Source organism: Coloeus monedula (assembly GCF_965178545.1).
Source record: "Coloeus monedula genome assembly, chromosome: 8".
NCBI classification, from domain to species: domain Eukaryota; kingdom Metazoa; phylum Chordata; class Aves; order Passeriformes; family Corvidae; genus Coloeus; species Coloeus monedula.
Genome location: NC_138788.1, coordinates 20,071,361 through 20,214,798, shown reverse-complemented (window position 1 = coordinate 20,214,798; position 143,438 = coordinate 20,071,361). Strand labels below are relative to the sequence as shown.

The 143,438-nt window shown below is 41.0% G+C and overlaps 5 protein-coding genes across 12 annotated transcripts; 2 read left to right on the top strand and 3 right to left on the bottom strand.

Annotated features, from left to right (window-relative positions):
* Window positions 1-22,791: 22,791 nt before the first annotated feature.
* On the bottom strand, window positions 22,792-23,925 carry NPY4R2 (neuropeptide Y receptor Y4-2; the record flags this gene model as incomplete). Its single annotated transcript, XM_082285872.1, has 1 exon — window positions 22,792-23,925. The coding sequence occupies one exon, from the start codon at window positions 23,923-23,925 to the stop codon at window positions 22,792-22,794; it is 1,134 nt and encodes a 377-aa protein (XP_082141998.1).
* Window positions 23,926-46,533: 22,608 nt separating this feature from the next.
* On the bottom strand, window positions 46,534-50,051 carry LOC309575300 (beta-microseminoprotein-like; the record flags this gene model as incomplete). Its single annotated transcript, XM_082285658.1, is given in 5 exon segments — window positions 46,534-46,663; window positions 47,372-47,477; window positions 48,703-48,811; window positions 49,931-49,957; window positions 49,959-50,051. Coding segments are annotated over 5 exon segments (465 nt in total).
* An 11,489-nt stretch (window positions 50,052-61,540) lies between these two features.
* LOC309575487 (beta-microseminoprotein-like) lies at window positions 61,541-63,150 on the bottom strand (the record flags this gene model as incomplete). Its single annotated transcript, XM_082285924.1, has 3 exons — window positions 61,541-61,670; window positions 62,540-62,642; window positions 63,027-63,150. The coding sequence occupies 3 exons, from the start codon at window positions 63,148-63,150 to the stop codon at window positions 61,541-61,543; spliced, it is 357 nt and encodes a 118-aa protein (XP_082142050.1).
* Window positions 63,151-74,083: 10,933 nt separating this feature from the next.
* Window positions 74,084-111,038, top strand: WASHC2C (WASH complex subunit 2C). Of its 6 annotated transcripts, XM_082286432.1 has the most exons (31): window positions 74,084-74,111; window positions 74,181-74,285; window positions 74,713-74,877; window positions 76,378-76,443; window positions 77,122-77,295; window positions 77,957-78,050; window positions 78,435-78,493; window positions 79,283-79,330; window positions 80,571-80,675; window positions 81,214-81,301; window positions 82,510-82,578; window positions 82,951-83,063; window positions 85,257-85,329; window positions 86,130-86,186; window positions 87,938-88,102; window positions 88,699-88,832; window positions 90,672-90,764; window positions 91,288-91,392; window positions 92,323-92,439; window positions 93,825-93,988; window positions 94,429-94,540; window positions 95,284-95,469; window positions 96,494-96,682; window positions 99,004-99,132; window positions 99,343-99,441; window positions 101,584-101,700; window positions 103,289-103,351; window positions 104,036-104,248; window positions 105,981-106,583; window positions 107,212-107,386; window positions 110,555-111,038. In XM_082286432.1, exons 2-31 carry the CDS (start codon window positions 74,181-74,183, stop codon window positions 110,689-110,691), a joined length of 4,017 nt encoding a protein of 1,338 aa, XP_082142558.1. In that variant the 5' UTR covers window positions 74,084-74,111; the 3' UTR covers window positions 110,692-111,038. The 6 variants fall into 6 exon arrangements, with proteins under 6 accessions (XP_082142558.1, XP_082142559.1, XP_082142557.1 ...); XM_082286433.1 differs by having other exon boundaries at window positions 74,101-74,285; window positions 96,494-96,676; XM_082286431.1 differs by having other exon boundaries at window positions 74,101-74,285.
* A 2,810-nt stretch (window positions 111,039-113,848) lies between these two features.
* On the top strand, window positions 113,849-135,182 carry ZFAND4 (zinc finger AN1-type containing 4). Of its 3 annotated transcripts, none has more exons than XM_082286296.1 (10): window positions 113,849-113,969; window positions 114,669-114,971; window positions 121,875-121,950; window positions 122,052-122,119; window positions 122,650-122,836; window positions 127,009-127,156; window positions 128,003-129,184; window positions 129,810-129,864; window positions 132,160-132,274; window positions 134,409-135,182. In XM_082286296.1, the coding sequence occupies exons 2-10, from the start codon at window positions 114,788-114,790 to the stop codon at window positions 134,542-134,544; spliced, it is 2,151 nt and encodes a 716-aa protein (XP_082142422.1). In that variant the 5' UTR covers window positions 113,849-113,969; window positions 114,669-114,787; the 3' UTR covers window positions 134,545-135,182. The 3 variants fall into 3 exon arrangements, with proteins under 3 accessions (XP_082142422.1, XP_082142420.1, XP_082142421.1); XM_082286294.1 differs by having other exon boundaries at window positions 132,157-132,274; XM_082286295.1 differs by having other exon boundaries at window positions 113,921-113,974; window positions 132,157-132,274.
* Window positions 135,183-143,438: the final 8,256 nt, after the last annotated feature.

The following is a 143,438-nucleotide window of genomic DNA, read 5'->3' as shown; positions in this document are numbered from 1 at the left end:
TCAATTCCTAAGCTGTTCTAACCAGTCTTTTCTAGGTACAAATATTGACTTAGGGCCTTTCTATTCATTCACAGTTTTATTAACATGATTTTACTGCACAAAAATCGAGATAAAATCTTGGCAAGGAAAAGGTAACAGAGGCAATGTGAAAAATGCCCAGGACTGGTGCAGGCCTTCTACTGCCTATGTGCCAGCCTTTTCCCCCTTGCTGTGCTGCAGAAAGACCTGTGTGCAGGGAGTCTCCAGGGACAGCACTAATGCCACCTTGCTGTCTTCTCCGGGTGGCTGCCCTGTGTCCTCAGATGCAGCACACACAGCAGGAGCTGTGCTATCCATCAGCCTCGTGGCGTGTAGGTACTTCAGCTCTCTGCTGAACTCACACCCAGGCCTACATAGGAACAGCTGCCTCCAACTATTAGCTCTGTTCCTGACACCTGGAAAACTAACAAAATCTGTTCCAGATAGGATGTTAATGCATATATGTCATACTTAACCCCTGAGAGTTCCTATTCCAGAGAAAGCTGGCCTTACACAGTCTTGCTTAATTCTCCCAGAAACCCACTGCAGATGTGACCTGAAACCCAGGAGGCCAGCCACAGGCAAGCAAAGGCTCTGCTTGTTAAGAGGTGCGTCATCCCTGTGACTTCTGGAGAGATGAAGAAAAGATTGGATTGGTTTGACTTCACTTGCATTTCTATTTTGCAACAGTTTGGAGTAATTTTTGGGTAAAGTATGTTTAAGCATTCAAACTGAGGTTAAAAGAACATTTTTCCTGTCAGGAGGTAGAAGAAGAGAGTAGCAGATATCTTAGCTGGGCAGAGTGGGAGATCTCTTTACCATCTCCTCCTTTTAAGGAAAGTTTTTCAAGGGCAGGAAATAATCTGAGAAAGATGTTCAGTCTTATTTTTTCCCTGCGCTTTCCTAATCAATACACAGAGGCAACCCTGGCTTCTGTGGGCTTCTGAGCTGGGGCTGGAGTGGAGCCGGTCCAGAGCCTGGCCTGAGGCAGCGGAGCTGACACTGGGGCATCTTTGAGGCTGCTCAGACAGCACTTTTCTTCAGAGCTGAGGGTGGGTTGCCAAAACACAGAACAGCACAGTGTGTGGCCTTGGGGAAGGGAAGGTGGGTTGTGCTATCATGGATGGCTCCACTATTTGTTCTGGGGAGGGCTGAAGGGAGGCCCAAGGGGAGAGCACCCTCGTTGACAGGCACATGGGAACCTTCCTGAATGGAAACTTGATTATTTTCTATGCTTAAATTAATGAATTAATGGTAAATTAGTGTTGATATAGTAATGTAAAATGCCACAGGGTTTAAATCCTGCCTGCTGCAGACAGCCAGATGGGATAATGGAGTCTCCTAGTGTCATGGCTTATTGCCTGGCTATCTTGAAGCAGCCTGTTTTTCTGGCAAGGTGGCCATCTGATAATAAAATGTGCACCTTCCTCAGGGATTATGGGTGGAATCTCCTTTGCAGGGAAGACAGCAGCAAACTGTAAGATGCTAAGCTGGGACTGTGCCAAAGACCTGTCAGGCCTTCCTTCAACTTCCGCCTTGAACCCAAATGCCTGAGCTGACTCCAAAGACTCTTCACTTCTTTAGTGGCTGGGGTCAGTGACTGCAGAACATCCCCATGCCTGGGATGCTACAGCAGCAAGAGATGTTTTGTTTGACACAGTGCAGCAAGCTCTTCTCCTCAGACCACATGCAAACAAGGTCACTCCAGTTGCCCATCTCTCCCATCACTGCAAACATTATTGGCCTTGTAAGTGATTGTTGTTCAGTCTTCTGGTGTCATACATTCGAATCCAAAGAACTCATCCCTGAGGTTCCAAGAAATTACCAGTAGTTTTTGTTGCTCACTAAAAACCTTATGTTAGGCTGCAGAAAAGAATTAATAGTTTAGGGTTTGCATCCGACTGTCCTCTGAGAAGGCAGAACCAGCCAATACTGAGGACCTGGGCTCCTGTCTGTTTGGAAGAAAGCATAACTTGTTCAAGCTGTGTTTCTGTTTCCCCAACATTCCTTCCTGTTACAAATCTCAATTAGCCATGGTGGGTCAGCATCATGCCTCAGACTGCTCATGTCTGTTGGAGGCTTAGAGCTGGCATTTCTGGCTGAAAGTTGTGTGCCCAACACTTAAGAATGTCACTGGTATGGGAATTCAAAGTTCATGGAGATTTTATCCCATAATACTTTGCATTCTTTCAGTTGCAAAAAATACTTATGGTGATATTTTTCTATGATATAGAAGTCATATAATGCATCCAAGTATAGTCCTGAGAAACCTTTTCTGCATTTCTGGCTAGATAAAAGTACTTATTACAAAAGAAACACAGATGTCTGTAGGTTCTGTACATGCAGGAACCTAACATTTGGAGAAATAAATAGCTCTGGATCATACAGAGGAACCAGTACTGTTCTCTCTGTGGTAATGAAGAACAGGATATGTTGCAGGCACAATATTATTAATAAATAGTGAGCAATGCAATACGAATCTGTAATTCAATTTAGGATTTCAGCTGAAATTGCTCTTTGGAGTTATAGATGGCAGTGAGCTCTGAAATTGAGTTACAGTCCAAACAGGAACTGAGTCATGTGTAGCAATAGTCTAGGGAAGCATGGAATCACAGTCAGCACTGGGCAAAATATTATTGGCAGTACTATATTCACAGGAAAAAAAAGGCACTTGGTGGATGTAAATGAAATTGAACTGAGCTTATAAATGGATGTCAGGCAGAAAAATAGGGGGGAAATGAAAGTCAACATTTACATCTATTGATTTTAAAATGGCAACTTTCTTTTAAAAACTGATTCAAGCTGAAAAACAATTATTAAAAGGTTTCCTTAATCTGAAGCTGAAACATGACATTTTGGAGGGGAAAATTTTAATATTCAGTTTGCCTGAGAGCATCATTTTTACTTTCTGAAATATCTCCTAAGTTAGTATTTTAGTTTAAGCCAGAGAACCACAGTTCCCCCTTCAGTTCCTTGGTTTAGCCACTGAGCTGAAAGGTTCCTTGTTATTTTAGCCAAAATAAAGGCTGATGTTATTCAAAAGGGAGGGGAGAGTCATCGCATTAAATGTCAGTAGCAATCTTCTCTAACAGAAGAGATCAGTGTTGTGGGGTCTAATTTCTGAGTTTAAACAGATCCCAAAAGATTCAAACAAGAAATAGGAAAAGTACAGCTGATGTCCATTTCTAGCCTTGCCAGAACTGAAACAGTGGCACAGGTTGCCCAGAGAGGTGTTGGATGCCTCATCCCTGGGAACATTCAGGTTGGATGGGACTCTGAGCAACGTGATCTGGTAGAAGATGTCCCTGCTCATTGCAGGGGGGTTGGACTGGATGGCCTTCAAAGGCCCCTTTCAAGCCAAACCATTCTATGATTCTGTGGAAAGTTCACTTGTTCCTCACTGCTTGTGCTGTTTCTGGGACTGAAAGAAACCCACTGCACAAGACAATTTCCTGCATTGCAGACATGATAGCTCTGGATTTCTAAGCCACAGCTGTGTTACCCTGAGTAAAATGCTAACTGTAAAAGCCATGTAGAGATAAATCTTTACTTCATGGGACTGTCTGTAATGAGGCTAAATTGATTAATTCCAGGAAAGTGTTTAGAATCCATTATAGAAGCTGTTGAATAAATAGGATTTTCAAGCAGTAAAGCACAAGATGGGGTTCTTCTGAAGCACCAGGTATTGTGCACAGTTAAATTGGTGAGCCAATATGATGTATGTTTTAAGCACCACACTAAGTCCATAGATTCTCTTGCTGGCATCTAGATCATCCTGTAAGAAATCCACAGCCACACTGATCACCTTCTTTCCTGCCAGGCATTCTGGAAAAACTGGTCAGAGAAGGCAGGATACTGAAAAGCAGGCTTTCAGAGAAGAGCTTGACAATATCATCTGTCATAACACATGTAATAATTTTTCTAATAGCTGGCTCCCAAATAAAATGATATCAAACAAAATCTTAGAAGAACTATGTCTTTGGGTTTTGGTGGAAGATAGGGTGAGGAGAGTCTTTTTAAACCAGCCAAGTACCCACTAGGCATTACAAGTTTTTTCTGGTTTCCTGGTGAACTTTTTGCATGGTTGTAATGATAGGTCATACCTACTTTGTTAAATGCTTCAGTGACAATAAACACAGCAAAAATAGTTCTCTAGAATACATTGTTCCCTAAAGCTCTCTCTCTAGTTTAGGAAAATTGTGGCTAAAAACTGTGGCATTTGGATGACCTCCCTTTTTCTGTTCTTCCAGCTAATACTAACACTCAAATCTAGTATAAATAAAGGCAAACATTAGTGATAATAAAGTTTCAAACTCAGTCACTGGTTTGTTTATAGCTAGGTTGGTACTTGAGGGATCCAGTGCAATTTAAAAGGCAATAAATTGAAACAAACTCACTCGTTTTGGAGGCTGTTTATGAACTCTTTTAATTTGGTGTCATATTTATTTGGGGAGAATTAGATTATCCTATTCATTAGATGCTGTGGCCAGTGATGAATGGAACAACATTCCACATCACTGGCATTAATTGAATCCTTGCAAGCACGGATAATACCCCTGCAGGAAACAGGAGAAGATGGAAAAGTTCTCCAAAGTAGGTCTGCGAATACTGCAGTGATGGAGGGAGCACTGCTGGACAGCCAGGATAGTTGGCAGCAGTTGAATGCTTTTGCTTTTTTTGTGAGACTACTTAAAGTGCAGTTATGATCATCGGGCATACAGTTAAAATGGATCTCTGTGGTGCTATAGGCATCACCTATCTGACACGGAACCAAGGAGGGAGTACAGGTCTCCTAAGCTGCAGGCTCGTACCATAAAGATTTTGCCTCAGGGGAAATTTATTTCAGAGGGAAACATAATCAAAAACACTGACAGGCCTTTCAGCAAAACTGATTTAAAGCTTGAATTTGTAAAACTACCCAGATGATTTTCTCCTAGCTCATCAATAATACATGCTTGGTTCTGTTGAGGATTTCTCGGAAATGTGTCATTCTTCCAGGGAGCGTGTCCTATTGATAGAGCCATAAGCCACTGCCGATTAATCAGGGCATAATGCAGTGTTCAAAAATGAGCATGAGCTTTTCGTGCCAGTCCTCTTTGATTCATGCCTCCGCTATGATTCATGCCAGTTGTTTTTCAGATGAGCAGCTGTTTGTTATGAGTAAATTACTTTATTGTCAGTGAAAGGTGAAAACCAGCCTGAGACATTGATGGGCTTTGATGCAAAGAAAGTAGAAGCTTCATCAAATTCTCAGTTTCCTGCTTGCTTCCTATGGAAGAAGCTTTGCTCTCTCACATCCCAGTGACACAAAGCAGTGAACAGTGGCAAACTAGGTTGAAGCAACAGTGCCCTGGATGTATGGGAGCCCCCAAGACCCCTGATGTGACCTATGAAGTCCCTGTATTACTGATGGATCCTTCCCATCACTGATGTGCTTCCAGTCAGCAGGTGAGGGGCAGGTGTCCTCAGCAGTGCATGCACCTGGACAGTTCTCCTGGGAGATTCAGGAGTTGGAGGGATTTCTCTTAAGTGTTCTTATCACATGCACCAAATACTCTTGCTGGTAAGATGAGAGTAGCAGGGCAGCACATATCAGGAATGGTGATTACTCATGCTTAAAAAAGGAGGTACCACAACTGGTCACTGGGAACAGTGATGGTTCTGAGCTCTCCCATAGCACGTCCTCTGCCACAGGCAGGGGGCGGGAAGGCAAGAAGCAGCACTGTCCTCATTTTACTGAGGCAGAAACACAGGGGAGTGACCAGTTCAGGGTCAGCAGCGGGACAGCAGGCATTAGGATGCAGTTCATCAGAGCCCCAAGACAAATCACCCACCTGAGGACTCCACTGCTTCTCACTGCTTCTGCTGGGCTACGGTTTTTTTCTGACCTGCGCTCTCAATATTGCAGTCCTAAGAAAGTGCTCTCAGCCAAGGTCTCAAAGAGGTTAAAGCAGTAATAGCCACAGAAGGAGTAACAGGGACATCTATAAAACTAACCATTTCAGAGCACTAATTTCATCAGCAAGCTATTTGCAAATATTGTATCTAAGAACATTTCCAGCCATCTGCAGGAAGGGAGTGTCACAGCGTTTGAAAGGCATCTTGTATTTATGATTGTGTCTTGCTGATACATAAATCTGGCACAGTGAGTTTTGGAGGCCATTATGATAATCGTGCAGAAGAAACATACCTTGCTTGGGAGGTATTTACTTGGGGGTATTTACACACCACCCTTAGTGTGGTATCTGAATAATTCCTTGTGTGTGCAAAATCCTGCTACATTTCACCCCTGTTTTTGAGTATAGAACTGAGTGAATATGGAGACTATTGCTAATCCCTGCAGCAGGGCTTAACTGTGCCTGTTGTCACACGGTAAAACTGTGATGTTGCAAGGAACAAAATCGCATCTTTCTGGGTCCAGGGCTGGTGCTCTGCCAAATGTGTTTCCCTCTTATTGTGGATCCAGGTCAATATTTACAGTCTCTAAACAACTTTCATCAGACTTGGTCCTGAGGTGACATGAGTGTCAAAGGGACCAAGAAAGGGTGTGTGTCTGTGTCCTATTCCAAGCATAAAGAGCAGCAATATCAGGAAAGTACAAGTTTGAGCTGCCCATTTGCTCTCTGTATTCTGTGTAAATTGAAATTCTTCCTTCCTAGAGCTGGGGATTGTGACAAGCACCAAATCTGATCTGCTGGAAGGTAAATAATTTTTACAAAATATACAGGACAAGATTCACTATGTAGTACAGCTTGGTTTGGTTTCTGACGCTCCCTGAAACAAGCAATGATGTTTGAGCTCTAAAGGAACCTGCCACTCCATTGGATAGACAATTTGCCTTTCAGTCTACTTGGAACCAGCTCTTGAGGCTTGTTACTCCCTGGGAACTGAATTCTGATGTTTGGACTGTCTCACATAACTCTGAATCATCTGTATTTGTAACCAACACTTTTCAGGGATTTGCAAATAGGGTACAAATGAAGTTAATTGTGCTTACCTTTTTCCTCCTGTGCAAAGGTGACCTGTAAGGACCTGACATGTGAAGCTACCTGCCGAGATGGCAATGTAACAAATAACCTGCAAGTTCTCCCTTTCACTCACATGTTAAATAGTTTATGTCTGCATACAGACTGCAGATTTTTGAGTTGTGAGCCAAGGAACTTGGAGTTTGACACTAGCACAGGTCCTAATTTGCAAGAGCCAGCAGCTTTTTAAAGAGAAGTCATAGTTATTTTCAGAAATACTTCTTTGTAAGTCAGTTTAATGAAGGATTTATCATTGTTGTAGCACTTGTTATGGCACTTCCCTACCTGATGATCAGTGGAGAAATTATATTGTGAAGTCTTAAAAATTTTTGCTGAGACTGACATCTTACCAAGCGTAACACTTCTGTCTTGAAAATGGGGTGAAGTTATTACATCCAGGCTTAAGGCTAAATAATCCCAGGGGTCAAGACTGAACTTGCAATGTAGTTCTTAAAATATTGCCCATTTACTTCTAGAATAAACCAGTCGAAAAAAAGCACACTTCTGTTTCTTCATAATTTTATCATGCAGCTATCAGTGAGACCTTGATGTTGTGTGCGAAGGAAATAGAAACCTTATTCCAGAAATAGCTCACTTTAGAAGGATTTTTTAGCGTCACAGCTTGTCTGGGCTCTCATCCTGGGAGATTATTTGTCTGGACAGATTCAATGCTAGGACTGAGCACCACGGATTTTGTCAAAGTTCTCTTGGATTGCTGGGATCCAGTTAACATTTTCTTGAGATCACAACCTGTGGTTGGAGCAGAGAGCTGCACAAATCTTTTTCTCTCATTGACTTTAGTAAGAGGTGTAGAAGCTAAGTACCTCCAATAATAAATAAATGTATGTATATCAAATGCTTGTCATAGTAAATAGACAGAAGTAGATGCTGAATCACAGCAGTTTGAAAAGACACAAGATGGATCTGGCAGATCACTACCTGAGTCCTGCTTTTCCTATAGATTTGGTTTTGTCTGCCCTATAAACATATGCAACGCAAGATCTGTATTTCTAAAAGCCTAAAGGATTTTCATGTGAATATGAGGACACAGTCCAAGAAGTATTTTCCCACTTTGCAGTCTTGACCATGCTCTGAGAACTGAGCATCTCTCGTTTGGGAGTCCTATGTCTTGTTGTTTGGGGCAGAGGCTGTATGGTTATGTAGTATGAAGTCTGCCTCTCCTTCTGCTCTGGCACTGCTCTGACTCAGGCTGTGTGATCAGAAGATGTTGCTGTTACCTGGAGACACCAGAAGATTCTTTTTTAACACTGATGTATTAATTAAGGGTGTCTTATGGTTGTGTTTATGAGATTGTTGATACTGGTGATGTACAAACTGTGACTAGACCATAAACTCCATACGTCTGTAACTCGTCCCAGCAGAGATGATCCACAGAGATGACCCAAGAGATGAAACAGGTAGAAGACAGTTAAAATAAGCAGCACACAGTCACTCAGTCTGCATGAGCAGAGGAGCAGAACCATGAACACAAACAAAGCTTTATCACCTGTAGTGGGCTTAGCACCAGGCCTCCCAAAATCTGAACCCAGCTCACTAAAAAAAAAACTAGGAAGCCCAGTTCATGCAGGCTGAGGTCCGAATTCAGAGATAAGGCAGAGGTTCAGGGCAGATTTCATGCCCCTTCCCCACTATAATAACAGTATATACAACTGCCATAATAACAGTATTTCTGTCATAGCAGCTGTAGGAACAGGGCCCAATTTTCCAAAGCTGTATGAAGCAGGCTGGAAAATTTGCCTCAAATTATGAAGCTCTTACAATTTAATAGAAGGCCTGTTAAAGAAAACAGGCATTACCTTTTCTAGTGTAATAATAAAAACATTAGCTTTTGTCTATCCTGCAAGAGTGCTATTATTAGGAGCAAACAAACTTTGACCTCTATACTGTGAGACAAAACATTGTTTGGAGAAAAAAATGGCAGATTCACCTGATTAGTGGTCAGCATTCTTAAGGTTAATTCCAAATTATGAAGTTCCTTTGAAAATGAGATCCTGAGTTAAGGACAAAAATCTCGGCTGTCATGGAATCACTTAGCAATTAAAATCTAAGCAGAACAATAAGTGAAAAAGGACCACAATTTTGAGAGAACAAGAGTAATTTGTAACACAGATGCACTTGCTGTATTTGTAGAAAAAACAACCTGCTTGTTCACGTCTGAGCTCATAGTTCAGAATGCCTCAGTGAAAAAAAGAATGAAATAACCTGCTAACTAAATGTACTTCAGAATGGTTCATAATTGCCTAGGCCAGGATGGGGATGGAGCTTTGGCCCAGCTTCCCCCACGATAATGAATTGGCCGAGTTTGCACAAGGGAACCCTGTTCACTGACTCTGATGGTGCTCTGCTGCTTTGTAGCAGCTAAACATCTGCTTTTAATTTAACCAGATGTTAATTCCCTTAGGCTGGGCAAGTCCTTGCTGCCTGGAAATAGGCTTTTTAACATAACACTCTTCCAGCCTCCCTGCTGGGGTAGCTGCACTTAATCTGCCATAACCTTTGCCCTACTTTCAGGATTGTTACAAGGTTTTATTACTGCTTCCACAAAAATTGCCCCATGTTTTACCAAAAGTAGCTTTTCAATAACATTGATTGCAGTTTATTGCCGACACCTGGGTATAAAATCACCACCTGAGGCATCAGGCCACAGAGTAATGTAGCTTTGTGTAATGCAGTCTAAAATAACCATCCCTAAGATTTAGGGATGGTAGGCAGGGTCCCAGAAGACTTGTCCTTGGTTTTTTGCTGTTTAAAGAACTAGACATGAGGCTGTCAGGTTAGTTGTTGGGGAAGGTGAGTATGAAAAGAAGCAAGGATAGCTGCTGTATAGAAACAAGTTTAGCCTTTGCTACGGAAGTGTATTTCCCTATGGTGTTGTTATTGTTGGCGATCTAACTAGAAGTTCTTTGATGTGTTGTTGATGTTCTTCTGATTTAGGTTTGTTTAGTTGGTTTTTTGTTGTTGTTGTTTCGGTTGGTTTTGTTTTTTTTTTTTAAGTATCCTGTACTGAGACATTTGTTACTTATAGTATTATTCATCTTGTGAAGTGGGAGCATCAAGGTGTATTTCTATTCAAAAAGAAAGAAGGCCTTTACCTCAATGGAACATGGAGTGACTTTTGTTCTGCTGTGAACTGCCAGAAGATTGATGTTAGTTCCTTAGCCTATGCTAACGACGTCTTGGGGGACCTTGCCCACAAGTAGCTTCTGCAAAATTGTTAATTTTTCTCTCTGTGCTTCCTAGCAGGACATATTAAGGCATGGAGAGTTAGTGACTTGGAGGCTGGGATAAAGGAAGGACTTCAAGCAAGGCTGGAATTGAGATTGAAGCAGTTGGTCTGATATCACAACTACCTGGCAGCAGATCACAGGACTTTAAGAGCTGGTCTACATCTGTCATCTGCTACAGCACCAGGTAAGTTTATTTACTGGCTAACCAGGCTTTTATTCTGAAAGGTTAACATGGTTAGAAGGTACCTCAATGAAAGCCTTTCAGTTTCAAGTCCAGCCTTAGCTTGTTTTCGTCTTAACATTGCCCTTTTACCTCAACTGCTTTTTCTTTCTAATTTAATTTGCCTGATGCAGGTACAAATGTCAATTGCATCCTGAACAGCGAAGCTCTTTTAATCATTTTAGGTATACGCATTGGCTGTTTCTCTGATCCTAGTAATCTTACTTTGCAGCCTGTTCTGCTTTCTGTAGATATTTCCTCAATGTGGGTCTCTGTGTTCTGCGTTACATCCTTGCATAGAGTCACTCTTGGTGCTAATTGCAATTACGTTGCTCTACCACCCACCCTCAGGTTGCATTTGCACTTCTCAGAGCTGCCTTGTGTCAGGAGCTCAGTGTAATGCTGAGAGGACAACATTGTCCCCATCCTCCAGCAGCACAAGCAATCCTTGTTTTCTTCAAAGGGCACCACTGTATTTTAAAGTGGTACCTCAGAAGTATCATAGATGGGCATCTCTCTTGATATTGTGGAGAGCAGTACCTCAGTGCAGCTTGTGTACTTGCATTATACATACCCCTGAGTTTATGCAAGGACCAGATTCTGCTCCTCAACATTATGGTGTGTAGCTTAAAAACTCTACATCCACACAATACTGAACCAATATTGAATAATTAATATCATAATATCTCTATAGCCCTCAAATGCTCAGACATAACAACAGCAGGACGATAAGAAAAGATGTAGGGAGTTGTTATATATACTCTCTGGAATAATGGTTTGTGGTGGACTTCACCAATTTTTCTTTTCAGTGATAATTTACCTTATGCTGATGACTGCTAACATTTATATTCATTCAGTTATTGTCAGCTCACGCTTAGGGGTATGAGTTTCATGTTAACTCCTTGTTTCTGCTCTTTTGTCACTAGGAGGCCAAAAAAAGAGTAATTTTAATAAGTAAATAAATTCATTTATATTTGTTTATCCAACTCTTATTACTTACCGAGAGTTACTCAACATCTTCTCTACAGTGTGGTGTAGGACAAACTAAAAAAAAAATGGGGTTGTCCTACTCCACTGTGATCAAGAGAGGAACTAAGCCAGATGAATACAATTAGGCAAGCTGGAGCATGAACAGTATCCAAAACACACAGTCAGAATTCCCTCTGGGACAGCAGTGCTCAAAAAGCATGCCATACATTTGCAATAACTACAGGGGGTCAGGAGCTCAGCCTTACAGCTCGTTGGAGAAAACTGACTTTTCACACTGGTACTTCTACCAGACTGTATTTGGCTTCTCGTGCTGCACTCTCCTCAGTATTCGAAGTTGATAAAAATTCCATTGTGTCAATATAGGAATGAGATTTTTTTTTCAGAAGTTGGAAAGCAAAAGTTCAATGTGGGGTACTTTTCCTCCATTTACTATGGAGCTTAAATATTTGTTAGAATCTTCTATAAAACACCCTCTTGGGTGAACTTGTGATAATGGGAAGCAATTGTAAATACTCCAGCAATTTTGCTAAGATCAGTCAAAATACTTCATCCAAATTACACGCTAAGTACCTCCTGCTTTATCATAACATTGTCTGCATTGTCAGTATGAAGAATTTTTCATTTTCCTGCTCTGAAAGCCTGTTGAGTTCTGCTGCACATTGTTAAACAGATGTTGCATTTCACCCAAGAGCTGGTTGTGTTTCAATACTGGATAAAGTGGTTCCTGTAAATAAGGCTTGCAAAATGCTTTCTGTCTGAACAGAACTATGGGCCAGTTTTTATTACATGCTATTATTATAATTATAGGATCTTTTGCTTAATCAGGATGTGCTTAATTAGGATAGCCATTTAATTGGGACATCTCCCAAGGAACCAATTTAGCTTAATGTTATTAGTACTATCTAATCAGGGCAGCTCAGGAAAAAATTTGCTTTCAAAAAATAGGACCCCAGCAAAAGAAAAGATTACCTTGTATTTTGCTGGTCTGATGCACCCACTCCATTTCTCAAGGAACTTCAGGGATGATCTCCTCAAAGTAACACACAACAAGCACCATCCTTCTGCTGTGAAGGTGTCAGATATCACCTTCACTCCTGATGTTGGCTGCCATCTCCTTATACCAGAATACCCTGGCAAATGAGACCCATGAACTTCATATTGTACCCAATGGGAAAAAAATCTGCTAGACATAAATGGCAAAAGAGAAAATGCTGCCACATGTTAATCTTGAAGATGTTTGCAAGGATATGAAATAAAGCAACAAGTAACAGGTTTTGAAAGGAGAGTTGCTCAAACAGAGATTCCTAATAAAACTGTTGGTCATTGAGGTGTTTTAGTAATACTTTAGAAAAAAAAATCTATTTGTTCTATCTTAGGCTTTGGAGTTAGTATCATTGTGGTTATACATTCAGCATTGCCCAATGAGATACCTCCACCAAACAAAATCTACTGTTTTAAGGAAACAGAATCATGGCAGTTAGATTTACATTTCAGTAACAAGTTCAAAGGCACTACATTTTGTAATAAAATTTAAGACTCCACAGTGGCCTGTGAGCTAGTGTGATCCTAGATGGGCAGTATGAGCCAGCAAGTGAACTAGGGCTGAAGTTTCAATATCAAATACTAGTGAGGAACTTGGTCTGAAAGAAAACAAAGCAGTGGACAGACTTCCAGTAGGTGTAAACCAGTCACATCCCACTGAAATTGCTGCAGACATTGCAATTGCTGCTAGTTTCCATGTGCTGAAGATTTTAGCTTAAGACAGTGAGATGAAGCAGCAATATGATTGCTTGTGCACGATGGCGGCACTGGAACAAAGTTGGCCAGGGTGGTGGTGAAATTTCCATCCATGGAGATATTAAAACCCCACCTGAACATGGTCCTGAGTATCTTGCTTGTGGCAACCCTGCTTGAGCTCAAGGTAGCATCAAGAGGTCCCTTACAACTTCAGCTGCTCTGTGTTTCTGTGAAGTTTCTGATCATAGTCCCTTCAGTATAGGTGAAGTAAAAATCCAGACACTGTGGGTTTAGTTAGGCACAATTTTGACTTTGGTGGTAAAGCTCATCTAAGAGATCCCAGTCCCTAACATTCACCTCTACTTTTTTTTCCATGTATAAAGTCACAGTCTCTTTATTTATGATAATAAAATTCTTTATAGGGCCACTGCATTAACTGGATCAATGATAAGACAAAGTTGAAAATAACAAATTGGAGGTTTTAAAGAATGTTTCTTTTTTTTAAGTCTTATTTTTAAATGCATGTCAGTTCAGCTGTGCAATTCCCAGCTCTGCCGGGATGTACTGTCACAGCCCCAGGATGAACAAGTGGGTGGGGAGAAAGCTGTGAAAGAGACCAGCATGATACCTAGATCCATCATGTTGTATAGTTGCACACTGACTTATGCTGCCTCTTGCAGAAAGCAGGACTATCTCATGTTAATTAACTGAAAAAATCAGGCCTCTGTCTTCAGCTCACTGTTCATCCTGGGTACTCTTCTTATGGAGATAGAGCATACCAAACCTTTGCTTTCTTCATGTGCAGTTGAGGAGGTCTAGTGGTTAACTAAATAAGATTTAAAATTGCATGAAAGCATATCTATCAAGTTCTGCACAGCTGGGTGTTCCTCAGGGGCTGCGTGGTTCATTAGTACTACAGAGCCTGCAAGAAATAAACTCATTCAAAAGAAGTTAATTATAAAATCAAGTGACTCCCCAAGAAGGGGAATCATTTTAGTTGTTCCAGTTGTGTGACTGCCCATACTTATTCAGGTCACCTTGTGCAGCCCCATCTCCTTCCCAATGCTCTTACCCCTGAGCCTATTCTGGATTGAACATGCTGGAGCTGCAGGTTTCAGAGATTTAGGTATGGTTAAGGTGGAAGTGGATTATTGATTACTGTGCTGGTATAGGACTGGGTTCAACAGCTGCTCAGGTACAAGCTCCCTGTGTAACTTCAGCATGTTACCTTGGAGCTGAATCTAATATTAGATTTAGATGGAGCTTGGGCACATATGCTCCAAAAAGGGATCCTCAAAGCTCTGCCTAACCTTAGACCTCTGCTTTGTGTCACTTCCCTGGTCCATCTGAAATCCTGCTGTGACCATGGGGGACTATTCTTGGTTTTTTCACCACTGATGAGCCATTCACCTTCCCAGTCCCTGCTGCTGCCTTCAGAGTGGGAGCTGCCCAGCCTGTGCCTCCCCAAAACCCTGCTCCATCAGGTGTGCATCAGCAGCTTGGGCAAGGCCATGCCCTTCCCTGACACTCTTGCTGGCCTCCTGCGTGGCTGATGTATGGGCAGTGCATGTAAGACCCCTCCCCACTTCCCTACACAGCTTCTGCAGCAGCAGAAAGCTGGATTTGTTGCACACATAGGTAAGCAAAATTATCTGCCCGTGTCTTCAGGGCTCTGAAAAGAGAAAGGTAAGGTGTACAGCTACTTAATCTGTTAGTGTATTCTGTTCTCAAAAGTTAGTTATCTGCACATCCCTGCTGTCTCGTGCAGCAACGAGTGGGTGCTCTGTGGCTGTGTCTGCACTGTGAATGTGTGTGAATACCCATGCATGTCCTTGTGGTATGTAGGAAAACATCTAGTGGTGTCCAAGTTGATGTAGTCCTGCACATGGAAATTCAGTGTAGTTGCCTACACTTAATTTCTGTGTATCATCATGGCATTGGGAGGCCTGGAGTTCATTGTAGGAGATGCTGCTGGCAGTTATTTACAATTGAAGCATATTAACAGAGGATGCAATGCAGACATTCTTTCCTAACAGAGCAGTGTTTTGTAAAGCTCTATTAAAACAGTTGACAGTGTTTTCCTGAATAGATATTATAAATGCTATTAAAAAAAAAGTTTCATAAAGAATGATGTTCCTGGAAGCTGGTACCACTTATTGATCCCATACCTCTTAGTAATTTGTATTTAGTTATAAAAGGATATATTAAACATTGTTTGCTCTTAGTATAAAATAGGAGATTGATGCTGATAAGTATGCTTAAAATAAGCACCAAAGAGGTTATTTTCATTCCCTACCTTTAATAACAGACTATAGAGACAAAAGTGAATGCAGCCAGTCAAGCTGATGGCTGAATCATAGCAACACCATCAATTGATTTGTTTCCAAGTCTAAAAAAAACTAATAAAGACTTTGCATGATCTCCTAGATACAAGAGGATTATGGTTAATGTCTTAAACCTGTCCTTTATGCTCAACTACTCTCTCTGTGTGCACAGATGCCACCTATTACCTCTTTCAGGTGAATTCTATTTCTAAAAATTGATACTGAGTTAAGCTGGTTGAAACAAGGGCATGTTCCTTCTTATTAAACTAAAGAGAAGCTATCAGCAGCTCTGAACTGCCACAAGCCATATCGTTTACCAGTCACAACAGTGCATTCATGTGTGCTTTGCAGTGTTTATCATTACAGCTCCTTTTTGTTCTTTCTAGTGAAACTAATGTGTTGACCTAGGAAGTACTGCAAGTAGGAAATTTAACACCAAACTACTCCTATTCCTGACATAATTTGAAGTAAACAATTTTTTTTCTGCATTCAACCTGTTTGTGGAATGAGGGACTATTTTTTTGTCCTTGTTAGTTTTTGCTTGGAAATTTTCAAAATAAATAATCAATTTTCTTAAGGAATTATTTTTTAAATGCACTGTGTACCTTTGTTCTAAGGCCCAGATCCTGAGAAACTGTGTATTTATAATAAATCTCATGTATATTTTAATCCTGGAATGCTTTGCATATTTTAGTTCTAACCAACTGTGGTTTGTGGAAAACTGATCAGTGAAAATGTTATGAAGCACAAAACCTCATATCGTCCTCACTTAAACCTTCACCTTTGCAAATCTGGAATGTAACATATTCATTCTGCAGTGCAAATAATTGAGTATGTGCTGGATCAGGGGTTTGTTTGGAAGTTGCTCTGAATACAGGTAGAACACCTTTTTTTTGTTCCAGCCAAGTAATTCCGTGCTTCCTTCCCACAAATAATAAGATACTCCTTATTTATGAGTGTCTGTAAGCAACTCATCCAGATGCTGAATGCAACTACAATGCCATGAAGCTTTTCCTTGCAATGCGTGGAAAATACATTAATCCTGTTGAGAACCACATTTCGCAGATTATTTCTGAGGCAAAGGAACTGTATTAACAGTTTGTAGGTTTAACAGAAGACCTTTTTGTCTGCTCGAGGAGATGAGCTTGCCTGGAGCGGAGCTGTGCATGCCTGTGTGTTGCATCATATGCCGTGTGGGGCTTCTGCGGTGGCTTGTGGAAATATGGGCTCTTATGAAAGGATGTTGCGCAATTTGGGACCGTATGGCTGCATTTCTCTGATGGATTTCAGCACATGCTGAATTTTAAATGGGACTGGTGGTGTTAGTTGATTTCACCAGCTTTAAAAACCTTTACCACAGTGCTAGCCAGCTTCTGCTATTTTTATAGCCTGGGAGCCTTCCCAAAACATAGCCCTGGGGGTACGTGTGCGTTATGCTCCTGGAGCAGTCTGTGTATTTGTAAGTTTAAACGAAAGTCTCTGCTCGACTGTGTAAATTCCTTTGAGTTTAACATACATGCTGAGAAGGCCACAACTTTCCTGTGTTTTTCAGCTCTCTGCTGTGAATATAGGGTCTTTCAGAAAGTAGTTACCCTGGCCTTTAGGACATCAGGAACTTTTCTACAATCTATCTTTAATATAAAGGAACACATGGTGCGTGTAATTAATTTTAGTCATTAAGTCAGCCTATCAACCAGATGAATCAATGCTCATTACCCTACCAAAGGCATGGCATTGGACAAGTGCATTTTACATACAATCACCTTGTAGAAATGGAATAAAGACAAATACTTATGAATGATGAAGTAGTATTTTCCCACTAGCTTCCGACAGGGAGGATTCATATTCCCATAGACTGGATAAGGGACACAGTAATTCATGAACTGAACTTATTATATTCAAAGGACACAATTTTTTATCTGGTATTTTAAGAACAAGACCTAGTCCTATTTTAAAGAGTTAGAGTACAAGTTTCATGTTCTCTGTTATCATACCTTTTCACTGACAAAACCCACCTTTCTACTGTCAGTTTGCATCTTGTGATATTCCACAAAAAGTACTCATTCTTATTCTTCTTCTTATTATTATTATGCCATCATTTTATATGTATCATGCCTTTTATTTTTAGTGTTATATCTGGTAATCTGGTATATCTGGTGTTGCAATTTCTATTCAACAAAATACTTTCTATCATATGTGATGAATAATATAGCACAATTTAACTGAGTGGTTTTTTACGAAGGGGCGGTGGGTCTCATCAATTAAAGTTCTATAAAGAAAAAACAAAAGGTAGGCATTTCTGGAATTAAATTTCAACACAAGTTTCCATCTTATGATCTCTGTGCTGCTACTGGGCTTCATATAAGCATTTATTGGAAGGACAACAAAACAATTCTGACTAAGGTCTAATGAGCATTGTCTGGCAGGAAAGGCATAGTACAGAAGTGTAAATCTCAGGCTAATACTGTTTATGACTTTCTGAGTTCAAAGAAGTGACTTTATAGAGCAATCTGAGAAAGGGAGGGAAGATCATAAACGCTCTGTGGATTTTGATGCTCATACAATGTAAACTCAGATTATATATCGTGCTAAGCATCAACAATTTACATTGAAATCAATACTGGTCTGAAAATCAGGTCAGCATTTCATCAATAAGAAACTTGAAGAGAATGGCCTGTAAAATGAAATGCCAGGTGATCTTGTGAGAAGACACATAGGTCAAAGCAAAAGAATCTCTCAAGAGGTCCTCAGGATATGACATCTTATCCCACAATAATCTCTCACAGACTATCAGGCCTCAGATGTGTGGGCACCCCGTGTCTGCACACAGCAAACCTGCAGATGTGCTACAGATGTGACTGATGGCTGTCACAACATTGCTACCAACCACTGTAGCAGGTTATGCCACACACCACCAATCCGGGCTGGCAGATACTGCTATTGCACTCTTCCCTCGTGTGTGCAAGTGTAATAAACCAAACCTGGTTATAGCACAATCTGCAGTCATTTCTGGTACCTTGGTTTACTTTCTGTCAAGTAACCCAGGTAACCCAGGTCAGAGAAATTTACCAATACTTTTAACTCAGGCAAAGCATTTTATGAAGGTCAGTAAAATGCTGTTTTAGCAACATTTGTTGTTGAAACCAACAACATTGGTTTTCATCCCAGCAGTGTCACTGGTTCTGGTCAGGGTTCAGGACAGTGTGCCACATAGGACCCAGCTTCCTGTGCAAAGTCTGTGAATATGATTTGAGTTCTGGCATCAGAATCTTCCAATGTTCCACGTTGAATTTTTGGTACTTGCCTGTCCTCCATTGTTGGCTGCACTGCACCATTGTCCTTAGGAATTATGAGTCAAATTATTAATCCTGTATATATCAGTGGCTCTTATCACACAATACACTTGTTTCCTCTTGACAAACAGTAGTTGAGGACTAAATCTTATGTATTTTATACTATGAAGAGTATTACATCATTTTACAGAAGCAGGCACAGAGAAGTGACACAGACAATATTACTTTATTTGTTATTTAAAGACTCCCTGTAGTGTGCTACTTATATCACAGAAATAAGTTGTTCTCTTGCTCTGAAAACCTTACTGTCTTCTCTAAATGTGTCACAGGAGGAAAGATTATGAAGAACTTTTTTAGAAAAAGGCAATGTAAGGTCTTAAAATTGTGTGAACTCATGATTTGCACAACTCCTGCCTATTTCTTCAACATTGCTTTTGTGACTCAGTAGCAGAACTTTAAAGAGTATACCCAAAACCATCACTGTGTACAATGAACACAAAAATGCTCAATGCTTCTTACATATGAACACTATATGTGATTTACAGATGGATAAGATGTATGTAAACTGTTTCTGTTCTGTTACCTTCTGCTGGGACCAAAGAAACCTAGCCTCCCTTGGCTGCATAAAGCCTCAAAGTGACAAATAAAATGGCTCTTTCAACCATGAAGGCATAATTGCACCCAGCCTTGTGACTTTGCCTTCAAAAGGAATGGGGAACAGTTGCTACAGCAGTTCTTAAAACCTAAGAGGGTAATATCCTCTACTGCATTTGGGTATAGCAGCAGAAGCCTTGGTGTATGCACAGAATGAGGAAGTGGTACAGGCACCTTTCCTGTTACATATTCAGTCCTTTGGTACCTGGATATATTTGTTTTTCTGGGTTTACTTTAAAGTTTATTTATTACTTAGGAAATTTTAGAGGTTGAAAAACACGTGTCTCAGGATGGTATGTAAGTAGATGGATAGACTGCAGCTGGCTGGGAGTTCTGAGGATCTGCATTTTTGCAGTTAGATGTATGGGTGAAATTTGGTGGCTTTTAGCGTTTAAATCCTATAGTTTATCCAGTCCAAAGTCAGTTAGCAATAAACAGTAGTTTACTCCAAACTTGACACTTCCTTTAATCACGAGAGGAAGATAACATCCATTTGTGCTTCTCTGTGTTAGTGTAAAGTTGGACCTGCTTGCTTTATGTATCTACTTGTGTTCATGGAAACAAATGGCCACGTGAATTACAGTTAAACAGAGTGCCAGATCTCGCTCATATTTCTACCCTTTGCAGGAAGAACTCAGATCTGACACACAGTGCCAGTGCATAGCTCGAGTGGCAGGTCTCTGATGAACTGTAATAGCTTTACCAAACATTTTCACTCAGAACTAGTGACAAAGACAGGTTCATGGAAGTACAAATCCTAAAGGTAATTATGTTTCCATTTAAGACACTGGTGCTTGAAAAGTTATGTACTTAAGACCAAATATCAGGTAATTTTCTGTGTTTGTGTTTAGCAGAGTATTCTTACAATAGCTTGACACACATCTTAGCTAGTTAAATGCTGACATTCTAACAGTGCAAAAAACAGACAGAATTACTCAATTACTTAAATTGATTCTAAATACAAAACAATGACAAAGTTGAAACAATATTTAAGCCCTGAAGTAATATAGCACAGTTTTGATATAACTCACAGAGGAGCTGTGTTTTGTGCTACTCAGCATCCCATGGAGGTTTTGGCTACAGTAGCAAGTTTTAAGATGTATCTAAGATAAAATGAGAGTCCTCCTGTTCTGTGTTTCTAGTAGACTCAATGTCCAGTCTAGAAAGCACATTGCATGAAAACTAATCAAGAGAAACAAGTTCTCATCATAGCATGGCAAGTAACAAAGGAAAAAAAAAAAAGAAAGCAGAAGTCCATTTGAAAAAAGCAAAAATGTCTTACCACATAGTTGAGGAAGATACAAAAGGTAACCACACACGAAGTCTCTTACTAAGATATACAGGTTCTGGCCAGAATTACAAGGGTGGCTGCATCAAAAAAGCTTCTGCCTCAGGATTCTGCACACAAGAATTCAAGGCCAAACTTCAAGTTTTACCACTGAAATCTGTGCACACAGCTCATGGCAAGGGGTTAACTCTTATTTCTGCCAGCTGGGGATATGATCTCGTACTTACTGATAGCTCTTGCTGCCTTACAGCATAGAGTTTAGCTCTTGTGCTCAGATACTCCGTTCAGCATCCTATCAGTTCACAGCATGGGGAGAAGTCTTTTCTTCACCTAACTTTATACCAATTTGTCTAACCAGAGATCTGCCAGCTAAGGAATTTCTAGTTGTTTGCATAACTATACACTGGATATCTTCAACTCCATGCAAACCCACTGACTGCAACAAGTAACCACCACTTCTCATAGCGCAATTCATGTTGGAAATTACCTCAGGTGACCACCAAGTCCAGTCTTCTGCTAAGGTTAGTTTAACAAATCAGGACAGAATACACTTCAATATTTCATTAGCATTGAACTGGTTGGTATCCTTTTTGCATTTGCTACCTGGGGTTTTTTTTAATCTATACCTCAGTATGGCCTTCTTGGGAATGCCTTGGTTTCTCAGTAGTCACTGAGCAATTTCTCTGGCTCCAGAGGTTAAAATGAGTTTGTAGTTTGTAGGTTTCACGAACAAAGGCTACAAATAACACACATGTGAAAAAATACGACTCTCATCTTAGTAGAGCAATTGACAGTACTACCTATTTACATGCAGCTTGGCTTCAGCCTGACCTGGATTCCACCTGTGTGTTTTCATTGACCTTCTAGTGTTTTGTTGGAATTTCAGCTCTGTTGCTGATGCCAGCCAGTGGGACTGATACCTGACATCTGGTTTTATTTTTTAAGAAAACTGAAATCCTCCATGCATATGCTTATTTCTTTGGAAGTATATCCACTCTGGAAACACATGATTTCCACAAACAGGTTTTCATGCTCATTCTGACCTTCCGAATTAGATACTTTGCAGTTAAAGTACCAAGAAGATGCTGAAGCAGAATGACATGTTGCTACCAAGTCCTGGAACAACTCCTGTAATCTGGCCATCTTGTACCATCATGGCATGAAGTTTCAGCATTGCAGAGCTTTGTAATGACAGCAGTGGGAACGACAAATTCAACAAGACTCATTTCCATGTAGATCTACAACTGTTTTTATGTGCTTAAAAATAGTTCTCAGTATCATCTCAATGCATTTTGAGTTTAATCCACTGAATAACATTTTCATTTATGGCCATCCCTCATAAGTGACTGTCTTTTTACATACCAGGGTCCTTGTTCTTTGTTCCTACTTGCAGAGGCAATGACTATTTTCAAGCCTATGGCAGAGAGTGAAGTTTCATAGAAACAGGCAGTTGTTTTATGTGAAGATCTGCTGAAAGATTACTGTTATTTGATGGGCTGTGAGAGGTGGTAAAGCAAAAAAAAATTTAGATATTTACATATCTCTGTTCCACTGGTGTGTCAGCTGTGCATAAAAATCTTTCTAATAGTGGAAAACTGAGAGAGTCTTCTCCAACACAACTTTTGGCAGCCTGCAGCACTGAAACTGGAAATCTGGTTTTCTACTGCAGCCATGGTAGAGATATGAGCTTAGCTGATTAACCCTATGTCAGCCTCTCTGCAGCCACTTAGAGCTTAGTTACTGATCTTAGAGCAGCTGCTTATACATCAGCCCAGTCTCCTCAGTGTCAGTACCACCTCATTGACATGAAAACCTTGTGCACCACAGCAGCAACTGTAAACATTTGCAACATTACTTTGCCTGTTCTTCCAAATATCAGATAGTGATGGGTTCCTGTTCAAATTCCAGCTGTGGCATCACCAGTTGCTTTCTATACCCACAGGTAATAACTGGTGTGGGGTGTCACTGCAGCCTTCTGAAATGTTTTCTGCTTGTTAAATAGAATTGTGTCTGCAGTTCAACATCAGAGAGCCTTTGGAAATTTCGGTCTGCATGGTGGATAAAGGCAAATGATCATATTCTTCCGTTGAGGCAGTTACTGAATTATGCTGGCAGCTCAGAATCAGTGACTTCACTTCTTTTTTGAAGTTGCTGTTTAGGAAACCATAGATAACAGGGTTGACACAGGTGGAAGCCATAGCTACCAGGTGGCACAATGAGAAGATCAGGTTGTGGTGGCAAGGCGAAATGATTTTGTAATTCCAGTCCACGATGGTGTTGAAAACATGCAGTGGTAGCCAGCAAACAGCAAAAGCAGCAACCATGGACGCTAACAAAATGTTTATCCTTCTCAGCTGGACTGCTCGGTTGCTGTACTCACTCTTCTCGAACATGTCCTTCCTCTTCTGCAGGCGTAAGTAGATACGCAGGTAGCAAAGGATAATGAAGAACAGAGGGATGCAATACTGCAAGAGCAGTAAAGTGGTAGTGTAGATAAGTTTGTGCTGCTCAGAAGGCCACGAGTTGATACATATTGCCTTATCAGTGGAAAAATTCATGAAGTGTGAGAGCTGCTCATACAACTCATTAGACAACACGGATGTGGTCAGAAAGGGTAGGGACATGAGACATGCTAAAGTCCAAATTACTCCAATTCCTAGATAGGCTTGGGAGGTATTTGGCCTCCAGCCAGTGGGGTTTATGATGAGCTGGTGTCTTTCTAGAGCAATAAGGACAAGGGAAAGGATTGACACTGTTACCGTTGTGCACTGAGTGAAAGAGGTCATTTTGCACATGACTTCTCCAAATATCCAGTAGTCCATCATGGTGTAAACAACGGTGAAAGGCAGGCAGACAAGACACATAAACAAGTCTGAAATTATTAAGTTGGAAATTAGGATATTGGTGACATTGGCCTTTTCCTTCTGCCTGGCAATGACAGCAATCAGACAGATGTTTCCCACAATGCCCAGAACAGTCTCCAAGCTGTAAGAGGTGGCCAGAAAGACAGTAAGGTCAGTGATGTTCATGCACTGATTAGAAATGTTCATAGGAAAGCTTCGGCTTGAGCTCCAGTTCTTGCTGCTCAGGAAATTAAAAACATCATTAACAGCCCTTGTCTTATTCATCCTGAATCCCAAAATATTTATCCAAAAGGGTGGTAGTCAAACACAGTCTGAGTATTCTGGAGCCACCCTAAAAGCGTTACATCTGTTCTGTCTGACTGTGGAAGGTCCGGGTATATCTGCAAAGGAAAGGAAAAGAAAAAATATGTTTAGTTAACGCTGCAAGAAATTAGTCAAAAGGATAAGGAGGGAGACAGGGAAGCAAATGTCAGGGATCCTGTGTATATTCTGCAGCTCCCTCTTACACAGTTCATTAGATCATAAAATAGAGCCCTTTGCTACACTGTGGTATGAAAGTCTGTGCAACTCTACTGAATTATGATCATGTTTATTCATTGTGAGGTTGTCCCATGGATTTGAGAACATCTTAACTTCATTATTTAACTCAGTGCGGTATCTTGAACATCACTAATTCAGTAGAGTGGTGATACAAGAAAACCGGATCAAAATCCACCCAGGGGTGCAATTCTGGTTTTGCAAGGTTCTGATCCAAAACTGGGCAGGGGATATTGTGAAGCTGCATTTACCTTCAGCTGAGCTAAACATCAGTGTGAAAGCAGGGCATATCAGGTGCATAAAGCCAACATTAAAATATCTTATGTGAGTTAATCTGTGAAATGCGTTTGTGATTGCAGCCAGAATTCACATTTGTGCAAGAAAATCACCATGCAAAAATTCAGGCTCATTCTCTGGAACGATATCATGGGACAATTTTTTTAAAGTCTAAAATAATTCAAAATAATTTCAACATTTCCCAGCTTCTACACAGCTGTGATAGGTCATGGGAACTGCAGTCCAAATTTTTTGCTTCCTCATTCCGGATGAACTCCAGTGCCCATGAAGCATTGATATCTCCCCTAACATGACCATGTTGGGGTTTATCAGATATAGAGACCAGTGCCCTGATCTTGGCTTTAAGAGTGATTGATTTGATAATGTCTTTTAATTCCTTCTGGGAAGATTTTTATTGATTCTCCCTCATTATAATTTTGCTTTTATTTTCACAAGTTGTAAAAGCACCTTCTATCTGCTAGATAGTGTTCCTGCACAGATAGATAGGTCTGCTGCTTAATCACTGCTGCAAGACCTGAGCTGGGACTTTCAGAGGGGTTCAGGGAGCTGAACCCATGGAGTTAATTGGTGCTGCATACTTTTGGAAATCTCAGTCACAGGACTGCCTCGACTCTCGCAGATGATTCCTGTGAGCCATAGCAAAGGCTGCTTTATAATCCTGACCCTTGAGTCCAAATCCTCTGTGTCCAGGAATCAAAGTAAAGAAATCTGACTCTGCTGGGAGTTCTCATCAGGCCAGAGGCAGTTTCATTCTGTACAAAGGCTTGTTGTATGAAAAGTAAATAAATACTCGGGGAATGACACTATTTAACCACTGCATGACCCTTTCCTCAATGATAAAATGTCACTCAAGTTCGTGGGGTTGTGAAAAACATCTGAGCTTCAGAAAAAACAACTGATCTAGGTATAAATACATAAATAACATGGTATAGTGAGCTTATCATTTCATTTGAGTAGCATTTATTGCTGAACAACTGCATGCCCAAAGATAACCAGTACTGTACAAAAAAGCACACACTATCCTACATCTTTTCCTTTGCCTTATCTTTCCCATTATGAATTTTGTTGTTTCTAGAGATGTTACCTCTCAGGAACTAAAGAAAGCAATAGTGTGCAGTCAATAAAAAGATGCTTTGGCTTCACTGTTCTGCTTGATCAGCAAAAGTAAATGAGTACGGTAAATTCTTCTGTTGCTTTGCTAGACCTGTTGATTTATCTCACTGTATCTCTCTATATCTTTCTGTCATCTATCTGTATCCATCTGAGACAGTCAAGATAGTCACACAAACAAAATATAGTAGCCCTTTCTTTCTCATAGTCTTTCATTTCCTCAGTAGTTGAAATCTTAATTAAAGAGGGACAAAGAAAGTTTTCCAAATTGAGGATATAGGTGTGACTCCTGTCCACTCACTTTTGTGTTGTTGCCTAATCCGTGTGAGCAGATTGATTCATTTTCTGGAAGAAAAAGAAGAGGCAATGGTGACGTATAGATTCCATGTTCACATATGGGGAGGGTATGGTGGTCTGTTTCAGTGTGCAAATGAATACAGAGTGAAAAACCATCAACCAGCCCCATAGTTTCTAATGATTGCTGGCCAGTGGAGATGCTGCAAGTGAAACAGAGCAAAGGGATCAGCAGCCTGCAACATTATTTTTTACCAGTCAGAAGAGATAAGTCTTGGCATTTGGACAGGACAAACAGATTTTGCTGTAAACAAAACACATGAGCTTTTACTACGGTCCCAGCCTCATGTCCTTAGCTACAGTATCCTCGACAACAAACACATGATTCTCTTTTGTTGCTTGAAAAATATGAAAATATGTGCAGTTATTACAAACATCTGTGTCCCATGGAGTAAGCCCTCTGAAGGGTCCCAGACACTTTCGGACACGCTGAGGCATCAGCAAGAATTAATAATGCTGAAGCAAAAAAAAAATGAGGTGGTGGAGCCACCTGAAAAGCAGAAGCCAGATCCCACAGGTTTATGGGGCACATTTCCAAGAAAAATACCAAAGACTGAGCGTGGCTGTGAGTTTGGCACTGATGGTAAGTGTGGTGGGGATAAAGAGCATCTCTGAAGGCTCTTCAATGTGTACTGTTGGGTTAGGAGCTCCCTTTCTTTTAACACCTTGCATTCTATGGTGTCCCCCACCAGGTGACTGGCAGGCACTTCCTGGGCATTCAGTCTTATGGTACTGCCCAGAGGCAAATAAGGAGTTATCACCCCCTTATCACAGATAAGGGGACTGTGAGAGGAAGATGGGACATGAGTTGCCAATGTCTCAAGGGAACCTGTGATGCACTATGAGGTGCTTTAAACCACCTGCCAACCTGATGCCTTGGGAAAAGTCAATGCCAAGATCACCTATGTCTGTAGTGCTCTTTAACCCTTATTCCAGCAACCATAATGTAAAAGGCAGCTCCAGAAAAACAGAAAAACAAATGTTGTAGTGACTTATCCTGCACATCATTATGGTATCCTTGGGTGGCAGATCCTCAAGGACAGTTACTGCCAAATGATGTGTTTGACTTTCAAGTTGTTTGATTGCCATTCAGTTTATCCTAACCCAAGAGCCAGTAATAAGCAATGTGTACATATTCTGTTTAGATATTTGAATCAAAGGTTAGCTAATATACCAAATCACCAGTGCAGTGGGAGCAAGGGTGTTAGTCCCCTCATTGTATTGAAAGTTTGTTGATTACCCCAGAAAACATAGCCATAAGATGATGGTCTAAGAAAAACCAGCTTTTTTTCTCCAGAAAGTGAAGCAATATGTACCTGGCTTGTAGGAATAAGAAGTATATTTCCTAAATCAGCTTGTTGAGGGAGAGAGGGGGTACGTTTTTTATTTTCTGCTCAGTTGTTTTTAAAGAAGAAAGAGGAATCCTGTCCAGAACTCTTAATGAACGTTGGGTTCAGTAACAAAAACTGAGATGTTCATGAGAGTTTCTTCTCTAGTTAATGCAGCATGAGACAGCTTCTCTAAAAAGCATCACAAAAGTCTGCAGCAAATTAACAGGATGCAGAAGGAAGAGGAGAATGAGCTTTCAGATTTAATCTTAGTGTAAGTTAAATTCCCCACATACATCTTTTACAGACATTCGTCACTGCTGTTTGTGCTGGAAGCAAGGAAGAAGAGCAGGCAAAGTTTGGAGGGTTTTTCTTGGCAAACAGCACAGCCTTCTAAACTAACAAATGTCACTCAGCTTGTCTCAAAAAAAAAAAAGAAACCAAATTATCACTTGTCAGCTCGAAATTCTTCCCCCAGGGCATAATCCTGTATTTCCCAGAAAAATTCCTCAAATGAAAGGGAATTCTGTAGAAATGAGTCAGGGAACAAAATAAAACCCTCAGTGGGTTTCAAGGAGACTGCTAGACCATAAGTGGCTTCAAGCAGTTAATGCAGGACTGCCCTTTAGAGAGATCTCTGGACTCGAATACATCCTATGAAAAACCCCATAAAAACTTTTCTTCCTGGAGGTCAGGATAAAGCAGGGACTGCTACAGATGCTGGGCTCTATGTGCCCACTGGAAAAGGGTGGGTCATTTTTGCAAAGCTGATCATGATCATCCACTGCCTGTAATCAAATAACAGTCTCCATAGTTGTGATGGACAGTGGAAACCAATTTCCACATCAGACATTAGTCAAAGATAAAAACATGTTTGCATTGTCTAGCTTCATTATCTGGTACTTAGAAGCACTTGCTTATCTACCTCAGAATTTAACTAGTTGCTCAAACAACTGCTGCTTTCAGTCCATAAAGCTTCTGAGAGAAGCAATTCCTAAAGACGTGATTGTATCACTTATTTAAACAGTTACAGCAATTACTGGGAGTAAAGCCCCTGTTGTGGGCTAGAAAAAAAGGAGCAATGGAAAGGTTCAACAGAATGCCAGAATCCATATTACAGATATTAATTGCGGTAGTGGGGACTGACTGGCAGGGGTATCCCCTTTAGGCTGCCAGTGGCATTATCTCAGTAAAGCAGTTTTGCCCCGTTTAGCCTTACATACTAAAGAAAGGTTAAAAATCACTTGGCTGTTATTACAGCTTCCCAGGAAAGCAACACTTAACTAGAAGAGGAAACATGTCACTGAGTTTGCACAGACATCCCACAGCAATGTTAAATCCATAAGGGATTTGGTACAGTGAAAGTTAATGATGGACTCTTCACCTTTTTTTGACTCTGTTTTGCAAAAATATTGGGAGCAGCTATCTTAGGTCATTAAAAAAAGCTGTATATGATAAAAATTTCTAGAACCTGCATAATTAGGGTATAGAAAAGCTTGTGTATATTATTATGTTACAAGTCTATAACATAAATAGACTTACAGGTAGAATAAATATCCAGGAAAGTGAATTCTTTTTCCCCCTCTCACATCTGCATATTTTCAAGGGATACCTTTTAGTGTTTTTGAAGTTCTGTTATGAGTTAATCTTCTCTGATCTTGTAGAAAGCAGGGAAGTTTTACAAAAGCATTTACTCCAACTTTTTATTTTCGGGTTAAATTCCTAACAACCTTACCAAAGACATGGAGCCAGCTCACAAAGGTAAATTGTGCATAGCAAATCAGCAGACCAGGGTAGTTAGTCCCTGATTTCTTAAGAGTAAAGGCCTTTGTGACGTTTGCTACACAAGAGAAAAAAACCCACATTTTTACAAAGGTGATTTTTACCAAAGGAAGTGGTGAATCCATAAAACATTGCAATGGGCACCTCAGTCAGTCAGGATATCTGGAGAGTGATGTGTTGTTTCCTGTCTGAAGCTGCATTGGTTGAGTAAGGACCAAGAAATCTCAGGGACTAGGAGATAAGAAGGGTTTTCCAGCGACCAGAGGCACACAGGAAGGTTCTTTCTATCACACTGCAGGGTGGCAGGGAGCACACTGAACTGCAAAGGCCCCCAAGAAGCTGCCATCTCCCTCTTGCACCCCAAAAGGTTGCAATGCTTTACTCAGTAGATACAAGGGTTGGGCCTTTCATGACAAGTCAAACTGGCTTCATTTATCAAACACAGTCACCTGCTTTTAAAATAACAGGTGATAACTTTAATATAGAGATGTGCGCTCCTGACAGTCTGAAATAGAAAATTTAGAAAATTCTTACCAGTTACTGATGGAGAGAATCACTGCTATTGCTGCACATTTCAGTTCTGGAAGAAAGCAGAAATGTTGTAGGAGCAAAATAAGATCTTCTGTGCCCTAGCAATCCAGGAGAGAAGCTCTGATGGCTGTTTCTGTAGGTAATTTGGATGGCATCTCTCTCCCTCTCCCCCTCTCTCTCCCACCCTCTTTCCTTCCCTCCCTTCAACTTAGCCAATGAATTCTACTTTGTGATTATGGTCTGACTTTGAAGTTCTGGCTCCCTCTGCTGTTGTATAAATATACAAATTCTAGGGATAGTTGGGAGGAATAACAACTTCAGAAAAGAGCTGTGAAGTATCTGAAGCACAGCTTGCCCCCATGCTGCACATGAGTGTGATCTCAAGTGAAAACAAAGGGACAAAATACAGACATAGAACCTAATCCTGTTCTCCTTGCTGAGGCAAGATTTCTGTAGGGCTCCAAAGAGAATTTTGCCTCATACTTATGAGGCCAGTACCAGTTTTCTCAGATTTTCCATTCCACCACAGATAGTGAAATTTTCTTTTAGAAGGGTGCACACTGCAAGTCCTTAGATTGTGAAAGGGGTAGAGGCACATCGTTACTCAGGAAAAAAAGCTCAGCTTTTCGTGAGCTGTTATTACTCAGGAAAAGAACTCAGAAATCAAAGAGCACTGAGAAAGTTGGAAATAAAGAGGGGAAAGGGATTTGCAAAAGTGCCAGATTTCTTTCTACATGCAGGCATGTAGCATGGTAACAGAAATCAAATGTTTCAATATCAAAGTAAGCGCAAGTTCTTATGAACTAAACTAACAGTGGAAACAAATTTTATTTATACTGTATTATTTCTTTCATTTTTTCTGGTAACAGCTGTTACAGATGTGATCATCTACTTCAAGAGCTTAGCAGATAGCTTCCATCATTAGAGAAATAATCAAAGCAGAAGTAGGGATATATGGTATTTTGGCATTTCACATGTCTTATGGTGCAGAGAAGCACAGAACTGGAATCTGTATAATGAACAGTGTAAGCTGGACACTTGTCCACAGTCAACGATTTTTAAATCAGGGATTGCTTGAGCTGCTTCTTATTTTGTGTTACTCATTTTTTTCCAGCCTCCTTTTCAGAGGCTTTATTTACCAACTAGTTTGAGCCAGCACCCCATATCCCAACATTCCCTTCACCCAGGCACCGCAGAAGGAGACGAGCTTTTCGATCTGGCTATGGAAAGGGACATGCAAGCTGTGCTCAAGATGAGAAAGCATCAGCCCACACAGATCTTGAGCTTCTGGCCAGCTTTGCAGGAAGTAGAAGATTCTTTCTATCTTACTGGAGACAGAGGAGCTGAAATTATTTATTTGGCTGGCCTTCACACTTCTGTTTCTTCCTTAATTTATTTATCGTATGTTTATTTGTACTGCTGTTTAAAGCATTAAAGAAAGGGGGGGGGGACCCATTAGGAAACAGACAGTCCTTTTCCTGAGGGATATTTGGATTTGTGAAGCTGTTTTTCTGTTCCCCTCAGCTGCAGCATTCCTTAGCCAGCCTTGACTTCACACCTTCCAAATATTTAAAGATATATTGTGCCACTTTTATTCTCTCAATTCAGACATTAGAGCAGAGCTTACAAACTAGCAAATAAACATCTGCTCTCTTCTTAAAGCCAATAGAAAACAGCTGTATCCTTGTTCCTGAAACACTTCTCAGGGCTCTGCTGCCCAGGAATCAGGAAATTACTTAACCACCAATATCTTGCTATGTCATCTGGGACTTTCTTCTTGATGGATTTTTAGGATGAGCTTCTCTAGCAAGGTTCTGGCCTTTTTGGTGAGGTGAATGGGGCTGCATTAGAGTCCTGTTACACACATGATCTTTCAACACTGTATCCAAACTGCAGGGCGAAAATGCTTGCTATTAATAAGCTGATGTGGGAGCAGCACTTGGTCATTCCAACCCTGCAGACATTCGTGGAGCTGGGACTTACATGCATCAGCAGCCACTGAGTGTAAGCCAAAAAATGTGATGGGGCTGGAGCTGCCAACCAGCAGCTGTCCAGACTGTAGCATAGAGGGGACAATACTGGAGCTACCTTGCAGTGAGAACAGCAGCAGCAAGACAAAGATGCCAATGCAAATTTCCTCAGGTGGGTCTGGGTTCAGCACCTTGCTACAAGGGGTTCTGGTAGTTGAGCTAGCTGGTTTGTATCGGGCCATGGTTCACTTCCCAATGGGGACTACAGAACATGAGTCTAGAGAGTCTCTGTGAGGATCCCAGCCCATTAAGACCTGAGAAATGCACAAGAGTATTTGTATGAGGGTGCATAAGAATGGAAATTCCACACTGGGAAGCAGTGTGGAAGCACTGTAGTCCCAACTATTGCTAGTCGGGTGCTGTCAATAGACCAGTCCCGTTTGCTGTTGTTAGGGCATGGGATAAAGAAACTGTAGCTGGCATGGCATGGGGCTGTCCCAGTTCCCAGAGAGCAATAAGAAGCCTTGTTCCCATTCTCCACCCACAGCATGTGCTCCTGTTATGAGAAGGCACTGGAAAACTGTCCTGCTTGCTCTGCAGCTGGTTACAAAAACAGTTGGACTCCATGGAGACAATGCATTTCAAGGGGGTACAGGTGCATGAAGAAATAGTTATCTCTGCTCTGGCCAAATAACTCCTTCCTGCAAGTGGTTACAGTCACAGCAAGGCCTCTACCAGCCAACATTGATTGGGTGCAACTAAGCATTTCCCTGCAGTGACAGGATTGTCACAACGCTGGGATTACAGGTGGACTCTGGATGCTTTGAGGGTCTCCTCTAGTGTTCTTGTGTCAGATCTTCAGCCACATCAGCCTTCCTTGATGGAGCCCTGATATTCTGTCTCCTTCTTTCCTCTGAGCATGAAATTTCAGAGACCAATTCTGCTACACTACATTTAGCAAATCAAATTGTGTTCCAGCATCTGGAGTCCTGCTCTCTCTGGCACTGCTAAACAGTGAGCAAACAGTATCCACAAAGAATAGTACTAGGCACTTGATGACAAAAGCATGTGGAGAAAATGTACCATGGAACAGTACATAGTCCATGTGTATGCTAAGTTTATCAGGGCTACGTGGCATCCTTGTAGATATTTCACATAAGTTTGATTTGGCTTTATTTTGTCTGAAACTTTACCTCTTTCTGAAGCAGAATTGCTATTTTAACCATTATCCACCATTTTCAATTTGTTCATAACCTTGATTCCATTGGGAGAGCTATGAAACTGATGTAACTTCACAGGAATTTTTCTGCACTGCTTAAATGACGTTCAGAAAAGTAGCCCTGTTACTCAGGTGTCCCTAGACAGGCCCTTATAAATGAATCCAGCATTTAGGAAGCTGATAGCATTACCCCTTGTGTATATTTCTGTATCTACATCTACCTCCTTAAACATATATACACACAAACATATATGTATGCATTTATATGTAACTGGATGAAATCCTCTGATCCACCCTCCACAAGCAGAACAGTGAGGGCCCCTCGGGCATCTGTTCCTCCCAGCCTGGACGGGTCATAGCCAGATGCAGTGATGTCCATGCCACTAGCCCCAAGAAGGCACAGAGAGAAATGATCAAAGGGAGCTGTTACTAGTTCTAACTAACCCTGAGGCCCAAAAATTTAAGAAGATAAATTATATTTCTCATTTTACCTGCTTCCTGGAATCACCTTATTGACTGCCATAGATGGGGTTTTTTCTGATAATTGGTAAGATGTTTTCCCTATTATGTGCAGGTTTTCTACTTGTATGTATGTTCTCAGCACCACACTTGCAAATAGACCATGTGATTGTGGTTTTCCACAACAGATATTGAAAGAAGTTGTTTCCATCAGATGAAATGTTTAATTGTAATACATTTCAGGAAGGTAGAAGAAAGGCAGGTGAAGAAAAGAGCTATGATGCCAGTGTTGAATAAACTGAACACACTCAAATTATTTATCTGGCCTTTTAAGCTGTACAGCACTCTTTTTATAATTGCTCTTAATATTGTATAAATAGATTTTATAGGATATTTCTCATATTAACTACTTTCATGGACTTTGTACCAGGCACAAAGTAGTGCCTGAAGTCTACAGGCTAAACATGATTTATAGTCTAGGTTTCCTATAAAAACAGCTGTCATGGGCCTGTTTGTCAGTGGCCTTTGATCCAAACAAGATTATTGCAGGAAATTCTACCCCAGCATGGAAGGCTACAGAGCTATTTATATGGCATTTCTTTGCAGTAGGTTGGACTCCCAGGCATGGGATTGCCTTTTTTGTAATGTACTCATCATCCCCTGGAGAATATGTTCCCTTGTGCATCTGCGTTAATGGATTGACCTACACAAGGCACCAGGGTGAGGGGAGGCTTTCAAGGGGCTGTTTTTCTGGTTTGTTTCATCCCATTCTTCTAGTACACATGTCCTTGGGGGAATGTCAATAAGCGTTATAGCATAATGAATCCCTGTGTCTGGCAACAATTTATATAATACCTGTTAGTTTAAAAGCTAGATGATTTCCAAATCAATAATTAGATTTACAAACACTTACAGACACCATGAATTCTTCTGTTTTCAAGGAGACCAATCAGTGACTACAGTGATGTGATGTATGTGAAAATTTATTTAACTCTGGATCCCAACAGGAAAAAAGCCTGTGGTAAAGTTTGTTTACAAATGTATGTGAGACAAACCACCTAGTGTCAGAAATGAGATAGATATGGCACAATTAGAGCTGTGAAAGGCATGAGGCAAACTCATTTCTCTGGAAGCCATGCTGCTTGCTGCTTTCCTCTAAAGGAGAGATCTGGAGCGTATTCAGCTACTGGGGTAGGTGTGAAAGAGAAGAAATACACATGTGGTCTTATCCAGCTCCATTGTAGACTTTGCAACTTATATCAGGATTAGTCTTCTTCACCACTCGGATGGAACAGCTTTTCTTGTGGAACAGGCCGACACAGTTCACCCTATCATACTTCTTGGGGATTAAAACCCTGTCATTGAGAAAGGCAAAGAGAAAATCAGCAACTGAGGCATGGTCTGAGAAGGATACTTACTGAGCTACAGCCATCCTGGAGCAACTACGGATTGACTTGGCTTGTGGATATCCCTAACAAGCGCTATGGATTATCACAGGAGGAATACAGAGTCCTGATTTTGGCTGTTAACAGATGAAGTGATTTCCCAACATTTGTTGTTGTTTAAATGCAGCTCTTACTGGCCATTCTGTTAGGGATTAGCATAAATTCCCACACAGAGGCAAAATATGGATTAATTCTGTCTTCCCCATTCAAACTAAAACTTTCTTGATAACAACAAACAAATTAAAGAATGCTGAATCATCTCAGCATGAATGAATCCCAGCTGGGTCCTTCTCAGCACAGGCCAGCTCCCTCCCTCATGGCTGAGAAAATCTGGGTATATATCCCTCCAAAAGTTCCTTGGGTTGTAGCCTTCCTCACAGATCATTTATGGGACTCTTTCTCCCTCCCCTTAAAAGAAGGATTTTCCTAATTTTCTGGGGAGATAATCAGTTCACATCACTATATTCAGGAAGACACAGCTGTCCTTGATGACTCACTGCCATCCAGGATGCAGAAACACACAAGAAAGCAAATTATCATCATGTATGTCCTGTTTTGATAAGGAGGAAGTGTGGGCTCTTGGCAGCATGGGAAGGATGTTAGAATATCTGAATAGATGCTCGCAGGTAGGCCAGTGGTTTGGTGCAGAGCTACAGAAACCCACAGGTTCATGCGTTGTGGGGTGTTTAGGTATCTGGAGACAAGTTGGTGAATAGAAGGAGCAAGAATATAGAGGCTAAAGGGAACCACACACCCAGTTAGTGTCTGAATCAAAAGAAGGACTAGGTGATGAGGAAAAACTGTGCTGGAGACACCCTGTGTTTCATCACGTTTCTTCCAAAAAAAGTCTGTGTGATTGACAGATTATTCTGCTGGTCATGATTAGAGCTAACTGGGAAACAGGAAAAAGAGTTTTGCTCACCTGAGTATGACATTTCAGTGCATGCTCTCAGTGAGGTTTTTTAGTGTGAATATTTCAACAAGTTTCTGAATAAACAAACAATAATTTGGGTAAACTTACAAGCTGCAGCAAGTCATTGCACCCATCTTGCACCTGCACTGGAAACAATCTTCATTCTTCCACACCGCACCAAAAACATAGAGGTTTCTGTCTGAAAGGCACCCTGCATATACACACCAGAAAATAATGGTCAGTAAATCAACAAACACAGACCACAGTCTTAGTTTGTGGACTAGTAGTCAAAGCACTGATTTCCATAGAGTCCCACCAGGGAAGAGCCTAACCCCGTGCTTTGCAGAAAAGATACCATGTCTTTGCTCCTGCAGCGTGCATGAGTGTATGACACGGCATGATAAAATATTGCAAACACACACCAGATGCCTATTATTCTGCTATTGCAATGAACCTGAAAAACACCTTAGCTTATGGCTATAGGAGGATCTTTCTGCCCTTTCTTATATTCAACATACAGGTTTAGACTTTATTTTCCCACTCCTTCCTCCTCCCCAATTCTTATTTTACCTCAGCTTGTGCTACTAAACCGAATTTAAACAACAGTTGTGTTGTCTTTGCTTTGATTTTAGTGTCAGGTGCCCCCTTCAGATTAATCAATGCCACTTCAAAGTACATGGGGTTTTGCCACATGGGCAAGTACCTCAGTGATACATCAGCCCAGAGCGTAATTATTGAATGTCTCAGTCCAGAGATGCCTCTGGGTGGGTTGATTCCTGAGTAGGCAGCTGTTTGGATCATTCCTCAGCCAAGAGCGTGTTATGCTATTCCAACATTTCTAACCAAAAAGCCTTCAAATCTCCAAATTAATGTCTCAGGGATGTCTAATATATTTGCCATTCTTACCATATTTTCTGGCTGGTCTAAGGTAACAGCGAGCAGGAACACACAGAGCTCTTGAAAAAAGAAGGATCAAGCAAAAAACCAGCAAGAATTTCTTGAAAGGAAACAGAATATTGTTTTAGAATTAAGTGGTTTTTTTCCAAAGGTCTGGCACAGAGTTATGAACGAGTCCTACTATTCCAAATAAAATCAAATTTAAAAATACTTCCAGTGTAAAAAATACTACATACACACACACACACACACAAAGCTGATAACTTACCATACTTGCATGGGCTGCTCACATTTAATAATGAGGAGTAGTGTCTATTTATATACAGGGAGGAAACAATGGTCAGTGCAAAGGGAGGTGATGTAAATATGTTCCCAGTGGACACTCTAACCTGTTCTGATCATCGATCAGAAGGTGGCACCTCAAAAAGTCTTGCAAAGGCTCATTTTGTGCACTGGCATACATTGGCATCTTGAACTCCATTGTGCTGGTGTAAATCTGAAGAAACTCCAGCAGATACACTGGTTGCTCCACATCAGTGCTGGTGTCAGTGGAGAAATCTGACCACCTGAAAGCAGTGCCTCCAGAACTGGCAGGCCATCAAGGACCAGCAGGGAAAGGACACTATTGTTCGACTGACCTGCTATGAGGAGGTACAGGACAGGTCATTCATACAGAGCAGTGGTGTGGAAAGTCCACTGTTCTCAGACTGATTTATTATATTTTCAATTATTTTATACAAGACACATTACTTCCATATTTAGCAACCTGCAGAAACTAGCTCTAGTTCTGTATCTCTCAGGTGTTACAAAGCAAAGCCAGGCCCAGGGACTAGAGGCAGATCAGCATGACCAGGTAGCACCCTTTCGGCAGCAAAAATGAGACGAGACGTGTGTTGTCTGAGTCCAGAAACAATGCTAAAGACTGAGGAAGGCAAAGAAAGAAAAAGTTCCAGTTTTATTTCACTGTATTCATGTCCTGCCTCAAACACAGCTGGAATCAGACACCAAAGGCAGTGCTGTTTCTGCAACAGTAAAATGAGGACATTTCCTTCAATACATATCTTACCATAGGTACCCAGGTCTTTGTGACATTAGACTGTTAAAACACAGAGTATGTGAGGCTGCCTCTCAGAACCAGCCAGAAAAATTAGCACAGATCCCTGTGGCTACATTAGGACTGCAGGGATTCAATGCTGTATTGAATTGGAGCATATGCATAACAAGTTTCAAAAGTTACCAGAGCATTCCCACCCTAATGAATTGCATTAATTCCATTAGCTTGGCTCTTTTACCACACCTGGCTTTAATTAGGCACCTTGATTGGTATGCCTGAATTTGTTAGCTTCCACTGATTGACAAACAGCTAGAGGAAACAAAGCTGCACTGGAAGTGGTTTTGGAACAAAAGGGGCAATGGCAGAACAAGTGTGGTCTCCTGAGGGATCTAGAGTCAAGTGACAGTTGTGGAGGGGGTGGCTACTGTTTGTTGTGACAGAAGATCTGAATTATGTAAGTTCTTTTTCTTTATTTGTTTGCATAAACTTAGCAAGAGATTTTACAGCTTCTGTTGTACTTTGCTTTTAGCTTTGCAGTACAGCTGTCAAGTTTTGTGTTAAACTTATGATTTTGGCAGATCATGCTCTGTGTGTGCAGTTCTGCTGCAGGAAACAGTTGTGGTGTCTAATGAAGTGCTTTGAGGAAATACTCTTTCTCTGGTAGGCTTTAAATAAATTAATTTCTCTTTGAAGGGAATTATTTGCTCAAAATAATTTGTTAGCAAAGGCAACAAGGTGAAAACATAAAAAAGCTCTTATACCACTGTGAATTTGGTTTTATTTTAATTGAAACCAATTGATTAGGGTCTAGCATAGCTAGAGGCCAGATCCACTTCTGCTCTGTCCTGCTATAATTCTTGAGAAATCTTGTGCTGTGTCTTGAGGAGAAATAAGTGCTACAGTGGATAATATCTCCAGTATAGTTGCAAGGAAATGTAATAAGCAATTCTGACTTGAAGGGCATGGTGGATTCTGAATAATTCTCTTACTTAAAATTATTATTTTAATTAGCTAGTTATCTTTTTCTCCTTGGAGAGAAATAACAATATTTATAACTTCTGTATAATTTTTGCTGTTTCTCAGGTAGGCAGATATATTTATAGATATAAAATATACACATAAAAGAGGAAACTGAAGTGTGATCAAGGCTGTTGCTTCCAGAGGTGCCTGTCAGCTCTACCTCCTGAAACAGAACTGTATATTAAAGTATTCTGTGTGCACTGTTTCCTAAAAAATTTTAAAAAGCAGCTTAAAGCATCTTGGATTTCAGAATTGAGAATAAAAAACCCAAATGCTTATGAAAGCCTGAAACCTTGAGTGACATGTCTGTGGGATCTGGAGCAGAGAAGAGGCTGAACTTGTCTCTGTTCATCTTCTTGCTGATCAGCTTGGACCTTTCCTCTTGAGACAAACAAGGTTTTCCATGCCAAATTATTAAAAAAAAGAGGAGAGAGGATTCTCTGTTGTGCAGATGTAAATAAAGTCTTCTGGTGCTGCAGTGTTAAGCACGTGTCCCCTTTTAAAGGAAGGATGAATTCTCAGCCTAGGTGATAGCTGAGAAGGCAGAGTACCTCTGAGACATGGTGACTATATCCGTTTGCTGCTTTCCCTCTGTACCTTCTCCCTTCGGCTCTGTTGAATTGGAAGTGCTCAAAGCCCAGTTCTAGACACACTGACTTAGGTCAAGCAACTTCCTTCACTGGGGGAACAGCAGCAGTTAATGTGTGTCCCCAGCCTGAGTTCTGTGAAGCAATGAGAGGAACATCCAGCACCTCCTTCCCCTGTTTGTCTTGCTCCTGCATCTGTCAGGGAAGCTGCCAAAGTAAACTGGTCAAATCATGTAGTGGTTTGGCTAAAACAGGGACTCAGAGCCAAGCCAAGGAGGCAATTCTGCCCTGGGAAGATTTTGACAATTGGAAGGATCCTGAGTTTTCTGAGGAGAGGCCTGGAGTAGGAGGGACTGGGCTGCAATTCCCCCTTGAATGATGACAGGGGTGATGGGATGGTGGCTCCATATCACCAAGGCTCTGACTAGGGTATCAACTCTATCATTTTATTACAACTTGCCCACATTGAAAACATTTCTTCAGAAGACTTTAGTGGCTTTAGGCTTGATCTGCTGGCTGTCTATTGCTTTACCCTGTGTTTCAAAACCGCATCTTAATTACTAAACACTATGGTGGGCCTCAAAATTGGGTTAAAGCACAAAAATAAATCTGACCTTACTTCAAAGTGGTTCATGTCAATCTGTTTTACAGAAGTTAATAAGGGAAACTGATGTTACCACTGGCTCTGACAACTGGCTGACTCCATTTTTAGTTGAACCCATGGGAGTGAGTCATTAGGTAGGACCCTACCTAATGCTTATGCAGCTCTCGGGAAATCAAACGATATTTATTATTTTCCCCAAAACTACTACTTGTGTGACCTGGCCCTTTTCAGTGAGAATACAGTTTGCTACTTGTTAGGGGTGCTGCAGCACTGGTCTGGCCTTGTGGTGGGTGATACTGTCTTCCCTCTGTACAAAGGATTCACGATTAACTTCCTGATGCTTTCAGGTTATGCAAAAGCACATGGCCAAGTCCTCTCCCAAATGGCATTTTTTAAAAGACATTTCTCTATTAACTCGTACATTCTTTCCCCATCAGTTCATGCCTTTACTGGTCTGGGGCAGATGAGTCTTTTGTGTATGTGGGCAGGAGTTATTTTATTTTAAGTTTGAAGTATTTCAAGTTGTTTAGCCTCTGTGCATGTTCCCCTTTGTCCTGCTTAGCAGTGTCTCTGAATGCCCTCCCTTTGAAGCAAAAATTGAGTCCTCTAACTGCTCCTCATGCAAAATGCCTGATTTTTTTCTTTAAGCTGCCCAGCAAAATGGCATAACACAAATGTAGTGCAACACCTACATTACCTTAAAAAGAGGTAAACATTGCTTTTTCCTTCCTTCTGTACTAGTACTACAGAGGGAGTAGTTTTGGTCTCAATCCACAAACTTATTTAGACCACAGATTCCCACTTGCCTTCAGCAGGAATTAGCCCTTGCTAATTAGTTTGAGTCCAGAGCAGCTCCCTCTTGTTTTGCTGGCCTTGCTGCACTAATGAAATCTCTCTGCTCCTTTCTCATCCTGTCATGGAGAACACACTGCAACGCACAGGGAACAGGCACATGTGTGTCAGAGCTGGTATGACATTAAGAGATAGTCAATGGAGAAGGGGTAAGGTTAGCAAATGAAGCTTATTACCGTCAAAGTTAAAGGATGCTGCACTAATGCAATGCACATCAGTGAATTTTTAAAGCTGATATTAAGTATGGTTACTGGCATGGATTCTTGAAAGCCTCTATCAGCTGGGCAGAGATTTTCCTTCAAAGTATTAGGAGTTTCCTTTCTGGTACCTGCCTTCTCCATTCTTGAAAGACAAGAAAAACACAGTGGGAAAGGGGCAGTATAGACAGAAACTGAAATAAGAAAAATGCAGTTTGAAGTTCTGTAAGAAAAAAGTTTGTTGACAGAAGCTGTAAAGCATGAGATTGGTCCTATCAATGCTTCTACAGTTAAGAAAACTTATGACGTCACTTTTCTTCCTAAACCAAATTAATCCCCTTGTTATTTTTTTCTGTGAAACAGAAACGCCTATTTAATAACGCATATTAAGCTTTCCCTTTTACTCCCAGTGATGTTTTCATAATCCTTCATATCTGACTCAACTCACGCTGCTGTGCTCAAGGGGAAGCTCCTGGTTTTGCTCTGTTAACAGTCAGACATGCTGGTGCATCTGTTCCCTGAACGACATTCTGAAGTAGTGCTGTTGCTAAGCTTTTCTTCTCCTGTAGTAAGGATAATTCAGGAAAGCCAGTCTTATTTCAGGTTCAAAAAGCATTCTTAAAACTACTCAGTCCCATTCATGATGTCTCCTTGGCTATAGACTAAAGACAGGTCTAAAATGCCGCCTACATTCTAAACCTCAGTGGACCAAAATAAAAATGAGGTCGAGTCTGCCAGCTGGATCAGGATCTAGGTTTTTGTGTTCTCTGTAGCTCCAACTTTTCCGTCCACTCCTTCCAGCACAGGAGCACTGTGCTATGCTGTAATGCAGTGACTAGTGAATTTATAGTAGAGAAAAAAGAACAAACAAATCCAAAACATTGGCAACAACAGAAAAATGAAGTTCCAGAGCTGTCATCTCTGTACATAAATAAGCTGTACTAGTGTAGCTGGGCCATAGGTTCAACTGTCTGTTCAATCGAGCTCCTAATACCTTTCACTAGGCTTGAATTGAAAAACTGAGGTCCTCTCTGAAATTCTTGGCTGGCATGCCAGTTTCCATCCCTGATACAATTTTGGTTGTTCTAACTTTTGAACCCTTTCTTACTGTAGAGAGATTGAAGAGTTCCCAACTTTAAAGTGATAGAAGAAATTGAAAGGACATGTTAATGACAGATATTGCCTGCTCAGCAGTTATTCTGTCTTAAAAACATAGGCCTGAGGCCAGTCCTGTAGCCAGATCAGACACTGAACTTCTGGGTGTTATGCTCACAAATGCCTGCCAGGATTTCTCATAATATTACAGAGTTCATCTCTTATCTAACCCTGTTAATTTCCTGTTAATATTAGAGGACAATACTCTCTGTGCTTTGAATTAAATTGTTCAATAGCCTCCTTTGCACAGCCAAATACAGACAGGAACAAACTGAGCTGGAAAAAAAAAGTCTTGTGTTATGTAATCTAGTTTATTACTTCAAGAGTCTAAAGAATTTTGAATGAATACTGCAGCAAGTCAGATCCTTGCTCATGTCTCCTTGACGACCAACTTTGGTGCACAGAGCTGCATCCCTTTGTTCAGGAGCAGGGCAGGAGAAGGAGAGCACCCTAAAAAAATAAGCTCTTGCAGCCCCAGAAAGCTTCCTCTATATGTAGAACATGGAGAGACTAAGGGGTAGTGCTGTTAGGAGAGAACAAGCAAGTCCCAAGCTAGGAACTGAAAAGGAGAGGCAAAGTACTTCAGGGAGACACTAATGAACATAATCATTAGAGATGTACTCTAATGAGACTGCAACTTGGCTTAGGGCAGCACTCTTGCTAGAGTCCCAAGTTGGTTTTCAGACCAGTCCAGCTCCCCTGTCTTTCATACAGCAAACTGGAGTGACTTTTGCATTGTACAACTTAGGGAATGAACACTTTCAGTGTCTGTGCCAGTATAATTAGCTCCTAAACAAAACTACATGTTCCTCTCCCTGTAGATTCATCCCATCTTTAGCAGATCAGGGCAGCCATGGGAGAAGCCTCTGGAATTAGAGTGGAAAAAATACTGGGATATTTTGAAGGAGATTTTCATCTCTTGATGGCAAAGGACTGCAGTTTATCATCAGTCCTTAACGGAGATCTACTGGAAGCGTTGGCTGTGCAAAAGCACTGCAGCCCTGGAGAAATGTAAAGAGAATGGGTTAGTGCTTGACGGCTCCTGAAATAAATGAAATGTGAAAACAGAATTTTGAGCGTGGGGAAGAAGGTTAAAGTAACCCAATCTTGCTGAGTGTTTTAGATTGGTCATAAGACTTGTGTGTTCCGCAGTTTCATGTAAATACCTCTCATAAAGCAAATCAATTCTGATCAGTTTCACCCTTAAAGGAACCACAGCTTGACCCAATGAAACACGCACACAACATTAGATTCGAACAGAAACTTTCAGGCTTTGAAAAGGTGCCAAAGCAAACTTTCCTGCATACCAACAGAAGAGTTAACTAAAAGCAAAGTGAACAAGTGAAACTCTCATGAAATGAATTTATCTAAGATTTTAAAATTGATTATCTGAGCAGAATGTGAACTTCAAATCTATGGCTTCTTTGGTATGCATAATGTAAATGAGATATGCACTTTCCTTGTTTAACTTGGATTTTCTTTTTAAGATTGGGACAAAAATCTTATTGGCCACAAAATATGAATGGTTACAAAGCTATTAAGCTTCAGGTGGTAAACATTGTTTAATAGGAAAATTTGCCTCAGGTTTATATGTGTGTTCTGGTGTTTGATTTAAAAGCTTTGGCAGGCTAAGCACTAGATTTCATTTCTAGGATAAGAACACCTTTCCAGTACTCAAAGGACTTGCCTTAAAAAGACTTATTGGGAGAGGAGGGCCAGCTATCCAAAACTGCCTCTCTTTCTAACAGGAAAGCTGTGCGCTTTCAGGATATGAAAGGGAAATTTGAGGTAAGAGAGCACACAGCCTGTTCTCCTCTGACTGGGATGATTTTCCCTGCAAGGTTCTGCAGAGCCTCCTAAACCTTTAATCTGACAGGGTAGTGGAGAAAACTTTGCTATGAATGTTTTCTTTCCGCTGTGTGGAGCTAGTGGTGTTACGAGCTAAATGTTTTGAGGGTGGGGCATGTATTCTTTGCATAGGACTGTAGCTATGAATGCTGAAGTAGAGAAATACCAAGGCAAAACATAACGCAGCAAAAGTGGGAAGATCAAAGCAGAGTTTTGTATGCTCTGTCTCTGTTTTTCCAGTTTTGTGGGTTTTGTCATCTTCCCACAGCTTGACTCCTTGCTACAGAAGGGAGCCAGGTCCCTGCTGTACTTCTGCTGTTCCAAAACTAGATTCAATAGGTAAAATAATCTGTTTCCATCCTGAAACTTGGAGCAGATAAGAGGAGACAGAGTGCTTCAGGAGGTGTTTTGAATTAGGCAAGAAACAAACAATTCCTACTTCATCATAGCAAACAGGGTAGATCCACATATAAGAGAACTTGGCAGATGGTGGAGAAAGGTGCTTGGGTGGATTTAAAATGTGATTAAATAGCTCTGGATCACGTAGGACTGCTGCTTCAGGCTGGTTTTTCTAGAATTTGGGTGCACATGTCTAGTCAGACTTAAAAAGGAAAGTAAATATTTGGTCACAACTTACTTATGTCCCAGTGTTCTCTATGGATTTGCCTTTCAATGTTTACAGGGGGGGTGGGTCCCGGGTGCAGGGGAATCCAGCTGGAGTCACGATACGGACACCAATACGATTTGAGCATCGTGCTTCTGGTTTATTGTTCACTTACACCAAGTTATAGTTTGCAAAGTTCATATCCCTTTCCCATGAGAAAGCCTCTAAGCAGTGGGGGAGCTGACCAGTGTATACCTTTTCCCAAGGCTGTTCAAGGCTGCCGGCTAGCAGGTACCTTGCAAGCCTGTCTTCAGCCTGAGGCCCCGTCAGGGGTACTTCTGCAGCAGCCCTGGGATGCCCAAGCTCTCCTGGGGTATCTCATGCCCCTGTTCCACAAGGAATTCCTCTACAACAATGCACTTGGAAGTCTGTTGCAGACAGAAAGACATCTATAGAATGGTTAGGGTTGGAGGGGACCATCAGAGGTCATTTAGTCCAGCCCCCCTGCTGTGAGCAGGGACACCTTCCACTAAACCAGGTTGCTCAAAGCCTCGTCCAGCCTGGCCATAAACACTTCCAAGGATGGTGCATCCACAAATTCTCTGAGCAACATGTTCTAGTGTCTCACTATCCTCATATTAAAAAATTTCTCCCTTGTGTCTAATCTAAATGTAGCCTCTTTTGTTTTAAAACCTTTACCCCTTGTCTTATCACAGCCTTCCCTAGTAAAACATCTCTCTCTATCCACACTGCTCCCCTTTCTGTGTCACCTCCTTTGGTGAAAACTAGAAATAGCAGCTCTACAGTTTCAATGCACCAGGGTGTAGTAGCTTCTCAGAAATTATTTTCAAGTCCTCTAGCCTCAACCCTGAAGTGCTGGAGTCTGTGCTAGGCATGGTGTCATTAGAAGATGCCTCCAATTATACTTTCTCTTAGCAAAGGCCTGCAAAGGGCAGTAATCAGGCTCACTGCCCAGCTGCAGTGGGGACAGTGTCTCCCAGTAGTGTCACTGAATGTGGATAGAATAACAGAACTGTTAGGATTTAAAGGGACCTCTGGAGATCATCTAGCAAATCACAAAGTTAAAGCTGATGCAAGCTGAAGTTTGCCTTTCCCCTGCACACAGCAGGATTGGGTACTGCTCACGAGGTATATGCTCATTCCATAATTTGAAACGAGGAGTTATGGAAGCATTGACACACTTTCTGTTGTGGAGGAACAGAACACGGAGATGTAGGATGCTCACAGTCACTTATGGAAAGAGGCAATTGAACAAATGTGCTATAAAGATTATGAAGCAGTGCCCCAAAGGAGAGCTCATTCTGGTAAGCGTACCCCTCTCAGTTACTGTTTGTGTGGATTTGCTGAGCTGCTTCCCTGTCCAAGCCCAGCACAGATCAGTCACTCCATGCAGCCACAATGCTGCCCATAGCTTAGTTTAAAACCTTTAATTTCTTAAGAATTAATCTGAATAAAGGATGCTTTCTTTTACCCAAAGCTCACACTGGGGACTGGATCTGCTATGCTGTCAGTGTAATGGAAGAACAGTACTGGCTTACATTGGGTAACTGGTAGGTCTTGCAGTCCATAGGTTAGTCTCCAGGGAGCCATACTGGACAAAAGTTAATCATGTGAGACATTGTCATAGAAAACACAGTGTTCAGAAAGATTTTTAAGTAGCTTTTCATTTTTTTCCCATTGCTTTTGGAATTTTAATTGTTTTTGTTTTCATCCTCAAGGAAGAAAATAAGTCACATGAATTTCTGATGCTTCATTTGACTTTATTTTAGCTTTAAGATACAACTGTGCACAGATTACAGAATATGCTCCTTGGCACTGAAACATGACCAGAGAATACAGATTAGCAGCTACTGAGGATGCTTTAAAAAGTCACCTTTAATGTCTGAGCTCAAGGAAAGAAAAGGTCAGTTCTTTCTTCATGGTGAAGCATAAGGCACAGAAACCAAAGAGGTTTTTTGAGAGCAGATACTCAGTTTCATTATATGAGTAGATTTCACTCAACAGCTGCATTTTAAGTGTTTTTGAATTTGTGAGAAAGAACCATTAAAACAATAAAAGGAAATATCCCCTCAACCCACCATTCTTCTCTTACCCCACCCATGAATGGACTGGGCATTCTTTTGAGTGATCATCTTTCTCCACTACTTTATAAGAGCAAATCTCCTTGTTGAAAATGCTTTCACATTTCTCTTTGTCAAAGTTGACTGGCGTCATATAACTGTCATTGGGAAAAGAAAAAGAGGTGATGAGACCAAGAAGTAAGCAGCTCCCACTTCAGCTGATATCTGCACCTTTGATACGAAGAGGCTATACTGAAGAGACTTTTGGGAGCAGAAAAGGGAACTCGTACAGAGCTCCCAGCTCAAATGTTACTTAGCCTGCTGCTTCAGCAGGATGAGGGGAGAGCTGTGGTTTTTCTGGTCTGATTTACACCCAAGGGATGTTTGTTGTGTTTATTTGCTATTCCAATATCACTGCTTTTTCTCTTCACCCACGGTATGGAACTAGCATTGCATGAGTGGTTGGGTATCACTATAGGAAAAATTACAGACAGGCAAATCTATCTTGAGCTGCTTCTCAGAGGAAATTGGGGCAATGTGTGGCTTTGGGAAGATCTGGACTAGGATCAATAGAATTTCCTAAGTAACTATGTGTCCTCTCTTGAATCAGTAACTTGCCTGATGTTTTAGCCCTGAGAAGAATTAAATTCTCCTTTTATTTTAAATCAAGAATTATTTCTTAAACACGACCTCTAGAATTTCTTGCATGTTCAGTGATGATGGTGTTGGATTAATGCATAACTTTGTGATAGGAAGTGAGTGACAGAAGGGTTATGGTTATTTCTCAGAAACTCCTGTCTGAAGGGAAGTGGTTTGTGCTGTATCATGGCAGCAGAGAAAATCCCCCACTGCTGCTCTGAACTCACCTAGTGCAGCAGCTAATTCCAGTCCTGTAACAGGAACAATCATTGCAGTCGTCAGTCCTCCAGCTGGAATGAAATTCATGGACCTTTCCTTCCTCGTCAAGGCAACCTGAAAATGTAGTGTATGAGCAGATTTCAGTGTCAGACCTGTTGCACTAACACTGTTGCATGTACAAAATGGGTGGGATCGTTGCTGGCTTTTGGTATTAACATCCCTATCTTCCAAACACGGCGGTTCCCCAACAAAGCAGGGTGTGCTATCCTCATGCATGGAGAAGAGTGACCTGTGTCCCTCTGTCTCCTGTTCTTAGCAGGTTTCCTGGAGTTGTTCATCTTCAAGTATGGAATTTGGAGTACCCAGCAGAAAGACAACTAGACACAGACCTGGACAGGATTAAAAAAGGCTTTGACTTTCCTGCTTATTAACACCATCTTTTGTTGACTCCTCATTTAAAGCAAGACTACATATGGCTAGAAAACTTTTCACAGCCCTCAGCTGCAGGGAGAAAGAAAATATTGGATATAAAGTTCCTGTTCAGCAGACACAGAACAGACCTCCTAAATAACTGATCTGGAAAGCAGGATTTTTTTGAGAACAGAACAAAAGAGAGTGGTGGGGGTTTTAGGTTGTGTCTTTGCCTACAAATGTTCTGTTTCTCTGGCAATGTTAACTCATTACTTCAAGTAGTAGCATCGGCTTTCCCAGGTAAAGCTGTATTTTAGAGCACTTAGGGTTTTTTTGCATATTGGCACACATCAACTCTTGTTGTGTCCAAAAAATAGCATGCTTCTCTTTTGGGAACTTATTTTCCTGTAGCTCTATTCATCTGTAGACTGACAGACTAGCTGTGTTCAGGAAGAGCAGATCCAGACTCAGGGGATGCAGCCCTTCTGCTCTTAAGAATTTGTTTTTGGATACAGAAACAAGACATGAGTAAATGGTGTGGTGCAGAATACTTGTAAAGCTGTTTCCTGTTTTATACTGACTACACCCACTTAGATACTGGTCCTTCTCCCTTCTCTGGATTTCTAGATGTGATTCCATTGTAAAAGTATGAGTTACTACTTCATGCAGATGGGTAAAACAAAACCATGCTACTTCCCTGGAAAAAGATCATTCCTAATTTGGTCTGTGTGAAGCTCCCCAAATAACCTGTTCTTTTTGTAACATATTACAATTTCCCCTCTCTCCATACCCCATTTCCTTCCCATTTCCCACTGATTCCTCTTCACTGTTTCCACTTATTTCTAAACTGTGACAAATTGCACAGAATGGACAAATCAAGCAGTGATTCTGATGATGTCTATCAAATCGAGGGCAGCTGATGTCTTACCTACAACCACACCATTAGACATCCCTGGCTTGAATGGCATAAGGGTGCAAGAAGCATCAGACAGTGGCATGATGACGGCAAGAGCAAGAAGGCATGCCAAGATGGTGCTCTGAACAAGAAAACAGAATTCATATCAATCCTTACGTACCTATTAAGATGTCTTGATGATAAATAACAGGAAAATACATTGTGGTTTCAAATAAAAATCCAATTTTCTTTTGCACCTTAGACACTTTAACATACTTATCAGGTATACTGAACCATTTTGAAGAAGCAGAGGCAGAGCACTATGTGGGAGGGGAAAAAATGTCTGTCTTTCCAAGCTGTTAAAATCAAGCATTGACTGCTAGACCTAGATACTGTTCGTGAACAATGTGTGTTCTATTCCTTTCCACTTCCCATTAATTTTTCTTGTCCTTTTTTTCTCTATAGGGTTGGTCAGCAACTGTTTCTTCCACTAACTTCACTTATAGTTGCAAAAACTTCTTTACTGCAGTCTGAAGAACTACAGAATGTTTCAGCCTAATATTGAAGGATTAGGAAAAATGACATAACTTTAGCTGAAGCTGAATACTTAAGTCCTGGCCCTGTACCTGACTTGCAGGTGTCACTTACAACCTAGATTATTCTATATTCTGTGACTTTTGTCAGTGGGTTTTTTCTGTAAGTTCAGCTGAAGTTTCTCAGCTAGTGGCTTATCCTTCAGTATTAGTTTGAAATCTCTGAAGGGCTTCCTTTGGGGATATGAAGGAAATAACTGCAAGAATTCTAGGATGGAATTAGCTAAAGATCTTGGTAAGAGAAGAAAGGTAGATGAGGAATAAACAATCACATACACATACTGTACATAAGTGTGTTGTTTTGGCCAGAGTAGGACTGGTGACTTATAAAAGGAAGTCATCCCTGAGACATGAGAGGAGGCAAATCTATCATTTTATTTTGAAGAAGAGAGGTTAAAACCCACAAAACTGCAACAGAGTGGCAAAGGAGTAAAAATTTAAGATACCTTTTTTCTGAGTTCGACAAAGTGTTCAGATATTATCCAGACTTTTCACCCCAAATTCTTACCTGCCTTTGTCTCTCTTTGACTCTTGCTCTCATAACACAGAATTCATACATTCTCCAAGCTGCTTAGATTGCCAAGTACTGGGATAAATTCAACAGAAACTCCTTTAAAATCTATAGCAACATACCACATTCTTTTACAGTAAAAGATGTAAGGACTCACCATGCTTGCACAATTATGAGACTTCCACTAAGGAGACAGCCTGTACAAAGCTCATCTTCTCAGAGAACTTATATAGAGAGGGAATTTGTGATAACAGCCCTTGAGCAAACTGACCATGCATGTCTAGCACCAATGAAGTTTCTGCAAAATGACCTCATGGGGTGGACATTATTAAGATGAGGCAATTACATACAGGAAGAAAGGTTTGTTCTAACAGACACTGGAGAAATAGGTGTGGCTTTTGTGCCACACCAGATTTGGGAGACAGTTACAGGAAGCACTTTTCAAGCTTGGAATATTTTTCACTTGCCCTGAGAAAACCATTAGAGACATGATGATTGTCATGCACAACAAAATTGCATGCTTAGTTTGAACTATCTAGGGTTTAAAAAATGGGTCCTAGATAACCATTTTCTTCCTTGTTCAGCTTTCCATCATGTAGAAGCTCCATATGCTCAGGTCCTCTATGAAAAAATAGGCATTTTGTATTATATTTCTTAATTCTTATAGCCAGTGAGAAACTGTCCCTTTTCTGCAGAGGCTGGATATGTCAGGGGCAGACACACTTTCCAAGTGCTTAGGACAGTGATTTGATAGCAAAGAGGTCCAGTATGGTCCCCTTTTGCTTAGCTTTCACCCACTACGTTCAAGTATTTCAACCTATGTGGCCCTTCTTGGTGTTGATGTCTATCCCTTATTACCAGAGCTGCACAGCTGCAATACCTGAATTAATTACTCTGACTGTGTAATTGTGGTGACTTCTTGTGTGGTTCCAGGAGCAGAGGCTGAACTCCAAGTTGGGTTGGCTACTCCATGTCTTCTACCCAAACTCCAGAGTTGAGACCTAGCTCAGGAAGCCCATGGGAGAAGGCCAGAATTAGTGCAATGCAGGTCACAGTGAGACCACTACTCCCAGAGACATTGTAGCTGGCTTTCAGCTCAGTAGGTTGGATAAATTGGTTTTTCTTCAGTTACTAGATCATCACTCTTCGGGATGACAGAAAAGAAACGAAGTGCTTGCAGTTGTTCATAGGTTTGATAAAACTGCCACAGTCAGCCTGTCACTTGTAAGCTAGACTTGGCAATGCTGATGTATGCCCTGCCCTGAAATGGATGATAACTAGCATGTCCTTGACTCCTAATCCTGGACATGTCAGCCCTGGAAATTTCTTTATTGAAATCAACAGAGCCCACATATCCCCTTTGAAGCCAATTGAACAGCATCATTGTGGTTTGGGATACTGTCAGTGTTCAGACCATGTGCATTTTCCAACGAAAGGAGGGAAAGGCACAATAGGAGAGCAAAGTATTACACTCTGATCCTAGGCCAAAGCTGCCTTTTGTGATGGTTGCAGTGGAGAGAGTTTAGTCTCCTTTCTCATGTCCTGCTCCTATGCTGCCTGACCTAATTGATGTACATCTGTGGGATGCCTAAGGATGTGCCCTAGCTTTGCATGCTGGCTCTTCATAACCTTTAGGTACTGAGAAGTAACAGTTTGCTCTTAGCTGATGATACTGTGGGAAGTAGCATGGAACCCTGCTCAAGGTATTGGCTCCCCCATGTCCTCAAAGGTGATCCAGAACAAATGTTCTGTGATATTTTGGAATAAAAGGACCATTAAATTGCACTGCATTTATTCCGTTAAAATTACTAAGCTATTTAATTCTTTTTCTTCTTGCATGTTGTGTACTTGGCATGCAATATTTTGCTTGTCAGGCACCCTGCAGCAGTTCTTGTATGTGAATAAAAATTACCAGCCACATGGAAGTTTGTGAAGCTGGTGTACTGGAGTGAAATTTAAGGAATTTGTTACAGCCAAAATGAAAGAAAAGACAACTTGCTGGGTTGGTGTCAAGTGACAGAGGATGTGCTTGTTGCTCAACTCTGCCAAAACTAAAAATCCAACCAACATGCTTGTGTGTTTGCTTTCCCAACTTTTCAGACTGCTCAGCTGCTCCCATTGCACGACTTCCCTGTTTTCTAGGTGCAAGCTATGCAGAGAGCTATGCAAGCTATGGAGGGAACTTGCAAGCAGTTTTCTTTGGACCACAGCAGACAGTGACCTGCCTAAGCCTGGGCAGTGTTAAGGGACAACGAAGAAGCCTTTTGCATGATCTGTGAATTCAGAGAAACCCTAACAAAATGCTGTCGTGCTGAAACCACTCACAGCAGCAAACTCTCTGCAGATAGTCCACTCATGCATTGATTATTGGGGTCATTTGTGACCCACATAACATTACATTTCTTCATGTTGTTCATGTATAGGATGATAGGTGCCCTGCTTGGGTGGGAAACAGGTATCTCTAACAGGTGTAGCTCTGTTGAACTCTTACATTGGCTTCCCAACCAGTTAATTTCTTACTAAAATCATTCTAAGAATATCATTGCTCTGCCCACTTCTGTGCCTCCTTTCCACTTATGCTGAAAGATAGAGTATCCTCTTTCTTCCTAAGGCAGGCAGAAGTCTTGGAGACTTTCTTGAAGATTTAGCTTGCTATTTTACTCTAGTCATTCTTCAGCTGGAGTTTCTGGTTGCATCTCACTGATAACAGAGATAATCAGAGTAATACAAGATGATCAGCCTGGGTTTTTCTGCGTGTTTTAGTGCAAGGCACTCAACAGAGAGAAATACAGCATGATTTCAGAGCAGTAATGTTATTAAAACAGCCCAATAAATCAGCTAATATCTATGGACACCTAAAAGCTAGAAGAGGTGCGCTAAAATGAAAGCAGTCCAAGAACCTTGTTTCTTAGGCCACCATTTCAGTACTACTCTCACATTCTTGAGAGGGGATCAGCTTTCTGTGTGGGAGAGTAAGTGCAGGACACATTACAGCAGTTTGTGTATCCAGTCACTTAAACTGGTAGTTGAGATGGAAGTTGATTCTCAACACTATTGAGAGGGGAAAAACAAGAGGAAGCATGAGGTATATCAGCTCACAGATCATAAGTAAACATGATTTTACAAATAAACTCTTCCTGACATTAAACTGACAATGCTATGTATAATGTACTTTGGCTTTACTTTATTAAAGTCTGTCACATTTGTGTGTAAGAAAGGACAACTGTGTTAAGGAAAGGCATAAGCAAACAACACTGAAATATACAGTGCACTGTTTACACAAGAACATATTGTAAAGGTGGTAGAAGGAAGTTTTATCTTGGTGGGGACACATTTCTTATGTCTGAGGTTTATATACCCACAAACCTCAAAGCCTTTGCCCTCAGATCTCTCCCAGCATAGGAATTATCAAAGAATTGTATTACTTTTATAGAAAGGTATACAGGCAGTGCAAGTGATTTGTCCCAGGTAACAGGTGGCAGAGAAGAAATTTGAATTGAGATCACAATTCAAGAGGGGACACCCAAGCTTGAGACAATAATATCATTTCTTCTCTCATCTGAACACACCAGTCTTCTTCCATATGCAGCCAAGCCCCCATCCATGAGTCCAATTTCAATTTTAATTCAATGCAGTCTCAGCGGGATGAGAAACACTTAATTTTTTATCTTGGTGCAAATGCCTTTTTAAAACATGGGATAATTTCTCAGCTAGCCTGGAAAATCCTGTCAGATCATGATCCCAGGATGAAGGATCAGTGCTAAGAAAGGGACACAGAGACAGACAAAAAGATCTAAAGAGCCAGCCACAAATGCCAGGCCATGTTTGTAATGAGGAGACCTCCATCTCTGAAGGGTGGGTAGAACTGAGGGAGGTGGCCACAGATGCTGTACCAGCAAGAATAAAAGTCCAGAGGCAGTAAATCAAAATGAATAGGAGTGGCAGATTCAGCCAAAAAGGTATCTCCAGCTTATGGGAAATGCCAAATATCCTGCACTTCTAACTTCCATCTCAATGTATGTAGTACCAAAAAGATCTTAGAAATCCTCAGTGAACCAGAAAAATGACAGAAAAGTTTATTCCACAAATTAAAAAACCCACAGTGACTCCAAACACAGCTTTTTAGCTTGATCCTGCAGCTGATTAAGCAAATGAAGACTGTATGTCTATGAAAAAGACTTTTTGTGGAGCTGTGACTTAAGGAATCATCTATAGGAAGGGTGGCAGGTGGGAGCGTTGCTGTAGTTCCATCCACTAGTGCCTCTGGTTTTGTGGAACTTACATGGTGCAACAGTGGACCCTGCTCTGGCCATGTTGGCACTGGAAGCATGCCTTTGGTCCTCCAAGTGGTAGCAAATTTGTCTGGTCTTTCATCTTGAACACAAACTGCACATGAGTGCACAAAATGAAAGGAGGCTTAACCTCAATTTTATACCACCAGTTACTTAGTTCAGCATCCTTTGGACTTATTTCTAGGGAAATTCAGTTAATTTTGTGTATATCCCACCTACAATGTACTTCAGCTCTATTTAGAGAGCATGAGCTTTTCTCCATTTTCTAAACCTGTTAGTTACTGATTCCACGAAGACTAAAAGCCATGGTTGGAAGTTATTGCTGCAGGACTCAGACCAGACTGGGATGGGGAGGGCAACCACAGAATGCTTCTGCCAAATCCAAAGGATATCTTGGCTCTTTTTTCTTTGCTGTTTTCCGCTGTAATGTGTAAAATCCTGCTTCCTGCCATTTCTTGTCCTACACCCTTCCTGTCTGACTGAGATGGGCAGCAACTAGAACAGAACACCAAGAGAGATTTTGTGACTTGCATCTCTGACTGGTTTCACCAGAATTACTGACACGGGTTAGCAAGCATAGCTCTGGATTTTCCTGCAAAGAGGTGCTTACAGCTTCCTCTGTGACCTGACAGAACCTATCAACTGGCTAGTTTGAATATTGACAATTTTTTAAGCCACTTAGAATTTTGACCGCCTCTGTGATCCACATTTAAGAATGGACAAACCCCAGCAAGCTCTCACTCTCGCTTCCAGCCAGAGGACTGGTAACTGGGCTGGGCCCATGTGGGGCCCAGCAGCCCTGCCAGGACCTTCTTGGGCCGGGCCTGGGTCAGGACACAGCCATCCTGGAGCCGATGGGCCCTGCTCCACCCGCGACCCCCACCCCCCAGTCCTGCTGCGTGCAGACAGCGCGGCCCGGCTCCCCCCTCCAGTGCGGCCAAGATTCAGCTGAAGCTGCCCTGCTGTCCGGCAAAGACAACAATTACACTTGAGCTGTTTAGATTGTAATAACAGTATGCACTATGCAGTGGTGTGAAGAAGTAAGCCCAGGAAATCCTGCAGTAAAACCCCCACAATGTCTTGGAATACTTCTTGAAAGTAATTTATCACTTTCTGACAGCAAACTTGAGCCAGGAGAATTGCTCTCCCCCTCTTTGAGAAAGCAAAAAGGAATGGCTACCTGAAAGGGTGTAGAAAATGCAACAAATTTTGTTGGGGTCCCTTCCCCCTGCCATGGAGCCCTGGCAGAGGGGCCCTGGGGAGGGAGACACGGGGTTTCCCTGCCCCTGCTCACCTTTGTTCCCCATTGGTTGGGTTGGGTTCCCTGATAACGCCAAGGACCCTCGGGTCCCGTGACTGCGGAGTTCCTGAGCTGAGCCCCGGCCATGCGGCTGGAGAAATAAACATCTCTGAAACATCTACCACGAATCTGTCCATATATACTTCGCTTTCCACGGGACTCCTGGTTTGAAATATACTTGTTGCAGTAATCCCCACTGCGACAAAATTTCATGTAATTTTTTTCACAAAATGACAGCTAGCATTTTATTTCTGAAATCCTTAAAATGTGAAATATGCTTCAGATTAAATACATTTGTGGTATTGCCATGTTTCTCTGATCATATACATGTCAACAGACTGAATTTGAGTGCTATAAAATCTTAAGAATCTGAAATTTGGACTAACTCTGACAATAATGGGTTGCTTCTAAGCAGATTTTGTATGGTATAACTTGTGGATATAAAAATGCCAAAAACTTATTCTCCAGTGTCTTACCAACACAAAAATATTTCTCATTTGGAGAGGAAGTTCTGTTGTGGTTTCTGAAGAAGTTACCAAAATTCAACAAGTTTTTCTTTAGTCTCATTACCGTGAAGGATGGAAAACAGAACTGGTACCCCCCTGTTCCTACCCTACACATTTCATTAATTTTTAGTGGTACATAAATAATGAAAAGAGCTCAAAACAGAGGATGAGAGATGTGTTAGCCTGCTTTCCTGCAGATGGATAATCTCATGAATAAAAAATCCCAAACCAGTAAAAATTACCTGTGGCAGTGTTGTTGAGCATTTCTCCACTCAGAGCAAGGGAGATAATTGCTAAATTCATTTTATTGGGGGAAGGGGGGGCTGAGAGGAGGAAAGGCAGTTTCGGTATTGCCAGGTACTCTGGTAATAGGAAAACCAATACAATTGCACATTGACACTAAAAAGTCTATTTTTATAGACTATATGTAATAGTCTATATATAATAATATGGATCTATACATACCGAATTTCTGGGTCTCAGTAAATTCACACAGTCTGTTCTCTGGAGCCTCTGGGCCAAGGCTCTATGTTCCTTGTCCTGGTAAACCCATCAGAATTAATTTTCTTTCTTCTCCAGTGTCAGCTCTTGTTTGTGTTGAGCTGTTCAGATTCTGCTTCAAGTACAAGTGGTGGAGGAGGTGCCCTTGCAGTGGAAGATGGGCTTCCCCATCCACAGATAACTTTTGGAAGGATGTGCTAATCACAGCCATCAAATATGCTGGTTGTTCCCAGTCCCATAACCTTAAAAAATATATTCTCATGAGATTCAAAGCCTGTGCTAGATTTCTTTTTTTGGTCATTCACACTTTTACTGGTGCTCTCAGCAAATCAGAAATCTTCTTGCACTAAGAAAGTCGTCTTCATCTGTAAGAAAACTGGCACCCAGATTCTACAAAAACTCTTGGAACTTTACAGGTAATAAGGCTCTAATTTAAAAATAAATAAATACAGGTCCAAAAAAGGAAACTAGTAGAATGAAATCCTACTTGATTTAAAAGTTAACTTAGCAACTGTAAATCACTTAAAACACAAAGTCTTAACAACTAATATTAAGAACATGAATATGACCTTTTGATAGAAATGAGAAAATTTATCTGATTATGCATTTTGTAAACTGAATTAGAACAATTAGGAGATTAGAAGTGAGCTACTGAAGTCTTCTCTTTTATGAGATTTTCCCATGTCACCATGCTTCTCTGTGATGGCAAACCATCTGTTGGAAGAAGAGGAATTCCACAGTGCAGAGAGGTTTGGAGCAGGTGTTAGCCCACACGGGCCTGGGGAAAACAGTGCTTTGAGGGGTCATCCTTCTCCACCACATCATAGTCACAGAGCTTTCTGTTGATAATTATTACACATTTCTCTTTGTCATAAGAAACAGGAGTAAAAAAGCTGTCAGTGGCAAAGAGAAAGCAAATGTTAGCTTAAGGGCTTTCACTAGCTCTGTGACATGGGTGAGAAGAGGCTCACTCATGCCCTTACAAACTCACTTATCCCCAGCAATGGAAAGCTGTGGTCATCCTACAGGCAGTGATGGTACCAAAAAGTTCAAACTTACAGGGAACAGCATTCCATTACAGTTCGACTGCAGCTGCATCTGTAGCAATCTTCTGTCCTCTCAATGTGTCCCAAGGGATACAGTTTTCCATTCAGCATACAGCCTGCATAAGACAGCAGCAAAACAGAACATGTTCTTTAAGCCTTCACCTAAAAGCTGAAGAGTTTAAGAATTATTTCAGCTTTCCTGAAAATCTTCTCCCAGGCAATAGTAAAGTACAAGGATTGGGGTTTTACTCTGTCAACTCCTGAATGAGCTCTATGTGCTGGAATAGCAATAGCAACCTACCACCAACAGCAATAATATTGCTGCAACCACACTCACTTATTTGTTTTTCCCCTACTTTCGGCAACTTGCTGCTGGAAACCCCTATTTGTGTCTTTCCAATGTCTTCCCCCTCCCTTGTATTTTGAGCCCTTCCTGGCAGCTCCATGCAGAGCCAAGCTGCCGCAGAGCAATCAGGTGACAGGACCTTCCTTGTTCTTACCTCTGTATGGCCTCCCTGGAATTTGAAATAAATTAATGCAGTAAGCATCACCCAGGGTCACTATGATGCTCATTGCGACAAGGAAAGCCAGAAAGCTCTTCTGTAGAGAGAAAGAAGCAGATGGTAATTTCTCCCCTGTTTATGAATCAACATATATTATAGAAACTACTGCCCGCTCTGTAGAGCCCAGGCCATTCCTACAATGCTCATCAAAGGTAGTACTTGATGTCTGTACCTTTGGGATTATGTGAGCACAAATTACAGGAAAGCTAGGCCATAGGACTTTGTTGGTCTATTCATCATTGCCTAACTGTTGATTCAGATTCTGCAAACACCTTTAGAGGCTTGAAGAGCTGGAACAGGGCACCATTTGAGGTATCAAAAGTGAAGAGCAGAAAAAAATACACAGACAAGGTATACACTTCTTTTCATTGTAAAATGACATGTTTTAAACTGTATTTCATATTTATAAGCTTTAAAAGCATGGTCCTAAATGTTTGCAAAACTCTGAGTATTTTCACAAACATTTCTGAGGAAAGGATAACAGCAAGTGAAGGACTAGGAGATAATCTGTACAGTTTCTTGCAAAGAATTACAATACAAAGAACAAAATTCACAGTAATCTTCACAGAGGTGCCTTCCTGTCTTTGCATCTTGCAGGTTTGAAATACAATCTAGCCACATTTAAAATGTGTAACCAGGTGATTCTCTTAAATGCTCTCCTGTTGCAGTTTTAAAGCAAGGACCTATCTGTATCCCCATTAACAAAAAGCCCAAACCAATCTAAACCTTTGACTTACCATTGTGGGATGCTTGGCTTCCAGAGAGCTCTAAGTATCCAGAAAAGCTGAAGTGCTTTATGTGGAATCAGGGAGCAAATATTTTATGGTGCCTTTATGTTGGGCAATTCAAGTCTAAATGGGGAGATTGGGGGAGGGGGAAGCCTGCTCAATGCAAATGCAGTTCTTTTGTAATATCCAAAGAAATCTCTGAAATTTTTCCAGCTGGCAATGAGAAAATGTTTGGTTTTGTAGAGCACTGACCTGGGTAAATTGTTGAGTCCAGAACTCTGTATTCCTTGGAAGCATGAGGGAAAAATGCATTTCTGATGGAATACAAATACTGATAGCTAAGCTGTAGACAATATTATCCAGCTCGGTGATTTTTAGGTGGGGCAGAAATGCATGTGAAATCCCTTCTGCTATCAGTGGGCTGGAACATGCTGACTAGTGCATTAGGTATGAATAGCAAGTGGAGCTTTTGCCAGATCTTTGCATACTCATGGTTAATGCTGTGGTGCTGTGCACTGAAAGGCAACCGAAGGTACTTGGCCATTACCAGGATCAGAACCTCTTAACACTGCAGCCTCAGCTGAAGCTGGATCCCATGACAACATTTCTCTTTCTCCTCCACCAAAATTAGATATAAGATAATAAACTAATTTTCATAAATTTTAGAAGAAATACTTCCTCACTTAACTTGAGAGGCTTTGTTAGGGAAAAATTTCGAATTCTGAAACATTTCAATGTTGCATGGCAGAGTTCCAGGTTACAACAAGCTGGATATTAATCTTGATGTCTGTACTTCTCTATGTCTCAAATTAAAAAGTATTCCATCAGGAAACTCCAACTTTTGTTTTTCATCAAATTTGTTCTTTTTATAAATAAAATTTAAATAAACACATGAATTTTGAAAACCAAATTTTCTCAAGAAACAGTTCTGTGAGCTACTTAGGGAGGAAGTGTTTGATCTCCATGCTGAAAATATTACTTCCCTATGAAGCTGTGGCTGTTTTTTCTGTAAGCAAGAATATTCTTTCAGGTGTATCAGCTAAGGTTGTGTTCTGTGTAGTTTTGACATGAGCTAGCATGAAACAGCAAAAGTCATTCAGGACAAGTTTCAAAACTGTTCCTCTCCTGCAGAATATGAAACCTCTTTGGGCTTAAAAAAAAACCTCTAGAACCTTAAGCAACATGAGAATGTTTGTTTTCACTTGCTCCCTTTAGAAGAATGATAGGATGGAATCAGTGAATGGGAGTAAGATCTTTAAAAGGCATATGCAAATGTCTATATTGGAAAAAGCTGAGCTGCCTCTTTATTCTGGCCCCTCACATTTTTCATCTTTACAGGAACCAGTTGTAGAGAAACACAGAGCTGTTGACTGATACCCAGTCTGCAGCACAAAGAACTTTAAAAGGTGAAGTATGTAATACCAGTGCCTGCAAAATCTTTGGATTTTTTTCCCCAAACCGAGGTATGTTATTTGGAGGTCTAAGAAGCCTTAAAACACAGCTCGTAAGCAAATTACCAAAGCCAGAGAAAATACACCACACTAAATCTTTCTGATTTTAATAATGGCTCACAGAGCTTGAGGTGGATTGTCTTGTGAAGGAAATACCCCTGCTGAATAAATGTAGATTGACTCTTGTTTTGGGGCCAAGTGAGGATCCCTGCACTAAGAACGTTCAGTTGAGTGTAACCTCATACTTTCACAAGACAACAGACTTGTGATTATGGAACTTCATTAAACAGTCCACTTGTTTTGGAAGGTGTGTCTCTTTTCAAACCATGGAACAGTTAACTACAGACGGTTGTGGTTTTTTAATACCCAGTTCTGGAGTGGAGAGCTCCATGTAGAAGCAGCATTTAACAGGCTTTTGTTGTCTGGTCTCATATATGTGGGCAGATTTAGGACACTAGCCATTGCCAGATGGGACATTTGATTTCTAAGCTGAACTTAATTCCCCTGTGATTGTGGGGAATTGTTATACTGAGGAGACAGAAGGAATCTGCATTATTAGTACCTCAAGCTCTGCTGCCATGAAGAAGCATGTCTCCAGGGGCTGATCTAGATTTCTTTTTCAGAGTGGACAAGAACCACTAAAGCAGCACAGTGTGTGCAGACTTTCAGGATCAGGGCTTGGCAGAGGACAAGTCAGAGTGTCAGAGTTTAAAGTTTAACATTGTTTTAAACTTCAGGGCTGGTCAGAGTGGGTGATGGAGATGAACAGTCGCTGCCAGTTTTGGGTGATTTCATTGATGAAAATAAGGAGAAAAAAATGGGAGAAATAGGATGATGATCTCTCATCATCACTGATTTTTCTGAGGTGTTAGCAGCACAGGTGTTCCCAAAAGTCCTACAGCCAGTTGTGTCCTATGTGCCCTGAGTAGGAGCCATTGTACAGCATGTCCCAAACACTGCATCACCTCAAAATGGTAACAGATTGTGACATCTGGCTAGAAGAGAACCTGTAAAGCATGACAGTGGCTTGTGCCAGGGTACTGGTGCACAGCATGTCAGAGTAGAGAGCCAAATGCATTTCTTTCTAAAAGAAGGTGACATTTCCCCATGTCACTGCAGTAAACAAAACATCAGTATGAAGCATTTATGGATGTTTCATCTCAATTTATTGTAGTCAACAAATGCAGTGATGACAGAAATGAGACACTTTATATGATTATGCATTTTGTAAGCTGAATTAGAACAATTAGGAGATTAGAAGTGAGCTACTGAAGTCTTCTCTTTTATGAGATTTTCCCATGTCACCATGCTTCTCTGTGATGGCAAAGCATCTGTTGGAAGAAGAGGAATTCCACAGTGCAGAGAGGTTTGGAGCAGGTGTTAGCCCACACGAGAATAGACAAAACACTCCTTTGAGGGGTCGTCCTTCTGCACCACATCATAGTCACAGCGCTCTTTGTTGAAAACAACTTTACATTTCTTTTTGTCATAAGCAACAGGAGTAGTAAAGCTGTCAGTGGCAAAGAGAAAGCAAATGTTAGCTTGAGAGCAATAAAAGTTTCAATAGTTCAGTGATTATAGCTTGGACTACTGCTGAGTGAGAGAGCTCTGAAACTATGGCTAAGGGCAGCTGAGCTAGCTTGACTACCATGCAGCTGCAGCTTCCAGAGCCTCAAATGATGTCCTGTGCACTGAACTGTGTAGATGTACCAGGATGCTCAGCACTAGCAAAGGAATTTCTAGCACAGCACTCTGCAGTGTGACATAAGCACAGGCTTGGCATCTTTTCTCTTTTTTTCCATTAATTTTTCATTATTTCCAGTTTGCATAAGATGTGGTGACTGCTCCCTGATAGATTGTGCCCCCTAAACAAAGGCAAAGATCGTAATCAAGCTATTTTGGACCTTTGAGAAAGCAGAAGAGGAGGAAAGGAGAATGTTGGAGAGATACTTCAGAGCTGAGCCTTGTCATTCTATGTTAGCATATTCACTGGAGAAAAGCACCTCAGGAAAGGAATTCAGTTCATCATAAGCTCTTTAGAGAAACTTCACTTAAGTCACTCCTTCCTACCCCCACTTTCTCAGCTAATGAAAGACTTAACTGCAGTGGAAGATGGGTTCACAAGTTCCTAAAAACTTGAAGGCAAGCACCAACTGGATGTGCCCAGAAAGGCTTGTGTCCAGTCCCAGTCAGCAGAAAATGAGCTATGGCAAACACAGCTAAGGATCCAAACAATCAAGTGCTATGTGTTGCTTTCAGTAGCTCTGTGACATGGGTGAGAAAAGGCTCTCTCGTGCCCTTACAAACTCACTTATCCACAGCAACGGAAAGCTGTGGTCATCCTACAGGCAGTGATGGTACCAAAAAGTTCAAACTTACAGGGAACAGCATTTCATTTCAGTTTCACTGCAGCTGCATCTGTAGCAATCTTCTGTCCTCTCAATGTGTCCCAAGGGATACAGTTTTCCATTCAGCATACAGCCTGCATAAGACAGCAGCAAAACAGAACATGTTCTTTAAGCCTTCACCTAAAAGCTGAAGAGTTTAAGAATTATTTCAGCTTTCCTGAAAATCTTCTCCCAGGCAATAGTAAAGTACAAGGATTGGGGTTTTACTCTGTCAACTCCTGAATGAGCTCTATGTGCTGGAATAGCAATAGCAACCTACCACCAACAGCAATAATATTGCTGCAACCACACTCACTTATTTGTTTTTCCCCTACTTTCGGCAACTTGCTGCTGGAAACCCCTATTTGTGTCTTTCCAATGTCTTCCCCCTCCCTTGTATTTTGAGCCCTTCCTGGCAGCTCCATGCAGAGCCAAGCTACCACAGGGCAATCAGGTGACAGGACCTTCCTTGTTCTTACCGTTTTTGGCCTCCCCTGGCTTGTGAATTTTAGACCAGCAGTAAGCATCACCCAGGGTCACTATGACGCCCATTGCGATAAGGAAAGCCAGAAAGCTCTTCTGTAAAAGAAACACAGAGCCCATGCCATGGATTTTATTCCACATTGATTAGCTCTGTTTTCGAAAGCTGTCACTGAACCTGAATCAAAATTTATGTGTACATGAAAATAGTGGAAAAGTACACTCCAGATATTTCCCTGCATTGATGGCTTTTTCATTTAGGTGGGAAGACACAAAATGGCATGACATTACCGTCTCAACAGCATCGTTCCCTGCCAAAGTCCCGTCTCTAGAAATCACACAAAACTTCAATAGTATTACAGACTTGAAAGCCCTGTAAAACTCTTGGTCACATTTGGCACTGGAGAGGACGTCTCAGATCTACATCTGTTCCAGTTGTTTTTTTGACATAGGTGGCTGGGCAGAGAAGAGAGAGATAAATGTGTGTCTTTGGGCAAAATTTGAGTGCTGTACATTGTACTTAGCATCACCTGAGCTATCTTGTCAAACCATGAAGACACAGGCTTGGACTTGAAACAGCATGCACCTCTTTTTGTCTAGTGGGGGCAACAGCTAAGCTTCGGTAAGAGAGCTTCAGATATGTCCCCTGGGACCTGCTGAACAACCACAACTTTTTTTCAAAAAGCCTACATGGCTTTGTAATGATTGTTATACTGGGGTAGAGGGACTGGAAAAGCAGGAGAGAGCACAGGTTTATTTGGATGGGTTGCTCCAGCTGACAAAGCAAAAGTTTAGGAATAGCCAGAGACTGAGAAGCAATGGCGGAAGTTATTTAAATTTTCTTGATAGCACTTGCAGACTAACATGAAAGGATTTTAAAATGAGTAGATCTTTCCAAGTTACTTGGAAACTTGAAACTTCAGAAGCTGTTGATGTCACTGAGACTGTTGCTGCTTGAAATTGGGTTTAAAACACCAGTGAGAGGTTTTGGGTTTAGGCAGCACTGCTGTCTGCCGTGGCTTACTTGAATCATAATGCCGTAAGACGTTGAAAGATCCTGAGCCTTAGGCAGGTGCTGAGCCAAGGAGAAACTCCTCTGTCTGCTGTGAATAAAACCTTGGTATTTTAATCCTTGATGTCCTGCTTTCTTATAAGACTGAGTGACATTTATGGTGTAGTGAAAGCAAGGAGGAAGAGGGTTTATGGAGTGGTCTGGGAAGGGTGTAATGCTTCATTTTCATTGTGGTTCTATGATGTGGAGTTCCTGGGGCTTTAGGCTAGAACAGAGACAATTGTCATGCTGAGCACCATAGCCAGAATAAGAGAAGTTAAGGGGAAAGACTGAAAAACTCCTAAAGTGTGCTATTCTGTAGTGCCTGAGTCAAGTGCTTGCAATAACACAGATGGTCCATGATATGTAACTCAAGTCTTTATAGAAAATCCTTCATTTGTTGCACTGTCTTCTGTTAATGTTTTATAATGTTTTTCCTCCAACATTTTGCTTATCATGCCATTCCTGGAAATGCCAGTCAGATGAGCTTGGGCATGCTCCTCTCTCTAAAGATCAAAATTTTAGACCTTCCACTGAAACTAAACAGAAATGTAAGGGGAAGTCTGTGGTGTTCAGTCAGGTATCTGAATGAGCTTTATGTTGCAACAACTAAATGATTTTCCAGCTAAGTAACAGAAACTTAGAAATAAAGTTTAAGCAGAGAAAGAGCAGATGGTAATTTTTCCCCTGTTTATGAATCAACATATAGAAACTACTGCCCACTCTGTAGAGCCCAGGCCATTCCTACGATGCTCATCAAAGGTAGTACTTGATGTCTGTACCTTTGGGATTATGTGAGCACAAATTACAGGAAAACTAGGCCATAGGACTTTGTCGGTCTATTTATCATTGCCCAACTCTTGATTCAGATTCTGCAAACACCTTTAGAGGCTTGAAGAGCTGGAACAGGGCACCATTTGAGGGATCAAAAGTGAAGAGCTGTAGAGGAATTCCTTGTGGAACAGGGGCATGAGATACCCCAGAAGAGCTTGGGCATCCCAGGGCTGCTGCAGAAGTACCCCTGACGGGGCCTCAGGCTGAAGACAGGCTTGCAAGGTACCTGCTAGCCGGCAGCCTTGAACAGCCTTGGGAAAAGGTATACACTGGTCAGCTCCCCCGCTGCTTAGAGGCTTTCTCATGGGAAAGGGATATGAACTTTGCAAACTATAATTTGGTGTAAGTGAACAATAAAGGGGAGCACGATGCTCAAATCGTATCAGTGTCCATATCATGACTCTGGCTGGATTCCCCTGCACCCGGGACCCCCCCCACCCCCCACCCCCCCCGCTAAAAAGAGCAGAAAAAAATACACGGACAAGGTATACACTTCTTTTCATTGTAAAATGACATATTTTATACTGTATTTCATATTTATAAGCTTTAAAAGCATGGTCCTAAATGTTTGCAAAACTCTGAGTATTTTCACAAACATTTCTGAGGAAAGGATAACAGCAAGTGAAGGACTAGGAGATAATCTGTACAGTTTCTTGCAAAGAATTACAATACAAAGAACAAAATTCACAGTAATCTTCACAGAGGTGCCTTCCTGTCTTTGCATCTTGCAGGTTTGAAATACAATCTAGCCACATTTAAAATGTGTAACCAGGTGATTCTCTTAAATGCTCTCCTGTTGCAGTTTTAAAGCAAGGACCTATCTGTATCCCCATTAACAAAAAGCCCAAACCAATCTAAACCTTTGACTTACCATTGTGGGATGCTTGGCTTCCAGAGAGCTCTAAGTCTCCAGAAAAGCTGAAGTACTTTATGTGGAATCAGGGAGCAAATATTTTATGGTGCCTTTATGTTGTGCAATTCAAGTCTAAATGGGGAGATTGGGGGGAGGGAGAAGCCTGCTCAATGCAAATGCAGTTCTTTTGTAATATCCAAAGAAATCTCTGAAATTTTTCCAGCTGGCAATGAGAAAATGTTTGGTTTTGTAGAGCACTGACCTGGGTAAATTGTTGAGTCCAGAACTCTGTATTCCTTGGAAGCATGAGGGAAAAATGCCTTTCTGATAGAATACAAATATTGATAGCTAAGCTGTAGACAATATTATCCAGCTAGGTGATTTTTAGGTGGGGCAGAAATGCATGTGAAATCCCTTCTGCTATCAGTGGGCTGGAACATGCTGACTAGTGCATTAGGTATGAATAGCAAGTGGAGCTTTTGCCAGATCTTTGCATACTCATGGTTAATGCTGTGGTGCTGTGCACTGAAAGGCAACCGAAGGTACTTGGCCATTACCAGGATCAGAACCTCTTAACATTGAAGCTGGATCCCATGACAACATTTCTCCTTCTCCTCCACCAAAACAAAAAATTCCTCTCAAATCAAAACCCTGTTGTTACTCCTGTGGAACTGTTCAGGCTTTGACCTGAGTAATCATAGTAGAGTATATGATCACTTTTATATGTGCACTTTCCCAAGAAGTGATAAATTTCAGAGTGCTAATCAAGTACTCTGCTTTCTCTTGCTCTGCAACCTCTTTTCAGGAAACAATATCTGACTGTGTGCCTACCTACATTTAAAAATACTTCATTACAGATGCTGCCAAGCAATTCAAAACTCATTTCTGTGGGTGACTTACTATCAGCTACAGGAAATTTAGCCTATGATTTTAAAGTTTAAAGACTCTGAAAAAATAAGTTAAATCATTTGCTGCTTTTTTTCTTAGATTAAATTAAACACAGTTATATACTTTACAATGGTGGCAAGAAAAGTTGTCATTTTTTCCTGTCCACTATGTATTGCTGCATACTAATAATAATCAATTTAATCCAAAGAATTCAGCAGGAGCAAAAGAAATTAAAGTACATCATAACATAATTCCATGACCTCTCTGGAGGAAATGCTAAAGCTGAAGTCCATGCAGGTTTGATAATTCTTTAGTAAGAAAGACATAATTAATGAAGAGTTTGTAAGCATTCAATCTTCAGACTAAACACTTGTTTTTTGTTTTTTTTCTGATGTAATCACTACATTTAAAAGTTCAATTTCATGATAGTCATGTTTTCATTGAGAAAACTCAGTAAATATCATTTCTCATCCTTTGCTTCTGGCATGGCAGATAACAGTACTTTATCACCTAAGTCTCCCTCTTGTCCATGTTTACAAAGTGTTGAGTCAGCTAACAACCTTTCTCAAGTGAGTACAGCAGTTTTCATCTTCAGTTCTGTAGCACAGATTTATTTTCATTCCTGTAACCCATTTCTGCACAGTCTCAAACCTGACAGTATCTCATTTCAAATCTGAACATAGAACAAGGTATAAAAGCTTGTAAGTGTTGTGGAAACAACCTCAGATACTATGAAGGACATAATGCCTTTCCTGTATATGTATCCAGGCACCTCAGCAGCTGTCTTAAGCACCATATTGTTCTAGATAGAAAACACGTGCTTTCCATCCCTAAATTCTTCTCACGGGCACTGTTGTTAATACAAATTTTATACTTTACACAGTTGTTTAAAAATCCTATTCCTTCAAAATGATAAAATCTCCCCCCCCAAAAAAAAGTCTAAAGCATGAACTAAGTAAGCACAGTTTATTTCACCATTAAGGTGACCAGACAGTTATTATTTGGCACATTAACTATTGTTTGCAAACTCTGTCAGTGATGATTGCATGTCTTTTCCCACATCTCTTGATATAAGGCTTTCATACAAATGTAGAGAAACTATGGTGATGTGCACCATCCTATATCTTGTACCACTGTAAAAGTGTTCCCTCCCTTTCACCTGCCAAGTGCAGGCTTTGCTACTACCAGGTCACCCTGGCTTAACAGGAAATTTTATGGCAATCCTTTTGTGGCTTTTTGATAGAGACCTCAAAGCAAGACTGGTTTTGCTTTCAGAGTGCTTGTTAGTCAGAACACCTTATTCTTCTGCCAATGATTTCTTGACAAAGATGCCAGAGCTCTGCCAGCTGTGCTGCAGACTGTCTGCTGGTAGGCTGACACTGGGTGCCTTTGAACCTCCTGCTTGAGGATACTCAGATCTTGCTTTAAGAGAATTTAGTCCCTACCTAAAGTCTTAGATCTGGCAGTGAATTCTTCTTTTTAATACACCTTTTTTTCCAAGGGTAATTGCTTTCATAGCACTGCCCTAATTTCACCAGAGCATGCAGAATTCTGTTAAGATTATAGGAAAGATGAGGAGAGCAGTGACAGGACAAGGGGTAATGATTCTAAAGTGAAAGACAGCATGTTTAGAATTGTTATTATGAGAAGATACGTTATGACGAAGAAATTTTTTACTGTGAGGGTGGTGAGACACTGGAATAGGTTGCCCAGGTGGACGCCCCATCCCTGGAAGTGTTTAAGGCCTGGCTGGATGCGGTTTTGAGCAACCTGGCCTAGTGGAAGGTGTCCCTGCCAATGGCAGGAGGTTGGAACTAGATGATCTTTAAAATCCCTTTCAACCCAAACCATTCTATGATTTGGTGTTCTTACTTTCTGTAGTGGTTTGGTTCGAAGTATCCATTACTTACTTATTTTCCTTCTGTGAGATAAGAATTAGGAGAAAACAAAGCAAGCACAAAACTTAAAAGAATATAAAGAAGTTTATTACAGACCTAAAAGAAAGAAAGGTCAGACTAAACCTTTAGAACACTTCTCTTCCCTCCACCTTTCTCCCTTCTCCAACTGACAATGTAAAAAGACAACCCTTAAGATTTTTTCAGCCAGCTTACCACCTCTATAGTAATCTCAGTTCACTTAGGGAGAGGAGTCTCTCTTGTTCACGCTGTGGAGACATCTCCACAACAAACAGTTCTCTCGTAGCTTTAATGTCACAGCGAGACAGCCGCCCGGCTTGGTTCTCTGCTCGCATGTGAAAGTCCCTTCCCTCGTCTTACAGCTTTCCCACAACTGTTTTCGAGGGTTCAATCTTGAGTTAATGGGCTACCATTTTAAGGTTGAGCTGTTCAGAAACAAACATTCTCTTCACCCATCTCTGGGAGCATCTTCATTTCTAGGAACAGAGGTCTTCTTCTTCCCTGGGAACAAGGGCCTTCATCACTTTCATGTCTCTCTGTTCAAGCTTCTCATCAGATCACAGCTACTTCAACATTTGCTTATTTCAGCACAGGTGCCTTTGCTCATGGTTGCGGTTTGAACGCTCCACCCCCCACGCTTTCATGAAATTACAGTGGGTACTCTGATGTATCACAGTCCATCACCACCATAGCTTTACAACAGAATTTCAGCTTCTAAGCTTGGAGCATCTCCTCCTTCTCCTCCCTCAGGATTTCAGCTCTTCCTTCTTCACTGACTTTGGTGTCTTTATGGTGTTTTCTTCATGTGCCTTCACCTTTCATTTTCCTTTAACTTGGGAGAGGATTGATGTCTGCAGGCTTCATCTGTTCTGGAGGAAACTTACAACACTAAAAGGGTTAATCTCACCCGGACCTTGCAGCTGGAATTCGCTTATCGCTCTTGCTCACATGATCTTTGCCGGGCAGCTGCCTCAGATGAATTTCGGCCGCACTGGGTGAGGGCTGGCCTGGCCTGGCCGTGCCGCGGGGCCGCCTGCACGGAGCAGGGCCGTGGGTGGAACAGGGCTCCGAGGCTCCAGGGTGGCTGTGTCCCGGCCAGCCCGCACTGAGGGGCTGTGCCGGGTGTCCAGCGAGCAGGAGCGGCTGAGATCTCAGCCAAGCCGCACCGTGGCTGACCTGGCCGGACCACCCCGAGCAGGGCCCGGCCCGGCCCCGCTGGGCCGCACAGGCCCCGGTTACCTGTTCAAAAGCCAGAAACAAGAGCTTTCCCAGGGTTTGTTCGTTCTTAAATGTGGATCACAGAGGTGTGTCAAGCTTCTTAAGCGGCTTAAAAAAGTTGCCAATATTCAAACTAGCCAGTTGTGGTTCTATTGGGTCTGGAGGAAGCTGTAAGCACCTCTTTGCAAAGAATCACTTCCGTGGCTGATGGAGCCCTCTGTAACTAAAAACCCAAACTATGCTAAACCATGACACTTTCCATCAAAAAAAGCTGGTGCCCTCATGGTGGGTTAATACACAATGAGAGAATAAGGTTTTGCAAAGTTCACTCCTGATTCCATAGAACTTAGATATATCATGCAGATAAATATTTGCACATTAAATAACACAGATATCTAAACCTCCAATATAAACACAATCTTTAGTTTAAAAAGGTTTGAACCTACTCAGGAAAGCTGGAAAACTCCCGTTAACTTCTGCAGCCTTCAAATTAGATCTTAGGGCTTGGGTCAAGGGAAGCACTTATGTATATCCTTAGTTTGAGCCCTCTGGATAGTTCCACTGTCTGCAGTGGAGCCACTCTTTGTTCTCAAGCACACACTTGGTGAAAGGCTTTCCTGGGTCTAACCTGGACCATAAGTTCACAGTCATCCTTGCTCTATCTTGTTTTATCAACTGTGGTACATCAATTAATATGATAAGTTTAATTTCTTGATCTGTTTACAAAAGTGGGAGGGTAGCACTACTTCATTAGTCCTATGAGTTTCACATTTCAAAGTTTTGCTAAAGACTAAAGTAGAACACCATGGGACTGTGATTCAGGAGCCTTTTTTTAATTCTTCATACTGATGCTGACTTGATGCATGATTTTGGGTGACTCCCTTAGGTGTCAGAGATTTCAAGTTTCAGAGCTTATTACCTAGAGGAATGCAGAAACCAGAGACAACACAGAAGTCAAGTTTCCCTATTCGTCACATAGCAGGTATTCCTACACCTCACCAAGGAACTCCAGGGTAATGCCTGTTCTCCAAGCCCATTATTTTACCACCAGAGATTAACTTTTCAGATCAAAGAAGGATCAAACCATGAACCAGTGAAGTCATGTGCCCAAGTCCAGGTTCATTTAGAGGGTTAGCTCTTTGCTGTGGGTTTTGGTTTTGTCCCCTAATTTCTAGTTACCTGAACTGAATTTATCAGACTGTTTATTTTTTTACTGCTTGCACAACTTATTCAGTAAGTCATTTGATTCAGTATAGCAAGGTCTTTTTAGGTGACATGGGTAATCTGCTTATTTCTTATTATTATGAGTTATAATTAATTATTTATAGGAAAGCTGATTTTTAATTCCCTGAAATGAATAAATACACCAATAGGCAAACAGTGTGTTCTGTCATTGCATTAACCAGTAATGAACACCAGGCAGAAGGGGAAGTTCCCCTGGAGGTTTCAGGCTCCTGTGCTGATCCACTGACAGCACATGTACTTATTTCTAGCTATAGATACTCCTTTCTACACTGTGCACCAGAGTCTGAGGCATCTTCAAGCCCTGGCTTTGCTTGTCACCCCCAAGACTTTTTGCAGCCTGCAGATAATGCAGGTGCTGGGACCATCTCCTGGAGACTGGGGAATTCTGGTAATTGCAGGGCTTGAATAACCACACCTCTCTGCCTCTGAACCAAGACATACCGCACTACTGTGCATGAGAGCATGGAGTGGCAGGGAAAATGAAGAACAATGCACAAATTGTATTGGGGCTCTTTCCCATGGGACGCAGAAGCTTAACTTTTAATTGTAATTTGACTTTTTTCTATGTTTGCATCCTGTTCTAAGGTTATAAAAACATGTTTACTTTCTGTTAGCTATTGGGAAAGCTGGCTGTGGTATTCTCTTTACCTTGTAAATATTTGTGAATTTAACAAAGTGCTAAGGCATGGCTTTAAGCACAGATACTAGAGAACTCAGCTCTGTACAGTCTTATGTGTCCAGGTTCTTAATCTGCAGATTAGTCCCTGATGACATGTGATTTTTGATACCTTTATGTAACATGATCATTTAGAGTTCTGAGGGGAACAGCAAGTGATTGTTCTTGCTGCCATCTTTTCTCTAAACTTTAAATGGAACCTGTCTAAATTTCTCTCTAAAAGGAATTTTAGGATGAAATGCTTTTTGTAACCCTGTCTGTAATGTTTAGTATGGGACTTCTAGAAAGCAGATTTTTGTTGTGCCATTCATAGTCCTCTCTGCTCAGAGACTGGTGTATGTATCACAAATAAACAGCTTCCCCTAATTCAGGTTCTATGTAGCTGTCATGCCGGGTTTTTTTATGGAAATTGATCTGCAAGATGCCCAGACCTGAAGCTGCCCGATGCTAAGACCCTACATTTCGCAGCACCAGTGCACAAAGAGCACATAGATCTCATGTTTTATAATGCACAAATTTCTGTGAAAGTAGAGCTTTGCATTATCAACAAAGGATTTAATTACATGTGTCAGTGAATATGGAAAGTAACTAAAGGCAAGCTTTTCTGGTTGTTGGAATCTTGTGGAGGAAGAAACTACTGCAAAACACTAAAAGGCTTTGAGAATAATTTTGTATTAATCCCATCTGTGGTTTTTAACTATCTAGCTCATGACATTGTGAAACCAGCCTAGGTTAATATTTTTCTACTTGTCCTTTGTTAGTTTCTGCTTCATTATCAGTATAATAAAATTCTTTACATTTGAAGGTTTGAAGGTCTGAGCCAGTTTGGTAATGGTATCTTGTCATAGAATCACAGAAAAATAGAATTGAAAGGAATATTATGATACTTTGCTTTTAGAAGTTTCTGTGTCCCTTATCTAACAACGTATTTCCAGTATCTGAATGTAGCCATTAGATCAATATATAAGAACTTGGAGATCTTGCCTGTTTTTTCTTATTTGAGAACTCTAGTAAGATCAGTCAATGCCCAGGTTCCTCACGAGTGGTATCAATGTAGTCAAAGGCAATAAATAAATAAACTCCCTGTGCTAATATTAAGGTCTGATTATTGCCAAAGGATTATTTAGTTACAACATGGAAGAACAGGTTATTTTATTGTCATCTCCTTTCTCATGAATTCACTTGTAATAAAGATCATAGGAAATACAGTGGTATGACAAGGCTTTTTAATCCATTGGAAAAAAAATAGCAAGAAAAGGGGAAATTAGTCGGGGTGTTTTACCTCTAAAGGCCTAGGGATAATAACTGAATAAATAATTGAATTCCAGTTTGGCGATTTGCACTGTATATTTGTTCATGTTAGTGTGTTTTCTTCTAGCAAATCCTCAGTTCTGGCGTGGGTTTACTAAGGCTCATCCATTCTAAAGCTAAGGAGATTTTACTTGGCTTAAGGTAAGCCTTGCACTTACTTCAGTAAGAAAAATAGGAGGAAGAGGTCCCATTTTACTTGTAAGACTGGGCATCAGCAGACCCCGCTGCAGCGCTCCGGTGGGGAATGATGTGCTGCAGACCCTCCTGCGATCCCCGAATTTGTTCCCAGCGTAGCGCAGGGCGCGCTCCGCACGTGGCCCCTACAAGCCACGTCCGGTCTCTCAGCGACGGCTGCCAGACCCCGGACACAGCGGCGGCGGACACACCCACCTCCCGCCGCTTCCTGGAACCGCGGGATTCCTGCGGCGCGGCTGGGACGGGACGGGACGGGACGGGACGGGCGGGGAAGGGATGCAGTGGGAGGGGAAGGGAAGGGAAAGAGAGGGGAGGGGATGCGGTGGGAGGGGAGGGGAAAGGAGGGGAGGGGATGCGGTGGGAGGGGAAGGGAGGGGAGGGGAAGGAGGGGAGGGGAAGGAGGGGAGGGGATGCGGTGGGAGGGGAAGGGAGGGGAGGGGAAAGGAGGGGAGGGGATGCGGTAGGAGGAGAGGGGAGGGGAAAGGAGGGGAGGGGATGCGGTAGGAGGAGAGGGGAGGGGAAAGGAGGGGAGGGGATGCGGTGGGAGGAGAGGGGAGGGAATGCGAGGGGAGGGGATGCGGTGGGAGGAGAGGGGAGGGGAAAGGAGGGGAGGGGATGCGGTGGGAGGAGAGGGGAGGGAATGCGAGGGGAGGGGATGCGGTGGGAGGAGAGGGGAGGGAATGCGAGGGGAGGGGATGCGGTGGGAGGAGAGGGGAGGGAATGCGAGCGGAGGGAATGCGAGGGGAGGGGATGCGGTGGGAGGGGATGCGGTGGCTCCGCCCGCCCGCCGCGCGCGCCGCCTCGCGCCCCCTGCCGGCCCTGCGGTGGCGCGCGGGCGGGGCGAGGTCACGTGACCGCGCTCAGCTGACCGCGGGGGAGCGGCGGCGCGAGCCCAGGGTGAGCGGCGGGACCGGGCCGGGCGCGGCAGCGGCGGCGGCTCCGCGGCTCACTGTCCTTCTCCCGCAGATGAACGGGGACGCGGCGGAGCCCGCGCCGGTGTGGGAGCGGCCCTGGTCGCTGGACGAGATCCGTAAAGGCAGCCAGAGCTGGTCCTTGGCCTCGGACGCCGGGGTGAGCGGTGCGGCCGGGGACCGGGCCTGAGCCCGGCGCCGGAGGGGTGCGCGGGCCGCGGCCTCCCCGGGGCTTGGGGCCTTTGTGCGGGGCGGTGCTGCCGCCCGCTGGCCGGGGAGCGGCCGGGGATCTCGGGAAGGGCCTTCCGCGGGAAGAACGCAGCCTGCCGGGGCCCGGTGGCTCTCTCGTTGCTTTAACCCGCCGGTCCGGGCAGGAAAACTAAAATGAGGAGTTGGCCCGAACGGAGATGCGGAATGAATTGGCTGAGACTTGGTCTTACGTGTTTGCGTGGGAGTGTTTCACTCTAAAGTGTGTGTGTTTTGGTCCTCAGTTGAAGTGTATGATCAGTTCTGCCTGTCTTATAAACCGTGTCAGAAGGAAAAAGAGTTGGTTGCTGACTACTGCTTTCCTTTGTTCTTGTCAATAGCTTCTGCATTTTCTACAAGAGTTCTCTCAGCAGACCATTTCCAGGACACACGAAATCAAAAAACAAGTGGATGGATTGATTAACGAAACAAAAGCTACAGACTGTCGCCTTCATAATGTCTTCAATGACTTTCTTATGTTGTCCAACACGCAGTTCATAGAGAATGTGAGTGTGTTCTAGTACAACATCAAACTTGTACTTCAAACATTGTCATTGTCTCTTAATGTAGTGTGGAGAAGTGATTTAGCTTTTTGGCAAGTCTGAGGCTGATTTAGGGATGAAGTGACTTTTAATTGTGTTCTGTTAAAGGATATCCTAAGTCCCTTGTGAGTGATGTGCTATCCAGTATTGGCAGGTTCCCTTTGCCTTTTCAGTGATACCTTCCTTCTCCTTGCTAATACATGACCTTGAGGTCAGAGTTTTGGTTTTAGTACTATGAATGAGTTGGGAATTCTGGGATGTCTTGGTTTATCTTCAAAAGTTGCATGAATGTAGCATTTGTCTTGACTTACTTGTCTAAATATGAGGAGTGTAATACAATGCTGTAAATTTGCTTAATGGTGTTATTTTACTCAAAAAGCATTTGGTGTTAAAGGTGTTGGCCTGCAGGCAGTTGTCCACTAGGTGTGGTCATGATGATCATATTTTCTGGTTAATGTTGCCACTTTGTAAATATCTTTGTTTTGAAAGGTAAAGCTAGACTTGAAAGCCTGTTGCAACATTGTAGCACTAGAAGCACGTGTCTAATTAAGGTGGAGAGCTTTAACAGATTTCAGATTTTTTGGTGGGTTTTTTGGCACCATGAGTTTTATCAGGTATTTTGTTTTGATCAGCATTATTTCAGGCCACATGTGCCTCATCGTGGCATTATTATTGGAAAGATGGTGGCAGAGGAAAAGATAAAAAACTGGATTTGTATTGTGGGGGTTTTTTGGTGGTAGTGGGTTTTTTCAGAGCTGCAGTGTCTCTTCTGACCTAGCTTGGCTGTTCAGCATAATGATTCTGCTGAGAACAGTTTGTACCAAATGTTTTAAATCTCGTGTGCTTACAGCTGTTTGTTGCCAAATTTAAGTGCACAGAAATAGGTCTTCATTTCTGATTCTCAGTTTAGTAAGTGAGAGATCTGTCTTTTCCCAGGGGATAACTGCACCTGTGTTTGAAATTTGGATTTAGGTTTGCAGGTTCCAGGGAGATATTTTATTCCACTTTGTCTCCTTGTAGCTGGTCCTACAAAAGAGTGCTAAAAGAGCTGGATGTGAGAGGTGTTGTGAACCGTCTCTGTGAGTATGGAAGAAAGCTACTAAATGACAGAAAACTAAAGGAAAATAGACAGCCTCTAAGTAAACTATGGGTTCCACTCCGAAGGTGTCTAGAATAGCTTTATGTTGGGAGGGTTAAAACAGTGCATTTTTTAACATGTTCAGGTTAGTACATTGGCAGAGTTAAATTACCTCAGTTGCGTTGAGAGGCTGCCTATGGTATCTTCAGTGTGAAGACTTCAGTGCATGAAGGTGCTTAACATCACCCATGGCTTCCTTTTTTAACGTGTAATGAATTAATGTGTAATTAATTACGTATTAACAGTGTGTTTTGTGGTGGTACCTGTGATTTTGCCCCGTAGTAGTACATTGTTCTTACATGAATTAATTTTGCTTGACTTTTTAGAGAGTATATGATGAAGAAGTGGAAGAGCCTGTTCCCAAAGCTGATGTTGGAGACAAAACAGAGCAGGTAGTTAACTTCAGCTGCCTTGAGTGCTGTCACTATGTTTCCAGCCATTGTCTACCTTATTTTCAAACTTGCTTTGCATACATTTACAGCTTACAAACCAAACTCCTTCCTTTCTCCTTGAAGTCTCTCTGTTGGATAGTGTATGTCATTCAGACATAAAGTTGACAGTAACACTGGAGGCTACTACAGTGTGTGATCATCTGTTAGGGCCTCCCCAAGCTCAGTACTGTATCCAGCAGACAAGACTTATGCATTGATTTTTCAAGTGGTTTTTTCAGCACGAGGATTAAGGCCTTGGGCTGCCTTACTGGATTCATAGGTAGTGAATTGGGGAAGCAGAATCTGACTGGAATAATTCTAGGAATAAATAGAGCTCATAGAGCTTTATATATGTGTATATATATATTACAATCTAGGTGTATTATACCCTGAATGTCCCCCTAATAGTTTGGGAGCACAAATAAAACAATACTGTGCTGGTGTGGATGTTTAAAACATCTCTGTTTCTGGAGTGATGAAAATGAATTAAGCAAAAAAAATACTTTGATTGTCCTTCTAATGCATATAGTGAAAAAGCTTTCATTGTGCTAATTTGAAATTAACATTTTGTATGTGCGTTGCAGTAAGATTGAGTCTTAAGTAAAGTGTAATGAACATGTGTCCTTTCTGTTACTAAAGGAAAAGACACGGGAACAGAAGGAAGCTGATCTAATCCCTAAAATTCAAGAAGCAGTGAATTATGGGTTGCAGGTTCTGGACAGTGCATTTGAACAGCTAGACATCAAAGCAGGCAACTCTGACTCAGAAGAGGAAGAAAGTAATGAAAAAGTGGAACTGATACTTGAGCCAAAGGTACAGAGACCTGTTTTTGCTGGGTTTGTTTTGCTTTCTTGGGCTTGCTCTTTGCTTCTATCAGCTGTATCACTGCGTTATTGTAAAGTTGATGTTACCTAAACCTGTCACCTAAAAATAGAATTTGATGATTGCATCCGAAGAAGTGCTCTTTCTGAGCTGTTCTTTGTGTAGACTGCTTGTCTTGCAGTTAGGTTAGCATTAAGGTATGGCAGCCTAAAGGAAGTTAGTTTAATGGAGTGAACTTGGAAGGGGAAGCCTCACTTCCGTGTGGGAGTGGGACATACAAATTTCATGCTTTTTAGGTACAAACCGTATCTTTATGGGTGGTTTTTACTGTCCCAGTAGTTAAAAAATCCCAGGTTTTGGGATAAGAGTCATACCTGTAAGTCTTTGCAAGGATATTCTTCTGTTAGATGGCATGTAGAAAACAAGTTGGGACTACACAAGTAGAAGTAGCCACTTTGTTTGATGGTGTTGAGAGGAATAAACCTCAGCTGGCCCACACAGTTGTATGTTGATTTGAAGCATATGTTTGGTGGGACTCTAAACAAGCTTGTATTTTCCTCGAGTTGAAACAAGGGGTGTAAGACTTCTATCTTTGTCAGCCATGTAGAGCTGTTCAGAGATGTCAGAAAGACTTGATGTTGTCTCTCTCCAGGATCTCTATATTGACAGACCTTTACCTTACTTGATTGGCTCTCAGCAGTTTATGGAACAGGATGATGTTGGCCTTGGAGATCTCTCTAGTGAAGGTATCTGCTGGCATGACCTTTTATTTCTATGCAAGTAATTAGTTTCTAATCCATGATTTTTGTCTGTTTTAACTCACCACTTTGGTTATCCTGTGTAGTGTTCTTCCTGCATGTTTAGATGCAAGCTGTAATTAGCTGGGGAAAAAAATGTTCTTCATGCTGTAATAACCACTTTTCCAGTATACAAAGCAGTAACTTCTCAGTTACTTGTGCTTTGTGTATTAGAAATGCAAAGTGTTTAAATTTCATCAGCTTTCAAAGCTCTTTCAAACCACTGCCTATCCACTTGAATTTCAGTTTCCTTCACAGAGTCTTTAAAGTTGCTTAAATGGTGACCACATTGTTCTGTGTCTGTCTGATCTTTTTTGTTTCCATTTAAATTAGAAGGATCAGTAGACAGTGATCGTGGAAGTGTAATTGACAGTGAAGAGAAGGATGAGGAGGTAAGTGGCAAGTACCAGCTGCTTTGCACAAACAGTCTTTGCCTGTGAGGCCATTAACTACCTTGCTTTTTCATATTGGCTCTTAAGACACTACTGCACAATGTTCGTTCCATGTGTTGGTTGTGATTAATATACTTCCTGTTATTGTTCTTGTGCAGTGGTTTCCTCTGCAGCTTTCCAGAGGAACATTTATGTGGTATTGGCTCTAGCTGTTATTAAAGCAGAATACTTCAAACTGAAGTGTTTTATTCCACTCTAATTTAATTTTGTGAATCAAATCAGATTCTTATCAAGAATTGCATTTATGGAGAACAAATCTGTTATAAATTATAGTTACAAAGAATGGGATAGAGACTGACAGGAACAAGTTTAAAGCGTTAAGTAATGCTCTTCCAGGCTTTGCCTCATAAATCTGCTGCATTGGAATATCGGTTTCTGATATGTTTTGCCTACTTTGGCTGGGATGTCTCTGCTTTCTAACTGTGCTGTGGAAGCAATCCCTTTCTCCTGAGATGCTTGCTTTTGGTGTCTTTGCTCACTTAAAGTGAAATCCCTGTTGAGTTACTCAGATGCAGTCACATGGAGCCTGCTGTCTTTGCTGAATTAATGACTTTCTAGTGAGCTCCATTTGTAAAAACGGTCAGCAGTGGGGGAACAATTTCTTGGTCAGATCATGGTGAGGAGACCTGAGTGTCCAAACTTTGGCAAGTTCAGAGTTTCTGACCCCTCTCCCTTAACCACTGGACAAGGTAATGTGTGATACTTGCCTCTGTGTCCCTTGTGTTACAGGAATCAGATGATGAATTCGGAAACCCTAGTGAAGATGACCAAAAGACGGTATGGTTAAACACTCTGGTAGATACCTGAAAGACTTTACACTTGTGACATAGTGAGGATGCAAGAAAAAGGAGATGAGAGCTCTAGACAATTAACTATTAGCAGCTTTGTTAAGCCTGATTTTTTATAACTTTTTATGGGAAGGTCCTGGCCAGATAGCACTGTGTTCTGAAAATGAACCTGGGTTAGGCTTAAAGACATGCTTGCAAGCTGTCATTAGTTGCAGAGCCTATGTGGGTTGGCATTGCCTGATAACGTGTTTTCCTCAGGAATTACTTGGGAGATCAGAGAGTTCAAAGAATCTACCCCAGGAAAACTAGGCTTCTGTGGGTTTATTTGGTTCTATAATTAAAATTCAAAACTTGCTGTTCAGGAGGCAAGGAACAGTACCGTTTGGGTATGACATGAAATCAGGGATGTGAACAGTATTAAATATTTGAACAGTATATCCATTTGGATAATGAATGAGAAGGGAAAAGAAATATTGAGATGGAAAAATTCAAGCCTGACTTTAGTAATTGGTTTTAGAAGAAGGAATCTTATCCATGTTTAGATGTGCCACTGCAAAAGACTTATATGGGGATTTTCAATCTGACATGATTTAATGTCAAAAGAGCAATGTTGCAAAAAGCAACCATTATTAAATCTACGTATTAATAAAACAGTGTTGCTAAAGCACTTAGATGTTCCTTTAAGCTGACCTTCATAGGGTAACTTTGTATGCCTGATGTATTTTAAGACAAGCAAGTATCTTGTGTTATTGGTGGTTTAATTCACTTCTGGGCCCTTGCCTGTGCCAGCCCCCAACTTTCATCCAGTTCACTTAATCTTTTTCACCCTCTTATTGACATGACTGAAACCAAGATGTGAGCATGTACTGCCTGTCATTCTGCTGTCCACCCTAAGGACAGTGCAAGATGATAAAATTTTTTACTGGTTGATCACAGTGTTTCTGTGTTAAGACTAAATACCAGGTCTTTAGTTTGTGTGTGGTAGTGGTACACTCCTTGTGAGGGGAGCCTTTGTGTCCTCAGTCGCAGCATTCAGTAATAGCAGAGGGGGGTGGGGTGTGCTAGAGAATGCAGCAACTTGCTTGGAGCTGGAGGCACTCCTTCCTTACCTTTCAAAAGTTGTGAAGTACCCCAGATTGGCTGTTCCCATCCTTTCAGTAAGTTTGATTTGAATATTTTAGCTAAGCAGATGTAGTTTTGTATGCGAACAGAATATTAATTGTTTTTAGAGGATAGCCCAGATGAGTGATGAAGATGATGATGATGGCTGTGATCTCTTTGACTCTGAAAAAGAGGATGAAGAGGATGGAGACTTAGATGAAAGCACAAAGCCTGTGAGTAATTGTTGCCTTTTGGGAGAGGGGGATTTGACTTCCCGTATCAAAAATCTGGCCTTAGAGGGATTATAATGATAGCTCTCAAGTACCTGAAATGGAATCCTGTAGAAAGTGCCTCTAAAACTCCCGAATGGTCTTTTAACATGATTGTTCAGGCTTTACCCCTTTCAACTTGGGGATTCTTGCACCTTAAGCAAGTATCAAAGCTGTCTTTCAAGAACATTAAGAAATGGACTGTTGCATTTTTGTGAGGTGAAGGCCTTTTGTTTCTCCTGGTTACGAAGCAAGGTGACATTAAAAATTGTGTGTTCATCAGGAACTAGAAAACGTGAGGGTTTTTTTATTCTTGATGCACGCCTAATCTCTGCTTTCTTAACAGAAAGCTGTATTGCTTCTTCTGGGGGCTTCAGGCAAAGTCTAGACAAGATATTGTACAAGTGAGGCCATGGAATACAGTATTTATAATTGCAATTGCATCAAGTTGCTAAGTGGATCTTATATAAGAAATATGCTGTTATTTGTCCCTGCTGCTCAGAAAAAGAAGAGGCCAACATCATTTGCAGATGAGCTGGCAGCCCGAATCAAAGGAGAAGTGCCAGTCAGACAGGACGAAGAGCGTTCGTGTAAGTTACCTCCTAAGTTTTGAAGAGTGCTTGTGCAGTAATGGGGGACTCGTGGAAGTGTGGGACAGGAGGCTGTGGGTAACAATACATGAAGTTACACACATCTGTTATTTGAACATGTATTAGGTAAGAGCCTGACAAGAGGAACTGCAGACACTATGTTGTGTTCTGAGAAACTCTTTGGCCATAACTCAGAGAACTGAATTGGAATTCTCTGAGAGTTATAGTGGGAAACACATTGCTTTCAGATGAGACAGGTCACTCTCAAAACACACATTACTGAAAAGGTTTTCTCTGCAATCTGATTCTCCCTCTGCATGTTTGACCACATATACTTTCCCCTGTTTCAAGGAAGTGTGTGGAAGCCACTGGTCACCGTGGTCTTTCTGTGAGCTCTGCAGTGGAAAACATCTCAAGCAGTAGATTGGTGTTTTCATGTGGTGTGGGTTGTTTGTTTTCTTTGGGGCCTAAATATACTGTTTTGAATAACTTTTCCTCACTACTGTTATTCATGATATTTCAGACTAAATAATGCATTTACTTAGTGTTGCTTTTAAAGGGAGAGACCTCAAATATTTAGTCTTGTAGCAAAGCAGCAGTTGAAAATAGCTGGCTGAAGTTGAGTTGGCAAGTGCTTATGGGCCTGCTATTGACCTGTAATATTGAGAAGATGAACAGATAAGAACTGTATGTGTGTGTTCTTGCACAGTTCAAACAATCAAACTAGGTCTGTGGATATCAAGAGTATAAAACCCACCAACTTACCCTGTTCAGTTACAGGGAAATCTTACAGTCATTGAAATAACCTTGTGATGGTAAGGCCAGAGTAGGTGAAACTCTGGCTTTGCTTTTGGTAGCTGAATGAAGACGGTAATAAATCTGGAGCCATTTGAGATGCTCAGAGGTTCTGCAAAGGTGTGGAACCTGTACTGTCTGGAATGCTGTGTTGCTTTCTGACATCTCAGGTGACACTAGTCTGTGTGTGGACAACTGTGTTGAACCCCTAGTGCCTGACAGAATGATTCTATTACAATTTTAGGTACTGGTTTTAGAAACTGTATTTCATAGAACTGCTTCATCAGGCTGATTCATATGAAAACACAAAGGCCAACTTGATTTGCTATTTTTTTAGGTTCTTTTTGCCATAGATTGATCTCAGACTGTAAGTAAAGGTGGATTAATTTTTCATTGGAACTTTCTTCTTAAAGCTCTGTCATCAGAAACCAATACAAGGAAAACCCCAAAGGAGAAGAAGGAAGTCAGAGTTCCATTGGATGGTAGGATATCCTCCTCTCTTGTTTCTGAATTGTGGGCTGGATTGTAAAACACCACTTAAGAAATTCTATAGCCTCTGCTGTAGAACCTGGGTGGGATATCAATGGGCATCCTTCCAGGCGAGTGTGTAAACAAATCTAGGTTGTGATGTGCATGTAAACAAGGCTGGAAACAGGCTTAGTGAGAGTTCTTCTTTAACATGGCCTTCTGGAGCAACTGCACACCCTAATCTGTCTTCAGCAGCTTCTCTGTATATATTGTGTTTGTAAGAGAGAGCAGATGGAACCAAAGCAATTTTTGTTTAGGTTGTCTCTAATCCCCTTTCCTGAAACTTGATCAGTCTTACCATAGCTCATAGGTCTTGTACTTTCTAGATGAAGATGACGATATCTTCAAGCCTCCTAAGCTGACTGATGAGGACTTCACGCTGTTTGGTTCAAGGGGTGGCCTCTTCAGTGGTGGAACAGGCCTCTTTGATGATGAAGAGGTGAGAATGCTGGAGATTATAAAAATGGACTGTTTCCCTCTTCTAAAAACAAACCAAAAGATCCCTAAAAACTCCCACCTCTGGAAGACAGAGAGGGCAAACAGCATTTTGTTGCTTGGTAATATTCAGGTGTTGTGGAATAGTATAGCTTTCCAGTGGGGAAACAGAACTACACAAGTGACATACTTACGTTCACCTTGGCACAATGTCCTCCCTTCTGCAGCGGTGCTGATGAGAGATGCAAGTGTGGTTCAAGCTCTGTTATTAGACACATTCTAATTCCAGGAGAGCTTAATCAGCCCCTTACTTTTAGCTGTAGTGGTAAACCAAATGCCATCCAGTTTGTTTATTTTAAATAAGGAGATTTCTATTCGAATGCCTATGAGAATACTGATTTTTGTCATTCTTGCTCTGTTGTCAGAGAAGTGTAAAGGAAAGAGAGCCCTGAATGATGCCATTCACACTTTATCTTTCACGTACCATGTGTGGACACTGCTGCTGCTGAGTTTCTCTCTGTACTGTTAAAAGTTTCCTATTGCAGTTATGCTGTGTTGTTTCATCTAGTTATTGTACAGTTCCTGGGATGCCTATGTTGGCAAGAAAAGTTCACTCTAAGTTTACTCTTGTGCTACCTAGAGCTGACTTGGGGAAGAAATGGTGTGAAGTGCACTTCTGACCTTATTTTACCACCGTGCATGTGAAAGGGTGTAGAAACCTGATGTCAAGGTGCTTAAGATTTAAGAGTGCGATAGTACATCTGCATAAAGCAAGTGATTGTCTCTGATGCAGCTGATACTGGTGACAGTCAAGGTTAGTCCAGAACAGTAGTCAAGTTGTTGCCTTTGTGGGATGTTGTGTTCATTGTTGCAACTAGAACAAAAGTCAGGTGTTCCTTGGCGCTGAGGAGGTATTAGACTGAAATTTGGAAGGAGGCCTCATGTTTCTCAAGCTTACCATGCCCAATCTACTAGAATATGGCCAAAAAGCACCAAACAGGGGCTTTGTGTGTAGGGAAGGGGATAGTTCTGTGCAATGCTTTCCATTCAAACACAGTCTTTACTGAAAAAATGTTCTTTCTTTTTTTTAAGTGGCAGACAATAGCTTAAAAAGAACATTAAGAAAAATAATCTAATAGTGCAAGCCAGCTTTGTGTCAGTGCAAATTTGGATGAAGCCATCACTGGTTGCCTCTTGGTGACTTACTACTAAGACTACTTTCCTCGTCTGTGTAGACAGAGGACAGCCAAGCAGATCTGTGATTGCTGCCTGCCTGCATACACCTGTTCTTGGTTTTCTGTTATCTAAAGTTAAACGTCTCAGAAAGGTGACTTAGCTTCACTTACCTTGTGCACTGGAGGAGGCCACACTGTACCAGCAGGCAGGCACAGCAGAGCAACAGGCAAATAATAACTGATAAATGTGCAATTGATCACTGACACCTCTGCCACACCCCTGCGCTCCCCTACTCTTTCTGAAGTGTTTTGCCTTCCTTCTACAAAGCTATATACAAAGACCATGCATTTTGAGTCTCCAGGCAGGCAACCTCTAATACCCAATTCCCATAAGAGGGAGGCTTTCAAGAATTTAGGTGGTCAGTACTCAAAAGATCTGGAGGTTTCCTGGAAATCCAGGCTGTGATTGTTGGAGATTGGTACAGGGCACTGCAACCTGAACACAAGGACTTCTGTGTGCGTGTCCTGCAATGCTTTGGAGCTGTAATATATTTCTCTGCACCATTGTGGTATCTTAACATCTTAGTAGCAGTGTAAATCATTCATTTTATCCACATGAAGTTCAGGAGTATTTTTATACTTGACCTGACCCTCAAACCTTACTGTATAAACTTCAGTAGGAAAGCTTAGAAGGGTATAATCAGGACCTAACCAGCTGTAGATTAATTAGTGTAAGTCCTTGAAGATGTGCAAATAAAAGGTTATTCCTTCTCTTCAGCAAACAGACATGATCAGTAAATTCAATTTTAGAAGAGAGCTGCTTTTCCGAATGTATACACTCAAGTTAACAGTTGAGTACCTAGGTTTAAGTCTGTATTTGCAGACATCGTTTTGAGATGGGAATGGTGATTACCTCCTCTGTCTTGGCTTAGAAGTGGACATTCAATATGGGAAAATCAGCACCTGTCATTTCCTACAAAAATTCACCACTTCCCCCCCTTTGCATTTTCATCTATGATTAGAGTGATCTTTTTGCTGAAGCACCAAAAGGAGAAGAATCAAAAGAGAGAGAGGAGCGAGTCCCAGTAAGTGAAGGTAAGAACCAACAGTTGCCTCCTGTAGTCTTGTCTATGCTGTGATTTATTGCTGCTAGCAGCTAGACTGTTTTGTTCTGGAACTAGAAAGCTGGGTGTAGCAATTGTAGAGCAAGCCTCTTCTCCTCACCAGTCTTAATAGAGAACAGCTGTGTTGAATTTTACATGTGTTTGTTCGCTATGATCTGTTACACACTCCTACTCTCCTAGAGCTGAAAGGATGTCACTGCTGTTGGCAGAGCTCTCTGCGTGTGCTGGGTTCCTGCTTCTCAAGTGAATATTGCAGGATCCAGTTGTGGGTTTGAGGGGAGCAAAGATTTCTTCTTGCAGATTAATTTACATTAGTTTCTCACTAGGTGCATATCTAGACCCTTAAGGACTCTGAGCACATATTCTGTATTGCAGAGCTTTTCCTGAAGCACTGTGTTTGATGAATTTTCAGATATGTGTTAGGAGACTAAGCCATTTTTTCATTTTATTTTGAATGTATTGTATTGAAGTGCTATTGAGTGCATGAATGTGAACCGTTGTAAATAATGCTGTGTGTAAATGTGTAATGTGCTTATAAGCTTCAGTGCAGTAGAGCTGTTCTGTGGAGTTTAAATGGAAGAAAAATAGACTGTTACATATATTTGCAAAAGCCCAGAAGTTTGAGAAGAATGTGTAAAGAGTTCTGAGCTGTTAAGAAAGAAAAAGCAGCTCAGACAACTTCTTGGATTCCTGTTTCTGTGGTAGAGTTCTGAAGGCTTTGACAGCATAAAACAAGTGCATCCATTTGTATTGTACTTCCTGTGATTTCAGCATCCTCTACAAAGTCCTTAAAGAAAGTTCCTGCAGGTGCAGTATTTCTGTTTCCAGGTATGATTTATTCAATAGCCAATTGCTTCATGCACAAAATGGTCTTTTCTTTAAAACCTACTGCAGAGGTTTTAAAGAAGGAACTATCCAAATACAGCAGCACTGCATTGCTTGATCATATGCTTAATGACAAATACAGATGCTTCTACCATGCTAAGCCTAAACTGCAGTATGCTTAATGGATAATCAAAGATTCTGGAGGAGCTCTGAAGGTAGGTGTCACAGATGACAGATATTAGCAACTGTCAGCTTCAAGTGTTGTGCTCTGAACTTTTAAGAATGTGTCACTTCAATTGATATTATACAGCTTAATTCTGCTGTGCATGCAGTCACAGCTTCCATCTGTACTCTGAGAAGGAAGTGCATTTTGATATTTCACGTTTGATCATATTCCCTTGGGGTAGCAGAAGTACAGTTTAAACATCAAGTTCCTATGTTTGGACCAGTCTTGTTTCTCTGGTTTTGATTAGGAGGATCTGCATACATGGGGAAGGACCAAATCTATAACTTGGAGCTAAAAATGAAAAAGAGTTGTATTAAGATCTCTGTTTCATATCAGAATCCAAGCTGATCAATGAAAAGAAACGTGTCCCCAGTCTTTTTGAATTTACTGACAAAGATTTCTGTCAGTAAATTCATGCACGCTCTTCACTTGATGGAGGTACCTGAGTTTTAAGTTTAAAACTGAGTTAACTGAGCCCTCAGTCAGCATGATTTTTAGAGTAGAAAGTACACAAATACAGCCTTTTTACTCCAGGGTCAAAGATATATGTCAACAATGGGACTTCTACATAATTGTAAAACTCAATAGCAGAGTTTAAAACAGCAGATGGATGTGTGGGATTTTTTTATCCTTTGTTCTTTCTTGGATGTACTGTTGCATAAGCAGAGAGTTTAGTCTTCAGTTGCTCCTTCTCAATAACTTGTAGACAGGCTTAAGTCACCAGAGAAAAGCCAAGATTGAGGCTCCTTTGCTGTTCCAGTGAACAGTTTGTTTAGGAACTCAAGAATCCTTAGTCCTTAACCAAATTTTGTGGCTGTATTCCTGTCAATCCTGAGGCACTTTGTAATTGCATAATACACTTCTTTTTAATAATAACCTGCTGCTGGTCAGAATTTATGCAGTCTGCTGACTTAACCAAATAGCAGTTGTTCTACTTTTTGCCAAACTTTCATTTAAGTATCTCTCCACCTCCGTTTCATTTCCAAGCATCTACACATGAGAAGCAAAAAGGCAGGCTTAGACCATTAGAAGGGTTTGCAGATGATCATGCACTTATCACTGAGGCTGGACATTTCCACAGCAGTTGTAGAAGGAACAGTTGCTCTGGCTGACTCTAATTAATCACTGCCAGATCTGGTGGGCTCACAGGGCATGTGCGGCTCCTGGGAAGAACTCAGTCACCTGTCCTTCCCTCTCCCCAAGCACCTTACCACTTTTATTGGGCCACAGTGGTGTGGTGTACTAGTTAGTAGAGTAGGATTCTCTACTAGAGTAGGTTTGGGAAGCAATGATGAGCAGGTTAGAGGAAGAAATGGCTGCAGTGAGAACAAGGGACTGTCTTTCTGTGACTTGGCTTTATCAGAATGTGTCTAGCTAATGCTTTCGATGTGGCATTGTTGCAGGAGCGCCTTAAAAGTTGCTGAGATGGAAACTATGCCTGGTGCTACTTACTATGGCACAAGTTCAGCCTTTTGTTAACTCTGGCAATGCTATTTTGATTTTTTTTCTGCCCCCATCTGACCTGCAGGAGGAAGTGATGTGTTTAGTTCCACTGTAGTTGGGGAAAAAGACAACAAATCTGCAGCACAGAGCACAGAAAAAACTCCTAAACAACCTGGAAAAGTTGTTCTATTTGATGATGATGACGATGATGACTTCTTTGTGGAAGCAACTAAAAAGCCTCCAGATCCAGGTACCTCTAAACATTTGTAGTGAAAGATTAAATACTGAAGGTCATCAAAATTCAAACTGGTAGGAACCAGTGAATTATAGAATTCAAATCTTCATCACTGCTATTTCTGCTTGGGTTTTGAGGGGCTGTGTTTTTGTTTGGTTTGGGGTGTTTTGTTGTGGAGGGGGTTTTTTGTCATTGGTATTTCTTTTCATTAGAGTGGTGTGGTGCTGGTTTGTCTGTACATGCTCTCTGACTTTTCTCTCTAGGAATGCTCCTTCTACCACTAGGGCAGTGTCTAGACTTGAATTGGGACAGGCTTTATTCACACAGCCTTGAATCTTTGTGCCAAACATTCCCTATTAGCAGGCTCTAGGCCTGTGCTAAGCCAATACAAAGCACTGCCTTTAGAGGTGGCAGCTGACTCAGCTGCTTGCCTGCATATTCTGTCACCAGTGCTTTCAGGTTAGGGATGTTTCACTTTGAGAGCTTGTCTGGCTTTTTCTCTCGAAGGCTCCTGATGTTGGTCATTGTTAAACAGTATGGTACCTTTTGAGACTCTGGTATCGTCTCCTGCTCTGTATTCCTCATTGCCTGTTTGTTTTGTCTCTATGTAGTCAAGTCCACAGCTGACCTATTTGATGATGATGACGAAGGTGACTTATTCAAGGAGAAACCTACCATTCCTTCTGTGGTTGCTGGCACAACTAGAGAAACAGAAAGCCACAGGGAGGCAATCATGAAAAAAATGGTAATGGTATATAAATTGATTGTATGGCTAAGGTTTTAGGAAAAAGCTACTAGTGCAGTTGAAGTAGTCTTTCCATGTACAACACTATGAAAGTGACATATTTATGATACAGGACTAGGTTCATAGGGTCTTCCATAATTTAATGCTTCAGTGGTCCTTAAATGCCTTTTGCCTTTTAAACTTGGGGTTTATTTGAGGTTTTTATTTGTGTGGGCAGTGATTGAAAGAATCTTATTAAGGCAGGATTGAAATGAGAGCAAAGTGAGAAGCTTCTGATAATAAAAAATGTTTATGAAGTTCATGGCTGAAATGAAACCAGCTGGTGTTACGCACCTTTGGTGTCACAGTTCTGTGCTGCAGAGACTGTCTGCTCTTACACCAGCCAGTGATAGCAACTTAACTGGTAACCCATTGTTTGTGTGTATTACAGGAGAGGAGGGTGTGTGTCACAGTTCTACCTAAGCATATACAAAACTTGCAGTGTTTAGAAAACTGTTTTTCAGCTGCAAACTCCTAAGTTGTGGAAAGTTCTAAATGTGGTCCTGAGCACATATGTAGAGAGAGTTACAAGAACCTCCTAATACCCACTCCACTTTCAGAACAGTGCCTTGAGGAAAGTAGTAATGCTCTTTGTTTCTGTGGTAGATATTGTATATACTTATTTTATACTTACTTTGTGTCCAATAAGTATTTGAACATAATTAGCTGCAGTGACTCTTCTCCCCTCTGGACTGAGAAGTGTACAGTGCTGGGGATGTCTAATGTAAATTGCTGTAGCACTTTCTCCATATTGTCCTATGAGAAGCACCTGAACACAGGGACCAAAGCCAGCTTCTATTTCTGCTGCAGTGCAAGAGTATCCATGGTCAATGAAGCAGGAGCAGTGATGGGAGGGATCTCATAGCACTTGACTTTCCTGGAGAAGAGGATGAGAACTGATTCAGCAGCACCCCTCCTGCTCAGTCAGGAAGAGTGAGCTGTTTTATACTCCAAGCTTTATGACAGTAGTGCTTGGGTCTGGGATCGTTCTAAGTTTAATGGCAATATAGCTGGTGGCAGGCTGGGGATGTGCTGTGATAATGCAGGAAATGATGGCTGGCACAGACTGCCCTCTTCCTTTATGAAACACAGCTTGTTAAAAGAAATTTTCCTTTAGCTCACAAGGCCTGGAATGAGTTGCTGCATACATTCTTCTGCTGAGAAGGATGGTGTGGCAGAGGAGGCCTATGGTAAGAGCTGCAAGTCACCTGTGCATAGTTCTGGCTGCATGTGAAAAACTTGTTCAGCACATGAGTTTTGGACTTCTTCCCATGGGTGACAAGCTTGTGTTCTATCCCTTCAGCTGCTGGGATTTTACCATCAGCATGCCTCTTTGCAGAGATCTGTCATGGTTTAGGAAAGGAACTTCCCAGTTTAGTGCCCCCACTGAAACCACGCTGCTGCTCACTCCCACCACCCCTCTCTCCCTGTGGAAGATTGGAGAGGAGAGTTGGAAGCCAAAAGGTTAAGATCAGGGGTTGAGATAAAACCAATTTCCTTGACAGAGCAATGAGATAAGAGAGCAAACAGTAACAGCAGCAATACTAATGACAGAAGGTACAAAAAAGAGGCAAATGATTCCACTGCCTCTGCCACGCTGAGCTGACTCAGAAGAGGAGCCCTTCTCCCTGGAAGAGACTCCCTTGCCCCCATCCCCAGCTATGATACGAGGTGGTGTAGAGTAACTTCTGGGTCCTGGCCATGCCCCCTGCTGGCTACTGCAAAAAATGTGTCATATCATGTGCCAGACCTTACTGAGGCTAAATGAGTGCTGATGCAGTGTCTTTGTTTGTCCTAAAGAGTCAGCCATCTTCACGTGAGGACTTCAAGCCTTTATCTGAAACGCCTCCAAGAAAACAGAGGGGTCTTTTCTCTGATGAGGAGGATTCTGAAGTGAGTATTTAAGAAATCCGTACAGAAAATCCCGACAGAAATCCTTGGGATCTGAGTCATCCTGACTTCAGTCCACTTGTATGTGGGGACTCTTTAGGCATTTCATAGGACTGGGAAACCTGACATCCATGCACCTACTCCCAGCCATTCTGAAAGTGCCTTCTTGCTCCAAGAGTGAAAGTTCTGTGATTGTTTTCCCTGTCTTTAGAGAGTTAAACATTTGTGGTACACACAGGCATAAATTAAAAGCCTGGAGATAGGAAGGAGCAGCAAATGAAGAATAAGAATCATTAAAGACTGCATATGTTTCATTTTGGGTTTTTGGCTTTCAGCTAGCAATTAACCTGCTAAAACGAGGAAAATCACTGTGCAGTTGCAAGTGATTGGTACATCAGATAAGGCATTCACTACTTCATAGGCATTCTAAACATCTTTTTTCATAAGGAAAAACATGAATGACCCCTTTAGAGTTCTTAAATGTATAGCCTTGCTTTGCAAAGTGACATTTCTTTGGTTTGCACAGGATTTGTTTTCATCAAGTAAACCTGTGAAGTCCAAAGCTACATCTCTCCCCACCAGCAAGTCCATGACAAAAGCTCCACTTTCCTTGTTTGATGACGATGAAGAGGTATGTACCATTTCCCAATACTGCCTTTGTGTGGGAACCCACCTGCACAGGCTGTTGCAAATGCAGCAGGAAATATTCAGAAGTTTACAACACTGGGCTTGCAAATGGAGGACTAAATTGATCTTGTATTGTGCAGCAGTTCTGAGCATGTGGACAGCACTGTGGTAGAGGGAGGGAGTGGAGAGTCTTGCAAGTTCTTGGGGTCTTCTTCATAGTTTGCAGTCAGTGCATTTCACCTCTGGAGCTAAATATGAAGGATGTTATCTGTGTGACTGATAGGACTAGAGAACACTGAGCAGTAGAACAAATATGAGCTGCAAGAAGCTGTTTTACCCTAAACCTGTGGTACTTGTCACATGGATGACTTCTTGCTTCTCTTGTGTCATGGCTGTTGAATTCCTTTTTTCTCACTCTTCGCTGGGTAAGAATTGTGACTGCTAGCATGGTAACTGAGGTCAGAGAACAAGTTTGTGTAAGAAACATTAAAAAATTTGAATTAGTGTGTGCTTTTTTAATCTTTTTACCCAGTGGTAGTTGTTCAGCTTGCTTAATGCCTGTCCTCAGAATAGGATTCATTCTCCATTTCGTTATATGGGTTACAAACAGTGCCCCATTGTGTTGGCTGCTGTGCTACAGAATTGCTGAATGGTGGTTTTTGGCTGCTGATCCAGTCTTGCGGTGGAGAATCTGTGGGCCAGAACCAGGCTATGTGCTTAAAGGCTTCTGGTCTATCAAATGCTGCATGTGTAGAATTCCTTGTACCAGACAGAATATGGTGTTAAACTTAAAACTGTCTTCAAGAAACACCATTTCTCTATCCTACTTATATGAGAAGTGGATGGCAGCAGTATCTTATGTGCTGATGACTGCTCAATGAGCTTTTCATTGTGGCTTTAGCTTTTGATTTTTTTATAATTTTTTTTTTTTAAGGATCTCTTTGGTGTGGGACCTGCCAAGAAGCACCAGGAAAAGCCCTCAGAAGAGAGAGCAAAACAGTCAGGGCCTCTCAAGAAAGCCTCCAGCTTATTGTTCAGCAGTGATGAGGAGGTACTGAGGAGTGAGATTTTGTTGAAAGTGGTTACTAGGCTTTATGCTGAGCAAAGCATAAAACTTCTGAAAAGGGAACCACAGACCAACTCTGCTGTGTCCACATGCCATGCCTATCCCAATCCTTTGATTTGTTTGCAGCTAAGGAGGCTGATCCTTGATCCAAATTTTTAAAGGATCTAGGTAATAGAAGTCATGTGGAAAAGAAAATCAGCATTTTCAATGTAATATATAGAAAGTCTGATAGCAAATGGAGACTGTTGCCAACAAATCTGACTTACACTAAAAGGGAAAAATAAGTTTGTTCTTACTGCTTTAAATTCTGTAAGGAAAGTTTAGCAGTTCTAGAATAGATAAGTGCTGAGATTTTCTTTTTTTAGGGTTTTGGGGTGGGTTTCTTTTGTATGTGGTTTTGTGTATTGGAATTTTTATTTGCTTAAGTTTTGGTGGGGTTTTTTTGTTGTTTCTGTTTGTTTGTTTTGTTTGGCTGTTTTGGTTTTTTTTAAATCTAGGGATGGGAAAATGATACATAAATAATAAGGCTTCCCATAGAGCAGCCCTCTTCTAGGGATGGACTAGGTATTATCCTTCATCTTAAATGAAAGCCAGAGACACTAAGTAAATTAAAAACTTGTCTGGAAAATCTCTGAATTAGCTTATATGAATAGGATCCAGAGTCTTTTTAGTCCTCCTAACTCTCAAAATTACTCTGTTGCATAGACTTTATTACTTGTCCTGGAATTGCTTGTTTAGTCGACAACGTAATATCTTTAGATGCATTTTTATCTTAATGTAGAATAAACCAAGTTCAAACTTTATCATGCCTGTAGTCCCTTTCAGAAAGAGGACAAACAAAGGTGGGAAACTGGGGAAAACCACTTGAAATGCTGGGAATAGCAAAACAAACAGGACAGAAGTATCTTGTTTAGTGTGTAGGCTTGAATAAATGGTAGCTTTGGGAGGAGGTGGGTGCCTGGGGGAGCAGTACTGTGAAGGAAGGAAGTGCAGCATAGAGGACTCTAGTAATGAGGTGTCTTGTGTGGTTGGTTTTTTCTTTTTTTCTTGTTTTTTCCCTTACATCAAACTTGCTGTTTAAGTGGCTCCAGTCAGGTTCTCCTGAGTGACCCTACTCTTGTGACCTCAGTTGTCAAGAGCAGCTGTAACAAAGCGTGTGTATCCTGTTCTGCTGGATTAAGACTGTGTGCCAAAAGGTGACCAGGCCTTCTGCGAAGCCTGAGCAACGTCAGATTACAGTGGCTAAAATGCAGGCAGTTAAGTAAACTAGTAGAGAGATGAAAGGACTGCCAAGATGATGAAGTGTTCCTTATGAAGATTGCAAAGTGGCTTTGACCAACACAAAAGAAAACTTGTTTCTTCTTTTTAAGGAACATTGGAATGTCTCCAAGCCAGCTAAACTTCCTTCTGAAGATGGCCGAAAAGAAGACCCTGCAAAACCAGCTAGCACTGTCAGTCAGGCTAAAGATGTGAAGACAACAAGCCTCTTTGAGGAAGAGGATGAGGAGGATTTATTTGCAATCACTAAAGAGAGGTGACAGTCCTGGGAGGGGAGTAGGGAGGCATTTATTCAGAACAGCCCAGCAGCCCTTTCAAAACCAGATGGACCCAGGCATATTGCAAGTGTTGGTTCCTCGTACTGTTGTTGAGGAGGAAGTAGGGGTGTGTGAGTAGGAAAGGGCAGGGCTTGGCTCTTTTGTGTCTGTGGTAAGTCATTCTCCTTGCCACCACTGAACTGGCCTTTCCATTTCTATGCCTGTAGTATAAAATCCTCTTTACCTTTTTTTATCTCCACTTCTGGAGAAAGCTTTGCAGACAAGAAAGAGGGTGGTAGAATTGTTGAGACAGTGAGAAAGCCGCGTGCTGTATCTGGGAACACTTGCTGCAAATGCTGGTCCTAAGTGATGCTTTTAAACAGATGCAGTGCATGGCCACTGAATCTTCTACTTTCTTCTCTCCTCTCTCTTGCTGCAGCCAAAGAAAGCTGCAGAAGCCATCACTGTTATTTGAAGATGATGCTATTAATGGAGAATCATTCTTCAGCTCCCAGTCAACGCTACTTCCTTCAACTGCTAAGGCTGCAGTGGTAACTCCCCGTTCTTTTAAAACTAGCATGGAACACCTAGGCTTTTTACAGTCTGTCTTCATTGTTAGGTACTGATATAAGTCTAACTCATTTTACACAATGGTAACTAGCAAATTGGAAATGGGAACAGGGAAGGCTGAACTCTTGCATGTACACTTACTACTATTAGCCTAATAGAGACTTCAAAATTTTCTTGACCATTTACCCTAAATTTGTTTGGTTTATGCTAAAAGCCCTTCCTAAGGATGTTTTGAAAGCTCTCAACCATTAAATAACACTAAAAGAAACAAACAGCTTACTGCTGACTCAGTATCCAGGGTTCACCTTTTGTGTTACCTTACCCAAGCTGATTCAGATGTGTAAACAAGCTTCTTACTGGCCCTCCCTTTTGTGTGCTCATGCCATCCTCTGTCTTACAAGCTTAGCCCATGATGTACTGCCTGTCCGGTTGTGCTTTGGAGTTGAGAGCAGGAGATGCAGGGGTTTAATTAAGCTGTATCTGTAGTGGGGATTCCAGTACATGTGCTTCCTGGCACACTTCAATCAGATTCAAAACCCTATAATACTAGAAATTAAAAGTCAGAAACCAGAATGTCCCATGGGAGGAAATTAGGAAAAGTCAAGTATGTTGCCAGTGTCCTAGACCTCTGCAGAAGGCAAACTGAGACTGCTATCCCACAGCAGCATGTGCTTTTTATATATAACACCAATTCTGTGTCACCAACATTCTCCTAATTTTGCAGGAGAAAGTAAAACCAGCACAAGCACCACCTACCTTTAATGAAGAAGAAAAGGAGGAAAAGGAAGATCTTCCAGATAGAACGCTGAAGTCTAACGTGGTAGAAGATACGTTGTGGTGTTCAGAAGAGCCTGAAGCAGCTCCTGTGCCTCGAGGAACAGATGTTGCAGGGCAGCAAACAAAGGAAAAAGTGAGGGATTTCCTTACATTAATCTGAAGTTTGATAAAGATTCAGTTTAAAAAACGCCACAATCTAACAGTGCTGCTCTGGCACAGAAATATTTTTCTGGATTGGAGGAAAGGCTAACTCTGTCTCCATTTAGCAAAATCACTTGTCAGTCAAACAGCAAATTGATTAAATGGCATTTAAAAGTTGTTTCCTAACTGATGTCCTTGAGAGGGATTGAGGGTTTTGGGGGGAAGGAGGTAGGCAGAATCTGTTTCACTTTTCCCTCCAGAGTGGGTTGGGTAATCTTCATTTACATGAACAGAGCTTTCCCTTAAAACATAGCCTGTAATAATGTATAGACTTTTCTTCACACCCAGTAACTTTATTTTACCATAATGTCTGATGATTTATAAAGTGGTAAGTGTTATTCTGGTAGCTAGGGCATTCAGGATTGTGAATTTCTGCTGGGCAGTACTGTTACAGAACAGTATTGATATGTATTGTTGAGTGTATTATTGCAGAAGCTTCAGCAGATCTGATCCTGGGCACAGTCTTACTGAGTGATTGTTGAGGAATTATCAGCTGATGAATTTCCATTGTAGTTCTTATTCTTTGCACTTTTCCTGAGCACATGTAAGGTTCAGGTAGTGCTGTTCACTCTAAAGTATCCCAAGTGGTGTGAGCTAGGTAGCTCAGTGACAGTGGCAAAGCTGCTTAGTGCAGCCTTGTGGTGCAACCTGACATAGAGATGAGGAGAAAACTTTATGCAGGAAGCTGCTTATCAATAGTGCCACAGGGTAGGGTACAGGATGAAATTTGTCTTCTTTTCAGAGCTGAAATGTGTGTTCTTTTCTTTATCAACTGTGTCTTGCTAACCTGCATATTGCTATTCTGTCTGCTTGGGAAAAATGAGTTGAATACAGTTGCCTGGTTGGCAATGGACTCTGGCCACTGCTGGTATTTAACCCAAGAAAGCTTAACAGGGTTTTTGGGCAAACCTGAAATAAATAACAGACTGATGTTACTTTTTTCTTCTTTGGTGGAGCCTTTTGCAGTAATATCTTCAGAGCCAGCTGGCAGTTCAGATCTGTTTGCAACATCACCACCAGCTCTGGAGAAAGATGTGAAGAGCCAAGCTAAGAAAGTTTTAAGCTTGTTTGAGGAGGAAGAAGAGGAGAGACTGGAAGATGATGATGGCATAAAAAATGCACAGAAAGATGTTGGTGTGGTGAGTGTAAGGAAGTTCCTGAACACTGGGAAATGGTATTTCTATCTTTGCTACTCTAGGCAAGGTTTTGTTTTTACCTTTCCTTTTCTTCATGTCATGCAGGCTGATGTTTCTCAATTTCTAACCTTCCAGATTCTTGAGGAGAAATTATTCCTGCTCTTCCTTGTGATCCTGAATCCCTTTGCAAATTTTCCTGTCCCACTAACTTGAAAGCATTTTGCTACATGCTAATACGAAAAGAAATTCCGTACAGATGTTTTGGTGCAGCTACTTGATTTTTGCTTTACAGAACTGACTCTTCAGTTACTCCTCAAGGTCAAAGATACTAGGAAGTAGAAGGATGTGGAGTTTTAAGCCTTGTGGTTTATCCCTTTATTTTTTTATATTGGTACAGTTTGCTTGCTGCATATATGCCTTCAGACTCAGATTCAGCAATAATTATCTTAATTCAGTGTTTACTTCTGGTTTTTATGTATGTGTGTTCATTTTTTAACAAGCTTCCAGCTACCATATTATTACTGTCTGGCTTTTCTGATATAGTGTATACCATCAAGAGGTGGTCTTGGAATTTTCAGCAGCAATATCCTTGAATCCATGGCAATGTTCTTGTTTCTACTTGATGCAAATGTACCAAAATTTTTTCTGTAAGTTTGAGGTAGTGTCAAAAGGTACATACTATATACTACAGTGTACCACAAGGTTTTGTGATCTTAGTGTGACCATGTAAAGTAAGCTGCCAATCCTAAAGGCTATGTACACTTTATTCAGAAGCCCTAGGAACTGAATGAAATAGATGACTGTGGGAGAAAAATCATTGTTTAGAGCAGCTTCTGAGTTAAGATGGATTGTTAGCTTGGGCCCTTGTTTACTACTTGTGAATGAATACTGCATTTGGTTTTTTGTGGTGAGCACACTGGGAGATAATTGAAAGAAGCCACATCTGTCCTATGAATTTGAAAGATAGAAATGCATTCAAACCTTTCCTTCAAAGCTATCATCTGTCAGCATATAGCAGTCACAAAGTGATTAAGGTGCTGAAATGCAAAAATCAGAATGGTAATTCATGAACTTAACATTTTTTTGATAGGTAAGTCTAAAAGGTGCTACTACTTTTCTTGCTTATTTCAACTTAATATGTGTTTTGTGTGTGGATAATTCTAGATGTGCATTAGGTTTTCATGTATCTGGGCATAAACAGCAGTTCTAGTGCTCTAAAAATGTGACCTGGCTTTTGATACAAAATTAAAGCTGGTGCACAGAGAGGCTGAGAATGTAATAAAAAAAACCACAGTAATAAAAATCATAAGAGAGGGTGTATGGATGAAAAATTGTGCCCTGGAAATTAAACTTAGGCTGCCCTATGGGGTTCCTGGAGACGTGGATAGGAATGGGGAGAATCAGGCTTTATTCTTATGATGATGACTCTTGCTGCCTGGATTTTGTGTCTGGTGTCATGATACTGGACATCCAGTCATGCTCTGAAGAAGCATCCTTGCATTTGAGTTGTTTCAGGAGACAGATGGGTGATGGAACATATAGGTATGGGCTTTCACCTGGACATTTGAATGGGGCCTTGGCCTTTGAAAGCCAGACCTGGGTGCCTACAATGACCACAATCATAAAAAGGCATTGGTTTTGGTGTTCAAGAAGCTGATACTTGTTACTTTGCCAGGTAGTGGAGGGTTTATAGGTGATACATGTACCTTCAATCTTCCCCAGACCAGCAAATTTGAAAGTACAAGTTCTTTCCAAAGGCAGTATGTTCTGTTCTTCCTTGTGGGTGTGTGTTTGCTTTCACAGGAGAAGAACAAGGAGTCTAGCAACAATAGTAGCTTTAAAGGCCTTTTGTTAAAAAAAAAATTATTCTATTTTTTTTTCTTCTTTGAAAAGGTACCTAAGGAAGCTAACTAAGAGAGTCTCTTCCTTTCCCTAATATGTCCTGCATCCTTAGCTGAAATTTTTAAGGCATAGAAGTCTTACTTTTTTAATATAAACCTTACTGTACAGTCACAACATACTGAAAACTTTTTTTTTCCCCTTTGAAGGAAGCTTCACAGGTAAATAGTAGCAGCTGGATCTTAGATCAGCAGACATATATATTGTGGTGAATGTCTTATTAAATTGAACTGTAAATACAAATACTTACATTGTAAGTTTTGCAAATTTAGTCAAAATAAAACATAACGAGCAGTTAAAGTTATATTTTTGTTACCACTACAGAGCTGTAGTGGAGCCTTAGGAGAATTGTAACCTGCCTTATCATGAGGCAAATAACCTCCTTATAGAGGGAGTTTCTCACCGTGTGGACCTTTCTCCTCTCCTTCCAGGCTTCTGAGAAAAGTACTCGGCCCAAAAGCACTGGGGTCTTTCAAGACGAAGAGCTCCTCTTCAGTCACAAACTTCAGAAGGACAATGATCCAGATGTCGACCTCTTTGCCAGCCCCAAGAAGTCAATGGTGAGTTCAAAGCTCTTCTCTGAACCTGCTAGTTAAAAACAGTCTTTGAAGTGTTCAGCCTACTGGTATTCCTTGTTTGGACATAGCTTAGAAGTCAGTGATTTCCAGGGAGGGCCAAATGCTAATGTCAGATATATTCTAGCATCATGGGCTGAAGGAGATGTGCTTTGGATCTGTGATACATCTTATCTTTATCTTTTGTTTCTTTAGTCTGCAAACCGTATCCTGAAGCCACCACCTGGAGGAGGGCTTTTTGGGGATGATGATGATGAGGATGATCTCTTCAGTACTGCTAAAACAAACATTCCGGTACCTGTTTCTCTACTGTAAATGGCGTATATAAAAGCGATTGGAAAGAAGCGTATGGAAGGGATTTTCTCCATTTGTATACCCACAAGAAATTAAGTGACTTTTCAAACCTTTTTGAGACAACAGAAATGGTCATTGTGACCCTGAAGACATAGGAAGCAAACAGACACATTGTGTCTCCCAAAGTTGGGATGAGAGAATTGGATTGTATTTATTTTTGTGTACCGCTGGGACTGGCTTAGGTGTAAGAGGACGCACCTGAGCAGAAGTCAGAGTAGTAGAGTTTTTGTTTAATTGCTTAACTTGAAAATATGACTTCCCTGTGCTTCATTCATGACTGATTAGCATTGCTCTATGAGTTGTGTAATTCAAGTTTCTGCAGCTTGGTTTGATCTGAGGTAATGATGCAGTAAAATCCTCGGTCACCTGATTGCTTTCACAGGGCAAGTAGCTGCAGTAATGAACTACACTGTGTTACAGGTGATCTGAGGTCAAAGTCCTAACATGCATTCTAAACTGCTATTCTTAAATGTAGGTAGCTTAATTAAATTGAAACTAACTTCTACTTTAATCTATATTCATGTCTATAGCTGGAAGTTAGGCTAGAAAACTGTCAATAGTTCCTGGAAACAGTTTCTTTGAGGACTGTGGACAGGGTGGTCTTAAGTAACTAGTGCTTGGGAGCCTATATATGGAGCCTGGTTGCTTGAAAACATAAAAATAGCACTGTTCCTTAGCAAGCTTTGTGCCTTTATTTTCCCCACTGTTTTGTTGATGAGGCAATATGCATGCATTTGAAAGTTTATTGAAACTCTCATTATTAATTGTTAGCATAGACAGCAAAGGTTGAGGTAGACTAAAGGAATGGAGGAATGGAAGGCCTTTGCCTTGCAGAGCCAAAAGCCAATGCCTGTTGTTACAGTGAGTTGACCTTGCCTGGATACCAGATACCCACCAAAGCCCCCCTCTCACTCCCCTCTGCAGCTGGACAGGAGAGAGAAAATATAACAAAGTTATATGTTATATAAATGAGTTTATGGACTGGGAGAGATCGCTCACCAAATACTGTCACAGGCAAAACAGACTTGAATTAGAGATATTAACTGAATTTATTTCTAGCAAAATCAGAGCAGAATAATGAGAAGTAAAGTAAGACCTTGAAAACACCTTCCCCCCATCGCTCTCTCCTTCCCAGCTCCACCTTCTCCCTCCAGTGGTGCAGGGAGATGGGAAAAGAGGGTTGCAGTCAGTTCATCACACCTTGTTTCTGCCACTGCTCAGGGAGGGGGGTCCTTCCCACCAGGCACAGTTCTCCATGAACTTGCCCAACCTAAGTCCATCCCAGTTCTCCAGAAGCTGCTGCAATGTGGGTCACTCTTCCATGAGGTGCAGCCCTTCAGGCATAGCCTGTGATAACATGGGTCCCCCACAGGGTCACAAGTCCTACCAGGAAATCTGCCCCAGTGGGAGCTCCTCTCCCACGGTTCTGCAGGTCCCTGCCAGGACCCAGGGCTCCCACGGGTTCACAGCCTTCTCTCAGGTATCCACCTACTCTGGCCTGGGTCTCCTCCACAGGCTGTGTGTGAGTGGATCTCTGCACCCCCGTGGATCTCCATGGGCTACAGGGGCACAGCAGCCTCACCATGGTCTGTACCACAGGCTGCAGGGGAATCTCAGCTCCGGTGCTTGGAGTGTCTCGTCTCCTTCCTTCTCCGCTGACCTTGGTGTCTGCAGGGCTGTTCCTCTCATGTGTTCTCACTCCACCCTTTTCTTGCTGCAATTACATCTGTGCAGTAACTTTTCCTTTTTTTTTTTTTTTTTTAAATACATTATAACAGAGGGGTTACCGCTCTTCCTGATTGGCTCTGCCTTGGCCAGCGGCACATCCATCTTTGGTTGGCACTGCTAGACATGGAGAAAGCTTCTACCAGTTTCTCACAAAAGCCACCCCTGTAGCCCCACCACCACCACTACCAAAACCTGGCCATGCAAACCAAATACAACTATCAAAATAGGTGGCTAGTTTTCTGTTCAGTTAAAAGCAAGATTTTAACATTTTTTGCTTGTGTTCTTTTGGGGTTTTTTATCTGCACACCGTGTTTTTTACCACATTGTGTTGACTTGTGCCCATAATGCTTTCAGAAAATGGCTGAGAAGAAAACTCTTCAGACCAGTGTTGGCCCTTCCTCAGTGAGCAGTAACCTAGAAAATGCTTTAAGTGCTAAGCAAGATGAAACTCTGAAGGCAGCAACTACAGAGGCAAGTACTTAAATCTTGTGCCTTGAACAGCGTCCAAAGAAAAAGATGTATCATCCTGTTTTAAGTAAGTGTCTTGGAAAGATGAAAACTAATGCCTGGATTCACTGGCTGTCAGGTGGCAATGCGTGGCCAAACTTCTCTGCTTATCAGCAGGTGCACACTTACTAGCAAGCTTAAATGTTATTGATGCAGTGTTTTATTCATTGTACACACACTTAAAGTGAAGTGGCAGTGAAGAGCTACATCTTAGGTCCAATTGGACTGAAAATTAGTTGTTTCTTCTTCTCTGAAGTGCCAGTCTGTTGAGGTGAATGTGATCTTTAAAAGTAGCCTTTCTCAGAAAGGAGATCAGGGCATGCAGCACAACTCAGCGTCAGTTGAGACTCTTATCTTGGGAGACTTTATGGTGAGCAAACAAGGCTCCTGTCCTTAATCTTGTAGAATCAAGGGTCTCTGGGAGAGGTGATCTGGATCTCAGTTCTGGCCTGTGCCTCACCAGAACTGCTTGATAGATTTTCATGTGTAGATTAGCTTTTTGTTGTAGGAAGTGGGAGTTGTTTTTTCTCCCCTGAGCTGACGAGCACAGAGCAAGTCTGTAGGGCTAGTAATTAGCATGTCTTCCCTTATTGTACAGTTTTCCTTGAAGCGTAGAACCAGCCTCATCTTCCTAGTTTTTGTAGCTACTGACAGCCTGGTATAGGAATGATTTCAGCCTGTCTGAGGTTCAGCTGAACAACACATGCAATTAAGTGGAGAACAATCTCCTCGGATTCTAGGATTCCTCTGTCATGCTATCAGGCCCTTCAAACTAGTGTCCCAACCCTTGCAAACCTTCAGTTACTTCAACCTAGCTGAAGGAACTCTGACTGCCCAGTCATACCAACAGCAGTATTACCTAGCTTACAGAACCATGCAGACTACAAACTTCTGGAGAGCAAGCCCTGGGAAGAGCACCTTAGTTCATCTGATCCATTCCTTGAGTCCTAGAATTGACCCAAACCTTCAGCCCAAACAGCTGCTCTTGCTCTTATAGCCTAGTCCTCTTTCTAGCACTACTGGCCTGCTTTTTTTAGAGGAACACTCACTTCTCTGAAGCTGTTTTCCTTGAAGTCTGAGTGGAACAATTTTGAAGCTCTCTTGGCTTCCATGTGGGCTTCATTGAAGTCTGTACCCCTGTTACAGCCAGTCACAAAGAGAAAAGTTAGTTAGATCATTGCCTGGCAGTATGGCTTCAGAGGATTTTAGGGAACAGAATAAGCAAGGAGAGAGAAGGTAGCGGTCCTGGTTTGATTTGACTAGTGGCAGTGACCTGGAGAAGATGGATGTTCTTCAAGGTACCATGGCAAAGTATAATATTGGGTAGAAGGAAGGGTGAATGAAATGTGATAATGATGGTGCCATGGCATGTGGGAAACTGAAACTGAAAACTGAGTGACTATAGCTCTAGGGTAGAAAGTGATGATAACAAAGTATCTTCAAAAGAAATTGGCAAGCAATTAGCTGCTTTCTAAAGATGTATTAAAATGAAAACTGTGGTCTGGTTGATAACAACATGTCAACTTGTTTAATCCAATGTAATTTTGTGCAGAAATCTACAGGTCCTGTTCCCATTAAAACCAAAGAGCCTTCATCTCGGATTGGAAAGCTACAAGTAATTAACTTTACTGGCACTTTAACTTTCAAAAAAAAAAAGAAAATCTTCCTTGCCTCACTGATGACTTTCCCTGAAACAAATCTTATTGCTTCCTTACCTTAATCCTGCAATTTTTTTTTTTTTTTTCAGATGGCATATTTTGGATTGCTTTTTCTGCCTTGCATGTTTAGTATTATTTCCTCCTTCTGTTTCAGTCCTGACTCTAAGCAGCACTATTTACTCATATTTGGGGGGCAGAGGGTGGGCTCCTCTTTGAACTGCTATTGTTCTTAGCACTATTAAGTATGTTTAGAGACTCTTAAGGGGGACTATCATTATGTCCCTTTTCTGACACGAAATGACTAATAACTGTCTATATAACAGTACCATTCAAAGTCAGAGCCATCGTGTCCTCAGAAAGAATATTGAGCTCCATAGGTGTTTGATCTGGCATAACCTGACCAAGCTGTTCCTGAAGCTCTTAAACAGAATAATAGTGTTGACTACTCCACAGTTTTAGTGAGACAGAGCATTTGGGAGACACAGAAGTTCTTAGGTCTGAGAAAAGCCAGGCACTTCAGAAGTAGAACTTGAATACCAGATATACTAGTTCTTGCTGCTTCTCTGGAGTCATGCTTGCTCTGGAGCAGTAGTAATGTGATCTCTTTTTGTGTATATGTTTTTGTTGTCTCTGTTTTGTAGGCTAACTTAGCTATTAACCCTTCAGCCTTACTACCTGGTGCAATGCCGAAGGTCTCCAATGTCAAGTCCCCCTTACCAGTGCTGGACACTCCATTACATGAGCCCAAGGATGTACAGAACAGCGAAGCCTTCTCTGCTGCAGGAAGCAATGAAGAACTAGGTGTAAGCTTTGATCAGCCCATGCAAGCAGACACCTTGCACAGCGCCAATAAGGTAACCTTGGCATTTAGGACGAGAGGAAGGGGGATTAAAAACACAGTCTGTCCTCGTGCAGGAGTTTGTTTTGGTATGCTAACAGTGTGGTTTATCTGAACCTAAATGGGAGTGTGAAAATCTAATCCCCTCTCACTTCTGTGGATCACTGAAGAGAAAGTTTAGCTTAGCACCTATACTTAGCTCTGTAAGGGGCTTATGCATATACCTGGTGCCTTTTTAAAGTACATTTGCACCTTTTCCAAATACTGGATTTCCCTGCTCATTGAAGGTATGTTAGCGCATAATATCTTGTCCTATCCCAGGAGACACCAACCTAAAAAAATATTTAAAAGACATCTTGCTAGGCTAACTATAAAATAGGTTACAGGCAGCTGCTTTGACAAGCTATCCAGAACACATCACTGCTGTAGGTTGATCTTCACCTCCTCTGTGGATAAAAACTCTCAATTCTTTTTCAAAGAAAACTTTTGTTTTCACACAAAGCAAAACAAAAGAAGTGTTACAGCTTTTGACATGGCAGATCTCTGCCTCCTGACTCACTTGTTTCTCACTCACACTTTTTACTCTATGGACTGCAAAAGGTATATTCTAATTAAAGACTTAGTGGTTCTTTAAAAAAATGGAAGTCTCAACCATGTAGTTAAGATTTCATCTAAGGTGCTTATGATTTTATAAGTCTGTGGGGTTTCCTGAGAGCAGCAATTTGAGTAAGATAACTTAAAATCTTAACTTTGATTCTTTTTTCTGTTAACGCTGATGAGGCTGTTCATTACTAGATGAGCAGCAGAGGTGACTTGGGAAGATGCAGCAGCCGTCACCACAACGGCTGACATGACCACTTAGTGACAAATGGGTTTGAAGCTTGTTCATCAGCCTGGTGCATTACCATGTAGGCATGGTTGTTTCCAACAGCAGCGTATTCCAACAGACAAAGCTCTCTGTTGTGATACTTTTAAAGAGATAGGCTTGTAAAGAATAGAGTGCCTGTAGCTGCATAATTTTAACCTCAAATGTTCATTTTAGTGTAGTGATGATGCATGTTTCTTTACAGAAGTAATCTGAGAAGAAGCATCTTGGTAACTATATGGTGAATGCTTTTTGTGGCTCAGGTTAGATGTTGTAATTTTGGCATATCATTGCTTCTTCAGCCTTTCAAGTTTGAGTGTAAATATATCCAGTTAAATGCACTTTTTTTCCAAAGGCTGGAACAAAGTAACCTGCCCAGCATTCTGCCTGCCCATTCAAAGAACAGTGCACGGAGCAATTAACAAAAGGGAAGAACAGGTTGTAGTGATCCATTTCCTACCCATGTAAATACTCCTGTCCATGTGGGATAGGGGAGAGGCTATAATGGAAACTTGCAGGGGGCTTCCTTAAAAGCAGCAATTAACTGCAATAGGCTATGCATAAAATGAAGTTGCATGGAAAATATAATTAGTCATGGCTTGAACTGCAGTATAAAAGCCCTAGATTAGCAAGGAAATAGGCTGACTAAGGTATTACCTAAAGCCAAGGTGGCTAGAGTGGCTTGCTGACCTGTTGTGACTCTACTTGCGAGTGCTGTTGCTTTTGTACACTGGTTCCACTGCTGTGGAATGACTTAAGGGCAGAAAATCAAAAGTCTTGGGTTATATTTCTGAACCTTTCTCCAAACTGCGCCAAGCTTGAATGTCCTGTGGGGCTTTTTCCATATGTATGATCCTGCTTTGCTTTTCCTCCTTCCTTGCAGACCAGGATCAAGGTTCCACGAAAGCGCAGACCCCCTAGCAGAATGGCGCGCCGTCTGGCTGCCCTAGAGGCTGAAGGGCGTGAGGAGGTGGGCACTACTAAAGAGGCACAATTTTCTCTACCAAAACAGACGTCAGCAGTAGTGAACATAAAGGAGCCTCTTGCTACTGAAGCAGAGTCCAAGGAAAATGGCTTTCTCTCTAGCTTGTCACTACCAGCTCACAGCAGTGTTTTGTCTGCTGGGACAAACAAACTCCTTCCTCCAGAATCCACAGAAAATAGGGATGATCTGTTTGAATCTGAAGACCTTTTTGCAAGCAGCTCAACATCCAGACCAGCTGCACAATCAAAGTTGAAGGAGGGAATGCCAGACAATGCAGCTAACAAACCCATCAAGGGCAGGGAGAAAAAGCCTGATCTGGGTGATCAGGACAGCAGTGATCTCTTCCAGCCTGTACAACAAAAATCTTCAACAAAAAGCAACCCTATGCCTTTTTTGGAGGAAGAGGAAGATTCTCTCTTCACCTCTCAGAAAACTGGAAAAAAGGAGTTAAAATCTGCTGTCCACCAAGCAGTTGACCCTACTGCCCAAGATATCTTTGAGGTAATGTCTGAGCCTGCCATGTTGATTTTTTTCTTCCACACGGCCATATGCAGACCCCTCTAACTTGGGTTTAATAGAGGCTGCTGAATAGGATGAGGTGTTCAGGATAGGGAATGAAGTAAACTCTCAGTCCTGCTCCACTGCTGGGAAATGGAAACCCTTTCTTTGGTTGTTCAGTCCCTAATTAGCAGCAGTGGTTTAAAAGGTGGAGCCTTAACACAGAGCAGGCATGCACTGAATGTGCTGTGACAACATATCTTTTTCAGAATAATAAGGTATTTGGTTCTTGTCTGTTAACTGTCTGTTCAATTCCCAGCAGCCAAATAATACTTTCAAAAAAGAATAAAATTGGTGGGCTGGGCACTTGATACAGGCCTCTGTGTGCTGTACTTGACCTGTGTACAATCCACTACTAAGACACTTCTGCCAAGTCCCCCATGAGGAAAAGGGTCTTGAACTTCTTGCCAGTTAGGTTGGCAAAGAGCTCTCAGATCACTGAGTTCAACCATTGACTGATAAGCTCAAGAAGCCCAAGTCTTCTAAACATCTCAGATGCTGTGTATGGATCATTTGACTATTTTTTTGAAGTGTGTTGTGGATTGATGAGATCTTTCTGTTTTTCTCCAAGGATGATATATTTGCTACTGAGGCAATTAAGCCAATGACTAAAGTTAAAGAGAAGATGCCAGAGACTAACCTGTTTGATGATAACATTGATATTTTTGCGGATCTAACTGTAAAACCAAAAGAAAAGAAGCCCAAGAAGAAGGTGGAACAAAAATCCATATTTGACGATGATATGGGTAAGTGTATGTGTAAGTAAAAATCTTGCTACCAGTCTTGTAACGTTGTCCTGAATTGCGTTCATCTAAGATGTTTTAGAATGCTCTGCTTTCTTTTACTTTTCAGCTGCTCTGAAATCTCTGGTCATCTTTGGATTTTAACCTTGGATGAGAACTTTCTAGATTTGTAGAACTAGCATGGCATTTAAGTAGTTTAGGAGAGTGTATAAAATTGTTCTGAGAAAAAGTTTAATTCCTGTAGGGAATTACTCTGGACAAGTTTCTAAGAGACTCATCTCACATTGTTATGGTACTGAGACAGATTCTGTATTTAATTTGCACAGCTTTTTGTATTGTACTTTCAGATATGTCACTGATATGAACAAATTAGCATCTCTGCCCATCCCACCTTCACTACTGTGTTAACTACCTTGGAGCCCATAAGCTTTTGTTTACATTCATGTATGTACCCAGGACACTTTACAGATACTTCACCTGAAAGCAAAGGTTTGCCATATATAATTTGTTGAAAAAACAGCAAGTAGTAATGTGAAATGATGCAGAGCATGCTCCTTTCTTCTCCATCAGTGGAAATACTGAAAGTAATGTGATTCTCAGCTGTGCCTGTTCTCAGGCTCTTCATGTTCATAGTTCTTCTTTGAGATTGTTTGTATTTCTTTTCTTCTCTAGCTTTGGTTCTTGTCAAGTCTTCATTCCCTCTAACTTACTCAAATTGAACCTGACTTACTGCTGTTTTACTTGGGCTGCTGCTAAGCATTCTAGCCTGATGGCTGAAGTCTGTAAATGTTCTAGAAATCTTGCTGGAGAATGAGCACCTTGAGGTTTCAAAATCTTCTCGATTGATGTAAAAAATAAGACTTAAAGGCTTTTTTAGGAAGGTATTTGAAATACATATTGGATGTCTTAAAAAAAAATCTTATTTTAATAATTTATGTTTTATCATCGATAGTAAATGAAAGAATTTGCCATGCAGTTAACCCTTCCAAATATTCATCACAAAAATCTGGACTGAATGTTGAAAAAACAGTTGTAGAATGCTACTTGAAAATAAGCCACAACAGAATCTGTTGTTTGCATTTCCACTTTTGACATTGACTGGTGCTAAAGCTTTGTGTTTGATGTCACATCTGATCTTGATTCCTGTTGCATCTAAAGCACCCGCATCTGATGGTCTTCACCTTTCTCTAGAGTGGTGACTGTTCAGTGGCACAGCCATAGGTATGCAGCTTCTTAGAGTTCATGGAGCTCCAGAACACCCACAGGAGTGCAGGAAGATGCCTGAACATGAGGATGTTCAGCTGGCAGTAGAGTTGTGGAACTGGCACTTTCCTACCTTTCACATTAAGGGTTGGCTTAAGTGATTGTGGTAGCACTTTTACAGAGCATTATATTGTTGTCTTAGGAGAACCTTTGTGCTGCAAATGAAACAATAAATTTCAGCTGCAGTTGGAGGGGTGTGAAGGCTGCAGGCTGTTTTGTTTTGTCCTACCACACCTTCCAGTCACTAGAGTCCTCAGTCACCTTACAGTTGATGTCACCTCTGCCTATCTTCAAAATGGTGACTGAGCTTTCTTGTACTCTGACAAATACTGTTTTCCCTGGGCAAAATGTTTCTATTCTTTAAGCCTCTTTATAAAAAATGGAAATGAGACCTCTGCTGCTTATAGCACTCACTGTACTTCCCCTCTGCTGTAAAACTAATCCATGTGATAGCTTCTTGCTTTGGAGTGATGCCAGTAGGGGATTACTCTGTTTTGCTGCCTTCCTAAACTGCTCTTGTGCTGAAATGTGGTCCTGGATTATTCCTGTGTAATCCCTATGATCAGCACAGTAGCAGACACATGCTGAATTTGAAGTAGTGAGAAGAGACAGGGAAACACATTGTGACAGACCACATTGTGCTTGGTCTCTGCTCAAGGTTAGGCTACGTGCTGAAGATTGAAATACTAGTTTTTAGACTCTGGACTAGTAATTCACAGAATATTCTGAGCTGAAAGGGACCCACAAGGATCATCAAGCCCAGCTCTTACACAAATGGCCCTTATGGGGATCAAACCCATAGCCTTGGTGTTATTAGCACCATGCTGTGACCAGCTAGTCTCAGTGGCTATGTATAAAACCTGTGTTTTCCTAATAGGGATTCAAGACCAGTTATGTTCTACTTACACTGGCCTGGTGAATCACTGGTGATTGTCATATCTAAGTCTTGTAATTTTTTTGGTTTTTACTCCAACTGCATAATCTGAGTATCCTAAATTTCTTAGTTTACAGTAAGAGATACACTGTTGTGTATGCTTAGAAAACCTCATTAAACCCTGCAGCATATGTATGGTAGCAGCTTCACCTCTTTCCATGAGCACAGTCCTAAACATAAGCAGTTCTAGTCAGAGCAGGAACTGCAGGACTGTGAGCTCTGCAGCTAACATAGGGATATCTGTGTTGGATGATTAAATTTCTATGTATTGGTGTCCTCGGCCTTAATGGCCGTGTGATATTTTTCCACTTTGTGGTCCTAGTTATTCACATCAGAAATGCTTGTATTGAGGAAGATGGTGGGAAACTTTGATTCAAGACTGTAGACTAGACTTTTTGAATATTCATCAGGATGGTGGTTATAGCTGTCTGCTTCTTTGCATCTTAGCCATAGTCTGTTTTTATGTGGTTTATATTATGTTCTTATTGTGCTGTAGATTAGACTCATGGTTAGTGGATATCACCACAGTAGTCACTAGTAACTACCTTCTTTTCCTCTTCTGATATTTTTTTTTTAGCAACAACCTCACAGCTCTTGGATCTCTCAGGTTCCTCAGACACTCATGTTCTAGATAAAAGGGATGTTATCTGGCACTTGCCTGACAGAATTTATTGCGGAGCTTTAATTTATTAGTACTTTTCAAATACTTATGAGAGCCTGAACTTGTTATAAAATACAAGTATTATGCTGTCTCCTGAGAAGAAAAAAAAAAAAAAAATCTTAATCTGATTTACAGCTAATGGCTCCCACATATGTCCTTACAAATGCATCCAGAATTGCAAGTAGCAGGAAAGCATTTTTATCACAGAATGTCCTTGGCAGTCACCGCTGTGTGATGGAGTCTCTCATGTACAATGTTGCTTCTGTTCGGTAGTCACTTCTCATTAAAATCTTTTTTTTGTTACCCTCTTTAGATGATATCTTCTCTAGCAGCCAAGTCAAGATACCCACTCCCAAAGCCAGATCTTCCCAAGCAGCCTCAGAAGCAAAATCTGAAAGCAAGATCCTGAGCACATTTGATGATCCGCTGAATGCCTTTGGAGGCCAGTAGCCAAGGAGATGTGTTGCAGAGAAGCAGCCTTCCTTAGCCCTGTCCAGTACTAATACTCTGGATTCTCTAATTCAGTAGAACTGGAATGAGATGGACATGGATATTTAAATGAGATTACCCATCTAAAATGGTTAGTATTCTCTTGTGCTAGTCTAATTCTGCTAAATTATATATTTTTTAAAAAATACAGTAACCTCCTGCTATCATGTTTCAATGGCGCCAAGATGAATATAGCCTGTGCAATACCTGCAATGAAGTAATCTATTATATAAAGTATAGTTTGTTTTATTGAACAGATATATAGATAAAATAATTGATAAATAGTAAATGGAGTCTGTTAAACTTGATCTGTCTGCATGTCTTAACTTTCCTCTTTACCTGTTCCTTAGACTGTCTGCATCATGACTTGAAAGCAACCAAAACCACTACCCTGCCTTGTATGGGTCAGCTGCCACCTACTGAGCTAATGGGAGGGTAAGGCTGGGTTTAGCATCAGGTACAGCTTCTCTTATGGAATGAAGCAGTTAAGAAATCTCAGAGCAGGACTTGACACCAGCTAGAATGAGCTATTTCATATAGGCAGGTAATGCGGGCTCTAAAATTAACAACAGTTAATACTTCTCTGCCAGGAAGAGTGTTACAAATGAGCACCGAGTGCACCATGAAGACAAGAGAAGCCTAGCGGTGTCTCCTGTTCAAGTTGTAGGCCATTAAATGAGATTTCACCTGCATGGAGTTGCCAGAGTTCTGCAGATAACACTTTTCGCAAAACCCATCTGTACAGAGCACACTTGGTCACTTGCAGGCTAACAAGCCTACATCCATACTTTATGCAGAGACTCTTTTGTGCCTAAAGCTTGCTGTCTGCTTTCCCTTCTCATTCATAACAGCGTGTAAGCTGTATACAGGAGGTTGCTGCTCTGGAATCCCTCTGTCACATGTATTTGGTTTAACTTTGCTTCCTGTATTTTTTAGATTCCCTTCTGGAACAGATGCCATTAACCATACTTTATACCCAGTGGTAGATGCTTGCTCTCCTGTATGCATACAACCAGAGCAAATGCATAAATGCAGGAGGATCAAATGTTTATTTTATTGTACAAGTGACTGCCTGCAATGCTGACTAGATTCACTGCCTTTATGATAGTGATGTACTACTTTATCTCGGACTCTTAAGACTGTTGTGCTGTGAATTTAAAGCATGTGCTCACAGGACTTCTTTGAGATCAATTCCCAATTGCACTGAAGTCCTCATTTTGAGATAACTGCTTCAGTGTCTTGTTTTTCAAGTTGGATCAGGCACGGTAAATATTACAGCTGAAACATCTAGCACTAATGAGGGTAAAGCAGAAGGAAAGGTTGGAAGGGATAAAGGACAAACATGATGTATTGATTTGCGCCATAGGTGGGCCTGGCAATGATTCATGTTAAGTGGGGGGGTAAGCTGGGAGTAGAAGCTTGAAAAAGAGTGCGGGGGCTGTTTGCAAATGGGTGTCTACAGTGAAAGCACTTGAACTTTATTTATAGGCATTACGTCTGCTGCATATGCCTCATACATGATTTGGACTGCTTCTGTACTCCTTTCTTCTGTGCTTAGAGGGGCTTCAAAGATATGATGGAGGCAAGAAGAAAAAGATGGTGAATTCTTCTGTTTCTTCTCTGCATCTTTCTTCTTGGCCCCTTCACATTAATAACTTCTGTTAGCATTGCAAAGAGGGCTGTTCACAAGCTAATAACCCTGAGGGCCAAAAGCTCTTGAAGTAGAAGAAAAAAAAGCCTCCTGCCTTAGTGTTTCTTAAACTTTTATGTGAAAGCTCAGCAGAGAAAAGCTCTTTGTAGAAACCTGCACTATGATGTAGATCAGAACCTTTCCTCCCACCTAGTCTTTCTAAACTGCCATAGGGAGTCTCTGTGCCTTTCCCTGTGTCTCCACATAGCAAAATGCACGTTCCTCAATTTTAACAGACAGAGCCTGGTCCAGGCACTTCACTTCTGGGAGGGCTTGGTCTGAGAGGTGGCTTTTTAAACTGAGTTCTGGCTATAGAGTTTGGTTTTGGGTTGTGTTGGTTTTTTGGGTTTTTTTTTGAAAATTCGATAAACCATGACTGCGTATTTCTGGGAAGGGCAGAGCTGAAGGCCCAGTATTACAGCATCCAGAAGCTCTGACAGGTTCCCATACCTGCTACATGCTTCTGAAAAGCCACAGTTTTAACTGGGCCTGAAACCTCACAGCAAGTCGAGGTAGGTCTTGGGTATTTTAAAACCTAAATGGAAAGTAAAGTGGTTAATGTAATTAGCACCTGCTAATGGGATAAGCTTGTTTTCTCTAGCCTGTGATCATCCAAGGGACCCGCTGCTTCTGGAGCCTGCGCTGGCCACCTCACGCTGAAACGGGAGCACAGTCGAGCGCTGACCTTCAGTGAAGGGTGCCCGAGAGCAGTGCCTGGCCCCTGCCAGGGCCGGGAATGTTCTTGTCCTGGCTGGGAACAGCGGGGCGGCTGCACGCGCTAGGAGTCGGCCCGCCCCTGCCTCCCGGGCCCAGCGCTGCGCTCGGACACACCGGCAATGCCCGGGAGCCTGGCGGGCTGAGCGCAAAGTGTCCCTGCTGACTTTGCAGGCTGGCCCTGAGCAAAGGCCGGCGCTGGTAGGGCCGAGGCGAGCCGCCGGAGCCACCTTAGCCTTAATCCGCCCTGACCGCCTCCCCGCACTCCGTGTCCCAGGAGGCAGCGCGGCCGCCGCCGCTGTCACGTGTCCACCGGTAGCGCTGGGGGCGTTGCAGACTCACGGAGCGGTTTGGGGCGGAAGGCACCTGAAAGCCCATCCCGTTATCCACCCCGGCCCTGAGCAGGGACATCTCCAGGGGCCTGGGCTGCCCGAATCCCCACCCAGCCTGGCCTTCAACACTCCCAGGGGATGGGGAAGTGTATCCGGGTCCTTCCCTGCGCACGCGTTGCCGCCCCGCGTCTTAACGACCACAACAAGCGGCCCGGCGGGTGCCCACCCCTGAGGCACCGCGAGCCCCGCCCGCTGGGGCCGCTGATTGGCCGAGGTTCGTGAGAGCGGGCGCCCCATTGGCCCGCGGGAGGAGCTGTCACAGGGGCGGAGCAGCGCGGGGTCTGCCGGGCGGCGCCTCCTGCTCCTGCCCCCCCCGGCGGCTCCGGCTGCGCTCCCGGTCCGTGCGTCCCGCCGGGCCCGGCCGGCTCCGGCAGCTGCGGCGGGCGGGGCGGCGCGGGGGGAGAGCAACCGTGTCTCCCCCCGAGCGGGCCCGGCGGCGGCAGGTGAGGTGAGACCCGCCTTCGCTCGGCGGGTTCCGGGCCCTCGGGAGCGCCGCTCCTGCGGGGACGCTGCGGCGGCAGCGCCGAGCGCGGCGGGGCAGAGGGGCCGTGCTCGAACCGCCGCGGGCCTGGCCTCGCCGGCGCGGCGCGTGTTCCGGGAGGAGACGGGGGCCGGGGGCAGTGGTGGCGGGGCCCGCGGCCAGCCCGGGGTGCGAGGCCGCCCCGAGGCGCGGTGGCGGCGGGGACGGGGCAGCTGCTCGCCCTCCTTTGTTTGCGGGCGCTCCGCTCGGCTGTCGGGGTCCGGCCCCCACTCTGGTGCGGCGCTGGGCCCCGCTGGCGGGTGCACGGCTGAGCTGCCGCCTCCAACTGCCTTCCCTGAGCCCGGACCAGTCCCTGTTCTTACGTTTTTCCGGAGTTTTTCTCTGGCTCTGACACTGTGGAGGGCTTAGCTCTTGTCAGGAGGCATTGGGCGTCTGGTTGTCATGTCGCTTGTGGACACAAAAATAACAAAGGTAGTAGGTTGCGTCTGGAGTGCTGATACTAGAGCCCTAAAACTACAACATTGCTAATATCATTTGTGGTTACCTTGCTCTACTAGGCAATCACAATGTTTCCTAACAATCATTTTATATAAAATAAATTTGAATTCTCTTTAACAGTTACGTTTAGATGTTGTCAGAACTATATTTGTTTGCTTTATAGGTGAAAAATCCTAAAGATGAACAGCAATGCGCTACACGTATCTTCAAGGCTGCCTTGGCTAGAAGTGGAATGTAGTTTCCTGACAGATCTTCTTACAAGGAAGTTGTAAATCCTTTCTAATGGCCGACAAGAAAGAGCCTCCTTTTTTCAATAAAGATAATATGGGACCATTTCACTACAAACTTCCTTTCTATGAAACTATGGAGCTCTTCATTGAAACGCTTACAGGAACCTGCTTTGAACTGCGAGTTTCCCCCTTTGAAACAGTTATTTCTGTGAAAGCTAAAATTCAAAGATTGGAAGGTACTATTCTTTCTTGTTTCAGTGTAAACTGTATCACTTTAGAAGGAGTCCTGTTTTAAAACTCATGATTGCTAAAATCAAACCAAAAAACTTAAGTGTCATGTTTAGCAATATGTGTAAAAACTCGGTGCTTAGTTCATGGCTTAGGTTTAATTGAAGTTGAGTTGTTTTTTTGTTCTTTCCTTTTTTTGTAAGTTCATGGCTTAGGCTTCACGGGAGTTGGTATGTTTGCTCTTCTGATGTGTTGGTTGGGGTTTTTTTTTTCTAAATACAGTTATTAAGGTTAATCTTAAAAAGTTGTGGATTCCCTGACCCAAGTTGTTTGTTAACTAGCAAGATTATAAACCAGAGCCATGCAATATGTGTATATTGAGTAACTGAGCATACTTTAAATTTGCTGCTCTGTTTGTTGCTGATTAGGTTAGTCAGTTTATGGTTTTTTTATGATACTGCAGTCACAAGAGCAACTGCAGTGCAGGCAAATCCCAAAGGCAGCTTTAAGTTACTGATTTGAATTTGTTTAGGTGAGTGATCTTTTGCTGGTAGACATCTGGCTGAGCAATGCTTTGTCTTAAAATGATAAACTTGACGCATTCTGCCAAGTGAAAAATCTTTAAGTTATGAGGCCAGTCTTGATGCTTATGCAAGAAGAATAGGTGTAGGTTAGTCCTGTCTTACCTCCTTTCCTCTGTAATGAGGATGACCTTGCATGAAAGAATGTGATTTGAAATATTAAGATATACATAGTTTAACTACTTTGAAGCATTGCATCCTCTATCCTCTTTTTCACTTTGGAAGGGTTAAAGAACTGTATAGCTGTAGAATTTGTGAGTATTAGAGTTGCTGATTTTAAGAAAAGGGATCATCTCCTTCCCTAGTATACCTGTACGTGTTTTTCATCCCTCTGTCTCTTTCATCTCTTCTCTCCTTCGGTGGAACCCATCCTCTGGGAGATGTAACATGATTCTGTATGCTGGATAGGATACTCTACTCCTCTTACGGAAATCTGCTCTAGTGGATGGAAAAAAAGCCCAGACAGCTGGCACGAGACTTAAAACACAGAAGCATTGCAACAACAGAGGGGACTATTTACTAGTAAGATCTACACAGTAGGAGCTCCACCGTGCAGATAACTGGAGCTTACATCCCTGTAGGATTGCATGTTAGTGCAGCTGTGTGTGGATGGGCTTTTGTTTCCTGGGGACAGGGCCATAATTAATTGCGAGTCAGAGAATGTGTCAAGATGCTCCTGGAGGCTAGAGGTGAAGCAAGAAAAGGAAAGGGGTTTTTCTTCCTATAACTGAATATAGGTATAGGAGAGATGCACAGAATGCTAGCTAATAGTGAATTAAAAGAGCATAGGCAGTAGAGAACAGAAGGCTATCTGGGTAGTATAAACGATGGAGTAAGCTTTAAAGGATACATGAAGAGATCAGTGGGAGATGTGAGGAAGAGAGATTTGAATTCCTTGGAGTCCCAAATGTGAGACTGTGAATAGCCATACTCAGTTATGCCTACAGCTTACAAAAGAATCCTCATTTCTTATTAGAAGAACAGCTCAGTAATGAAGTTATAATATTGCTTATCTGGAATTTTGCTTGCATGTTGTAGTTCATAGGATGGTAAAGTAATTATGGTTTGGCTGCCTGCTGTATAGAATTAATAATAAGTAAATTGCATTAAACGTGGAAGATGAGTTCACTGGTGCTTATCATTGAATTGTAAGAAGTCAGTTGAAATACTTTGGTACTCCATAACAGAGTTAAAATATTTGTACTGTTCTGATTAAGGATTTGTGGGAGGCAGAGTGAAAACAAATTGATCAGTTACGTGTGGAGGAAACAGATACACAATGACAAGTTAATTTAATGTTGCTCTTGGGGTTGATACTGTATGTTAAAAAATAATTAACAATTTTTCAGTGACAGAGTTCCTATTACAGTGCACAAGTTTGAGCAATAAATCACCCAGATGGAGCAAAAATTCAGAAGTAATTTTGTTGTGATTTAGCTTGGGAAGGAGAAAGCTTTCATCTGTTCCTGTTTCTGCTGCTGGTTTTCACTTTTTGTTTTGTATCGTGTCAGCTTTCATGGGGTGTGAATCTCTCTTAGTTAAGCTGCACTTCTGGTTGGAGAATGCCTCCTACAATGCTGGAAGACTACATGAGGTCCCTAGTATGCGTATTGTCTTCATTTGGATGTTGGGGATGATAGTATGTAAGCAAAGGAGACAATTTGAAAAATGAGCCGAGACCTGAAAGCTCCAAGAAAAAAATCTAGAATTGTATCAGAAGTTAACAAACTGTTAAAATGTTACCCATGCCTGTAATCGTAAAAGGCTAATAATAAAACTAAAACAAGACAAATTGATCTTGTGAACAACTGGAAAATCAATAGTTGTAGACTGTCTTCACCATAATAAAAAAGCATAATATGGATGGCATGTTAGGAATTTTGTCTACTTCAGATACTGTTTGTCATTCTTGATGCCTACTAGTGATCTGATATGGAAAGGCTTGTTTAGACAGCTGTACTAGACATTGGTACCTTACTAAGAAAGAGCTCCATGTTTTCAGTGGTTTTAGTCAGTATAGAATACACATAAAAACTTACGGGTTCTAATGCATCTGAAATTTCAGTGCAAGTCTTCTACTCATAAATTGAAGTTACAGCATATCTGATGTGTGTTTGGATCAGATCCAGGCATTTGTCCTCAGATATGTTCTCTGTGAAGTAAGCAGGAGATTTGTTATAGCATTGACTTTGGAGCCCCAGGGCTAAATTGCTCCTAGTCTCAGATTCACTGACTGAGCCTTTTAAAATGGTTCACCTGGGAAGAAATAGCTCCCTTTGTCTCTACTGGTGTCATAAAAGCTGGAATACACACACAGTACTACCAGCAGTGCTACCTATTCCATTGGTTTTACTTGTTAATCAATGTTGATGGACACGGATAGGATGGTATCTGAATTTCAAGGTGGCATGAAAGACTGAGCTTTAACACAAGTAGAACTTAAAAAAACAGGATTTCATTGAAAGAGGAAGTAATAGGGTTTTTTAAACTGAGATCTCTCTTTGGTTTCTCCATTGCACAAGTCCTTGTAGCTGCTGGGCTGGGCAGAGTTGAGTATTCATTCAGAAACACCAGTTATTACACTGTTTTAAAGACAGAGCATTCAGGTAGCATATTCATAGTAGTGGTTAATTAATCTCTTAAAGAACCATAGGTAATACCTGTAAGCATGTTTGTTGGGAAAGATAGGATTGAGTCTCAAGGGAGGAGGTGGGCTTTGGGATTTTGTGGTGGTAGTGGTGGTATTACTGTTATTAGCTTGCAGGAATTAATTGGAATTCTTCAGTGTGAAGTGTTAGGACATTAATTTACATAGTTAGCTTTAAAATAAAAAAACAACTTGGTCATGGTTTGTTCGGTGAGTACTTGCCACTGAATTTTATGATCTGTGTACGTGGAAACATTGACCTTTTTAAAAGAAAATTTAGATGTTCTCTTGTTCTTGTATGATTGTAAAGGGGGAAAAGAGAACTAGCTTTCAAAGTACATCTTGATTTCAGTGTTCAATAGGTGTTCCCTTGTGTTCAGTAGTAAATGACAGATGCAGCAATAATTTTGTTGTATATGTGTGTGTACTCAGTTCATCGTGTGAGCTGTTATTTTTCTTTGGTCTTTTTGCTGTCATTATTTTGCTGCCCATGTACAGGAGCTTCACCTTAAATAAAAGGAACTAGAGGAACATCAAGCAGACTTCATATGGATGTTGTAATTTCTTTCAGTATTCTGTGAATTCAGAGTATGTCATAATGATATTTATTAGTATTTGCATTAGAGAAAATAGCTGTGCTTCTGCCAGATTGGAGTAAGTGGCTTGCACAAGTGTCATAAATTTTTAACAGAACCAATCCTGCTTTTTTCTGTTTACAACTTTTCTCCTGCATCTTCTATTTGCTTTATGATTTTCCTGTTTACTGTGCTGATAGAGACTAGAAGTTCATGAAGCATTTTTTAAGCTTGTGCTGCTTTAAGTTGTGGATTTCTGCACCTCTTACTAATGTAGCCAGTTTGTGGGGGAAAATAATAGTGTCAGCCCAGCCTGTCTGTAAACAGAGGCTCCAGCAATTTCAACGTTAAATGAAAGATAAGTGCACTGTTTGGATTTTGTCAGTGACATGTCTGTAGCATTCTTAAACGTAGGAACTTTATGCCCACAACTTAAAATCAAGGTTTTTTTCTGACATTTACAAGGTTATTTTTTTTCCCTGTGTTAATCTTGACCAAATCAGTTTCTGTGGTGAACAAAAGGGAAGAGTAAGGGAGGGAAGCTTAAGGCTGTATGTGATATGCTGATTCAGAGACAGGAGAGGGTAGCTGCTTCTCTCTTCCCCCCATTTTAGTAGGTCAGATTGTCAGCACACCTGCAGCCATTTCAATAGGTAGTCTGCAGACTCTTCTATCCTCGTGTAGCATCACCTGGCCAGCTCATTTCCACTTGAGCATTGAGATGTAGCTTATTGCCCTACTTACCTCTCGGTCCTGATTTAGAGCAGGCCAGTGATACTGTCATGTACTACTCAGGGAGAGGGTATAGTGGATGTGTATGTCACAGTTCTCATTATTGTTGGCAGTTGTCCATGCTGATCTCATGTGTAAATGTCTCCTCAAGAAATCCTTACTATAATCCAGAAAAGGACAGCTGATTAATATTTTGCTGCTTCTGAAGCTATAAAGCATATACTATTTCCTCAGTGTATAAATACAGAATTCTAAGAAAGCAGTATAAAAGGGAGTAAGTAATAAAGACATGTCTGTTTCCAATTACAGCAGAGTATCCTCTTTTCATCTGTTCATTTCATCAAAAATACATTGTCATTGTTGAATGAGTAAAAACATGTTTCACTCCAGTGCTGCCAGCTGCAAGCCAGCCTTTTTAACAAATACTCTCTCAGTTTATCAAAGGAATTGGAAATTGCTGCTTGGAGGCTGCTGAAGCCATAACAAATGCAGACAGTAATCAGATTGTTTGTAATCAGAAGAGTGCAAAACAACACAAAAAACTTTATTGTAGACTCGGTGGCTATTGCCAGCTTGTTCTTTTGCTTATACTGCTGACTTGAAACATAACCAATAACCAGCTATTAAATAGCTGGCAGTGTACTGGCAATTATGTTAGTCTGCTGTATGAACATATTATTCTTAAAATGTCCTGTGGACTTCAGAGGATATAAGATTCCTGTTAAATGCAGTCAAATGGAGTAAAGTTGTGTTGGTCATTCAGAACAGGGAAGATTGGGTATGAGTTGTGCTGAGAAGAGGAAATTGTCATCTTCCGTAAAGCCTAAAGAAAAACAATGACAGTTCCTCCAAAGGGCATTCCCCCTTCTGCACAGGGATGTCTCCTACTTGCCTGTTTAATGTGCTTGGACTTTGACCAGACAGGATCTTGTCCCCTTTCTTCCTTGCCAGTGATGGATTTTGGTAGCTTTATGCCTTTCCTCTACTTAGGAAGGGGCTACTTAGCTATCTCCTGCCACAGCTTGCTAAGCATTCTCACAAGCCTTCAAAAGCTTACATGTTTTTGGAAACTATCTGAAAGACACTGATCTTTGTGTTCCCCTCCTGCCAGATGTATTTAGGGAAGTCTTACTGTGTAGCATTGCCAATTGCATTTCCTTTTAAGTATCTGAACATGCAATGAATAAAAATATAAGATTATTTTAATGTAACCTTTAGGAAAATACATTTATAGGTTTTGTCTCTTAGTATGAGAAGTAGTGTTTAGAACTTTTTGAAAAAGTAATTCTTGGTCTCTATAGATGTACATTTTAATTAACATTTGTCATGAATGCACAGTAAGATCTTAATTACCTGGGTTTCACTAGACGAGCAACTTGTTTTGATGCTGGAGGGAAGGGGTTTTTTTTGGTGGTCTGAGATGTCTCATCCTTTCATAACTGTCTTCATTTTTATTCTATCCAAAATTTGGAACATGGTAGCATTCCAATAAAAATGTGTGAAGACCTCAAATTGTACCAGCGTTTGCTTATTATCTCTAATGTATATTGCATCTGTATCTGAGGTGACTACGCAGGCAGAAGTTGTGTAGAATTTGGATTCTGTTTGTGTAGAATATGAATTTTTAATAAGGAACAAATATTCAGTATGCTTACTTTCTCTTAACAAAAAATAGCCAAATCATCCCAGAATTTGAGTTGAAAATGAGTATTACTGGATATTAAAAATAACATTCCAATGGCATAAAAAGCACCCAGAACAAAACAAAAGCGTGTGTAGGATGAAGTTTAATTAACTGCTGTGGTACTGAACTGTACATGCCAACTTTGAGGTCCCAAACCAAGCACGGATAAAAACACAACTGCAGTTCTCACCATGGTTGGAGAGCTGCCACCAGTCACCTTAATGTGACTATGTCTGTACTGTGAATAATACAAAATGCCAGTCTGTGCTTAAATTATTCAGCAGTTTTGTAGGTAGAAGTTTTATCCTGTGTTTCCTGTCAGTAGACATAAAGTTCTGAAGTTCAGATAACAGGAAAAAACCTCCCTTATCTGATGAATAGAAAAAGAGCAAGTATTAATAAGCCTGAAGCAGTTGAACACTTCATCACACCCTCTGCTGAGCCAAAAGATTGAACTTTGTGTGTGAGCTAAAGCCTTCTGAAAGTCTTTGTTTTTAATAACTGTTTGGAGGTTGGATGTCATGGCTGAAGACTGCTCAAGTGCCTGTCCTTGTCCTGCTTCCTCTCTTCTTTCTCCTGTGATCCAGTTTCAATCCATCAGCTGCATACTCTTCAAAAAGCAAAACTCCCCAGAGGCTAACTCCTCTTGCCAAGCTCCAATTTTAAGTCATTTGTTTGTTTCTTTTGTGTAGGTATTCCTGTCTCTCAGCAGCACTTAATTTGGAATAATATGGAACTGAAGGATGACTATTGTTTGAATGATTATAAGTAAGTATAGAATAAAATTATGTTTCTAATTAATGTTTCTAAATAATTGTTAGCATAAGCAACAGAAAATGCTATAAAAATTTATTTCTTGTTATTTACAGCATTTCAGAAGGCTGCACTCTGAAGTTGGTTCTGGCTATGCGAGGTGGACCTGTTAACACCAGACGAGGTAGGTGTTAAGTAAATTAAAGATGGTGGTTTTCATGCAACATCTTAAAACTGTAAAGAGCTTCTCTTAGATAAGCATTTTAGACAATCAGACTTCAGTTCCAAATTAATTGGAAAAATACTTAACAAAAATGGGGGGATATTTTTCCCCATCTTCTCTTACTTAACATATCAAGTGAACTTTGTTTACTCTTAGATTAAGTATATTTATATGTATAGAATCATCAAGTCATAAAATCAGCAACTCTTTGCTTGAAGAAAAAATTATTCTGGAATGTCATTATACAAATAGTTTTTAAAATATGGTCAATGAGAGTCAGGCATTGCTACAGTCACACAATAAACTTGGTTATGTGGATCGTCTGTACAGGAGTGAAAATGAAGACATTCCAATGATAATTTTCACTCGGGAAAAAACTCAGCATATCTTCTAGGCTGGGAATTCCTGTTATAAACTGAGCTGATCTCTCAGAGGTGATCAAAACAACAATAATAATATTTTGGTTTTATTTTGGTTTTTTGTCTTTATAGTTCCTGTGAAAGATCCTATCAGGGAAATGGCTGAATACATGGATCCCTCTAGAGACAAGATCTGGGAGAAAGGGCCATCCAACAAACAAGTTACCTTCCTGGTGTATCGAGAAGGAGATCGGTTGAATTTCTTCCGTGTGGTTGACCGGGGTGATGGCACTTTAACGCCATTGTCTGAGTCTTTGAGGTAAAGTTGGTTTTAATCTTTATATTATTCTTCAAAAGTGGGTTGCTGTGTAATTTTCAGCTGTATTTGTTGACTTTATCAAAAGAATACCTGGCATATTGCAAGAATTATTGCCTAGGGGCTATTAAATTCTTGTAACTGTCTAACAGTACGGTAGTGCTTTGTGGTCAGTGGTTTTGCTGATGGTTCTCTTATCACTGTGTGTGTTAATATAATGAGTTAAAACTGACTTCATACTTCAGGCAATTCTCAACATTCCAGCCTGTTCTGAGAAGGAGCATGTTGCAGGAGAGTCAAATCAGTATTTTATTAGATATTAGAAACTTCTGTTAAGCACTTTCTCTAACATCTTAAGGCATTTGTTTAGTTTTGTAAACATTTCTCTGTTCACAGAAATTTTTTTTTCTGTGGATATGACTTGACTAAATGTTTAGTCAGGAAGATAGTAGATTGGCAGTGCAAAATCCTGTGGGCTTTTTTTGGTTTGTTGTTTAGGAGGGTGGTTGGTTTGAGGGGAAGGGTGGTTTTGTTGTGCTTTATGTGGGGTGGGGATTTTTTTGATTTTGTATGGATTTTGGTTTGGGTTTTTTTTGTATGTTGTTTTTTGTCTTATTTTTTTTAATCTACTGAAGTAATTACCAATATAGCCAGCCTTTGGATGCTATTAGGCCTCGGGTTAGCTACTTGAAGTACCAAGCTTGTGTTATTTGCTGTCAGAATCCAGTGCTGTTACCATCAGGAGGACAGGTGTGTCACTTTACCTACTACATTGTAGTAAACTGTTTGGTAATCTTTTTCCTAAAACTATCAAAATTGATATCTATTAAAAACGATTGAATTCTGTTTTTATACAGCAGCTTTTGGGTAGGGTCTTTTATCCCCTCAAGAACTTAATATTTGTACAGCTGTGAGGAAAGGAGTTCCCTTTCTGGGCACTAGCTGTGTTTTCTCCAAGGCTAAGGCTCAAGCTGTTTTAAGTGACTATTCTTGTTTCTGTTTGCAGAGGGAAAGCAAGAGCTTTGTACTGGGTTTGTATTCAGTTCGTATTCAGAATGATACTACTCTTAAAAATTTTTATAAGACATCCATACTTAAGACCCACAGACTGAAAGAAATATCAAAGTTGAATTCCCACATTGTTATACAGAGTAGAAAGACTTGTTTGATATACAAGGAAGAGAAAAGATGCAAATATTTTAGATCTGTGATTTTATCTTTCAGCCCCTCTACTCTTTCAGTAAATAGCCACATATGGTACTGTTTGAAATAGGTTAAAACAAGCATAACTGGTAAGAACTGAGAACCTTGCTGCTGCACTGGGCTAGATGCACTTCTGGAAAGATGAGTAGACTGGTGTAATTCTTGTTCTTGCTGCTAACCTGCCTGTTACCACTTTGTTCCTATTTAACCTTCTGACTCTAGTGAACATCCAAACCCATTCAAAAAGCTGGGACTGGGGTTGCTATACTGTGAGTTTGTGCAAGGAGTTGTCATAAGGAGCTTGAAATTGAATGGATAGAGTGGGCTCCCTGGTATCTTCCCTACATGTTCAAATTTGTGTGTGTGTGTGGATTTTTTTTTTTCCCCCATTTAAAACTAGTGTGGACAATAGTCTGAAAGTCTTTGTACTTTTCCATTGGGTAATCCTAGTGTATAGGTATAATAGTAAATTAATTGAGATTGGCTAAACATTGCAAATGGGAGGAGTGAAACACTCTTTTGGCTCTTGCAACTACCTGGGTAAGCCTTTCAAAGCACAGCAGTACGTAGAAAAGTCAAATACATTGGGCTTAAGAAATATGCTGTCACTGGTCAAGTGAACCAGTTGGGTTGGAAGCCACCTGAGTTGAAAACATTCAGCTTGAGTTGTTTCTATATTTCTGTGCTTTCTATGGGAGTTCATTTATTAGCTTTTCTACTAAGGCAGATAGTAATTTGGAGGGGAAGGAAATCCAAATTTTTTAATTTGTTATCATGTCTGGGTGAAACTGTGGGAAGTGGGAAAAGTAGCAAAGGGAGGAGAGAATGGAAACAAATCAGACCTTTTTGTTTGATCTTTGTAGAGGAAAGCTGTGGGTCACTCTGAGTACTACTATTTTGCATACTGACAGTTGTGTTCATATATGTGGGTATATTGGTGACTAAGCATTTCGAAGCACTTGTTTATCAGCCTCTCTCACACTGCTGATATGTGGAGCAGAATTCATTGACTGAAATTTAGAAATGAGACATTGGTTTTGGTTTTGTTTTATAGTTCTCCAGATAATTTTATTTCATCTGCGATTGAGTTACTGGTTAAAACTTGACAAGAGTATAAATGCATACAGTGGTCATTGTCTCTGGATTAGAAGAAGAGTGTTGAAGTTGTGGTGGAGGACTGGCAGACACTGGTGCCGAAAGGGTTTCAGCAAGCTAATAATTTTTGAGACATGCATTTTACAAGCAGGAGCTCAGGAATGTTGACACCTATGGACAAAGTCAATTTAAAATTTAGTCATTGTAAAATGGGCTGAAAATATCATTAATATCAAAACTCCCTGTCCAACTTTTGTAATCTTACAATCACATCAAAGTAAACAAATCCTTTTGTCAGTCCCTTTTTTTTTTTTTTTGGTGTGTGTTTTTGGCCCCTGTTTGTCAGGAAATTGAACAAAAAGATAACAATTATTTTTTCATTAAAAGAAAAATCAAAAACCAACCACACCAAAAAACCAACCAAACATGAAACATACCACTTTGCTTTCTATCATTACCTTGCAGGAAAGGAAGTTCAACAAATTCTTTTGACTTGGGTGATGTAAACCTTTATAAAGTTAAAATTTTGAAATAAGTTTTTTTAGTGTTGGGTTTTTACCAGGAGAAGTATGTATACATAATAGGCATGCTGACTGTCCCCATGTGGACCTATTCAGGTTTTGGTAAGAAATGACTGGTCTATTTTGTTGACTCTTGCTTTGAATTTGCTGCTGTCTTGCTCTTCACGCTGTCTCCCAGCTGTGCTGCCTTTGGAATTTTGCTACATTTTAGGAAATGGATTTGGAGAGTCAGTGCAAAAAATGCTGGCTCTAAGGGCAGCAGAATATTTCCAAGAATCAGGTAAGATGCCAGCTCTAATTAGTGGGTTGTGGTTTTTTTTTGGTACTGACTTCCACATGACACTTTTAGTTCTTCCTTGATCTCTTTTGGAGAGTAGAAACTTGAGCTAAATCTACTAAAATATTTTTATGAACACAGGGGAATTCGGGGAGTTGCCTGATTGTCATGATTTCTAGATGCTGACAACCTAATGGAAGAACTAAAACACTCTTCAAAATATACTACCTACAGTGTTGAAAATGCATCAATTTGTAATGAATTGGACACTCCTAATGGTTCTTTCATTTCGCTGTCAAATGCTGAATGTGTTACTGATTGATGCTTCATAGGAAAAACAAATTAGATGCTGATTTTTAAAACCTTGAGGTGAGGTTTTGCATTCTGTTAAAATGCAGAATGGAAGAAGGAAATGTCATGCTATAAACTTCCAGTGACTACTGACTTAAAATATTTTGTCTTGGGACTAGCAATTCTAATCTATTTTTTTTTTTCCAAATGTGAGACTCTTTGGCATCTTTGGAAACCTAAACTGATCTTTTTTTTTCTTTTCTTTTTTTTCTTTTTTTTTTTTTTTTTTTTTATTTTGAAAAGGAGAAATAGAATATCACATCCACATGGGTGACCCCTCCATTTCCATTTATGGTGAGAACACCCGTCAGGATGGATAGAAATTTGGACTTTTCCTTCCATGCCAGTGTCTGGTTAATTGGAAAACTGATCAGCTTGTTGTCTGAGTCACACACTTAACAGCTTTGGCCATATCGTCAGGAGACATTTGTGGAACTGGATATCCCCTCTGTGGGGGAAATATATAGTGAGTGTGAACCAACTGTATATGATATAACAACTTCCCAGAAGCGTGGCTATGTTCAGATTTCAGCTACATCACTTTGCCCTTATAAGGGATGCTTATGTGGATAAATGGATTTGAAATGTCTTTGCATACAGTTTTTACATAATGTTTTGTCAACAGATCAACTACGGATATGACTTCCTAGTTGTGAGAATACTCTACATTGAAGACATAATTCAATTACTTGATTAGAAGATGAATACAAACTTTCTTTTATTTTCAGTGGTGGTTCAGTTTATAATTTATATGCTGATGATGAAGATGAGACAGAGGCATCACCTTCTGGCCAACAGATTATTGAGAATTCAATTACTATGAATAAAATGAAACTGCTCAAGGCAAAGATGGAGAACATGAATCTGAGTAAAAAGGTGAAATTGTGATTTCAGTTTTTTTGTCATAAAATGGCTTGGGCTTTCCTTGTGCTGACTTTTCTAAAAAGCAGATCAGATTCTGCCATTTTGAGAAGTAAAGTTATCACAGGTAGATGATTTCTCAACTATTGTTTATGTAAATACTGTTGTATAAATGTTCTGCTGAGGGGCATTGGCTTTCCTTGGACCTACCTGCCCTCATTCAAAGAATTCATTACTGGTCCTGGATTTATTTGCAAGGGTAGCTTTTTTGGGGTGTGTGGGTTTTGTGGTTTTGTTTGTTTGGGGTTTTTTTCTTCCAATACTTTAAGTAGCATTGCTTTGCAGTACTGCTCTGGTAAAAAGTCAGTGTTTCTCTTAAAATGAAATTTCATTAGATACACTGTTACTGAAAAGCCTATAAAGTGAAATATGGGAATGATGCTATCGTGAAGATAAAACATTACACTGGTGTTCATGTGCGACTAGGTTGCCTAGATGTAAAATGAAGAGATTATACTTCCTTTCATTTTTTGTTGTGTCTGAGATCTGAAGCTCCTCTGGATAACTTTGATGACATTCTGGCTTCCTTTTCTATTTCTCTGACATGTCACCTATTTATTGAAAACATTTCCTGATTATAATCTTTGATTTTATTATTCAGCTGTTGGGGTGAAATCTTGATGGCTAGTAATATGTAAGGCAGTAGAAAGAATGATACGCTCTTTTCTGGCCTTACACTGTCTGAATTCCGCAGAATGTATTTTCAGTCAGGTCTTCTGAGCACAACTGGAATTCAAATACTAATTGCTGTTGTATCCATGTTTTGTGATTTTGGTTGAGCTTTGGGTTTTTTTTTAATAGCCTAAGAAAACTGTCAAAGTGAAGCCTCGCCCTCCAATGACTCCTCGACCACCTAGTGGCTCGGTGGCTGCTGCCCGTCACCGCTTTTTAAGAGTGCTCCCCCATATCGGACAGTCGTGCCTACCTCCTCCTGGGAATTTGCATCAGTCAGAATCTCCCCAAAACGCACTTTCAGCACTGGCTACTTTGGCCACTGCTGGTAGAACGATGCCATCCACACCTAATCACTTCCTTAAGGAAGATGACACTTGGCAGAGCAACTCTTGGTCTCAGCCAGTCAATAGCATCAGGTTACCACCGAAAATATCTCGCGTTGAACTAGAAAATGCAAAACTACCTACAAATAGTATTCTGACTCCTGTTTCATCCCTGCCTGCAAATTCAGAAAAAGCATCTGAAAATGTGACCTCAGCAAGTGAGGAGGATGCTGTTTTGTTTCCAAGTCTAACAAACGTGGAACTGTATGGAACAGAAGAAGAACATCTACCTGAACCAGATGCCTTTGCTTTTTTAACAGAAGCAAGCCCTGCTGAACAGTGTAGTGAGATCTATGACATAGGAAAGGTGAACCCAGAACTTGAACTGCCTGATGGAGACAAAGATTCTAAGGTTGTAGAGCAGCATAGAAAACCTATTGGCAAAGTGCTGAGCACTGCAGCAATGGAGACTGGTCTTCTCAGTACTCGTGAATTAAGTCCTCAGAAAAATCTGCTTTTGTCTCCCCTTCGGTATTCACCACAAGTGGCACATCACAGTTCTCTGAAACCACAAGCACAGCCCAGATGCTTTGAGGCTGGTAACTTGAGATCTACAGCCTCCCCTAATGTTCTTCAATCATTGGAAGTACGTAGTATAGCAGACTCCTCTTTTTCTAGGACCACTAGATTTTGTAGTGTGAAAGTAGAGTCACTTGGCAAAAGACCTGATGTAATTTCTAAAGTAGAGGCTAGGGACATCACAGATGTGGCTAGCAAGGCATCCAAAGAACCTGCGAGTTCTGTAAGTAACTTAGGATTTCTGGCTTCGCTGGCCCGAAGCACAAACAGGGAAAGTTTACAGAGTTCCTGTGGGACTGACAGGTTTCGGACTTCTGGTATTGCACTGCCTACAAACCTGCAGCATTTTCAGGAAGAAAGCTTTAGGAAAACTGCTCCTCCAAATGAAGCTGCTGAATATATTCTAGTGAGTATGAATGCGTCCAAAGAAATCAAGTTTTCCTGTTTTTGTGATACTGATGTTACAAAACTACTCTGTGTGTGTGTGTGTGTGTGTCTTGTCAGGAGAGGCAGATGGGGTGTGGGAGGTGCATTTAAATCCCTGGTTGTCGTAAACTGTTTTCTGAATGGCTGATGGTTTCTAAACTGCCTGTTTATCTAAACAGGTCCTAGAAGAATTTTTTCATTAAGATTTAAAGCGGCTGTTCAGTTCACAACTGAAATTATGAGTTATTGTAGTGATAGAATTATGAGTGTGTGTGTTAGAAGTGTCATCTGGCTTCTGCTGCTCACTAATTGTCATTTATTCCAAAGTGTGCCCAGTGACTGGCACCATATGTGCCAAGCTTCTGCTCTCTAATGTACTTTGTTGTTTTGGTGTACTTTGAAGTGTGGGGAGATTTATTAAATAGTCATTGAGGTTAGGGCTTTATATTGCAGAATTTTAACTTTGTGTGCCATTGTCTTGGACTCCTCGTGGGTAGATTGATAAAACATTGGTATCAAATAAGCTGATACCAGACTACCTACATTTTCATTTAATTTCCATCTGCTAGTAATTTCGTTGTGGAAATTTTTTTTTTTTTTTTTAGTCTGCGCATGGGCTTGGAATGAATGGAAGTATGGCAGCTGTAGGGAAAAGAGTAGGTAAGTAACTTATATAATAATTAAAGATGACTCTAATCTTTCCTGATATATCACACATAGAGAGGATAAAAATAATCTGTCTTTGTAAGGCATTTGACTTCTAGAGTCCTTGCTGTATTCCACCTCTATAGCATGGTTAATCTTTTAATATTTTAAGCAATTCTTTAACGTGCAGGTGGCATCCAGATCTTAGGTGGACCATAACTGCAACTCTTTTTTAGTTTTTTTAATACTTAGTGAAGCCTGCATGTCATCTGTAGATCTGAATGTGACTTTCTGTGCTGAAGTTGCCAAATTATCAGTTCTGTGAATACTTCTGAGTCTACTAAAATCAGAGCCAAGTTTATTGGTAGCATTGTCTTTATTACAAAAAAAAAGTGGGAAGGAAGCAATAAGGACATGGATGCTGCAGAACACTGATACAGTGCAGATTTTTCACTATTTTTTTTGCTGTTCAACATTCTTTCCACCCTAGTCATGGTAACTGTGGAGTGCTCAATGCTTGACATCCATTGAAAATAGATGTGTTATGCATAGATATTAATTGTTTATGTGATTAATTCTATTGGGAGGAAAGGAATTGTCTAAATTAATGCTTTCAAAACTCTTAAGAGTGAGCTAAGGATTTTCAGCCCATTTAATTTTTCTTCTATGTATCTTTGACTTACAGTTAGCAAGTTTTCTTTTCTTTCTGTATTACCTTAGGTGGGTATGTATTCCAGATCTGGCATATAAAATAAACTAGAAAATAGATGTTCAAATAGCAGATGCAACAGAAAAAAATTATGTAATTGTAATATTGGAGCAAAAGCTGCTAAAAGAGTGGGTTGTGCCTTTGTTTCACAACTGTGGAGGCAGCTTTGACTTGGCAGTCAGTTAGGAAACAGGTCTGTCCTGTCCTCTGCTGCTCCAGAGGTGATACCCTAAGGGCCCTGTCTGCATGATGGGGAAGCCTACTAGCACCTGAGTCATTTTGGATAGGACCATGAAGAAGACACTCCTCTGGTGTATCTTACATCAGACAAAATTGTATTTTCCAAAAGATACCAGACATGAGTTGGTGTGGTCATATCATGCAGGCTCTTGAAGAGATGTGGCTGGTAATGATCTGTTGTATAACTGGCCAAAGGACAGATCACTTTTCACTGTAGTTGCTGTAGGGACCATAAATGTGAGGACAGGTGTATTGTTTTTTCTGTTTAAGTAGGTCCTCAGGGCCAGCTGTCTTTGAGCTCTGTCTCTCTCACAAACTGGGCTAACTGATGCTTCTGAAATTGTGTGCTTTTAGATGATGAAATTGTTAGTGTGGATAAATGTTGCCTGGAAGTTTCAGTGCTGGATAGGAATTGGGGGGGGAGTGGTGGGTAGTGATGACTGTGATGTGTAGTGACTGCCTGGTGCTGCTATTGAGTGTAGTCTGCTGCATCTCAACTAGGAAATGACTGTTGGGATTAAAAGTGTGCTGGACGAAAAATACTTGTGAACTCATGAGAGAACTTTTTGGGAACATCCTGACAATATAGCTGTAGAAACACTGAAAGAATGTTTGAGAGGATGCATTGCTCACTTTACTGACCCAGCATGTGGGAAATACGCTTGAGCAAGTTGTGGACAAAGAACTTACTTCTGCAGAAGGAAGGGAGATGCCTTTTCTTTACGTGATCTCTGGTTAATAAAGCAACAACCAAGCATTACAAGGCAAAAAGTAAAAATAAAGTAAGTTTTTTTAAGTATAGAAATTTTACAAACATCTGCAAAGTGCCTAATGTAACCATATAACTAGGTAGAGGCCTGTAGTCTAATACGGTACTATTCTTGCAATTATGGAGTACCAGCAAAATTTGTAAATGTTGCAGTACTTATTTGGCAAATTAGTATAGTGAGTATATTGGATGCTAGGCAGTGGAATGCCCAGGTGATTCTTTGTAAAGCCATTGTGCACAGGGCTTTCCCAATGACGCTCTGTGTGCGTTCATTTTGGGTCTGGGAAGACCATTAAGAGATGTGTTTATTGATTCGTTCTGTAACTTCTTGCTTATGTGAACTTTTAACAGGTGTTCAAAATAACAGTTTTAAGGCCCACATTGTGATGCCTCTTCCAAAGGTGTTCATGGGCTTGAGGTGTGTTTCCTGTTTTGGCTTTCAGGGTTTATTTTTCCCCCTTCATTTTAGGCTTTGGGGTTCCCACCTGAAGTATCCTAAGAAATGCAAAATGAATCTGCGTTGCAAAAGGTAACATTTAACTTGTTTGTGAATGTTATAATGTCTTTACTGTCTTTCTACTTCTGAAAGCAGGTGAAGCAACCCATCTTCCACCTGTGAATGGCTTAATTCAAGCAAAAAAGAAAATGTCAAAGCACTGCTTTCTTTGTGGCAAGAAAACTGGATTGGCAACCAGCTATGAGTGCAGGTAGGTGGAGTATATAACCAGCTGTTACTTAAAATTGATAGCTGAGTTAACCAAAAAGTTTTTTTTGCTGCATAGTATTCCTTAAGCATAGCAAATCAAAAGGCACCCTTCAAGAAAGTTGCAGTTCTCAGTTCCGCAAAACTGCAGGAATTAAAACTCAGGAATGTTGCCCCTGTTGTGCTCTTGAGGTGCATGTTTTTCCAGGAAGACCAAGGAATGGAAGGTAACAGTATGGAAGATACCAGGAAATAAAGAACAAGATAACAAAAAAAGAACAATGACATTTTATACTTGTGGGAGAAGAACCTGCTACAGATACATGTTCTGCAAAGTTTCTCATCAATAATGGTATCATTAACAACTTGACGAAAAACTGGGTTTGATAGTTTCTCACAAATCTCCCTCAGATTTGGCCCAATTGCAACACATCTTCACAGTTTGTGAATTTATACAAATTTGTATTCAACAAATTTTTGATATGTGTGTTCTGGTTTTTTGCAAGACTTCAGTCACCTTTGAGCATCTAGAGCATCTCAAACACAGAACCGCCCAAGTGCTGGTCCCCCAAATCATTGCTTGTAGACAACACAGTGAGACCTGGTGCTTGGTGGTGATCTTGGGAAACTGTAAAAAAAACAACAAAAAAACCCAACCAAACAAAATAACCTCCAAACAAACAAAAAACTCCCCACTACAACAACAAAAGAACACAGAAAAAAACCCCACTCTCTCTGTTAGTTTTCAAGTACGAGATATTTTTTCTTAGTATTGTTTCCTATGAGCTAGTCAAGGTTGGGAGCTGCTGCGCTGTGAGGGCTGCATTTGGAGCTGATCTTAGTTCATGCCAACCAACAGCAAAATGAACAAGAACTTCTGCCACTGGGCAATCGTATAGGAGAATTTCAGGGTGAGGAATTGTCTCCTTACTGACTCTTCAGTCTCTGATTTTGAAACAGTTTTGGACACTGCTCACTTTCCTGATGAGCACATAGCTGCAAGCTCTTCTAAAAGTAACTAAGCAGCTTGCTTAAGGTTAAAAATGAAGGGGGAAAGGGCTCATCTCCAAGAATAGCATTTGTTTTGATTTCAAAAGGAGCAGCCATAGGACCTTTTACTAGAAAGCAGCATAAACCATATGTATATAATCCTATGAGAAAAGTTGTGATTATGGAACCAAGAACCAAAGAAAAACAAATTTATTTCCAGGCACACAAAGCCTCAGGAACAGCTGCAGAGTTTATTATGAACCCAGATAGACAGATAAGTAAATAGGGGATTATAGTGTGAGTTCAGTGGGTAACACTTAATCCATTTCAAGAGAATTCTGATTTTGAATGGTATCAGTGTTTTACTGTCAAGAAGCATCTCTATCAATAATCAGGCAACAGGACCCCAATATGTGTCTCCAGGTAAGGCACTTGTCCAGATTGTATCCAACATCCAAAGTACGCTTATCTCCTGGTAAGAGTCTTAGCTGCAGAACTGTCAAGTTTGAAGCAAAAATTCTGATCTTAACTCATCAAAATTGTAACTGATATTGGGTAGATGAACCCTTTTCCAGTCCTACAGGAAGTTATGTTCCCTGTAGTTTATCTGATGTCTTACAGCTAAATCTGTATTTATTAATCTTAAATGGCTAATGTGCATTTATGCCAGGCAGAAGTTGTGCTGAAAACAACTGTTTTGATTGTCTGAGTGATGTCATGGTTTTGAATTGAAATGCATTACATGGATTTCACCTGATGGAATTACTGTCCATGGTTTTGTCCTCTGAATTCTACCAACTAATACTGTGTGATGTCCTTAAAAAAGAAAGTAAAACAAAGCTCATCATTCTTAATTTTATAATGCATGAGACACCTCTAATATAAATGTGTTTGATCTTTGCTGGTTGGTTCCTGGAGTACTGCTCTTGCTTAGCTTCCCAGCTGAAGAGACTGTTGGGTCAAAACTGAAACATTCAGTGTGAAAAATGTCATTTTGTGTACCCTACCAGTTAATGTCACCAGTCAAGGATGATGACAATTCAAACAGCTCTGTCATTTAAGACATGGTTAAGCAAAATGGTTCCCAGCATGTCAGAGCATTAAAAGCTTCTAAAAGCTTGTAACATGTAATATTCTTGTTTCTTCAGATGTGGAAACAACTTCTGCGCAACGCACCGCTACGCAGAGACTCACACCTGCACCTACGACTACAAGAGTGCGGGGCGGAGGTATTTGCAGGAGACCAATCCCATCGTTAGTGCACCAAAGCTTCCCAAAATCTGACATGGTTGTGCTGCATGTGGCCACTCTGCCATTGAAGAATTGTATTGAATTGAGAGAAGCACTTGCTTAAACTGCATAATTTTGCCATGCTCCATATTTAAAGATTTGCCAAGTAACAAAAAAGCACATGAGGATGCATCGAAGAATAATGTGAACACTACTGCAGTTAAAACTTTTCTTCTTGAGTGAATGAAAGGTTAAAAATTAGTTTCTAAAAACTTACACTATGATTTAACTGTTACTGCACGTGTTGTGTTTTATATTTGGGAAAGCTATTTCACTAGACAAGTCTTTAAAGATGCACTTTACTAACTTTACTGTATAACCAGAGTTGAGGGGGTGTTGTAATGAGGGTGTCATGTAATGTCTTCTGTACTCTTGTTTTTTGTCCATTGCGTGGTATCTTCTAAGTTATTTCACTAGAAGGATCCTCCTCCCTCCCCTTTCTTCAAACAGCCTGTTTTGAGATTTTAAGGGGATAGTGTGTTCCACCCCTCTGTTTCATTCTGATTGATATTCATACATTGTGTGTCCATTCTGAAAATTACATATCATCTAAATCACATTTTCTTAAAATAATGCTGTTTATATGACAAGTTTGTTTTTAAATAGAAGGTTCTCTGTTTGTTGCCATTAAATATGAGAAACAACTTATTTTAACTTTTTTTGTAATCCTAGATTTTTTTAAGACTTCACAACTTGCTTTGTTAAGATGTTGAATGCTGTTATTGGAAGAAATTCTAATAAATATTAAATTTTATTCTTGTTTATGCTGTCATAAATGCACAGAATAACTTCCCTCTTACAGTGTGTTCCTAAATTAAAAGTTGGGCTCTGTTGGGAGGGTATATATATATATATATTTTTTTTTTTTCCCCACAAGCACTGGCTCTGTTCATACTGAAGCTGATGGGAAGAATTCCCACCAGCTTCATTAGGTATAGTGTGACCAACACTGTGTGCTTTAAATAAACTGCCTGAAGTCTTACAGTTTTGCTGGCAAAGGCAAGATGGATGCCCTTCAGCTGATACAGTATAAAGGCAGTTCAGTAAATGCATGAGACACCTCTAATGATCATGTAGCCACTGCAGAAAGTCCTGTTGGAAGAATGTACCTACTGGAAAGACTTTCCTCTTTCATCCTCTTAATGCCTGTGAAATATTTTTATAAGCATCAAGTGTTCCTGTAAAAAGAGATTAATAAAAAGCTATGACAAATCATCAAAACAAAAGAAACCCCCCCCACACTGTATCTAGGTAATCAAATGTCATGTTCCCTGTCTTGTCAAAGTCCTCAGCTACTTGGTTGGTTGTGGTATTAAAATGATCTATGCTGCATTCCAGTCAAAGGATAACAGCTTATGAGAGTCAAAAGGTGGGCCAAAATAGAAGAAAGAGGATCACTGAAAGAGGGAGAAGTAACTTGAAGAATCTCATCGTTGGAGGAAATCCATTTCATGTAGTTCACTTGAAAATTCTTAAACCTGAAGTTTTCAGAGTGATGAGCATGGGAAAAAAATGTTCACAATCATTCTTCTGGGCACTGATAAGATAAAAATGTCATTCTGTGTGACTTCTATGCTTATTATTACTATAGAAAGTTCCCCTGGTATGAAGAACATGTCATTACTGAGCCATGCTACATACCATGAACTGCCTAGAGTTCTTATTTCATCTCCAGCATGGGGCAGTGTTTGATGCTGAAGGAAAATAATAAGGAACATGACAAATGTACAAGTGTTTTCCCAGCAATTACAGCTCAGCAACATTCTGAAGACAGAGGTATTGCACTTTTTGTAGGTACAGTAGGGATTTGGTAAGAAGCGGAATTAAAATAATGTGGTCAGTGATCACTTAATCTGATTTTGCGTAAGTGTAATTGTCAGGAAATTGCTTTGCAGTGTGTTGGAATGGCCATATTCAAATTTTAGTACAACTACATAACAGATATGTGGTAGGAAGCCTCTGAGTCACATCTCAATTTTGACTCTTCCTTTCTGCATGTGTATAATGAAGTGCATAACAATGCTTTTTCAGAATATGCAATGCAGTACTAATCTAATTTCCCTGTGTGTAGCTTCTCATAATTTTTATTATAACTCATTTTAATTACACTTAATACAGATACTTCTTGTTCAGAACTCCACTGGTTTTGTTCCCATATCCACACTGTTACAGGCATTCATTTTCAACCAGTAGTGCAGCCACAGAGCACTTTAATTTGTAATTAACTGTTGTTAATTCAGATGATATTGGCTTTTCCTTTTTTAAGTCCTATGTTAGTTTGTGCTATGGATTAATTACTGTTTACTGTGTAAACTTACCGAAATGGTTTGGGGCTCGAGTATTAGTGTGCTAATTTGCTATGCATCTGCTGATAACAAATGTTTAGCTTTTGTGTGTCCATGTAATTAGATTATGTATTATAAAGACTTTACATACTGGAAGTTGAACAGTTACTTTGGTGCGTGCTTCTCTACCTTCCTGACAATATTTTTTGTTTGCTTCTTTTATGCTTGAGGACCTGTGAGACAAAACCAGGCTGGTCTCTTGTTGAATGATCTCCAGGATTCTTGTGTCAAATTGATAAGCACCACAGAGGTGCCAGAAATGTTTTTGGATCTTGAATTAAATACTTCCTTTCTCTGAAATCTCTAGAAGCCCATGGTGATAAAAATCTGTCTGCTTGCAATTTCTGTCTATTCAGTTTGCAGTCCCCTGGGATGTAATTGCAGTGGTGCCTTCTGCTCACTGTCTTCAGTTGTAGACAAGGCTAGAATAGTTAATTTATATTACAAAATATAAAATGAAGTTTTTTCTAGGTTTTTTTTGCATATAATGAATTAGACACTTTGCTTTCTTTACAAGTACTTCCAGCTTTCATAATGGGGCACCACCTTTTGGGATTGTTGATTTGGCGTTGCTTCTGCCTGTAAGGAGTTGCTTCCACCTGCACCTTTTGTGTTGGGTCACGTTCTTCCAATCTTTATGTAAATCAGGTTCATCTTGATATGCATTTGACAGTTTTTCTGGTATCTACGTTAGCACTGAGCCACAGATGCTTGCATGAGGAAATTCATGTAGCTGAGAGCTGCATCTGGAAGTGTAGTCCACTCGTTTGTGCATAACTTCTCCTACACACGGACTTTGTGGCAGAGAGCTTGTGAAGGTTTTTCCTGGATTTCTCTTGCATTCGCTTTGTGTGTGACGCTGCAGAGAAGCAACACCAGGGGGCAGCGGAGGCATTTAGAAATGGCAAAAAGGTTTGGGTTTGTAAAATAACGAGATTTTAAAAATAAATAAATAAAAAAGAAAGTGTGATTATTTGTTTGTGACCCTTACTCAGCCCACTCTGAACAGATCTGAGGAAGTCAGCAATAGGGTACATTTCTTTTCCTAATTTCAAAGGTTTTAAAAAAATCAGAATGGAAGAGTACCTCAAAAACTTGTTTCTATGCTGGGTTTCATGATGTCATTTATTAGGTAATCTTAAATGTATTGAAGACTAGACAGCCCTCCTCTCTTCCTTCCCACTAACCCTGCAAGGATGAATTTCAGAGGTGTCTGTTAGCCAAGCTATGTTGGATGGTATGTTTGCCTATGTTTACCAGATATGTCTGGTAAAAATAACTGCATGTCCCCATAATTCCTTACTTTAAAATGACAAGTGTTGCTGTTTTCTTATGTATAGTTGAGAATATTATATAGGTTGAGAATATGAAAGTATCAGTTCAGTGATGTGTGAGGAATGCATGCCAGTAACTGCTAACGTGACCACTCCTTACTATCTGTCTTGTCTAGCCTTGCAATTCAAAAAGCTTTACAGGTCATCAATGGCAGAAATTTATTTCTAGACCACACTTTAAGGCTGTTTCAATCCTTTTTAATCCAATCTTCAGAAAGACTGATTATTATGTACCATATATGTAGGAAATGTATATATAGCTCCATAAGAATTATATTCTAATCACATATAGATGGTGAATTATTGCTGAAATTAGGCGTTCTGCCCAGTACCAGAAATTCAAAACAGTACCTAATCACAAAAATAGTATTATTTACTTGGTGTGTGATTAAGAGTGCTAATAAGCAGGAAATGAAAACACTGAAGTTTTCTAAAAGGAAAAATCAGGGGTTTCAAAATACCCTCTCTTCTTTCTCTGTGTGTGAGGGGTTTATTAGCAAATGCATATGATTTTTTAAAAAGTGTATATTATTTTCTCTCTCACTTCTATCCATAAACTTAATGTGCAGACAGTAATTTTTCTTTACTTGAACTAATGAGACTTAGATTTACTTCACTGAATCTTGTACTTAAGTGCTGGAACTGTTGCACATAAAGGGCCTTACTTGCTGAAAATCTGCACTGGCTGATGCCAAGTTACAGATATATAATGAAATACCTTTGGTTTTAAACATGGTCTTGAGACTGAGCATTGAGTGACAGGATTTCTTCTTAGCATCTCCTGTCTTGCCAGCGATCATAGTTTGTTTTGGGGAGACATAGGACTCATCAAAATAGATTGGATTAGCCTGATAATCATCCAGCCCCCCATCTGTCTCTGGGAATAGGAGGTAACAGGCACTTCAGAAAGTGCAAAAATTCCCTAACCAAGTATTCAGGAACAGGACACTGGATCTTACCTCCTATGCTAATGACTAGTCTGAATTGTGAAGAACTTGCTATCTCAGTGTACGGTATTATATTAATTTGGAGGTCCATAAAGGTCTAAAACTATTTTTGAATCTTGATAGATTCATTGTTTCACTTATTTATATGCATAATGTGAAAAGAATTTTCTTTCTTTCACTGTAGTTTTGAATTTCCTACCATTTTTTAATTGAAATTCATTTGGTCTAGTGTTGTGAGAAAGGGAGAACAGTGTCTCCTGAATATTCAGTATGTTCTGTCTTTGAATCACATCCGCTCTTGCTCATCTCTTTTATGGTAGCAATTCACTGTCTTTACTATTACAGAGCCTTAATTATGCTTGCTGTCCTCCAAATCTCCTCTAATTTTACATTATACTTTGTCATCTGCAGTTCTCTGGTTCCCATTTTCCTGTATTGTGTATTTAGCTATGAGCTGCTCGAGGTACTGTTACAATGGAAGCCTCTAAAACAGTGATTAAAATAATACCAGGTGAAATATGCCCAGGCTTCTTCCAAGGAGGTCTCATAGAAATGCTTAGTATTATTAATCTTCATCTAGTCTGGACAGGATGTAAATAGCATTTATTAAGAGTATGAGGAAAAATGTAGGAAAACGCTGTAAGGGGAACATGTGGCTGAGTTCAGCACAGTAGCTGTGCTTATGAGGAAGATGATGTATGGGGTTTGTTACACAGAACTAGACTGCCTGTTTTTATGCCTTCACCACATTTGCATGTTGGTTGCATGCAATCTGTTGATGGCAGTGGGGAGAGCCAAAGCTGAGTATTGGCTGCTTAGAGGTAGGCTTGGAAAATGTCATTCCTCCTCTGCATATTTGGGTTTGGGATAAATTACTTTCTATACATTCCCTAATGGTCCGAGTAACAAATGTGGAAGTGAAGCAAACTGGCCAGATCCTTTTTTCCAAATTTTTATCAGTAGAGGAGAAAGCTTTATTTTTTATCTCTTTTTCAAAGCAGGGGAAGGAAATGGTGAGCCCTAGTCCCAGCTGCAGTACCACTTGACTTCTGGGGAAGCATTACTTGTCCCTGAGCTTCACTTTTTTCTAGTAGTGCATATCCTGCCTTGAATAAGCATTAAATTGACCGGGATACAAAGAAGGGACCAACATACTTTCTGCTTTCTTTCATTTGGACACTAAATGACAATGACTTGCAGTGCTATAAGCTTTAATCAAGTGTGATGCTATAACGTTGTGGATTGGATTTCTCTAGAGCCAGTTCACCCATACCCAAACAACTAGTTTTACCTAGACAAATCACCTCAAAAGGCCAGTTTATTGTATTTGCCAACCTTTAGTTTTGAGGCTCGGAAAGGAGAAAATACCTCTGAAAGCTTCTATAGAGGATAGTGGGTTTAGGCCTGAGTTAGGCTTTATTACTTCAAAAGCTTACCTGCTCTGAGACAGATTCAAAGCTGTATCCAATCTTGTCAGTCTTCAAAGACAGCCTCACACGACTGTTGAAGAGTTGCTGAAGTCTGCTGGGGTGTGCTGTCATATGCCTGTTTGTCACACACCATGCCAGATTAAAGCTGCTGCGTGTAGGGCTGGCTACAGCCATTGTCTGCTGCATCCACAGCGTACCAGGGTCTTACAGCACTGCACTGGGAGAAAGGTTACAGCTTGCTTTGCAGGCAGGAATGCTCTTTTCTCCTGCTGCTTTCCATGTGAGACTTTAATGGCTCATGCCACTCTGTCCCAGAGATGGGTTTCAAATCATCGTAGTGATTTTCAAAGGCCAGGTTTTAGTAAAATGTATTTACTGTAGTGCTGATTTATATCCTGCACCTGAGACTGAAGAAAGTTTGATAAATTTCAGGCACTTTGAGAAAATATTTGTTAAGATGTCTCCAAATCACTTTCTTGGTGCTCTGGCAGTGTTTTCGTTACAGGTGATTTAACCTTAGAAATCTGGTACCTTTCTGATTAATGCTGATTCCTTAATTAGTTAAGAATTTATTTGTATTTCCTTTCATCTTTCTACTTGAATTCACATCAGTTCCTTTAACCTTCCCTAATGACTCCACTTTATCCTTCTCCTACCAGAATCTGTTTTATTCACCTAGCACAGGCAGAAAACAGCAGAACAACAGCGCAGGGAGGAATGAACCCTTGGCTCACCTTTAGTAAAACATAATCAGAGAACTTTTGGAGAAATATCACTTTATTTTAGCCAGTAATGTGCATACAATAGAGTGAACAGATGGGAGAACACACAGTTCAGGATATGCAGGTTGAAGGAACTAGAGGAACTGAGCCGGCTTGGAGAAAAACTAGACCCAAAACACAGTGGAATTCTGAAGTAATCCCTGAAGTATTGTGGAGTTGCTATGGAAACATGCAGGTGCTCAGACCAACACTGTAGACTAAAAAGATCATTTATAATTATCTGGGAAAAATGAATTATGCTTTTCCACGTAACTACTGTATGTATTGTAATAACTAAGGACCAAAAAAGGACACAGTTACACAACAGTTGTTACTATTCAGGGTTTCTGCCCCACACCACTTTCCAGGTCTTTGTGCTAAAAGGAGTAAAAGTATTTCTAAAAAGCATAGACTTATAACCATATGCTAGATCTGTGCTGCTGCTTCTAGAGAGGATTGGAGTCTCCTGGGCACAGAGGTAATTATGTTTTGTCTTTATAATAAATTCAATAGAATTGTATTTATTGTTGAAGGCAAGTAAGTCCATGTGTGTGCTCACAGTCCAGATCTTGTGTGCAGGGTGCCAGGCAGCTCTCTCTGCAGATCAGTCTCTTCAGCTAAGTGTGACATGCATTTCTAGGCACACATTCTCAAACTATGCTATTTCTGTAACTCTGAGCCAGAGGTTCAATTAGCAAAATGGAACTGTTCTGTTCAGTTTCCGTAATTTTTTAAAACCTTGTATCTTCTACTCAGTTTTCGAACAGCAACAGTAGCTGGAAGAATTTAATATTTCCATTTGACTAATGGCCTTTAGCTTAAATATATTCATTCTTTCCTATTTTTTAAATTAGCTGCAAGTTTGAGGGGGGAACATTTGCAACAGCTTGGGTTTGCATTTTCTACTGAGAGCTGTGTGGCATTCAGGGAGGATGTTCCACAGTACAGCTTGCCCTTCAGGGTGGAGGCTTTAGTCCCAGCTCTGCAGTCCTGTATTCAGGAGGTTGTTGCTGAGACTTTGTCAAAAACAATGTGTTAAAATAATAGACAAGCTTTCTGGGGAAACAGAGACCATGGAGTAATAATTGCAAAACACAGGGAAAGCTTAGATCTGCAAAGTGGTTTGTTGCGGCTTCTTTCATTTCAGGCCTAATCCTTAGTTATTCTAGTTTGCCTGGAAAACCTCTGCTCTGTGCAACTATTTTTCTGTATAATTTCTACTTCTATTCCAGTTGTGTCTACAGGCCTTTTCCTAGTCTGGCACACAGCACTGAGTGGTGGGCTATGCTGTTCCCAAAGTGGAATACAATCCTAGCCTGAAAAATGATTTTAAAAAACCCAAACAAACCATACAACAAAATGGATTGAGAGCGTGAAGGAAGAAAAGAGCCTTGAGAAATCCCTGTGGCCTCAAGGTAAGCCAGCAGTACTGGTTCTCTTTACAAGCCTGTACTGCCTTTCAAGAGAACAATGGTTATCATCACATATGCATGTTTCCATACCCTGTCCTATAAAGGGATACAATCTAAGTTTGTTAATTTCCATCTACATAGGACTAAACTGGAGTTCTACACACATTCTCCTCTTCCCAGGAAGACACACCATACACTCCGGGTGGTGCTTCTCCCACCTTCACTGCATGGGTGTGCTGGGTACTAACTCTGCAATGTAATAACAGTACTTCAGCCCAGCTTCTCTGTGCTCTGAAAACCTGTTGTAACATGTCATTTTTCTGTAGGGGGTGGTTGGTCTCTGCATGAAAAGGGTTACCTTTCTCATTTTATGCTTTTTGCACTGTTCTTGATGGGTAAATTTAATCTTCCTGGAGCCCTGTAAATTATTGTGAAAAAGTGCAGACTCAGAAAACGAAAATTTCAGCTTAGGTTTAGTGAATGAATTTTCATGTCAAGTTAGGAGGTTTCCTTGTTTTCTGTTTTTTTCTCTGAATAATATCTGCTTTCTTGTCTGTGCTGCACTGACAGAAACTCTTCAGCGAAGTTGCCTAGTTTCCTGTTCTTTTTCACTTATTCCCAAGTGGCATAGACATCACATCTGAACACAGAAAAACTCC

What these genes read in the sequence shown, in the direction of transcription:
- WASHC2C (XM_082286432.1), top strand. Translation starts at nt 74,181, where the DNA reads ATGAACGGGGACGCGGCGGAGCCCGCGCCGGTGTGGGAGCGGCCCTGG. An exon ending in AACTGATACTTGAGCCAAAG is followed by an intron (nt 77,296 to 77,956) that starts GTACAGAGACCT and finishes GTCTCTCTCCAG; the next exon opens with GATCTCTATATTGACAGACC. An exon ending in CTGCTAAAACAAACATTCCG is followed by an intron (nt 99,442 to 101,583) that starts GTACCTGTTTCT and finishes TAATGCTTTCAG; the next exon opens with AAAATGGCTGAGAAGAAAAC.
- ZFAND4 (XM_082286294.1), top strand. Translation starts at nt 114,788, where the DNA reads ATGGCCGACAAGAAAGAGCCTCCTTTTTTCAATAAAGATAATATGGGA. An exon ending in CCATTGTCTGAGTCTTTGAG is followed by an intron (nt 122,837 to 127,008) that starts GTAAAGTTGGTT and finishes TTTTATTTTCAG; the next exon opens with TGGTGGTTCAGTTTATAATT. An exon ending in ACATGAATCTGAGTAAAAAG is followed by an intron (nt 127,157 to 128,002) that starts GTGAAATTGTGA and finishes TTTTTTTAATAG; the next exon opens with CCTAAGAAAACTGTCAAAGT.